The 112189-nt window shown below is 41.4% G+C and overlaps 4 protein-coding genes across 7 annotated transcripts; 1 reads left to right on the forward strand and 3 right to left on the reverse strand.

The window, feature by feature from the left end:
• Window positions 1-1490: 1490 nt before the first annotated feature.
• Window positions 1491-22035, reverse strand: ypel1 (yippee-like 1). Its single transcript, XM_085367576.1, has 4 exons — window positions 21856-22035; window positions 7803-7846; window positions 3926-4034; window positions 1491-2776 (listed from the first exon to the last, which is right to left on the reverse strand). Exons 1-4 carry the CDS (start codon window positions 21970-21972, stop codon window positions 2687-2689), a joined length of 360 nt encoding a protein of 119 aa, XP_085223702.1. The 5' UTR covers window positions 21973-22035; the 3' UTR covers window positions 1491-2686.
• Window positions 22036-34564: 12529 nt separating this feature from the next.
• On the reverse strand, window positions 34565-74037 carry mapk1 (mitogen-activated protein kinase 1). Its single transcript, XM_085367577.1, has 9 exons — window positions 73685-74037; window positions 47927-48109; window positions 46723-46912; window positions 46317-46433; window positions 45915-46029; window positions 44846-44977; window positions 43725-43834; window positions 42493-42621; window positions 34565-38701 (listed from the first exon to the last, which is right to left on the reverse strand). The coding sequence occupies exons 1-8, from the start codon at window positions 73828-73830 to the stop codon at window positions 42505-42507; spliced, it is 1110 nt and encodes a 369-aa protein (XP_085223703.1). The 5' UTR covers window positions 73831-74037; the 3' UTR covers window positions 34565-38701; window positions 42493-42504.
• A 3136-nt stretch (window positions 74038-77173) lies between these two features.
• grsf1 (G-rich RNA sequence binding factor 1) lies at window positions 77174-83009 on the forward strand. 3 transcript variants are annotated; one of them, XM_085366919.1, is made up of 11 exons: window positions 77174-77206; window positions 77323-77570; window positions 78640-78784; window positions 78882-79037; window positions 79189-79323; window positions 79747-79885; window positions 80002-80111; window positions 81300-81424; window positions 81498-81633; window positions 82518-82569; window positions 82945-83009. In XM_085366919.1, the coding sequence occupies exons 2-11, from the start codon at window positions 77370-77372 to the stop codon at window positions 82946-82948; spliced, it is 1203 nt and encodes a 400-aa protein (XP_085223045.1). In that variant the 5' UTR covers window positions 77174-77206; window positions 77323-77369; the 3' UTR covers window positions 82949-83009. The 3 variants fall into 3 exon arrangements, with proteins under 3 accessions (XP_085223045.1, XP_085223043.1, XP_085223044.1); XM_085366917.1 differs by lacking the exon at window positions 77174-77206 and having other exon boundaries at window positions 77238-77570; XM_085366918.1 differs by lacking the exons at window positions 77174-77206; window positions 82945-83009 and having other exon boundaries at window positions 77238-77570; window positions 82518-82846.
• A 137-nt stretch (window positions 83010-83146) lies between these two features.
• rufy3 (RUN and FYVE domain containing 3) lies at window positions 83147-100533 on the reverse strand. Of its 2 annotated transcripts, XM_085366920.1 has the most exons (19): window positions 100349-100533; window positions 99965-100261; window positions 93548-93721; window positions 93213-93330; window positions 92939-93040; window positions 91548-91671; window positions 90174-90238; window positions 89733-89798; window positions 89583-89652; window positions 89374-89463; window positions 89201-89284; window positions 88736-88903; window positions 87938-88035; window positions 86876-86995; window positions 86027-86153; window positions 85873-85943; window positions 85763-85790; window positions 85547-85621; window positions 83147-84883 (listed from the first exon to the last, which is right to left on the reverse strand). In XM_085366920.1, the coding sequence occupies exons 2-19, from the start codon at window positions 100215-100217 to the stop codon at window positions 84740-84742; spliced, it is 1977 nt and encodes a 658-aa protein (XP_085223046.1). In that variant the 5' UTR covers window positions 100218-100261; window positions 100349-100533; the 3' UTR covers window positions 83147-84739. The 2 variants fall into 2 exon arrangements, with proteins under 2 accessions (XP_085223046.1, XP_085223047.1); XM_085366921.1 differs by lacking the exons at window positions 99965-100261; window positions 100349-100533 and adding an exon at window positions 96004-96181.
• Window positions 100534-112189: the final 11656 nt, after the last annotated feature.

The following is a 112189-nucleotide window of genomic DNA, read 5'->3' on the forward strand; positions in this document are numbered from 1 at the left end:
AAACAAGCTAACAGAAAAAAAAGCAAACAAACCAAACGGGGGATAAATCACTTCCAAACAAACTAACCTGGCTGTCAACCTCGCAGATCAGCGGGCGAGACAGCGAAACCAAACAGCTGTGAAAGGGAAGAAAAAAAACACACACCAGGAAAACTCAAAAAGGAAAGAGGGGAAAACTGAGGAAGAGAAGGTAAACATTCGCTTTGGTGTGCAGGCATGCATGTGGATTAACACACATGCATGTATGCGCACACGCCAGACACCACACAGCCAGAGGTACGGTGAACAAAAGTGCTTCAAGTAGGGGAAGTAAAAGAACTAACCCAGTAGAAATACGTATAAAACCTTAAATATGTTACTTTATGTACAAAAACTGTAACACGGGCCAATATCTTAGCTGTTTATGTATTTATATTTCAAGTAGGTATCACTGCTAACTATCAAGGGTTTGCATTGTCATAGTTTTAGGTTAAAAGGTCGTGTGATCTGACTGACCTTGCCGGCAAAGTAATCAATCACTGCTGATTTTTTTTTTTTTAATTTTTTTTTTAAAATCTCTCCCATCGTGTCCCACCCTGCCCACACCATCACCTGCCCACACCATCACCTGCTGCCATCTTTTTAATCCCTCTGATTAAAAAGTCCAACAAGTCCCGGGCAACCTCTTCCTCCTCTTTGCTTTACTCTGAGAAATAATATACTGAATATCCATCTGTTTTTGCACCTTTAAATCTGAATGTAGAAAATATATGTGTGTATATATACCAAGTCTCTGTTATCCATAGAGCTCTGAGGATTTTGGTGAAAAATGTTATTTCGAGGGCTACTTCTTTGAACCAGGAAGGGGGCGAAGGGAAGGGGAAGACACATCGGTTCACATGAAAGTTTTCAGAGTTATGCACTGCACAACAGAAGGAAAAATAAAAGAAAACAAGTAGAGGGAGGCCGTTCGTGTTTTGAAGAGGCACAAGATTCATACGGCTTGGAGGCAAATCACAGATGATGTCCACAAAGAGACGATTCATACGCTCCGAGAGAGAGAGAGAAGGACGTAAAGTGCAAAAGATCTAGAAGAACGGGGCGAAGCGGCGGGATTTCCAGGATAGCAGCAAAAAATTGGAAACTACTTTGTGGTGTGGAAGAAGTGAGAGGAAACCTGGAATTTAAACAAAATGAAACCAAATTTCCTCAAAGTATCTAACAGGCAGCTGCTAAGCATACCAGAGTCGACGAAGCCCTCCTGCTCCAGCTTCCTTTCCATCTCCAACAATCTGTCGTTCATCTGTGAGAAGGCCATTGGGAAACGAGAGCGAACAAACATTTTGCCTCCAAACTGCGATGGACCAAACGCCTCTGCAAAGTGCAAACGAAGTCGTTCAAGTATGCCACTGTATAATGCATGACCACACACACACACAAAATGCATATATACACACAGTAATATGCATATATACATATGTGCGTGACAGCAAATATATATATATATATATATATATATATAGAAACCATGTTCCAATATCGACGTACTACGAACATTTTCATAGTATTTATGGATATGTAATCATAGTATGTGTATTTATATTCATATGTAAGTGTCTCTTATTGTTTCATTACCAGACAATGGGATAATACACTCTGTCATCGTGTTTTATGATGTGTGGGCACTGATGGAAGGATCCCCAGTCTAATAACCATTTCTGCTCCTTTTTCGTCTTTCACTCGTGGTACTGCTGCAAACTGGGACCAGCCACAATCGCAATTAGCCAAACACTACAAATATGTATCTATAGATCTATGTATACGTATATATATACCCATTTATGTCAAACGAATACTAGGTGCTGCTTTCAATGCTTTTGGGTGCTGAAAAGTACCAGAAAGAGGGAAAAAGAAAGTCGAAAAAAAGGGTAAAAACAGAAAAATATCAGGTATAAAATTCCACAATACTGCAAACTCATTCTTTGCCTCTTTAAAAAAGAAAAAAAGAAAGAAAGCAAGATGCTGCTACATATTTGCAACTACGATAAACTCCCTTTCCCCCTCTGCTCCTCACCCATCCCTGATTACTCATTTGGACATTAGCAAAGAAAAGCATGCTCAGCTAGAGGCAGAGATACACCAAGCCGACAAAATGAATAAACACAGACTTGACAGGGAAATAAAATATAATGCTAACCAGTAACATCCATCGGCTGCCAAACCAAATCTTTACCAAACCCGACGTTAAAACTGAAGCAAATAACATTAAAATAACCAAAGTCATCCATCAAGAAAAGAAAGAAACGTCCTCTCGGTGAAGTCTCTCTCTTCCTTCGCATAGTGGTCGACACGTCACCACAATCACTTGTAAGCGTGTTTCGGTGGGGCGGCGGCGGGTTGAGAGTGGGCGGGGTCGATCCCAAAAGCTCTGGGGAAGTAACGGCGGGACTCACATGACGTCGTTTTTCAACGAGTCGCTCCACTCGGCGGTCGCCGTTTGTTCACTTTCACAATGAGCAGGTGGGTGCGTGTGCACGTGGAGAAGGCGGGAAGGTGGAGGTGTTTGATTTTTTTAACTGTTAGGAAAGTGTGGGGGCTGGTGGAGGGAGGGCCGGACGAGCGCCCTCCCCCTGTAGTTCGATAAAGAGCATTCCCAGGTCAGAAAAACAACAACAAAAACAAGAAAAACAAACGGAGAGGCGGAGCGTCACTCCCACCCGTTGTCCTTGATCATGTGAGCCAGCTCGATGATGAACTTTCCCTCTTTGTACTTTTGACTGCTTTCAAACGCGTGCTCCTGTTAAAAGAGGAAAAACATCAGAGAATCAGTCAGGAAAAAGAAAAACACATTATCAAACAAAACGAGTGACAGTGGGAATACAAGTGGAAAAAGAGCAATAAACAGCTGCTCTTCATATCTCAGTGGCTCATCTGTGCTCACTTTACTTTTCTCCTATATCGGTGCATCTTTGTAACCATCACCGGTGCATCATATAGACTAACGTGCTCTGCAGGGACTGCTGATGTAAATTAGCAGCTTTGCTAAAATCTGGCACGCTTACATCTTCCGTTTTTGTTTTAAAATAGTTATAAAAACACACAAAAAGACAGAAAGACTGGCGATTTTGTCCCAGCCCTTTTTTATATGGAGAACATGGGAAGCGTAGAGGCAGCATTCAAGCATCCAAGATGAACACATTGATGTAGCACTATCACCATCTATCACATCACCGTCAGAGAACAGCAGGGCTTTGAGAGACGCAGAGAGAAATATGAGAAATATTTCCTCCGGTGTCCAGATCGCTTCGTTCAAAGGTCTAAACTTCCAGACCGGCAGTGCATCTCGTTAAGTGCTGTATGATTTCCGGCATATGTCCCGGCCCTGCTGAGCTCCGGGAGACTCGTGCGAGTCTGCTTCTGTGAATATTTGCTCAGCCTGGTTTGCCTTGTAAACCAGTCCTGCTCTGCTTTGCTTGCAGGGCTTTTCGGAGAATCTCTAATTGTTTTTGTCACTGAAGCAGCAGCTTTAAGTGAGTCCCTGTCTTTATACCGTGTTCAGTTATTTTACACCCTTCTATACTCTTTTCACACAATTACCAGGACAAGCCTCTTCAAAACGGCCTGACATTTAATCACTGTAGACTCTCAGAGGTACCTGCCTGGCTGTCTGCAGCCAACCTTTCGGCACTGTAATTATCTTGCACACTTGGATACCACAGAGTGTTCAATCTCTGAGCCCAAACAAAAACCTGAGTATTTAAAAAAAGAAAAAGTGTCACAGTTTCTTTAATGAGCATTGCTTTAATGAGAGCAACCTCGTTGCTCTCATTAAAGCAACTAGCAGAAGCAGAAACTAGAAAAACCACACAGATGCAAAACAACAAAGCAGCAGCCTTAAGTGATCCATCAAGACAGACGGGGAAAGTTTAAATAGCAAATTACTTACATATTTCCAACCAAGGGTGGTTTTACAGTTTTCACAGTAGATATCAGCCACAGCATGTAAACCTGTGAGGAGAACCCGCTCCTCTGCTGGCCCGCAGCCGACATTCACCCTGTAAGGAAGGCAGGGAGATCAGGAAAGGTCACAAGGGTCAAGGAAATTAAAGCAGAGCATAAATAGAGGCCCTGTGATTAAATATGGTAAATGGCCTGTATTTGTACAGCGCTTTACTTAGTCCCAAGGACCCCAAAGCGCTTTACACTACATTCAGTCATCCACACATTCACGCACTGGCGATGGCAAGCCACAGCTGCCCTGGGGCGCCACCGGGCCCTCTGACCACCACCAGTAGGCAACGGGTGAAGTGTCTTGCCCAAGGACACAACGACCGAGACTGTCAGAGCCGGGGCTCGAACCGGCAACCTTCCAGTTACAAGACGAACTGCCAACTCTTGAGCCACGATCGCGCCTAAATCTACCTAAACCATTTTGTATAGACCGAATCTTATTTTCTTGCAGAAAGTTTCAGGAGTGAAAGCAACGCAAAGATAAACGTGTTAAGAATGACTCGACGCTGACACTTTGCTCTTAGTTTGCCCCCAAAATCTTTGTTGTGTTGTTAAATCCTCTGCTTTAAATTTACCAGGTAGGGACACATCAGCTCTACAGACGTCAGCCTTTCCTTGAAAATACCACGAACCTTGGCGTCTTACTTAATTTGCTGACGAACTGGTATTGCCGCGCAGAGGTGCAGCAACCTGTGACGGTGTGAGAATATGTAAACATTCACGTCTACCTCGGCTGACCTGTACTGTCAGCGAGCTGCACGCTTGGATTTGTTGGCAGATGTAGACACAAGAAAGAAAAGCGCCTGATGCTCAGCCTCATGAGGAGAAAGGCAGACACGTCTGATAACTCACAGCAAAACAATCCAGGCAGACTGACTGGACTGCTTTTTGTGGTGAACTGGCCCTTTAAAAACGCTGCGCTGCAGAGAAGTTTGAGTGGCGTTTTAATTAAACGAACACGTCATAAGAAACACACTCCTTTTGAAATTATTATATGTAACCAAGCAACCGGTAGATGACTGCAAACCTTTAGTTTTTTTCCCTCCACCACAAATGTTTCTGTTTTTCAGCCTAAATGTCTTTTTACCTGCAGCGCACCATAAGCTTCGTCTCAGGGGTTCGGTTGCTTTCACATTGTTCGGAATCATTTATTCAGACGCTCGTAGACTGCTTCTCTCATTCGATTCATTGTGACAGGTGAAACAATGTAATTCAGAGTCGGGTGGCACGAAGCTGCTGAAAAGCAACACTGTCTCAAAATGTCTCGGGGCTCTGGGGGGCAGAGAGGAGGGCGGCTTCTGCGCGGTTCATTAAGACTGAGAGCAGAGTCCCAAAAACCAACCAACCAAGAAATAGACCAGTAAAACTTGCTCTCAGGTTCAAAGAGATGAATGCTAACCAGCTTTTTCTGCAGCACGGACTGAAACTCTGAAAGAATGGAAGTTCGTCCTGTGTTTACCGGTAAGAAATGATTTGTTTGTTTCCAGGTCAAATGATAAATTAATGACTGGACTCATTAAAACATGATTAGAAATAGTGCAAAAGCTGAACTGGTCGTGTGTGTGATCTAAACTGAAAACTACAATTATTTTGACATCGTTTGACCTGCAAAACACCAAATAAATCAGCGCTTGCTGGGCTTGGCTGCTGCAAACTGGAACCAGACTGTTTCTGAGTCACTATGGTGCCAGAAATCTGCAGTTCCTTTGAGTGTTTGTAGTTAAATTTTCTGGCATGCAATTAGAGCAGGGCGATATGGCCAAAAATATTTATCACGATATATATTTGAAAATTTGCGATAACGATATAACTGACGATATAATTGATGCGAGACAAAATACAACTCCACAACATTACTAGCGCAAAAAGACAACCTATCATTTATTTTCACTTAAACAAGAAGCTGGTTTTTATGTACATTAAAGCTTTATAAAAATGTAACAGTGCAAATGCAAATTCCTTGCTGAAAGTTTAACCAAAAGGCATTTCCAGTAGAAATGGGCTGACATATCCTGAGCATAACCATGTATAATATCCACTGAAGTTAAAAAGAGGTGCTTTGCAACATTAAACTGCAGTGTGCAGTACGTATTTTTCGGACCATAAGGTGCACGGGATTATAAGGCACATTAAGCGAAACAAAGCAGTCAGATAAACCAAACTTTATTAAACTCATTCTTCTTGCTTCCTCCACTTCTGTACCATTGATTCATTAATGTTGAATTCTCTGGCAGCGGCTCTATTCCCATGTTGTTGCAGTATGTTAATGACTAACCTCGTATTGTGGACGGATTATCTCAGTTGTTCTCCTGACTGAAGATTGGTCCTTTTACAGCATCCTGCCATGCGATTGCATTTGTCTCTAACCATGAGGAACCTTAACGTTAACTTTTATAAGTGGAAAAGTGTTAGTGTTCGTCCTCCAGCTTCACTGTTTATGTTATGCTAACATAGCTGTGTCGCTAGCGATCACGTAGCACATCATTATATACCAGCTAGCCCAACTTCAGTAACTTTACAAACATCACTGCTGTTTAGTTTTCTAACTTCATTTATGTTGGAAGTGATAGCAGAGCTGTACGTTTGATTTTTTTCAGAAATCTCTCAGTCAGAACATGCTATATCATGCTTAGGTAACTAGCGAAACTAGCGAGCTAACTTCCGCTAGCTTCCTGCTAGCTTCTAACTCCGTTAAATGTAATACATTTTGTTTTCATGGATGCCTGGAAGTTAAACTTCATAGTTACACCTGGTAAAGCAGCAATGCTGATCGTTTTATTAAAGATGAAAGAATTTAGACAGTTTTTAACTCTTAGTGATGCTGCAGTGTTCGTTTGACCTGAAGTATACGGAGTTTAGGACCCAGATTACTCCCAGATTTAAGGGCATCTTAGTCCGACGGCCGCTTGCATGTTCTGCAAAAAAATGTGCTTTGTTGTGTATCTGACGGACAAACACTAAACCAGTTCCACATCACTGAAGTTGCACCATTTTTACAAACCAATTCTGGTTCATCTGTTTCACTCAACAATCGGCCATGTGCGTATGAAAACAAAGGCACTGCGCATGCGCGTTTTACTCATATTCTATCGCGATATTTCATTTTCCTATCGTAGCCTAACATTATACCGGTATTACCGTGAACGGTATAATATGGCCCAGCCCTACATGCAATATCATTTTATGAACCCACAGAGGCCACCTAAAGGAGGTGTTTGTAAGCCAACTGTGGTGCAGTCTGCATGCATGACAGATCCATGCTCCGAGAGCATGAAAATTTATGTGCATCTCATGCTAACAGCTCTGGCTGCAGCAGTGCACTGATAAGATGCAGGTGTACAAAGAAGCATCCCGGCACAACATTTCCTCCTATGAACCTTCATCACTGGAATGTGTGCATCTATGAGGACATGGGGGTGGGAACTATTAATTAAAGGATGGGTTGCTTTAAGTGTGCTTTTCCTGAACAGTGATTATGTGCGTGCATAAAGCATGTGCTGAGTAGAACTTATCAAAATAACTGTAAATGGCTACTCCGGCAAATTCTGCAGAAGTGAACGGGGTTAGTGGAGGTGATCGTTCCTCTTTCAGTTCAAAATTTTGGCCTGTGCAGTTAAGAAGAAAGTGCTTTCAACATTTCATCAGCTAACATGGTGTTTCAACTGATGAAAGTGGCAAATGTTGAAAGCAAAGTGGAGTGAAAGAAGAATTCAGATAACTGAACTGTGTTTTAAAGCCAAACTAAGCTATAGGTCAGACTGCTTATATGAGAAACAAGGAGGGTGAGCTGGAGGTGTGAGATTCATACTTACACTGAATTAAACAGATAGGCTCTTCCTTGACTGCCTTGAAATGACTGAAACCAGAGAGAGAGAAAAAGACATCATGTAAGTTGACATTAAAGAGCTGCGCCGCACCGCTGAGTTCAAGAATGTCAGCATCTGACGCCCCGGGGTGCTTCTCCCCCCTCGACTGCTGTGCATTCTTGTTCTTCCACCTTATCAACAGTCCTGCACAAGTTTGGCTGCAGGTAAGGAATAAAATGAGGCTCAAAAATGCAGAAGCCTGAGCAGATAAACAACACAGACAGGTCTATGAATAATGTGGACGTGAGAGCAGTAAAAACATTAGACCACATAAACAATGACTCAGTATTCACAAACTTCAGTTTCTGCTAAGTACTGCATGGACAGTCATGTAAGAAGAGGTCAATACTCTACTCAAAAGTAGAGTATTAAAGTACAAGTAGGGCTATGAGGAAACAGATGAAAGTTTGTTTTGAATAAATGGATCATATAAAATCAAGGTAAAAATCTAATGAGTCACATTTTTACAGTTTTTCCGCCTGCAATCTCAACATTTCAAGCTCCACTGTTGACATGCAGCTCCAGGTATTCAGTGCATCTGCTGAACAACAAAGCAGCTTTCACAGCAGTTGATAGAAGACTGATGTCTGAGGAATGCTGCAGTTTAACAGGAATTCACACACCCGCACACACACAGCTAATAATAACTACTTGAATCATCGTCATCACCCCCAAAATGAGCTGAAAACCCTGCATCAGTTTTATTAAACGCACCCCGTGGAGTTTTCTCGTTAGACAGGAACTGTTATGTTTACATCCCTGAAAATAGCATAAGCAGGGATTCCTTGAGGCAAATCAAACACAGCCTTCCTTATGAGGCTGGAATTAAAAATGTCTCTGCAGAGAAGGATGATGTGGGTAACCGGGGGTCCTATGTGTTCATGGTAAATGGTAAATGGCCTGTATTTGTATAGCGCTTTACATGCTGCTGCAAACAAAAGAAACTTTGAGTCAAGTACTCAAATAACATTTTTGGGGTGTTTCAGTCTTCATTTACAGAAATGATGAGAACAAACCAATGACAGTGGCAGGTTTTGTCTGAGAGTAGCACAGATGAGCCTGCTGAGCTGTTTACAGAGAGAACGTGAAGCAAACAAGAAAGTGCCTTAAACTTGCAGTCATTCAAATGTCCAGCAGGGGTGATTCCTATTGTTGCAAAGATGTCTGGTTGTATAGTAATCTATGGGAAAACGGGCCTGATTCTCACTTCCTCCATGAGCTCAGTAAATACTTTCCAGATTACTTTATAGGCTCAATCACTAGTTCCATGTTGCATTTAATATAACATCGTGTTCATTTAGTAAATCATGGTTCCCATTATTGTCGAGGCAGATAAAGCTTGCTATGCCTTACCTGTGGGAAGTGGGACTATCACAGACAGAACTACCCAGGTTCATATTATATCGGCATGACACGTTTAGCCGTTAGCAGATGTGAGTCTGATAGCATCTGCCAAAAATAAACCAAAGACACAATTAAAGAGAATTTTACATTGATAATTCAAAATTAATACTTTACAGTAGTATGCTACAGATCAGGAGTTGGTTTAAAATAGAGACACAATCTTAAAAAGAATAAAAAGCAAATCCACAATGTTTAAAGTTAACGCACATAGTGCACATGTTACTGCATTTCCACACAGAGCCACTAGAGGTCGCTTAAACTTAAAATCTGACTATAGGTCCTAAGAAGACGCTTGCACAAACAACTTATGGTAGTGTCGCTCCAGCAGGTCCCTGAGGGACAGCCGACGCCTGCTGCTGACCGGGAGGGAGTTCTTTCTCCCCACAGTCACCAAGTTTGTTTACAGGGGAGTGGCCAATTGTTGGGGCTGTTTCAGTAATACTGGAGGGTACACTCACTCACATATGTAGTCCTGATTGCTGTTGGAGGTAATAAAAAGAAAACTGGCCTTTTTTACTATCCTGCTATTTGCCTGCCATTAAACATACACACGACTGTTCTGTAAAATGTAAACAGAGCGCAGTAAAGCCGTCACAGTGAGTGACAACAGAGCCTGCCAGGCTTCCATCCTCTGGTCCCGTCATCCCAGGCTGGGCGACAGGCCTCGATCGGCTTTGCTTTTTCCATTGCAAATGAGTGTGGCAGATACATTTGTTGTTGCGGTTGAGGGCGCTGAGCTAATACCGCCTAATAGGAGCACCAGCTGCCTCCTTCACTGACCACAGCCACAACCAGCACTGAGGCCCGGGGGACATCTTTAACTGCCCAGCATCTGTCCAAACCGGCAAAGTTGAATTTCAGACGTTAGCAGTTCGTCCCAGCAACAAATTTGAGGTGCAAAAAAGGAAACCCTTCTCTCTGCAGAACTCTTACTGTCACATCCTTAACTTTGGTGTTTGTGTTTGAAGGGAAATCTATGCACACATGCAGTGCAGTCCAGCGCCACAAGACATGCGACCTTTAGCTGCGAGAGGGAACTGGGTCGGTCCCCGTGGAGTTAACAACAAGTCCTCGGCAGCGTTTAGGCCAGAGAGGGTGGCGGGTTACTCTGTCATATCTGTGCTGCTCTGTGGCTCGCCATCAGCTGAACAACTGGCAAAAGGCTCCATCTCTTGCTGCCCTTATCTGTTTCCCACAGTCTATTTTTACTTTGCTTGTGTTTTTTTCTCGAGCTGCTGCAACATTCACTAAAACATTAGCAACAGAAAATCCTACAAGATTAAAAAGAAAAAAAGAGAGAAAGAAATTCGGATAGTAGCTTTGGGAGACAGGCGGCAACCCGAGCGTCCTCCAGCCTACCAGCGGTCCAGCTAGACATCCCAGGGACTGCTCTGTTGACTGTTTAACCATGCAGCAAGAATCAGATACCAGCTGGAAATATTCACACAGCTTGTTTTTTTGCTGCTTAATAAAACATGACAAAAACTGGAGTGTGGTTACCAAGCTCATTTCTTTAAGCTGCTGCAATCACACTTGTTTTAAAACGCTTGTTCCCAAGAAATAAATTCTACAAAGCAAATCTCAAAATCCCTGAATATCCTGTTGACCACATGGGACTAAAGGGAACAAGACCTCGCACACAGAAACACACGATACACAAATCCACCGTGAGAGCAGTGAGTGTGCTGTGTCACTGGCGTTTCTTCTTAAAATGACGCCATAAAAATGAAAGAGAAGCTGTGAAACAAACACTTGTGTTTAAAAAAAAGGAAAGAAAAGAGATTAACTCAGAGCTCTTATAACAAACACGCTGAGGTCAACTTTTACCATCTGTTTGAACAGATGTTGGCTGTTGCAGGTGAAGCTCAGCTCCAACTTAATCTTCTTAAATCCCAAGGCTCTGTATAAATTCAGTTAGACAGCGTTTGTAAGGAAAGTAGATCTGGTGTTTGTAGAGTTTGTGTTGGCTTCTGTTTTATTATAAGTCCTGTAGCGTTCACTCACAGATATGCTCCGACGGGACATATCAGAGCTTATGTGAAACTTCAACATGAACTAATGAGACGCAGTTTGAACTTGATTATAGAAGAAATTGTCCTTTTCATGTCATCCCTCCAAACCTCAGTTTTCTTATTTGAAACTGCAGTTTTTGGTTTACTTGCTGCTTTGAGTCTCTGTGTTGTTGCATTACCCAAACCCGCCTGTGAACCTTGCTAAACTTTTGCATTCATTGGTTCAAAAGCAGCGCTGAACCACGATGATTCCTCCGCCGTGCTGCACAGTCAGGACGAGGCTTTAAAACTTTTATCTCATCTTTCCTGAAATGTTGTGGCTCATCCAAATATTTGAGACACACTCCAGTGTTCCCACTCAACGTTTTCCTGCGAGTGGACGCATTTAAAGTTTTAGTCCTTTTTCCATGTTGCACTCTTGGCGTGATCATTACAGGATATCTGGTTATCTAAAGGTTTGTGATCCTCTTAGAGGCATCCAGTTTTGTTTGCCTCTCTTAATATGCCGTTCTTTCTTCCCACTGTCACCAAGTGTTTGCAGATATGGGATTGTTGAATCATTGGGGCTTTCTCTCTCTCCATGAGATCGTTTTTGTTGTGAAGTGATGCCATTAAAATAAAACTGAAATTGTCTGTAACCCACAGGTGCGATGGATGTACTGTAGGTGAGGACTTTTGTCTATAAGTGAGACAATCACCGCTAAACATCACCGCTGATGTTGCTGCGAAAAGGTTCAACAAAACCTTCCTGGTCAAATGGAGTTTTTTTTAAAGAAGAGAGAAAGAAGAGCAATATTAAACTGACTTCTCTGTCACAGGCAAACTTCCAGTTAAAGATGGTTTAAAAAAGAAAGACGAAAAAGGAGCTGCGTCTGTTAATGGTGAGAAATGAAAAGTGCGATCAATCCATTAGAGGGACTTCCATCAGCCCGATGGGTGGGACGAGGCCAAGGTGCTGAATGAGACACTCAGCCTCCTCGTCAGTATTCGGGCGGCATCCTCCCGCTCCAGGACCACGTTCACACTGCAGGCCTTCACGCTCTGCTCTTAACCGCTGCTCTGATTTCAGGATGCCGTATCGCTATCTGTAACCCGCATCTGATAAAAATATGAAGCGACAGCGATGCTGAAAAGAAGCTGCGTGCTCAGGATGACAACAACAACACGTGTCCGATCAGATTTTGTGCCTGCGCGTCTTGTGTTCAGCGTGTTTGGGTTGAAGGTGTTGACTGAAATTAAACCGTGTCATTGATTGTCTAGCTGCCCTTCATGTTAACAAATCAGTGACAAAAACAGACCATAGAATCAGAGCTTAGGAACTGTAACAAGTCAGGCCTGGATATCGGCACAGTTTTAGCCTCAACTCAATCAGAACAGTGAGAAATATATTTAAAAAGTTGTCTGCTGTAATATAAATATAAAATAGATATATATCCTACAGCAACAATCTAGCATCATTTCCCGAGGAACATGTTTGCTGGCAAACTTAAAATCCAGCTTAAATATGTTTATTTACTTTGCATGCTTTGCTGCAGCAGTTTGCAGGAATCAGCCCAGGAAATAAACAGACATAAAATATTATAAATATTGCATTTGTTTGATTAATTCCTCTTTTAATTGATAAACAGCCGTACAAGTGATTTAAATGCATCATCAGTGTTCTATGAAACATATAATCTGCACATTAACTGATGCTGATGCACATCAATCCCAAGACTGCCTCAAACATTTTCATCAGGTTTCCACCATAAAAAACATACATCACCATCTCCACTCAGGGCTGGGGTAATAAACATATTTAGTTTAGTGGCTGAAGCGGGAGGGGGGAGGCCACTGTGCCTGCCATACTTCCTTCTGGTCCATGTGCTCAGGTTAATCCTCTCTTTCAGGCTGCTCCATCTGCATCTTCCCTCGCTGCCTGGCATGCCTCGAAGACTCTGTGCACAAGCTCGGTAACGAAACATTTTTCCCCCACTCTTCTTTTTTATACCTGACTCAGGGGATTTCCAGCACCCAGGCTGCAGCGATGGAGAGAAATCTGTCAGAACCTGCAGATCTCCTCCAACACTTCCCTTTGTGTTTTTGTTTTTAAACAGGGCTCAGGAACTACTTTCTCCTCTGCTTAGACCACGTACAATGAAAAAACCCCACATAACGCACTACCGGTGCGAGATACTTTCACTCGAGATGAAAATCAAACATGGACAAGGCGAGCGGTCCTTGGCACCATGCAGTGGAAAACACCAGACTACGGTGTCATCTTCTCCTGAGTAACATAATCGGCTTAGAAGGCTCGATGCTGAGGTCCAGCGATGCCGCCTTGGACTGAACACACACATGGCAGCGAGGTGTGGCGCAGAAAGAGGAGTTTATTAATAGATCAGTGTGAGGTACGGTCAACAATCAATATCGAGATATTAAGAATGATTTCCAGATGGATGTTTTCACGGTACGATGCATTTGTGTGAAATCAGACATTAAAATGCACGTTTGTGTTTTTTATCCATCAACAAAGATCACAACCGGGTCAACAATAAACAACGACGCTTCCACATAAAGCGGAGCGAGAAACACCAATCAGAGTGCTGCAAGGAGAACATTCGGAGGGGTCCTGATGTGATCTAACAACACTTGAAATGAAATTTTGGAAACATATTAAACGGTCACATCCGTCAGCGCTCTGCTCCCTGACGTCACCGTCGTAAGCTGGACCTGAGAACAGGAGGCCTGCGGGTCGAGTCACTCGCAGGTTTCAAAGCTTTTTCATTATTTTGAATCACATGACAATATTTAAAAAACTGCTGAATACAAACTTTCTTTAGCTCAAAAGTCAAACAAGGGGTTCAGGTGATGTTGAGCATGGGCAGAACTTTTATTTTGTAACTACGATGGTTATTTTATTTTGAAATGATTGCTAGGAAATTTAAATCAGCACTCATGTTATTGATAATTATCCTCAAAATTAGCCTCTCTACAGTTACATGGATTATACTACTTTAGGTGACATACTGGTGGTCAAAGACATAATCGTATGTTGCCCTATTTTGAGAGACATCTCTACTTTAAAAATAAAATCATTCAATTGCAATTTCTCAAACAATAGAAAAAGACTGAAAATGCATTCCTGCACTCGTATGAAGGAGGCAAAGCGTCTGTTACTGTGGCTGTGAGTCCACGTGGCAGCATTATGCAACAAAATACATTTACTGCTGCGCTGCGTCGCAGGTTTTCCTGACATTTGCAGTTTTTCTGGCCGTGTTCTGATTGCTTTCTGTATTAATTATGCGGCGCTTGAACTGCAGGAGCTACGATTGTGAAATTATCTCCTGCGAGGCTGCAGGAGGAAGCACATGCACGGCGGCCTTGAGAAACCCTTTTGACACTTACCCCGATGAAAGGCTGCTAATTGAACTTCAGCTGAAATATCTGCATCCAAATGAAGTGCACGCAGCCTTTTGTAGCATCTGATCTCTCTGGACGCCTTTTACCTTTTTTAATTAAAACTAACAATGAAGTGAGTTGGGGGGAAAAATAAAAATATTACGTGCACTTCAGGTCAGGATTTACAGAAAAAAAAAAAAACATGCTACATAGATATTAGTGTTATGAAGGCAGAATAGGAGCAAAGAGCCTCATTTTAAGCATTGAAACCTGCCGGAGAAGAACAGCCTGTCCGAGGAAGCGCTCTTAATGAAATCCAATTATTATAGACGTGGATTGTTTGGCTTAAAGAGGTCGTCCGTCATCAGTCGCATTAGTCCAGTAAACACAGCAACACAACCCAGTGACTTCACTCTTTACTCCAGTGGTGTACTGGGAACTGTTTAGCACTGCCAACTAATCGCGTTCCTAAGAAACAGATGGAGAATAGAGATTTTTATGGCCGTATATAACTATTTAACATCATAAACCACCAACCAGCTCGGTTATTGTTCGGGGAGTTTCGTGAATGTTGCCTTGGTGTTCCTGACCAGTTAAACAAATGTAATTATTCACCAGTTTGCTGGTCGGCTAATTGTTACTTGAATCGTTTGCACTTGTCACAACAGCGCGGGGCATTTTAAAGCGCGTTGGCGTTTCTGACTGCAGTCTGACGCAAACATCGCCTCTCAGCTTTAACCACAGCAACACCATCTCTGGTTATATGTTAGTAAACACAGCAGCAGGATGTCTGCGGTTTGATTCCTCAATAATTCATGAGAAAACAAGACAGGTTTAATTTATTCCCATGGAAATAAAGCCCACAAACCAAACAAAGGCCAGCACGGACGTGGCTAATGTGAAGTCATAAATCAGCTCCCAGACAGAAGCGCTCTGGTGCTGCTGGTTTTCCAGCATTCCTGCTCCAGTGTCATCTCTGAGGAACACTGAGAAACAATGTGGCGTGACTTTAATAAAGCCAGCAGACAGGCTCAACAACCTTCAACACCTTCAGCTCCTCCCGCTCTGACCGTCATTATTGTGTTGCTTCCATCTAACAGTTTGTCACACGGGAGGCAACATCAAGAAGAATGACTGCAGCACAGGAAACGTGGGTTTGATGCTCATAATAACACATGACCGCGGTGAGACATTTGCCACACCGGCCATTCGAGCCGTGCAGTGCTGGTGTAACTGCAGATTAAATATTTCAAAAGGCAAACAGGCGGCTTCTTTTGGCTGACATTTCAATGCAAAATTACGCCTGATCAGATTCAGCAGCACCTTAACCACACAGGCCTGTACTCAGTAACACACAGTATTGCATATTTTCCTTAAAAAGAGCTCTCTGGGAACTTTGCTCTGGAAAACAGCAGCTGACCTCTAGTTTTGGCACCGTTTGAATCGGAGACGGCGCATCGCAGCCAAGAGTGTGTAAAAGCATTTGTTCCGTTCCCTGCTACATGCTCGTCTTCTCCAAGTCACACAGAGAAAGTCAAACTGACCTCAAAGCATGCGGACCGGCCCTGATCCAGTAAGTCACCGATCGGCCGTCATCAGCCGCTGTGTCAACTGAGCGAGAGGTTATGGAGGAGATTACAACAAGCTGCTACTTGATGGTAAACAAGGAGCCGCTGATAAGAGAATGACTGAGCAACAGGGCAGTTATTATTGTTTCAGCTTCACTTTCATCCATCGTAATGAAAACTAAACGTTTTTTTTAAATCCAGCTTTGACCATTGAGGATGAGCCGTGTCATAAAAGTTACATTTAATAGCTTTTTCTTCCACGATCGACTTCCTATTTGCAAAAGCGCGAAAGAAATGTATTAATTACAAGAGCAAGCAATGGTGCCTCGATTTAAATAACATCCCATGAATGAATCATGTTTCCCTCTACATTTTTCTTCTGCTGATAAACTGAAGGTTATTTGCATGAGCCACATCGGCTAAACTTCTCTTCATTTATTGCTTTATCCCCCCACCACCACCACCACCACCCACAGCCACCCGGATTCAGTTCAACTTTGCTGGAGCAACAATTTAATTTCCCCAAGGATCCAATAAACCTTCACTGCATAAAACCTCCTTTCTCCCCTGTCACAGTCTTTGCTGCGCGTGGAGATAAATCCACATATCTGACATGGCTCACGACAGGTTAAGTGAGGCGCAGATAAATGAGGACACCCCCCCCCTCTCTCAGGCCAAAGGCACATCCATTCATGATTTATGACACTCGTTAAAAATTAAAACCCAGTGAAATTGTCGTTGTGCAGACTTTGCAACTCCAAACTTACCACCTCGAGGCCTCCGAACCTTCTGAGAGGCTGCTGGTAAAGCTTTTCACTGAGCGTGCTGTTGTGCTTGCACCAACAAACAGAGTTATCAGCATTTGCTTCAGGAGAGAATTAGCACATATATGTAGAATTTTTAAACACTGGATTTTTGACATAGGGGCCAGTGGTAATGTTATAGCTGTTCCAGTAGTACCCATGTATCAGGGTCATAAATCACATTGTTATAATTACCCAAAATGTGCTCTAAACTCCCAAACTGCTCCTTTTATACCTGACTTTTAGGACCTCCAAGCCTGTAGTTATGTTCATTATCAGTTAGAGCCCCTCCTCATTCTTTTCTTCTTCTTCTTTGGTGCAATCCTATAAATACAGTGCACCCCTTTTGCCTCTCCCCTTTTCTACAATTCCCCTGTGGGAGAGGTGGGTGTCATTTCTTTCCAACACTTTAAAACACACATATAATGCATATTTAGCCACCTGGATGTTTCTGATTGCGATTTTAATTCAGTTATTGTCATTATTAAGCCTGTTTTTGTTAGATGTTATAAGTGTGTAGTATGTGTGTATCATAAATGTGTTTTAGGCGCCATAAATGCTAGCATGAATATATACTCCTTGCTAGCTTGGGAGCTGTGGTGGGTTGAGCTAACCCTCTTCCCCACTGTTTGTATTTGGTCGTCGGAGCTGGAGTGGGCAAATTATTTACTTGGAGGTCTTTCTTTCTTTTACCTTTTTTATCAGGTATGTCGGATTTCATGTTGTTGTTTTTGTTTTATCTTATGTCAAATATGTTACGTGGAAATGCATACTTTATGTTTAATGTAAAAATAAATGCCAGCCCTTACTCGACTGTACTTGGTTTCAGTTTTTTCCAAGTGAGTACCACATGACGTACGTGAGGTCATTACAGCAGCGCAGCCTCCACACAGTCGATCCAAGCTCAGATTGATCAACTTTTCCATTTAAATAATCAGCTTAGCGCTCGGGAAGGCCTTAACGCAGAGGAGCACGCCGTCGTAACACGTAAAGGTCACCACTTCTGCTCTGCTTCATCTCACAGTTCTGAAACTTTCCCCTCCAGCTGCCGATTCACGACCGGCGTTAAAGCGACGCTTTCACACCTTTGCGCGTTTGTGCCCCCAAATGCCAGCGTGGACTTCGATACAGAAATCGTGTAATAAACAGACTTTAAGGGGCCACAGAGCTCTTTGTATTTGACTCAGGTTCACATTTGTCACTCTCTGTGGGCTGATCACATCACATCACTTTTTATTGTCACATCACATGTGCAGGCACACTGGCACAGCACATGCGAGTGAAATTCTTGTGTGCGAGCCCCACAAGCAACAGAGATGTGCAAACACAACAACACAAACGAGCAAAATACAAGAATGGCCAACCTGAAACTAATAAATATATGTACAATATATAATAGTGTATGCATTTCTGGATGTGTATACTAAATATTTTCCTACGTGCGTGTGTGTGTGTGTGTGTGTGTGTGTGTGTGTGTGTATACACATTTTTACAAATTAAATAGTAAAAAAATAAAATAAAATAATAATAATAATAATAATAATAAAATATATAAAATATACAGAGTTGAATATGTGCAAAACAAGTGGCATTTATATACAGTGTGGAGTGCATAATGTTGAAATGATGAATGACCAGCCCTGGCAGGACAATTTCATTTTGGGAAATTGGCTGAATCTTCAGCGTCCTGCTGTGCGCTCTGACTGTAAAATGAGGTTTTTTGCTTGGTTTGGTCTCTGCTAGAATTGATCATTAGTGAAGACAGGATTTATGTGCAGGCAGCAACAAAACGATCAGCAGTCATTTATGATGGGAAGTTAATACTGAGGCTTTTTTCCACAGGACTACGCAGACATTTGACTCCACAGACACATCACAGAGGAGGGGTCACGAGTTGATACCAGCGACCAGTTGAAAACCAGTCCCACCACCAGGTACTGTGAAAACTGTGCGGAAATTAGTGGTCCTAATATTCGCGTTTTCAGAGATTTTCCCTGAGATTCCCGACTTTAAATCCAGACTGGCACCGTCGGACACTTTATGACGCTTATAATAATGTGTCGTCTAGATTCGCTTCAGGTCACAGACTCGCGGAGATGAATTTCTCTGACAATAGTCTGACGGCAACACTGGATTCAACGAGTGACACATCATTTCTACCAGCACCTTTACGCTGTTCGTACTCGACAGGAGTGGATGATGATGAAGGTAATTTACCTTAAAAAAAGGGTAAAGTCAGAATGAAAAGCACAATCACAGGAATATTAGTCACACCAGCCCAGCGATGACAGGTAAGGTGAGTAGAAGAGCGCTGAGGTTTTCATGCTCATCAGCCTCAAACTTTCAGTCAATGAACGTCTGAGATTGAATGATTTTTGTGGCTTTCTAAAGTGTTGCCATCCATGCATTGACTTATTTAAAACTTTTGTTCATGGAGATTATGGAATCTGAAGACATTATCTCTGACATTTTGCAATATGCACCTCTTTAAAGCCACACTTATCTACATCATGACAATATACGATATGAGCTAACACAAACAAAAACACGTCCCCAGGCCAGCGGCGCAGATACGAAGCTCGACTGTCTTGATTTTTCCATCTCAGATTTTCAAAGCACGTACGAGGTTACCAAAGATGCTCAGCGAACCAAAGCGGCTCTTTCAGCTTTGACGTTTTTAACTCAAAAACAGCCACAGAAGCAAAAATAGCCACAGCAGTAACACTTTAATAGAGCGACCAGCTCTTTCATGCTCGAGCAGCGTCAGTGATAATAGCAGCCCCGCCCAGCATCCCAGCCTCGGAGAATTTATGGGCAGTAACAAGACGCAGACGCCCGAGCGGACAGGTACACGAGCTGTGGAGATGCAGCAAGTTGAGCATCACATAAAATTTCATCTGTGTCATTTGCCAGAACTGATATCAGATATTGCTGAGTGGGATTTCACAGTTTAGACATATTTATTCACCACAAAATATAACGAGCATGCTGTCAAATATGACTGCCTGAGAAAGTCATCCTCATGGTTACTAAGGAAAACATGCCATTCATTTTGATCTGCAGATAAGTCTGCATAATTATCAGAGCTCGATTTTAACCGTGAGCTGCATAAATCAGCACAAACACTTTCAGAGCTCTAACTTTACAAATTCACATGCGTGTTGCTTGTGCTTCTAATTCAGTTCCATCTAGTGAGGATCACTTATTTAAAATCTCCACTGATTAGGGCTCAAGAGTCAGGGTTAGAAATGAAGTGTCAAAAAGCGAGTCAATCCCAATTGCACTGCCAGGATTAACAGCCTAAATGCACAGCATAGAGCCTGATATTAAACAAACACGCAGCAGTTTCAGTTTCCCCTCAATGACACCCGTAAGGTTTTTATTTACACATGTCAGCTGTTTAAGTTATGCAATACTAGGAGGTGACCCACTTTGAGTAACAGGTGGATTGTGACACAGACGGGTAAAGCCACTCGCAGCCTGTGAGCCTTTAGGTAATCTGACTGAGTCACTGAACCTCCTCAGCATGTTTGTGCTGTTTGTGCCTTCAGAAGTATTTATAATGAAGTTATGTGACACATGTTATGGATAACCACGTTTTGGTTAAAGGTGGTTTCATCGCCAGCTCCAAAGAAGGAAAAATAAACATGGCGGCATCAACAATGCTAAAGCTTGAGCCTTCACAGCAGGTGACACCATTTTTGATATACAGTCTATAAAATACTGCACAGTGAATCTCTTGTAGCACATTGTTAAGGCTTTAAAGCACACGATCCACCTTATTCCTAACACGAGGCAGCTGAGCTCTTATTTTGAAGGAACAATAGAAAAAAAACAAAAGCTCCCAAAATTCACGTGAGCACGCCCGCTCGCTGAGCTGGCTGAAAGTAAATATTTGGTTGTAAAACATACATTTAATACCACAACATTAGGTTATAACAGAGTGAACTGCGCTAGTCACTATGCTAAAGAACGCTCAACCATAGACTGTATATTAAAGACGGACATAGCGATAGTGACATCACACATTTCGGCCATCGCCATGGTAGCTTTTTGAAACCAGATGCGATCAATTAAAGGACACCTCACACTCATACGGTAACGGTTTGTCAATAACAAGGTGGACTCACCCTGCAACTGAATGTCTCGCCCCCTGCTGGCCTTCGTGAACACTGCAGGTTTATGCACTTCCACACCGGCTTCAGGCTATGAGCTCAGGAAGCGAGGCCAGTTTATGGGATTCGAGAGACCCATTTATCGACAGACTCCCGTCTCGTAGCTCTTCCAAACTCGCATTTTAGATTTTATATAACTAAAATTTTCTGTCAGCTCAGGCGAGCACGGCAGATTACGAGAAGTTCCTGCGGCATGCTGGTCACCATAGTAGTCAAACAAACACGAGTGTGCGGCGCGGAGCAGCCTGCTGGCGCTCGCTCAGATTAATTCTCTGTTCTGCTCTCACGTCATGACGTGTCTTCAAACAGACAGTATGGCTAAAAACAGTTTACTGTGCCACAGTAACCTACATTTGCTTCTTCGACTACATCACGTTATCCACGCTTATTTATAGCTTACAGAATGGGCCGACACTCGCAGCTTTTATTTATAGCTCTAAGGAGAGGGCCAACACTCGCTGCTGATCAGGGTGTTTTAAGCACGCTGCACTAATGTAATATTTCTCTCTAGTTGACCTTCGGGATGGCACCAAGGGTAGCTGCTGTGAGATTTGTGAGACAAGTGCAAAACCCTGAAGCTTTCCTTCCCCCATAAATAAAACAGAGCAGCTGAAGTCATGTGAAGGGACGAGCGAGCTCGTGTGGAGCCGTCATACCTTTGAGATGAGCTCGTCGTGGTTGGCCAGATGTGCTCGGCAGTGAATGCAGCTGTAGGTGCGGTGGCAGGACGGCAGGTAAGCCTGGAAGGTCTTAGACTTGGTCATCTTCACCATGTCAGTGGGGCAGGGCTCCTCGCTGGTGTCAGGGCTGGCACTGGAAGAGTTGCAGCTCTGCTGGACTTGCTGACAGAAGAAACACTGGAAGATGCAAGCAAAAGCCGTCGTTGTTGTGGAGTGGGTGTGTGGCACGCTCCACACAGACACCACGGGAGAAAATCAAACCTGCGGATAAGTGGGAAAAGGAAAGAGATGATGTGGTGAGCGGCACGTTCCGCACTTCCTATTTATAGCGCTCGTGAGCTTAATTGCATTTCCAATATAAACAGCTCGTTCACTGGAGCAATCATTTGATTAGAAACATCTATTAAGTGATTACAGTCGCATGTTGTCCCCGACCAACACGGCTGCATGGTTATGTAACTTAATATGACAACGAGTCAGAAGCCACATAACACGTTTCAACTGCTCTCAAACTATTTTCTTCTTCACAGCACATGATAGAAACCAGCCTGTCTTCATTTTGTCTCTTTAGACTGAAAGATGCGAGAAGAGATCAGCAGCTTGGAGATAAGTCAGAGGAATTTCTCAGGAGAAACAAAAATCGTTCAAAAGACAAAAATATACAGGATTTCGAATCTAAAACTCGGCACCAACTCTTGTGCCTGTAGAAACTTAAGGAAATGCTGCTCAGATGTCAGTTTTTCAAGTAGCTCGATAAGTTTTCCTCTCATGTCATTAATTTACACGAACAAATGGCTCATAATCATTTTTGTTGGACACTTGACGTCAAAGTATGTTAATGCACGCCGAACGATCCAGGCAGTGTTTTCAGTAGGAGAAGTGTTGCATCACTCAGCCGAGTGATTTCTTCAGTCTGGAATGAACTTGGCTGACTGATGAAACGTTTGTTTATATGAATCAACTTTCTGGGATTTTATGTCAAAGGATACCATTAGTCACATCTCTTGGCCTTATCTTGGAACGTGGCGTTTAAAGAAGAAAGAGGCACGACTGTCTGCAAAGGTTTCAGAGGTAAAAGTGAAAGCAGGCGCCTGCAGCGCCGCAGTAAAAACTGCACACCAGCACAGCTGCTGAGACAATGAAACAGAGGCCCGATAATAGGTGCGAGCTTTGAAAGGGGTTCACGAAAAACACGTCTGCAGATCTACACAGATGCTAAACATCCACCCACGTGGAGTCTTCCTTCTCCTCCTCCTACTCCTGTTTGCAAGCATGCGACTCCCAGCTGACCAATAAGAGATTAATGCTCACATAAAAATGCATATGTGGAATTTTTTTAACCTCAAAAAGAAAAAAAAAGAGAGCCCGGAGTGACAGACCTGCACAGATCTGCCACAACATTAAAACCACTTGCAGGTGAAGTGAGTGACATTGATGATCTCGTTAGGATGTAATGTCCTGCGGGGACTCGTCGGCTCCTGGAACTGCACTGACATGCAGATGTTACTTTCACACTGCTACGGTTACTCTGCGCTTCCTGTGGGACTGTGCAGGTAGGGGGAGTTGTTAGATTCATTTAAGCGCACCTGTGCAGGCTAGAAACCGAGCCTAAATAAGCTCAGTGTAATCGATCTCTCCCCCTCTGCCTCCTTTGATTTGGTTTGCTCCATCTTTTGCTTTCTGCTAACAGCACCACCACACATATCGCTTCTCCATACACAATCAGAAGTCTGTGTTGGCAGGGGTCTCCCACAGCAAACTGTGTCCCCACATTTGTTAAAATGAATAAATATGATCACAAAAGTTTGCAAAGGTCTTTGCAAGAATGTTTTAAAATGCATTTAATTATTAAACCAGATCCAAACAGCATGCAGACTTTTTCCCAGATTTCAAACTTCCACGGACATGCCTGAACAAGCCCCATCCCAGACACCAAGGCTGTGATCCTGGACTGAATCTAAATCAAGAAAAGACTAAAAGTAGGTGTTGAAAACATCCCACAAACAGACTTGGATAAAAGAATAAAATGAGAGGATATTTTGTGCTCGCCAAACTAAAAGCAAATAGAAAAACTGAGGAAGTGTTCTTAGTTTTAGTTTTCCCCCCAGTGTGGTCGGGTTTGTGACACAACCAGCCTCACGAAGCTTTGGAGTGTGTGATTACTGGGATGTCCACCGGACTGTGACTCAACTTCCTTCACAAACTGTTGCATTTTGCTATTGTGAGCATCGTATCTTGGCCCTTAGTAAAACCCGCACTTTTATAAAATTCAGAAAATAAAACTAACCTGAAGCTAAACATTGCAAACTAAACTGCAACGAGTAAACCCACGAAGAGCTAATGCAAAGCCCCACCCACTCGGTGTCCTGACCTTTAAACTTCTCAGAATAATCATGATTAATCGTTAGGTTTGTGCATTGTAGCCAGGCCAGAAAACACATTTTTATTTACTGAGGCATTTCTCCACATTTACACAAAATAAATGAATCACTGCTGTAACTTTTAAAGGTGCAGTGGAACTCACGCAGAATTCGATTTGAACACATTCAGACCCACTCACTGTTCAGCTCTGCAGACAAACATTCACTGCTGTGCATGGTGCTAAAAATAGCATTGTATTCATTTTTAAAAATCATATTTTGTGTCATTTTCTATTTTACTGGTTGCTGCATGTGAAGAGCACACGCTGATTGAAGGTGCTAAAGGTGACGGACTGATTGATTGGCTGATTGAAGGTACATGTATTGATTTGCAGCAGTGTATCAGCAGCCAGGAGGCGCAGAGCACCTGAACACTGGTGTCGAGTTTCTGGACACCTGTTGAATGCACGCCTGATATTTGCTGTGCTTTTAGCGCTGATTAAGTTTCCACCGACAGCTGAGAAAAGTCATCTTTGCCTGCTTGTGTTTAACTTTGTTACTGATTTACAAAGTGCATCTTCCCTCATATGGATTTTTTTAAGCCTTTTTCTGCTGAACTACTGACTTTCAGGAAATGAGCAACACGCAGTAACTTTACCAGAGAGTCAAAGTCCTCAGCCCCTAAACATGCAGGGCTAACGGAATGCTAATCGGGTTAACTAAGGTTACTAGGTTAAGGGAGATAAAATTAACCGTGGTAAACACACCCGGCTGGATCTTGATAAATCTTGAGGACTTTAGATTAGATTTCCCAAAACTACACAGCTTTAACGTCATCTGACTAAACTGTGAATGTCAGTTGGGTTGGCATGGTTACCATAATTGGATGGATAAACACAGTTAATGGCTACATAGATGTTACAAACGGTGCCTTTATAGATCCAGGACATGCATTCCCCTTCCTGTTTGTCCCATTGCAATGTGATTGCAGTTCAGGTTGGGGTGCAGTAGGGGGCGCATCGTGAGCTCATCCTCCATAAATGGTGGTAAATTGTGCTAAATGACTGAGACAAATGCATATCAACAAGACCTCCAAACGGGTATGAAATGACATTCACACACTTCTGTTTTTCTTGCAGGGAAGCCAAAATTCTCCCAAATAAAAATGGCCGATGATGTAAAGGGACCCATGGTGCTGTGAGGTTCCTGATACCCACAGAGATGTGTTTCCCTCTCTCACCCTGGCCTATTAAAATCATGTTGAAAACTGGATGAAGAATATGAAATGTTTATATTTTCGGGCTCACCAGCGCCCCCTATGAAACCAGAGCGTGAGGATTCCTGAAGTTTGCAAATTCTCTGGCTCACATTTCCCATGTTGACTGAAATATACGGTGAATCCGACTCTGTGGATCATATTTCCCCATTCAAACACCAACCAGCACATTGTACACCCAAACTCTCAGACTTTCACTTTTATCTCTCAAGAGTTGCTAAGTGAAGGAAAAATCCACCACACGCCTCTCTTAATATAATCTCTGCATAGCAAAGGTTGCCCCGTTAGACAGAAATCCCCTCAAAACAATAACCCTGCGGCCCTGCGAGGGAAAACAATTAAAAAGGCTCGAGAAGTTTCCAATTGAGCTCAATGTGCCGCAACAGGAAGAGCAGCACCGAGACAGAAGCCAGCAGCCAGACAGAAAACAAAGGAACTTCCGCAACTCAACAGGAAGCAGCATGAAGCATGGCTGCTCTGCAAACACAAACACACGAATATATACGTATGCATACACAAAAACACACACACACAATCAGCCAGGTAAAAACCTGACATGCAGACACACTCTGGCCCACAGAGGCCCCACGCAGAGAGCCACGTTTACATACATACAGTATAATCTGCACAGGTGCCGAGGCCTAATCCCTGCATGAAAAGGACAAAATCCCCTCTGAACTAGCTCAGTTTAACCCCAGTGGCACGTACACAATGAAGGTAAACACAAACGCACGCACACACACTTTATAAGCCAAGTTGCTGACTTCAGGCCATTTAAACCACATGTTCTGTTTCTTTGATGAAACTTTAACATTTCTGGAGTTTTGCAGATAAAAGTGCTGATAAAACACTTTAAACACGACGCTTTGAATCCTGCAACATTGTCTCCTCCTCCTATTGTGTCCATGCACTCCATCGCCTGCCATCCCACCTTCTGCTTCTGTTTTTTAATTAAACAAAAATATCTTTCTGCTTTTAAAAAATTAAAAGCAGAAAGATATTTTAAAAGGGTGGCAATGTGAGTGGAGAGGACAGGTAACAGCTGACATTCGCACTGAGCAAAGTGAAAACAAAGAGGCAGCACAGTGTGCGTCTCTGGTAACCACTAACAGGAAGAGTGTCCAGACAAAAGACTCGCTCCCTTCATCACTGAGTCCAACCAAAACAAACATGCGTTTTCGCTGAAAGTCTTACGATCCAAAGCAGTTAATCTGACCGTTAGACGCGTTTGCAGCCCTCCCAATTCCTCCTGCTCCTCTTCTAAATTTGTTTATGCCCAACAAAGAGCACGACGCCAGCTCAGGCGCAACAGTGTTGCTGTCTGCTTTCATTGTTTGTTTTTCTGAGCCTGGCGCTGTCTCTGAATCCAGCGCACACAGAACCTCGGCTGCTGCTTTCTTTCAGTTTTTAGGCAAACGGCGCTTCAGCTGCTGCTGTACTCACCACCTGGATCAGATCTGAGCAGAGCGCAGCTCGGTGGAAAACTGCTTGCTGGAGGAAGAGACAGAGAGGTGTTGTTGTTGGGGGGTTTTTGCACTTCTTGTTGCTTTTTGGACTTAAAGAAATGATTGTCGGCGTCCCAGGCTCTGGTCCATGGGTGATGCTGCCAGATGGGAACTTATTGTTGCCTCCTTTGGGTGATGACGGTTCTCATTTTTCCCCACACGGGCTTTTGTTGTGCCTTTTGTGTGCGCAATGGACTGGCCTGGTTACTTTACGAGGACGTCACCACGTGGGAGGGAGCGTGAGCTTTGATTAACAGCCCAGCTGACCAATAGATGCCTGTGCTGCCTTCAGGCTCCCTTGGGAAAGATGGATTCCAGATTAAGAGCGCAATTCAAGGTAAAATGGTGTGTTTGTGCGATTTTAATGCCTGCCATTCTCTTTAAATCCACCCTTTGAGAACTCTTATTTTATAAAAAGCACAACTCTGTTTTAAAGTTTATTTGTAAACTTTAATCTTGTAAATATTTGTCTTTGTTTACTGGTACATTTGTACTTCATTTACTTTAGATTACCAAAGTATTTTCGACTATTTTTTAAAAATGTGATTTCCACTAATTAGTATTTATATCCATATTTACAAGATTTCTTTTGAAACTTTAAATGCTTTTGGATCCTTTTGGAAAGCCATACTTGGAATTTTTAGTCAACGATCCATCCTTGCTTTATTCTTATCCTGCTTATCCACTTCAGAGTCATGTGGAAGGTGGAGCTTATCCTTGCCTTCAGGCAGTTTACAACCAATTTCCAATCACCAATTAACCTAACATGCTTTTGGACCATGGGAGGAAGCCGAAATGCCTGGAGTGGACACGCAAACACCACACAGAAAGGATCAGATTTGACTTTTGCTTGGACAGGCAAAGAATCACTTTCTTATTTTAGCTCAATACCAGCAGAAAGCCATCTGGCATATGGCTTCAGCTGGAATATGTGCCAAAGTGCAACAACATCTATGAGACATGACAGCTAGCAAGCTAAAGAAGCACAAATTTGGTCCCCTCCAAACATGCCAGAGGCAGTCAGAGGTTTTTGCTGGACTGTGTGAGAGGTAAAGGAGGCAGGCTGCATGCCAGTGGAGATAACTGCAGAGCCATGAAAATTGGTGCCTCAATTTTTTTCTTGTTATTTAGGTTACATTGTTAAATCGTTGTTTAAATGATTAGTAGAAATTGTTTTTGTGGATGGATTTATGCTGCTTAATTTGGTTTTATAAAACAAAATGTTCCCAGAGTCTTCCACCCACATGTTCAGCCAGAGTTTTTCTCTTTGCGAGTCTGAAATTGGTCATAAATGGCATTATCACGGTTTCCTTGTATCACTCTTTAGATGTCTGTGTTTCTGCTGTGACAGACTGTCATCTACTTATTTCCCAGAAAAGACAATCGCATATTTCTGCTTGGAGACCACACAAAGGAGGGAGAACACCCCCCCCCTACATGTTATTGTTTTTACTGTCGAGATTATTTCCCATGCGGCTTGAACGCACCACAAAAGGGAGGTGGGAGCGCGCAGACACCCGGATGTGTAAATAAATACAAGATGAGAATATGAATCTGGATTCTGTCCTCTACTTCACACACAAAGCAAAATAAAAATCAGACACACTCGTGTGTGTGCAGCTCGGTTCCCCACCTGCGGATCTTCGAGTTAAATGAAGAAGATGATGCGTTTGCGTTCCTTCCAATCACCCCGATGATTAATTATTTCAAGATCAATAATAATGAATCTGTGAGTTAACCAAATAGAACTAAGAAAATGATTGTTTTCATGTTCTTTACAACTAAACAGTCAGACTTACATCATCCGGAAACGTCATAACTGAGTAATAACGAAATAATTAACGGTCGTTTTTCTAAGAGGCAACAACATAGGCGATAAAACAAAGCCTACCACTGTGACAAAGACCAGCAGGTTCCTTCAATGCTCTGTCACGTGATGAAGATGTTTTTATGGAATAAGAGGCACAAAAACAGCAGCCTTCCTCCTCACCCTCCTCCTCCTCCTGCAGCTGCTGCTGCTGCGCTGTTTATGTGTCAGCGCTGCATCATCCTGTCACTGGACATCACATCTGGAACAGGACGCCACGAATGATCACACCAAACATTAACAAAGGTCTCATATTAAATAGTACAGCTTGTCCTCTTCTTACCCTTCCGCTCCTGGCGTCGTGGGCGCGCTTACCTTAAACAACATTTCATGTTTCTCCTTTTGTTTATTTTTAAAGTGTTTCATAACAATAATAATGAACTGTATCGTGAGGACTGTCGTGTTGTAACAAACCCTGAGGGGCGATATTGCTTCACCACGAGGGCGGCTGATGATGATGATGATGATGATGCATGTAAACACAATATTGCAGCTTCCTTCAAGAGGTGCAGGCAGAATGCGCGTGGACGTTATGAAATCCGTCCTTTCGCTGTGTTTTTGTCGCCTGTTCACGTGGCATTATAAGCCCTCCCCTCCTACCCACACACACACACACACACACACACACACACACACACACACACAAATCTGACCGAGATCTGCAGCCAAAAAAGCGCACCGATGATGATGGTGGTGGTGATGAAGGCAGCGCAGATAATCAGCTGAAAGCAGCGGCAAACCGTGCTTTTTTCTGCTCTTGAACACAACTTGGAGATCAAATTACAAAACGTGTCCCATTAAAGGAGAGGATGTTGTAACCTTATAATTAATGTAAGCAGATTGGTAAAGCCCCACGGTTACATAAATCCACCCGAGCTGCCATCCTGTAAGACCACGGACTTCCACAATGGGGACTAAATGATATCATCTCAAATTCTAGAGGGTGACACCTGATTTTTATTTCTTCCCCGACGCGTCAGACAGTTTAAACCAGCCCCACAGACACGCAGAGCAGGCTTTAAATACGGAAAAACTCCTCTGGTGCAACAGGAAATAGAGTGTGACAAGATCTGCACACACTCTTCTAAAAGCACCACAGCACGGGTGTATCTGACCAGTACATGCGTGTCCTCCAGCAGGTCACTGCTTCTGCACTTACCCCAAAAACTCTTCACCTTCCTCCCCGTCAGAGAACCAAAACAACCCGGCCAAGAAATCGAAGCTTTTCCCTCTGAACCAGCAGTGTGGATACCAGTTTAGAAAACAAACAAAAGAAATAAATTAAAATAAAATAAAATAAATGAGGATAGCTTCACCGTCCCATAAAGGCAGCAGCAGCCTCTTTAGGTCGAGCCCAGAGCCATTAAAGTCTCCAGAAACATCAGTGTCCTCGTTGGAGTTTCAATGCGTTCACAAAGCAAAAGCGTGAAGAGTGCAGCGTGGGCGAAATCCCCAAATCCCATCCGCTTGTTTGGGATCAGAGCGAGTGCATGCTGGGGTGCACCTCTGTACCTTCAGCTCTCCGACATCAGCGGCAGGACAGGCCGAGCTGTCCCGACTGCGGCCTTTTTTATACTGAAATCCTAATTAGCTCTCTGATGCGCGCACAGCCGCGTTCACGGCCGCGGATCTGTCAATTATAAGCGTCGCCTCGGTGTCTGCAGCTTCTCTTTAGCGTCAGCGCCGCACGCTTAGAAGGAAAACTTCAGCAAAAAAAGTGCAGAAAAGGCGCAGTTTTATCTCCATCTATCGGTGATGCGTTTAAGTGTCGCAGGAAATGGCGGGTGTCAGACACAGCCCGTGAGAAAACCACGCGGAATCCAACTTCAGCACAAGAATGAGAAATGAAAGACCCCCCCCCCCCCACACACACACACACAAATGCAAACTTCTAGAACTATCCAAGAAACAAACAGGAGCTTAAACAGTTTTCTGTCTTCCATTTATTTCACGTTATTCGTTTTCTGGTGTTTTAATTATTATTTTTTTCTTAGCTGTATAATTTGTGGCTTAAAAGTGAGAGAGTAAAATCTACAATATGTATCCACAATTCACTCCTGCATCTCTTTGCTGGCTAACCAATCGTCCCTCTCCTTTCATTTGTGTTATGACTCTTCATATGTTACATGTCATACAACCTTTACCGGGCCAGTCAAACAGCACTGTGACAAGGAACATTTCGCTGTTACTCTTCACACAAAGGCAAATAAAGACGTGTTTTTTGTGTTTTTTCGTCCTTAAAATTCGCTGTTTGGAGAGGTACGTGAAGGCAACAGCAGCCTAGCTACAAAGCCTGCTTTACAAATAGAGTCCAATCAGCGAGGAGAAAGATCTCCATGTACCCAATCAGCTGCAGCGGAGGGCGGGGAGACGCGATGACAACCAATCAACTCGAGGGCAGGGAAGTGGCTGCGCGCCCGCGTGGCTGGTGGTTGTCTTTGGCTGCGCGCGCCACCGATACGCGTGCCATAAGAACAATACTTTAGTGCGCATGCGTGGACACATTGCAAGCACGTGGTCGAAACAAAGCTGGTAAACAAAGCCGTCAGAAATGAATCCATCTGATCGCTGCTCAGTGACGTCTTCACTGCAGTTATTTTTGGTTTGAATAATTTTGAATATATTTTTGCTTTCATACAGCAAAATCTGCTTTTACCTTCGTAAATGTCATGGGTTAAATTTACATCTCTCTGCGATATTAATATATTAATAAGTATGAACGAAGATGCTTTTTAAATTTACTACAAAATTAAAAGCAAAAGACTCGAACTTCTGACCTGCTTTGGTTTGTAGCTGAAAAAAAGTGAATGAGGTTTTGAATTTATGAATCAGTCACGGGACATGCCGCAGCACATCATATTAAACTGTACCGCAGCACCACCTACCGGACACACTGAGTACTACTAAAACGTGAATACTTCTGGTCCCCTTTGAAGTTGGTTTGGTCCCGCTTTAGGTGATAAATTCTCTATGGATGACTTTTTCCTAAAGACAGTATAAAACTGCTGAAGTTGTTTCCTCTAAAAAAAAAGATTATGCTACTAAAAATAAATAAATCAATAAATCCTCAAATGCCATTAGGTTTTGAATCTGAGAAACATGCTTAAATCTTTGTAAATACTTTTATGCTGATGTGACCCCTCCTACTCATTTAATGAGAAGATGACACATATTTCGAGTGTTTACAAAAAAAGAAAAGAAAAGTACCAATGTATCCCAGCTGAAGTTCAAAGAAAACACAGGTAACAGTTTGGGACAGAAAACGATGAGTATACAATGATGATCATATAAGATCATGAAAATAAACAGAAGAAGCTGGGAAAATATATCTTCAAATAAAATATAGCATCTCTGTCCTTATGATCAGTCATTTTTATTTACTATTAATAGTATTTGCCATCAAGTCCACAAAGACTTTAGAGCAGTCACACATCACTGGTCACAAAGTGCTTTGAACACCTGGTGAGAGGTACATGGTCTCACAAAACGAGCATCGTATAGACCCCCTGCAATTTGCCCACCAACCCTGTAGGTAGGTGGAAGACTCAGGACCGACTCTGCTGCATGTACTACACACTTTGTGGACTATTAATCTGCTTTTTTATTAATATTTTAAAGAGTATTTTATGTATGCAGATGATACTGCTTTAATGCGTTCTTAAACATTGTGACAGGACAAACCTCATCCTTGACACTGTAAAGACTTCAGGCGGAAATAATCATCCAGCCTACTTTCATTAAAGGGAGCCGATCCAGCCTGTGACTGGACAGAAGCACCTTGGGGCTGTGCTTGAAATGGGTTCCTGGCACAGGAAAGAATGTAGTTTCAAAGGAAACTTTAATCCCTCAATGTGGACTCCAACATGTACCATATGCTCTGTGCTTTTATTGAACGTTTCTGCCTCTTTGTATCATTTGTTGGTTTGAAAAGCCCTCTGAAGCACCAAAACGTCCATTAGAAAGAGTAACAACAGCCTGTCAACTGTCAGGAATGTCATTATTGAGTCTGGAATGCACTTACAGGCAGTGTGTTAGGAGCAAGGCAAACACTGCTGTGAGTGATGGGAGGTGTCAGTCACAGGTGTTATTTGGATTTGGGGGCTCTTGCTTATATTAAATCCAGTATTTAGTGATTGTGGATACGTCATTTTTATTCCATCAGATTTTTACGCCACACTTGGCATTAAAATTGTAGAATTCACCATCAGTAGGTTTAGAGATCAGGACCAGGGAGATGGTATTTGGGTAACTGGGATAGTATTTGTCAATCAGCCTGTAATCAATCATTTGTATTAAAACTATTTAACTGAAATGAAAAAGCCCCCAAATTATACAAAAAAGTAATGTCTTTGTTTATACTAGAAAAATATTTCATTGTATAAGATGCATTAGAGCTTCATTTAAACACCACATTTAAAAAAAACCAAAAAAACCAAACATCTTTAAGGATTTTCTCCCTTTGGAAAGTTTTTCTGCCATGTGTGTGTGTTTTTTTTTTTTTAATAGCGCCCTCTACAGGCTGTACTCCGTATTTCAGGTATTTATAGATTTCCAGCCTTTTCATTCGGACTGGTTGTGCGTTTTTCCAGACACCGGGACATCGCTCCGTTTTGGGGCCCACTCAGCTTACAAAATAAACCTAAAGTATCCTTTTAGCTGAAGACGGCGCCTCCAGTGGTTTTCTGTGGTTAAAGTAAAGTTTTTCATCCAGTTGATCTTCCTCAAACATGTCTCCTCCTCAGCACGATGGAAATGTTGCTTTTAAATAAAAGTTGTAAGGATTAAATCATCAGTTGGAGTCAGTGTGCAGAGCTGTTTTTGTTTGTTTTTATCAGTTAATGATAAAGTGAAGAACGATGTTAAAAACAAACTGAAGCATAAAAGCAGATGAAACTAAATTAGTAATGCTGTCAAACATTTCGGCCATGAGTACTTTTTTGGGTTTGGTTTGGTGCCGAGTAGAGTTGACTTGCAGCCGCATGTACCTCTGCTTGTCCAACAACCAATTAGAATCCAGGACTGATACGTGCTGGCAGGAAACACCTCAAACGTAGCACAAACTTTAATGTCTATTTAATTGTCATGGCAGAGTTGCAAAGAAAAACATTAAAGAACAGATCTTTCAAAGTAGCAGTCAGTCTTTAATAATAGTGAACGCTTCGTTCAAGTCAAATCCTTCACACGACAGCAAAATAAAACTGACCAATCAATTCACAACAATTTCTATGGCAGGTTGAAGAGAAACCCTTAAAAATACAACCAAGGATCTTATTTATTTATTTATTTATTTTCCTTTCAGAAATGTTAACTACACAATTAAAGGTTTATACTGATCAAAACATACAGAGTGAAGTAGTTCCACTGGAGACAACTCAAACAAGATTAGTGTCTGATAGAAACATAACATTCATTTTACAATAAAAATATCTGCACAAAAACATCCCCCCCCCCCCAAAAAGGAAAAAAAAATCTCAAAAAAGTGTTACGCAAAAAAATAAAATAAAATGTTTGCTTTTCATCTTTTCAATACAGTCACAAATCACACAGCTGTGGCAACAAATCTCTTTAAAATTTACAGAAATGAAAGGTAAGGATAACCCCCGAACCCCTCCCACCCCCCAGACTTGATTGTATTCATTTTTAAGCGCATATACTGCAATTACAACGGATTCCCGACTGAACGAAAGCTGCACATCAAATCTCAGATATCAAGACTATCAAAAAAGGCACAAACAGACAGGTTGCACAAAGAACTCAGCAGAAGCTTTTTTTTGTTTTATACAACTAATCCCAGTAAGATTTCCAGTGCCCTTAATGTTCTCGCTAACCCCCCCGCCCCCCAAAAAAAGGCTATCTACAGGCGAGTCAAGTCCCGGCAGGCACCTCGGATTACAAGTCCCATCCCAAGTACTGTAGAAGCAAGTGCATTTAATAATCGTGTGACAGACGGGTGTATGCAGCGAGCGCTGGAGCACTGGGACAGACGAATCTCAGCGTCTTTTAATTTGAGTGCAAAAACTGTCATTTCTGCATCAGAGTTTTGGTCATGAACTATATTTTTTTTAGGTAAATCTCTGCAAACTGAACCAAAAATAATATTTTTTCAGATGTTAGCAAAGAGGGAAATCTGATCCAAAAGATTAAAGTATACATTTACAAAGCAAACTTTATTTGTACAGGTCTGTGAGTTTACCGAAAGACCACGCAGTTTTACCCTGATCACTGGGGAAATGTGTTCAGCTGGACCTTTTTTTTTTTTTTGAACTTTTGAAAGTCACAAAGTTTTACTCTCTTCTGTAAAGCAGTCAAGGTTTGAGGTGTGTCCTCTTTATGTGGATTTTTCTTTTTTTCCTCTGATGCTGATTTGTTTGATTTTGTTTTAAAAACTACAATAAAGTTTGTCTTGGTGGAAAAACGTGTTGAAAGGTACTTTTTGTCAGCAGAATGAAGAATCAGCTTCTTTGACTTCACGTTCAGAACACCTTCCTATCGTGTTTATGCAATATCAGCAGAAACTGAACTGGGGGCCAGCTGTACTGCCATCTGAGTTTATACCACAAGATGGCGCAATGAAACCAGGTGAGCTTAAGGGCTTCAGTCACACAGGCTTAGAGCATCCGCAGCTCATCAGGTTACGATTTTGAGCGGCTGCTGTAAGGTCGACTGATGAGTAATGCTGTGGTAGAACAATGGTTGGTGAGAGGCTGCAGGAAGCTGCGTGCTGTTATTAAGTCAAAGTAGTTTCAGACCTTGTGACAGGCAAGTCCCGTAGTTTGCAAGAAACATGCCGACTCGTCTGCAAACACCTGTGACAATGAGACCAAGTTACTAACTTACTCAGTGGCTGTTTTTTCCAAGTTTTGGCTGATTAGTCAGCATCTCCCTGATAAATTACAGGTGACTGCATCGCCCTCTTTGCAGCTCTCAGCAACCCAGCCAGTAAAAACCGTGATCTAAACAGACACTGACAGGAGGTCGCGAACCGGCCTCTAGGGAAAAGGGCAGGGCTAAAACTAAATTTACGAGAAAAGGGGCACATATCTGGAACTATCTGAACACATCGATGGGTAACACTGCCCCTAGTGGTAAAAGTTCATTAAACTCTGCAGAGGGTCACTGCAGAAAGTACCTTTAAAACTGCATCACTTCATTTATTACCTGAAGCTTGTGTCCATTCATGGATTCTCATTTTTCTCAATTTGCCATCTTTGCTTCTCAATGAACGGTTCGCTCTAAAGACGACTCCAATTATCCGTCAGTTTGTGCAAAGTTACATGTTCTTTCCAGAAAACTCAGCAGACCCAGAAAACATTTGCTTTCGTCTTAAGTCAGCGCGTTAATCTCGAGTCTTAACGTTCGTTTTTGCCACTTTCATTGGCGTAACATCACGTGGCTGCAGTGATGTTGACGTGTACTCGAGGGAGGTGTCAGTACGCCGTGACATCACAGTCAGAGGTGCAATGGGCTGGCTGGCTGACCGATTATGGCTTGAGTGCATCTCAGCAGAGCTCCGGCGTCCTGTCGTGGCTCCGCTCAGCTTCAGTCTAATGTCATTTAGGTCAGAACTAAAAAAGTAAAACTGAGGTTCTTTGGCTCTGTGATTTATTATCGACCAGAGCAGCTCCGCCCTCGGGGAGATCAACTTTAAAACGACTTAAACTTGGCTCGTCTCCTCAGAGAAACATAAAAATCATGAGTTTACCTCTGCGACTGACCACATGCAGGGGGGAAAAAGGAAAAATCTTTTAATAAAAGATTTCAATTTTGTACTTTAAGTGCAGCAGAGTCAGATTCTTGAAGAATCCATTCAGGTAGATTTTAAATTTGATGTACTCTGAAATGTTTTAATATCGTAACTAACACGAGTCATGCACACCTTACCAAGAGGTTTCAATTTGAATATGCAGTTCTGCAACCCAACCTAAGGTCAGGTGTGCCATTAAAGCCGAATAGATTTAAACAAGCTGAAGCTTTGGGGATTTCATCCCGCTTTTGCTCCCCAAAAGTTTCCAAATCCACACCCACACCCACACACACCCACACACACACACACACACACACACTGATATATGTGTTATTTTTAGGCTCCTCTCACTTGAAATAAAACCTTCAAATTCAACAGTCTTTAATCAGCAGTTACTGACAAAAAGTGGAATTATGGTCTTGACTTCTGCTGCATTTCTTTTTGTTTTTTTAGTTTTACTGCAGTCGGCTGCTGGCGCTGACGCTGCTAACGGCTATCAGCGTTAAAATGTGCAATTTAAAGCAAAAACAAAAAACAAAAACAAAAAACCCCACAACAAAACAAGCATGATCTGTTATATCTGAGTATAATTTCTAACTTTATAATGCCTGGATCCCATTTGTCAGGTTCAGGAAACGTACGTACGTGTGTGTGTGTGTGTGTGTGTGTGTGTGTGTGTGTGTGTGTTTGGCATAAATACAGTTATATGGTTATTCTCCTATTTGCAACCACAACAAGATGTCTCACAGCATGCAGATGGAGTTTATCTAAGAAACAAAAAGTTGAAATCTGAAGAAATAAAGAAAAAACAAGACAGAAGAAAAATGGACAGAGAGGTTGTGAAAGCGACAGAAAGAAAGAGGACAAAAAGCACCGTGAGTGTGTAAAGTGTGATATACCACAAAAGATAGAACGGACAGAGCCTGGGCGCTCTCCCGGCAGATCCGCCCGGTTTGTGTGGCACTTAACATCGTCGTCTTTGTATACAGAGCTTTTAACAGTCATGCAAAGGGCACAGTTTTATTCTAACAAGGCGAGAGAGAGAGAGAGACAGAGAGAGATCAACAGAAACTCACAAAGAAGAAGAGAAGAAGACAAAGAAACGGGGAGGCACAACAACATTTCCTCCAGACAAAACAAGCGCTGAGCGGTAACTGAATTCTTGTCCTGATGCGGTAAAGCTCCCCCAACCCACCATGAAAAACACCACCCTGTACATACAGATGTGTGGGAAATTCCTCACAGCTAAGGTGGACACTTTCCTCCTCCAGCTGATGAGACAGGAACTCCTAATTCTCACCTTTAAAATATCTTAAGACTCTTTAGGCCATATATTTATACATGTCTTTATAGGTATACATTTGCATTCGGGCCTTGTGTGTGTTAATTAAAATACAGCGTTTGATAAAACATAGGTCCTCACTGACTGATGGCTTGTTGCCTGCAGACCCTCTGGCTGATTCAGTGATTTCATTGCATAAATCAGGTTGTTAAATTTGGATTTTTTTTCTAAATAGAAGAAAAAACGTAGACTGCATCCCCTGTAACACTGCGACGAGCATTAGAAAACTCCGATCAATGATCCTTAGATGTAACCCTCTGCTGTTTGTGCAATGAAGGCAGAGAAAAGAGCAGCTAGTCTATGACCATCATTCAACTGGACATTAAAGGTCTTGAATAGTAACTCCCCCCCCAACCCCTGTTGTTTGAGACACACAGGTAGAAAAAAAATGCTTAACTTGGCTTAAAACACACAACCCCAACCACCCCTGTAAGCTGTGATGTGACCCCGCCCTCCCCTCACCTGTCCTCACCTCCGAGAGAAAAAGAAAGCAAAACGGAGGATGATCTGATTGATTGATTCCTGACGCCATTCCTGAGCAAAGTGGATTTGACGAGTGAGACCCAAGGAATCCAGGAGATGTGGACATCGGCAGAGGAGCATTCAAACAAAAACAAACCCAAACTAAAAAAAATAAAATAAAATAAAAATGAATAATAAAATATCACAGCAACAGTGTGGAGGCGGGGAGGAGCAGTGGCAACGCAGGAGCCAGTCCGCAGAATCATCTGGAAGGAGAAGGAAACAGAGACGCCGTGATGAGCCGCCATACTGAACCCAAGACTCATAACACTGAGCATCCAGCAGAGGGGGGGTGGAGCCTATCCCAGCTGTCGTAGGGCGAGAGGCGGGGCACACCCTGGACAGGTCCCCAGTCTGTTGCAGGGCTAACACACACAGATAACCATTCCCACTCACATTTACACCTGTGGGCAACTTAGAGTTTAACATGTGGGGACAGTAAGAAAGATGGTTTTAAAAAGCTCTCTGTAGCATTATTATATCACAGCTTCAGGGTCATCATTTATACTTCCGCCTTAAATCTCATCGGTTACATCATAAATCAAACCCTATGCTGTGACCTGGCATGTATGCAACTCCCTAGAAATGTAGGTACAGGCGACGACTGATTGGCTTGTCAGTCACGCCATTTCCTCCTTCGCATGTGCAGCTATTTATTCTGACGCTTTTTTTTTTTTTTTTTTAAACGAACGGAAGAGAACGGATCAACTCAAAGAGAGAAAATGAAGCATGCTCACCGTGCCCACCATTATGTAGCAGAATATAGAGATTAAATGCAGAAGCAAGACCTCAAAGGGTTGATGAATGAAGCAGCAGGTGTCTTAATAACAGAGCTGTGATACTGAGAAGTCACTTAACAGCTTTTTATCCTGGCTTCAAACTTTTTTTAATATAATGGTGCTTTTTCAGTCTTAAACTTCATCGACGTCCAAAGATAATCACATTATTGTGTTATTGTGTTTGTTGTACCATTTATTTGTAGATTCTAAATATATTTTCCCTTTCTGATCTGTGATGAAATCACTCCAAATCATTTGTAATACTAATAAAACACTTAAATAGTTATTTTAGTCTAATCTCGCCTATAATTACAAAAATAATATTTTGGCGCTTACTGCTGTTGCAGCAGGGGGCAAAAACGAACCTTCTGGCAGATCTAGTGCTGACGCCTGCACACAGTCATACAGTAGCTTTGTGGGGAGGCTGTAGGTCAGGAGGTAAAGCAGCATCTACTGATCGGAAGGCCGGTGCTTCGATCCCTGGCTGCTCCAGTCTGCAAGCCACATATCCCTGGGCAAGATACTAACCCCACATCACTTAAACATAGAAGAAAGTGCTTGTATGAATGGGCGAATGAGGCTGTTGTATAAAGCACTATATAAGAATCAGTCAATTTTATAATGCTATACTTTTCCTGTACGTTTCACAGCGCGTTTATTTTTAACCCCGGTCCATGTTTGAACTCTTCCTCTTTCATGTGAACGTGCTGCATAGATAAACCCCGGGTAGACTTATGCAGCTGATAACTGTGTTCACGTGACCCTTTAGCCTGATTGCTGATGTTAGATCAAGCAAAGCTACATAATGGAAAGCTACCCTGGCTATGATGCATTTGCTTGACAGCCCAGGCCCCAGGAGATGAGTGCAGCGCAGAAAGGCAGCACTTTTACAGATAACCAGATCTGCAGATACTGAAACAAGGAACTAAAAAAATGCAAACATGCTCAGTGCTCTAATCTGGGAGGTGTCGCACAACAGACTCACTTTCACTGCACTTGTGTTATGCTTCAAGACATGCACAGTGGAAACACAGTAATTACACACAGCCCGTCTTGTGCACAAAGAGGATGATGGGCTATAAAATGTAGAGCTGATAGCTATTATCACAAAAGGAGGCCTGTCAGGAAGCAGCTGGTGGTGAGCAGAGATCAGCGAGGGAGGGGACAAACAAAAACAATCTCTCCAAATTTTCATTTCAATCCAGACGTGTTTTTAACTGTATAATTTACCAAAATCCTTTCTGAAGGAAATGACACTTTAGCTGTTAAGAGTGGTGAGTATCCATTTTAGCATCAGTGCATCTGTCAAATAAAGAATTACATTGCAACAATAAACTGGGTAGTTTACATTGTTTAAAGAAACTTTTAGAACTACATAATAATAATTCTTGATATGACAAAGTTATTACTGTCAGACGCTGCACAGACAGCTCGTCTCCCATCTGACTCCCTCACAATCAGCTGATTGTATTTGCACAATGATGTCTGCATATTTAATGACGCCATGCGACTCTTCACCTTCATTCCAAGAATATCAACACGATTACAGAGAATCGGTATCGTGATGCACATCACAGTTTCATCAGCAAAACACGAATTTGAGGTTTTCTATCTGACTGTACTTTTGGAGGTTTTCTCACACAAGTCATCAGAAAACGGAGCAAACACCCAGGCCAGCGATGCCGGTTTCTGATCCTCTATGCCATTTATATTCAACTGATGCAGTTTCAGTTATTAAAACTTTCATACGGTGCTTAACAAACCTGTCAGATCACCTGTCATAGAAACAAGAAAACAAATATCAAAGTGTTTGGCACTGTATATGCCCTGATAGTAATCACAGAAAAACACCTTTAGCTGAGATGTTGTATCTTAAACAAAAGAAGGTGCAGCAGATTTCTATAACACAGCAAACATCAGATACTTGCGTCACTTCCCAGTATGTTTATGACTTCACCAGATAACAGGACATGAGCCTTTTTCACTTTTTCATAATTAATCTTTTGCTCATACCGAAGCTGCTGGCCAGAGGCTGACTCACAGCTCACGGTAGCTTTAGCCACTTTCCTTTTGTTAGCTTTTGTAAAATGTCCATATTCAGCTGAAGGAGTCTGATTAGCTTTGTTGTTAGGAGCATTTTTGTTGCAGTCCCCTGAGGTTTACTTTAACAACTCCAACCAGCTTATAATCAGTCATAAGTGAGGGTGACTGGCCAGTCACCAAACATCTAAGGTGGGTCAGATGGCACATTAGCAACCGCAGAATCTGGAGCTAGGGAGCTAGATGCAACTTCAGGATGTTTCATGTATGTGCCATTGGTTAGTGTGAGAGGACGGACTGATGACCTCAGCCACTTAAAGACAGTACATCAGATACCCTGTAACCGGCAAACCAGCGTTAGCTCAGGGTTTGTTTGATTCCCAAAACCAAAGAACGTTCGTCCGTTTCAAATGGCTAACACAGGTTAGCCATTTGAATGAATAGTGGCATTGTAAAGCGCTTTGGGTGCCTTGAAAAGCGCTATATAAGTCCAATCCATTATTATTACTAGTGTTGCTCACTGCTGACAGTGTGGGAGCAGAACAGAGGCACCGAAGCGAGGCATGAGCTAAGGAACATTAAAGTCTTATCATTTAGAGTTTCTTGGAATATCTGTCCCACACCCTTCACACTAAACTATACTGAATTTAACTTGCGTTACAATCAATTCACACATTGGCAATAGGGAAAAAATAAGTCTTAATACATGGTAAATGCTGCATATTGAAAAATCTAAATTTCATACCACAGAACAATTTTTGTGTCTTGCTTTGGATACAAATTGATGGCAGTAAAGCACAACTCACTACGTTTAAAGTGCTTAGATGGATGGTTTTAAGTGGTTTTATCCTGTCCAGTACCTCGGCTTCGTACTCAACAAAAGCAAAATTTAAACTTACTCTGTGAGGTCCTGACTACAGCTCTTAAACAGATGAGCTGTTAAATTTAACCCCAGTGATCCTGAGCAGATTTCAACGCGGGAACACGACTCACTCCACCGCGCTTTGAAGCAGCGGAGGTGGGACAGTCATGAGGATCTCCCTGATCTTTATGACCTTGGAAAAGTTGGTTGTTGTGTACTTCTTAACAAATTGCTCATAGTTTTGTGTCACCAGCCCCTGCAGGTTATTTTTCAGTAGTTTAGGGTTATAAGTTGGGCTGCAGTGATGTGTACTTACCTGTGTGGGATGTTAGGACCTAAAGCTGGGCTGGAAACGTGCAGTTTCTTGAAAGATGAGCTCCTTCAGCGTCTCTTTGGGTAGGTCATCTAGCTCCATGTCAAACTTAAATGGGGCCTCGGCAACAGGCTAAAGACAGAGAGCAAAGAGGGCAGAGTGAGGTAAATGTTCATGGAGACTTTAGGTTTGGCTCCAACAGAGCAGCTAAGTCACAAACAACCACAAAAGAAATTAAGAACATTTTTAGATCAGAGAAACATGCAGGCAGCTTTTTGGACAACGCCACTACCATCACTTTGAGATCAAAGTTATGACTGAAGTGCACGTTTGAGCTTTAATTCAAGCAGCTCAATGGAAATTTGCATCAACTGTTTTGCAATTACAGACATTTGTATTTCCATTTTCTTAGCCTCAAAATTAATTGAACAAACTAACAATTTTAAACATAAAAACTGTGTTTAATATTTAATGGAAATCTTGTGTGGCCCGTTTCATTACATTCCTGCACCATGTTTGACAGAGGATGTGGTGTGCTTTGGGTTAATGAGCCGTTTCTCTCCTCCTCAATTTTCTCTTGATTTCATCTTTCCAAAGAATATTTGAAGGCTCTTTTAGACGTTTGCTGCCAGTCTAATCTGGCCTTCCTGGTCCTGAGTGTACAAGGTTGCATTTGGTGGCTCGTGATTGCAGACTTTGATATGTTTACCTACTCAAGAGTGACAAAATTCTCTGAAACTGTTTTTATTAACCATGAAAATAATTTGGCAGTCATCCACTTCAGTTGCTTGCTGTGGTATTTCAGATGCATCTGCTGACGAGTGCATTCATTCGTTTTAGCGGCGACTGGTTCTTGTAAGATGCTTTTCTACTTTATTTGAACACCTAAAAACAATTTCTAACTACAAGCACAATTCATGCCATAATATTTTTTCTTACACTTTTAAGCGTACATTCACCCTCTGACGGTCTTCACTCCCATCGTTATCTTTGAACCTCATGTTGAGGATCAGGCCTGAACTGAACATGAGCCTCTGAAAATGGAGGACTCAGTATTTTTATATATATAAAAAACTGCATATGGAATACAGCACCTGCTAAAACAGTTCAATACTTCTGCTGAACTCCTTGAATTAAAGCTGGAAATCTGCTCTTCAATCATCTTGTAAAATAACAAAAGTTGTGCTGTTTTTTTGAACCCAGGTGATCCATATAGCACAAGATGCCTGACCCACCTCATCTGTGGGGTCGTAGTATTGTTCCAGGTAGGGGTGTGCCAGCGCCTCCTCCACCTCGATCCTCTTGTGAGGGTTAAAGGTCAACATCTTGTCCAGCAGGTCCAGAGCTGTAACACAAAGATGGACTTACTGTAGGTGACTCTGAAACAACAACAATATCCTTGTCTGTCCACTAGAGGTCCTAGTCTACATCCAACATGTTATCATTTTTTTAAACCATCCTTTGACACCAAAGTCTGTCAGTCCACCTCTGATCAGCTCTTTACTGAACACGAATTTGATGCATCTCTTCATCCAACCTTCATCCAACCTTAATACTGTGTGACAATGAGGGGTTCAGCTTACTGAATTTGCAGAATGGCTCTAATAAACATCTGTGTTAGCCTGTGTCACTGCATGATATCAGTTTGGAAGATGTCATGGTGATACGGTGAATATGTGGTGACTCATTGTGAAGTGTTGTAAACAGAAAAGGATTTAAGAGCAATATCGCGTCATCCACCTGCACTGCTTTTGTGCTCTGAGTAAAGGTTTGGCCACAGTTCTTGAGTTTGACCAAATCCATCATTCAGCTTCTCTCTGTGAATTTTACAGCTTCTGAGGACGTTTTTCTTAAGTAAACTCAAATTTACACTGTGTAAATATTATCATCAGCTTCTCTCTGAATTTGGCTTCAGGCTGCCTGTTGGTGGACTCACATTGTGATTACCAAAGATTTTACTAAAGCTTTTCTCACTATGTTGAAATGGCACTCTGCCTTTATTAGCACTGTTCTTATGAATGATTTGATTTAATTTCAGCAGTGAAGGAGACAGAAAACCATCATGCACAGAAAAACCAACTGAACCTGCAAAAACATCATTAGAGTGTAGTGAGCGTGTTTGAGCCCCAAAGTCCAGATGTTGTGACTACTGTGACTGCTGTGTGTTATGCCAGGGCACAGGTCATCAAAGAAGTAGACACAACATGAATGTAATGTGATGTGTATGAGGTGAGCCAGGTGTAGGCAATCATTTTTCTCCCCGCTCTATAAAACGAAATTCTCTCAGGAAATGTTTAACATTTACTAATCCCCTGATGACCAAATACTGCGGTTATGGTGAGATTCCACCTCTTACCTTTTGGATCAGCGTTGGGAAAGAGACGGTTCCACGGCACTTTGCAGCGCAAAGGCAGTGACAAGAGATAGTTCCTGGCTTTAATGTTGATGATGCAGTTGAGATCCTCCTGTGAGGGAGAACCCAGAATTCCTGGAGGACAAATAGAAAATCATAAAGACAATCAGATTTTGTTCTTTTATGATAAATAAATGATATGTAAAATGATAAATGATATGATATGTAACAATTTGCAGAGCCTCCGCTAAAAGTTTATACTGAAAGGAAAAATTCTCAAAAACGGACAAAAACATTCAGACCGCACAACGAACGGACAGATGGGAGAAGCAACATGTGGTCTAGCACCAAGAGACAAAAAAGTCCGACTTGATAAGGACATATTAGTGTCTACGGTATCTATGGACTGGCACCAGGAAGCTGTTGCGACTGAGTGTGAAGTCTAAAGGTATCAAAGTTTTTCTTACAGACTAAATAACGCAGCTGAGTCACACCATAATGATACACTGTACTACCAAACAAATACAGACCAAACAAATTCATTATCAGGAAAAACAAAGTTCATCATGGAGGACTCGGCTTGGTCAGACCATCTCCAAAACAAAACAGGTTCCCAGTATGAGGCAGCGAGTACCAAGCAAAAGGAATCCAAGAGGGAATAACCAGTAACCGGTGCAGACGTTTACTGATTACATGGCCACTGTTGCTCAAACTGGAGAAAACCTCAATGCTTGCTATGATAGACCCACAAAGCAATGCACTACACAGCCACAGAGCCCCAGCTGAACCCCAGCCACCACCTGAGCTGAACAATGGAGCAATAGAAGTGACTCAGGTGTGTGCGGTTTGTGGGGATCATGGGATTCATCTAGATGTGTGTTTGACTTATAGACCCATAACCTAACCCTAACATCTCTGATCCGTTCTGGCAGATTCATTTTGCAGGAGGCTTTAATTTTGTGGCCTATGGGCTAAATGTCAGCCTCTGTGGACTTACACATCAACACAACTCATTTGAATTTTTAAAAATGGAAAGTTCTACATGTTTACTGCATGCAAAGTTTATTTTTACCCAAAATATGGTTAAGCTGATCCAAGTAATGCTTCCCCGGAAAGATTGGCCTGTTGGACAGCATCTCAGCCAGGATGCAACCCACTGACCAGATGTCTATGGACTTGGTGTAGCCCTGAAATCAAGTAGAACAGACATAATCATGATTACAGTAACTAACTTAGTTATACACAGCATTAATATACCATGTGCCTATCAAGTGCTGCAAGTCATTTTAAATTATTCCAACTAGTATTTAGAAATTAAAGTTTAAGACTTGAAATAGAAATACAAAGTTTAAAGATATTATCACTAACAGGGTCGTCGTTTTCCAATCAACACGTTTCAATGGAGGGCACAAAGTATTTTTTAAGTTGGGAAAACCTAAAAACACTAAACATACTCCACTGTTACTCTACTCGCCTTTGAGTTGAGCATGATCTCAGGAGCTCGGTACCAACGAGTGGCAACGTACTCTGTGAGGAAACCAGTGTGATCGTGGTCGGGATCAGCCACACGAGCCAAACCAAAGTCACAGATCTACAAAAAAATGAGAAAGGCACAAGAAATTGTCACATTAGAGGACACAACATAAAAATTATAGGCTGTAAAACGTTGAGAGTCTCCACAGCAGATTTGTATTGGTGAGGATTTATGACAACATTAAGTTATTTAATCATGAAATCATGATGAAAATATGTCTGGTGTTAGTTAAACCACCATACGAGGAGGTCTTTCCCGTGACAAGAAAAATATCTGAATGGGGCCTTAAGGGTAAGTGCCTGAAAACAAGCATTTAAATGAAGCCAGCATCTGCTTGAGACGCTACCTTGAGATCACAGGTGGTATTGAGCAGAAGGTTGGAAGGCTTCAGGTCACGGTGTAGTACGTTGGCAGAGTGGATATACTTGAGCCCTCGCAGGATCTGGTAGAGGAAGTAGCAGATGTGGTCATTGCTCAGGTGTTGAGTCTTCAGGAGCTTGTACAGATCTGTTTCCATTAGATCCTGGACAATATATCTGCACGGTTCCAGGTTAAGGAAAGTCGGCTTTTATACTGAAAAAAATCACTCACACACACGTGTGTATTTATATCCTTGCAGGGACATCTCATTGACATAATGCTTTCCCTGGCCGCTTACCCTAACCATCAAAAATGGATGCCTAACCCTAACCATAACCTAATCGTGACCCTGACACTAAAACGACATTTTGGTCCCCACAAGTAGAGTAAACTTACAATTTTTGGCCCCCACAAAGATGTTCACTCACTCACTCACTCACTCACACGTAGCCAAAACACTTGAGGATTCAAAACAGAGTTTCACAATCTAACGTGTGGCGTCAGAGTGACTACGTACATCATTTACAGACAGTCAATAGTCATGACTCACTTACGAGGCCATTATTAGTCAGTATGGTAAATTTTGGTAAATGTATTCATCATGCTGAAAGCTCACTGACACTTAAGTTCAGTAAAACTATTCACTGTTTTACGTTTCTTTGTTTTTTTTGTTAAAGGAAGACTTGATAAGAGCAAAGGCGGATGCACAGCTGCAAAAATACAAAACTATCTGATCAGTTGTTGGGTCTTTTAGGACTTTTAGTCAAGTTTCAAAGTCCCTAAGCATGAGGATTCTGATTGGTGCTCTTGAGGCCAATATGTACTGAAACTGGTCCAGGTGGACTCCACCTCCCTGACGACTCTTGGTGAAAGAAAGCCAGTGCAATTTAGTATTTGTTCTTGGGCACATGCTTGTGTTGCCAGGCTGAGCAGCTGCAGGCTTCAGTCACAGACGCAGTGTAAAACTATACACAGTGCCTGCAGGCTTGATAGTCTGCTACCATTTGGCTACAGCGAAAAGCATCTCTGCCAACTGTATGGCGACAGGTGGCTATTATGTAATGGAAGACAAATAAAAACCTCTTGACCACAAACGTTTGGTGGTAATACCAATCTGACCAGCAGCTAAAGAAAACCATCAAACACAAGAATGAGACGCTTTACACTCAAACATGCTTCAGTGAGGATACACATCCTTCATCTGCTCGATGGTCGGTGCACGGATAATGTCGTTGATTCCGATAATGTTCTCGTGCTTGAAGCGCAGAAGGATTTTGATCTCTCTCAGGGTTCGCTGGCAGTAGGTCTGGTGCTCAAAGGGGCTGATCTTCTTGATGGCCACGCGTATCTTGTTCTCCCGGTCGTAGGCAGAGCTGTATTTAAAAAAAACAAAAACCCCAAAATAAGACAAAAATGCAAACCTTTTAAATCCATAAAACTCAAATGCCAGATATTTGCAATAACTGCATTAATTTATAATTACGATTCAGAACCACTTATTAGGACAGAAAGGCCGCAGGTGACCAAGACTTTCTCGCTGTGGTGATGGTGCTAACACAGCTAAGAACATGGCCTTTGTGGTGAAAGTGAGTCACACTCTCTCCTCTGTGAATGCCCAGCTGTGCCCAAAACTGAGCACAGCCATTATCCAAATGTTGAAAACCATGTTTTCAAGTTGGGATGGTAAATATGAGAATCAATCAAAGAAATACAGACCAAGGGTCACTGAGCTGATGGAGCACACCTCACTAAGATGAACTGCTCAGGACTCTCCCTCTCTTCCACACCTGGAATCAAGGTTTTTTCCCCCTTTAATTGCCTTAAGTCAATGTTTGGTGGAGACTGTGCAGACTGTAGTCAATGTAATCAATATTAAAGCTATAACCAATATCGCACAAAATAACACTTGATATAATCAATTTCTTCCATATCCAGCTCTAAGCTTCTGTGCTTACTGGGCCAAGCAAGTTCAACAAGTGCAGCCTGAAGAACCACACATGTCACATACCAGCACGATACTGTAGCTTATATTAACTTCTAATAACTATCTTTAGAAGACAACAATAAAACCTATTCCACAAAAAGACCACATGTTCATTCACCAAAAAGTCACGTATAATCCCAAATAAGGATTTATGAAAAAGGTACCATACAATTTTTAAAAACAACTGACCAAAAAACCTTTAACCGTTACTTTAACTATTATTTACAAATGAAAATGGCAGATAAAAAATAAAGAAACATTGCTGTGTGAATCAAACCCGCTCAAACCTCTGTGACAAATGCCACTTCCTTCCTGTGGTTTGCAAGCGAAAAGTTTTTCATGTTAAGTCAAATCGGCAGGAAATGCTAGGTTTGAATTAAAAGTATTGTAAAACAGTAAGCACACACTAAAATGGAAAGATAAGTGTAGCACATTAGCTTTTACACGAGAACTACTACAGCAATATAGAAACTAGTGGTGCAGCGGATCACGGTTGATCCATAATCCAAACCGATCCCACTCCACGGTTCGGCACACACGTGATCCGAAGATTCGAAAAAGAAGGAAAAAAAGTATGAGTGTGGTCAGTCTGTCAAGCGATAGCTATGGTCAGCGCTAGTGGTCCAAGTGGAGGAGCAGAGGAGTTTGAGGTATTTAAGTAGCCCTTTGCTGCCCAGTTCGACCGCTTAAAGCTATTACAGAAGCTACTGGGGTGTTTAGCTGCAGACATGAGGCTGTACTCTCCTGTGCAAAACAAGGGGTTTAAACAATGATGAACGTGCTTGAGCCACGCTATGATATCCCGTTGCGCGTCCACTTCAGTGACAAGATCGTTCCAGGCATGTATGCGCAGGAAAAGATTAAAGTTATGGCTGAACTGTCCCAGGCATCTTCTGTTGCCCAACTAAAAATGGGTGGAGCTGCAGGTCAACAGAAAGCTACGTGACCGTGACCGCTCATTATATCACAGCGGAGTGGTAGATACAAAGCCCTGTACTGCACCTTAATTTGTTTTTATACAGTTCCATGGAATGAGTCTTGAGTTGAAGGTTTTAATAGGCAAAAATTACTTAAATAAGTTAATAAGTAAATGTTAAAATTCTCTCTTTTTTCCTTTTTTTGCTGATCCGAAAATTGATCCGATCTGTGACTTAAAACCGTGATCCGATCCATGAGATTTGTGATCCGTTGCACCACTAATAGAAACCCAACCGGTTTAAGTGCTTTCAACCAAACCATATCTGGAATGTGATAAAGACAAAACATTTTCAGGAAATTAGGAAGCCGTCTTGCATGCCGGGTATGGAGGATCTAAAGTTAAAGCTAGATTTAGAGAAGGAGCAGGGAGTTAACATGCAAAGCTTAGCTAGCTACTTTCATATCACACATTCTTCACAGCAGAGGTCAACCTTAGCAGAGAGATCCCTCACTAAGGTAAAGGCTCATTACACAAACATGTATGATTAAAATATAGATAATAATAAAATAATTCAATTCAATTTTATTTACACAGCGCCAAATCACAACAAGAGTCGCCTCAAGGTGCTTTACATTGTAAGGTAGACCCTACAATAACACATACAGAGAAAAACCCAACAATCATATGACCCCCTATGAGCAGCACTTTAGTGACAGTGGGAAGGAAAAACTCCCTTTTAACAGGAAGAAACCTCCAGCAGATCCAGGCTCAGGGAAAAATAATAAATACGCTTATCAGTTACTATATTGGAAAAAACATTTGCAAGCCTTTTCAAAACTCTTACTCCAAAATTAGTCTACGACACTTCATTGTCATACTTCGCATGTGGCTAAGCAGAAAACCCAATCCTAATCATTGCCTACAGACACTGACAGACGCCCTGACCAAAGGTGCTGGAATATTTTTATGTACCATGCAACTCCAGCGGCCATAAACAAAGACAGGACCACAGCACATGAACACCGTGTGTGTGAGATTAGATGTTGAAAGGGAAAAATAAACACTAGCACACCCTTTGGCATGAAGAGGGTTTGTGTATCAGCACTTTTCTCTGCAGGGTTTTTACTTCCAAGAATGACACCACTTATTTGTCCTAACTAGTAAAAACATGTTGGCTGGATTTTTGTTTAGTCTGCCCACTTTGTCTTATTTTCTCTTGTGCAACTGTGCAGAGACCATAATTTCCAAAGCAGAAAGCAGATGTGATGTTTTGAATGTGGGACACATTAAGCCTTTTAGAAAACAAAATCTAAACTTCACTGCCATCACAATTCCATTCATCATAAAATGATCCAACAAATTTAGTGCTTTCATTGACTTTATTTTACATCCTAGAATCAGCTTTTTAACACAATATATAAATGTTGGACATCAAGAGTACTTTCCTCTTCAGTTTCTGCTCACAGCTGTAACTTATTTTGGAAACATTTTTAATTTAGAAAAAGTATCTTTAGTGATTATGTGGAAAAATGTGGGTGATTATGCTCGCACCCAACAGGCTCAGTGTTCATCCACTCAAATATCCAGCCCTGCCTGTGCTGAAACACCTCCTCCACACTACCCCAGGTACAGACATGTCCACTGCTGAATATCTGGCTTTTTTCACTCTTAATGGCTGTGTCAGACCCACGCTGTGGTCTCAACCTAAATCTCACAGCCTTACCAAAAAACCCAAAACAAAAGCAAACACACTTTACTAAAATAAATAAGAAGATATGCAGGAGTCGACTTCAATTAATCTTTTCCAATTATTAGTCTGCATGAATGACTGCAATTTTGACTATAAAAGCACTTTGTTTTTTTGTATGTTCTAGTTTTTTGTTTTTTTTTAAAAAAACTGAATAATAATGACAGAAGTTGAGCCCGCCTACATACGTCATGGAGAACGATTAATTTACAGCCTGGTGTTGGGTGTGCGAAATGATCAAACATCTTCAGATGACACATCCAAACCAAGTCCAGCTGACCTAGTACTGTCAGGAAATGCAAATCACTGCTGCCAGCTCATCTCACCCCATTTGGTACAACCAGAAAAGCAAAACTGCACAACGCAGCTGCACCTCGGGATGACAAACTGAGAGAATTTGCAGCTTTTATCATCTTCCTCAGCTTCATCGTTTACATCTACACAAGCATTGTTTTATTTCGGCACATTACACACAACAGAAATGACTGAAAAACACCCACGTAGTCAGACAAAATAAGAAAATGAGTTGCTATAGTGATGGGGGTGTAAGGACTGCAATGTAAACACAAGTGTGCCAGCCTTCTGTGAGGGAAATATGAGTGACCTTCCTTTCCACTTGTGTGAGAGGAGTGTGTGTGTGTGTGTGTGTGTGTGTGTGTGTGGGAGGTAAGTAAATAGTTCTCCATGTAACTGTTCTACACCAGCAGATGCCCTCATGTACAGAGAAGCAGGCAACGACAGTAGTTATTCATCAAAGCTGCAATCCGATCCAGGGCAGAGGCAGTTTGGCACAGACATCATATCCTCGTACTGTTTTTAAACAGTCAATGGTACAACAGCCTCCTCCTAGTTTGTGGAAATGGCAGACATGAGAAGCTAAATATTTTCATGAAACTGATAATATGTCAAAGGTCAAAGATAAATATGTCCCTAACTTTGGAACCATTTAGAACAGCAGGTCTGCAGCAGTACTGGATGGTATAACAAAATGTATATTTTGGAAGACTTTGATGCTTTCACTTTATTTCACAGCATAAATCCATCTATGCATCTGCTGCTTATCCAGTATGGGTCACAAGGGCAGCAGTCTAAGCAGTGCAGACTTCCCACCCCAGCCACCTCCTCCAGCTGTTCCAGAGAGACAACCAAGGCCTTCCCAAGCCAGCCGGAAACGTATTCTCTCCAGCAGCTCTTGAGTCTGCCCTGGGTCTCCTCCACACCGGATATGCCCAATACACCTCACCTAGGGTATCTCCAGGATGCACTCTAGTCAACTGTCAACTCAATCTCAACTGGCTCCTTTCGATGCGCAGCTCCTCACCCTCTCTCCCTCTCTTTCCTCTTCCGGTGAGGAGCCACCGGAAGAGGAAAGCTCATTCCCAGCAACTTCATTCTTTCAGTCACTACCCAGAACTTGTTGAGGTGTTTGGAGGAACGTAGACGTAGACTCATCAGTAAATCAATACTCTGCTCTCGCTTTACCACAACAGACCGGTACAGCACCACTCTCCCCTCGTTCGTGAACAGGACTCTGAGATACCTGAACTCCTCCACTTGAGGCAGCAACTCCTCCCTGACCTGAAATGGGCATTTCACTTATTTCCAGCTGAGAACCACGGCTTCAGACTATGAGGTGTTAATTCTCATTCCTGTCATTTCACACTGGCCCAGTAAGTGCTGGAGGTCACTTTCTGATGAAGCCAGTATTTAATGGCAATATTTCTGGATGACAAACCTTTAGTGCAAAAAAGCTGTGAAACAAATCTCCATTTGGACTTTTCTTGAGTAAAACCTCCTGTTAGCTTTGAGTAACACACAGACACAACAGTCTGAAATACCACCTCTAATCTACTGATTTGTATTTTTGGACAGGATTTTCATCTGGCTGGACTCTTATGCTCTGATTCACATGTGCATGCATGTGAAATGAATATTTTCTGCTTTTAAAAGACGAAAAGTCCACATTTGGAGGTGGGAGGGGTTAAGGGTGACAATCAGACTACACATATTTTCACACATCAATTAGGTTTATGGGGTGAGGCATCATAAATCACTGGATCAGGTCTAGAAAAGGATCACGGTTTAGCCAACTCTAAACAACATTGGTTGCAACTTCTTTTAAAAAGCTCAGTGTCTTAGTTGGCATGGTGAAACGTTTCTGCATTTTCTGATGCAGAAATATACCTTCTAGTGAAATACATCAGGCACAATGTTGTGCTCATGATCATGTGACCATTTCCTGTTTTGCAAAAGACCAGGATGGTATAAAGATGAATGCAGATATCAATCGTTGGTTATGAAGCCCTGAGATGAGCAACCTTGCTGTTCCTGAACTGATGTGCACAATTTTCTTTTGTTTTATTATTCTCAGGCTGCAGCTGCAAAAAAGAGAATTTGGTGCTTTTGTGGTTCATATTACTGTAAAGTATTTATTAAATGATCGCACTGACATAAGATAAAACTTCTTCTAAGGCAAAAAAGGCCTAATACTTTTTGGTTTCAGCTTTTGAAATGCTGTTCCATGCTATAGGAATTTATGACAAACAAAAAGTATTGGTTCATACTGTATTTCACCATATTTACTGAGCCAAGCCCTGCAGTTCCTTGTCCCTTTATCTGGCATGCAGAAGGAACTTTGAGGAAGTACAAAGTACAGAGTTCACCAAGTAGTTTTAATGCAGTTATCTCTGCCTGCTAAGGCAGTTTTGAGCTGCACGGCTTTATCACTGGAGGGTGGACTCGGGCTGCTCTCAGGCACCTGTGACCTTTGAACTGAAAGCTATTACTCTGCAGATCAAACCTGGTTTAAAGCCCTCATTTTTTTTAGCTATCCTGTTTTGATGAGCAATAGTTTAACTTAGTTTATTTTACTATTGTAATTTTTTTGACCATTTCACTGACCTACATCCATCCATCAAAAAGCATTAAACGTCATATGTGACTAGAGCAGGGCGATATGGCCAAAAATATTTATCACGATATATATTTGAAAATTTGCGATAACGATATAACTGACTATATAATTGATGCGAGACAAAATGCAACTCCACAACTTTACTAGTGCAACCCCCCCCCATCCATTTATTTTTACTTAAACAAGCAGCTGTTTTTTTATGTGCATTGAAGCTATATAAAAATTTAACAGTGCAAATGCAAATTCCTTACTGAAAGTTTAACCAAAAGGCATTTCCAGTAGAAATGGGCTGGCATATCCAGAGCATAACCATGTATAATATCCACTGAAGTTAAAAAGAGGTGCTTTGCAACATTAAACTGCAGTGTGCCAAATAAAAAAGTCAAATACGTATTTTTTGGACAATAAAGGTGCATGGGATTATAAGGCACATTAAGCGAAACAAAGCAGTCAGATAAATCAAACTTTACTCAACTCATTCTTCTTGCTTCCTCCACTTCTGTACCATTGATTCATTAATGCTGTATTCTATCACAGCTGCTCTATTCCCATGTTGTTGCAGTATATTAATCACTAACCTCGTATTGTGGATGGATTATCTCAGTTGTTCTCCTGACTGAAGTTTGGTCCGTTTACAGCATCCTGCCATGCGACTGTATTTGTCTCTAACCATCAGGAACCTTCACGTTAACTTTTATCGAGTGGAAAAGTGTTAGCGTTCATCCTCCAGCTTCACTGTTTATGTTATGCTAACATAGCTGTGTCGCTAGCAATCACGTAGCACATCATTATATACCAGCTAGCCCAACTTCAGTAACTTTACAAACATCACTGCTGTTTAGTTTTCTAACTTCATTTATGTTGGAAGTGATAGCAGAGCTGTACATTTGAATTTTTTCAGAAATCTCTCAGTCAGAACATGCTATATCATGCTGAGGTAACTAGCGAAACTAGCGAGCTAACTTCCGCTAACTTCCTGCTAACTTCTACCTCCGTTAAAAGTAATAAATTCTGTTTTCATGGATGCCTGGATGCTAAACTTCATAGTTACACCTGGTAAAGCAGCAATGCTGATCGTTTTATTAAAGATGAAAGAATTTAGACAGATTTTTACTCTCAGTGATGCTGCAGTGTTCGTTTGACTTTGGGACCTGTAGTTGACGGAGTTTAGGACCCAGATTACTCCCAGATTTACGAGCACCTTAGTCCGACAAATACTGCAATTGACTATGTGCACGTTAGCATATGCTACTTCCGGTGCGGAAACTCCTGTGGGGAGCTTTGTTTCCGGTGTCCTATTCGCGCCTGGTTTATGGTCCAAAACAAGTTAAGCAAATGAATCAAGTGGCGATTTACATTTCTATAGATGTCTTGGGCATTTACCCAATATATCTGTAAATGATGTTCATTGACTTGTCGATATTTTTCCCCCGCGCCTCAGAGCAAAAGAGAAAAGGGATTCAAATGTTATATTTCTCAGCTGTCCCTCGTTTATCGCGGGTGTTATGTTCTAAAAATAACCAGCGAGAGGTGAAATCAAGTAGCCAAATTTATTTTTGACGATGCAAAACGTTTGGGGGACATCGTGGACATACTGTACTGCACTTCAGAGTCACACTGTTAACAATCAATGCAGCGATTCTGTACTGTACAGGAGAGGCGTCACGGAGGAGATCGTCTGCAGCGATCAGGACGCAGGACACAATGTGACGTTAAAAAAGCATGCAAACTTGCACTAAAAAATCTGAAACAGCGAGGTGAAAGGTGAACCGCGTTATAGCGAGGGACCGCTGTAATTTTGAAGGTAAGTCACAACATACCCTTCGTAAATACTAATGTATAGAAACCATTACCAGCAATCATTCATTTTTTGTGTGGCTTTTTTCACGGTTTGTTAATATGCTGTGTAGGTGTGTACTTGACTAGCTGATATCGACATAACGGGGGAAACATCTGGTTTGACTATTCTTCACCTGTAGTTTGAATGCTGAACATTTGCCTGTTTAATTCATAAGACCAGTCATTATACAGAGATGTGCTTCTGAATGTGGACGATGTGTCTTCTGCTGCAGTAATGCAGTTCTGCTTGTGTTGAGTGATGTAAACAACTGATCGATCTAAACGCTTGATCATTAGATTTTTTATGACACAACAGCGGTGAGTGTTCCCACGTTCTGCTCTTTGTAACTTAACGCAATCTTTCCGTTTTCGAGTTTTGGACATGATTTTGGAGTATATCTTCGCAGTAGCGATTGACCGCAAAGTAAAGCTACCGGAAATATACAACCCCACATCCGGTCTCAAACCAGGAAGTTAGCATTGTCTCGTGCACATAGTCAATAACAAGGCCCGCTTGCATGTTCTACCAAAAAAAAAAAAAAAAAAAAGTGCTTTGTTGTGTATCTGACGGACAAACACCAAACCAGTTCCACATCACTGAAGTGGCACCATTTTTACAAACCAATTCTCATTCATCCGTTTCACTCAATGATCCGCTTTCTCCCTTCTCATTCTCCGTTGCCGCCATGCTTTTCAGCCATGTGCGTATGAAAACAAAGGCACTGCACATGCGCGTTTTACCCATATTCTATTGCGATATTTCATTTTCTTATCATTGCCTAACATTGTACCGGTATTACCATGAACGGTATAATATGGCCCAGCCCTACATGTAACTGCATTTATTAAGAATCAGCTGTAAAGTCAACCAATCAGTGTTTTTAAACAGAGCATAAAAGTTGTATTAAATCCTTAAATTCTCCTTTACTTTGAGTTATACGGGCCTACAATTAGGAAAAAAGGTGAATCAAATAGGACCAATTTTCGATCCACATTGTGTACTTTCCTGAATTTGGGGAAAAAAGGCCTAGGTATGATTATGCAATAATATTTTTACAAGCTAAATTTAACACAGCTTGTGCAATCATTATTTTAATGAAGTTGCTCTGTAGTGAAATCTTGTTTTTCCTATTTCCTCTGTGCACTTAGTGTTTTCTGAGCATGCTCACTGCTCAGGAAGAAGCTTTGTGGGGGTAGGGGGGGTGGGGTGCCTCCATTTCCATGGAGACAAGAATACAAGGCTTTTCTCAGTTATGCAATAGGACTGTAACCATGACAATATTCATGGTTAGAGTGGAAGGAAAAAAAAAAGGGGGGGGGGGGGGGGCAAAGTTCACTGTGCTTAAAGGGCGACCCATGGTGAGAATGTGGACTGACATCACAGTCACAGGTTTAAAAAGGCAGCGTGAGTACCATAGCTGTGGGGTTGGGCTTCACACCACACTCAGTGCTGCTGTGAGGGGGTTTGCTGCATTAAGAGGTGGTACAGTAGGACTCGAGCGTCTCTGCCATTTACAATTTACTGCTGTGGCCTGCAGTTACTGATTCAGACCGACAGCAAGTCATAACTGCTTATCAGTCACATCGCAGATTACTCATGGAATTTTTCCTGAATAGACAAATGTTAGTCAGAACCAAGAGAAAAATAACTTTACAAAAAGAAAAAAAGAAAAGTGATTGGACCATAGCAGTTGAATAAGCCACACATAAATTTAAACACGTCATTGGTTTCCCCTGTTTAAACTGCTTAAATGAGTTCCTAACAATAATATCAAAATTAACCTACAGTGAAATAAATTGACATGTGCATCTGCAACAACTATGAAAACTGTTCTCCTTAACACGACTGCACTGCTACCAGAAACCACTGGTATATTGTCCGGCCTACAGAACACGTAATCTGCAATCTTATTTTTGTTAATTTCATCCTGTAACATTGATTTATTTCTGCACAGAGATCAGTTAAGTTTAATCTTTTTGAGCTGCTCTCTGAGAAGCTTCAGCAGATAACCGGGCGACACTGACCATTGGCTGCAAAAGCTTAATTCAAGTTCATTGAGATTTATACCCTCCAGCATTTATCATTGGGAACGATCATAGATTTAACTGCATTTGCATGCTTACTAAAAAAAAAAGAAAGAAAAAAAGTTAAAAAAACAAAACAAAAAAGTCTTTCCTGTTTCTGTGTACACTAACCACAATAACCCATTTATAAAAACATGCCAGCATGGTGTTTGTGTCTGCAGGTGCTTTTCAATCAAGCTTACATGGGTGTATGAAATATTCAGCTCTGCACAATAAGCCATTTGTTTCCCTGACGTCAGCAAAATGCCCACATTGAAACATACCTATAGTTTGTTTTCAGAGGTAAAGCGCTATAGTGCGTGGAGCTCAACAATATCATTTCACTCACTGTTCGCATTTATAAGTAATAATTAGCAGGTAACCTTATTGCAGCAATTCAGACTATTTAGCACAAACATGATAAAGAAACTTTGAAGAGCATGAGCAGAGAAAAGTTTCTTCCTCAAAGCCATTTCCTCACACAGTATGCATCGCAGTTTTCTAATATATTTGTACAGCCTCAGTGTGGCCTGCAGGGTTTCGTCACAGGCTTTGCATTAGTGACTGGTGGAGTCTATTCTTACATAGGGGAGAAGCCACTCCTATAATAAAAGCCACCTCTGCTACTATCATAAAAAAAATAATGAATCCATTTACGTGGAATAAATCATTAACTTTCCAGTGTCATTTCAGACTGAAAATGAGACATATATAACTCCAAGAGACTGTATGGAGTCATTCATAACCCCAGCTCTATATTTAGGTGTGCCGTTATGATAGCCTTAATATTTTAACCATTATAGGCTTAAACGTTACTGTAACATTTAAATTTGCTGCTTGTTGTCCCCATCCTTTTGAGTATAAAATGTTTACGAGTCCAGCAGACCAAAACCCAACAGCTGAAGCTGAAACCAACACAAATTTTTGCATTTAAATAAATAAATAAAATAACGCCAGTTATTATTAGTTAGCTGCCAGCTATTAGGAAGGCACAATACTGGTGTCAGTAAGCCAACCTATGGACTGAGGCATTTCATTCAGTTCTATGTTATTTCAGTTTTATTTTCTAATTTTTCTTACTATAAAACTAGTCGATTATTTTCTTTTACCAGTACAATAACTGGTAAATTAGATGCCAGGAACATCTGTTTTTACTGATACTGTAAGTCATTTCATTGCTTTCATTTCTTCACATATGAAGTGGATTATACAACCAAATGTATTTAAAAAATACATTTAAAACAAACAAATAAAAAAAAGTATACTTTATACGTACACACACGTACTCTTGACTTCTTTCTAGGTTTTTATATTTCACTCTCTGATCACAGCTGCTAACATGACATCTAAATAAATTTATATAGTTTATTTAACCTAAAAGCATAAAGCAGACTAATATCAGGCAAATGAAGCAAAACCTGAATGCACAGAATCTCGCCATCAGTCTTAATGTGCATCTCCACCTGTTACCATCAGTTACAGCTGTCATTCTTTTGAGTCATCGAGTCACAACCCGATTTTTCTAAAGCATGTCGAACAAATTTAAAAAACAAAAAAAAACTTTCTGGCATTTAGAATGACCGAAAGTGACTCTCTGTTTTATTCAGTATGACCTGCTATGGGTGACTGAGCTTATAAACCCATTAGGAAGGTGTTTACAGAGGTCCCCAAAATTTATTCTGTTCATCAGGACGTAGTGTTTTCAGTTTCATCACTCATCCAAGTGACTTCTTCAGTCTCAGCTGATTGCTGGTTTCCAACCTTATAAACAGTACATTTGCATAATGACTGAAACAAGCCCACTGAAGGAACAATGGTGCTAGTTAGTACTGACCACAACATTATCATCTTTCCGGCATACAAAGGTAGATGCACAGTTTTGCTAAACCAGAAAGACTATCATAAGAAAATTTTGTCGCTCAGTGACGAAAATACTTACGAGCCTCTGAAACGAGACCCAGGAAGTGGCTACAGGAAGAGGGTGATACCAAACCAAACAACCTCTGCCGAAGTGGATGTCACAGCACAGAAGAGCTACCTCGTCAGGCCAGGACTCTGCAGACTATTTACACCTACAGGCCAGTGGACACTCTTTCAAGGATGAGGATGTAACATCCTGGACAGGGAGGAACGCTGGTTTGAGGGCGGAGTCAAGGAGGCCATTTACGTGAAAAGGGAAAGACCGTCTCTGAATCGAGGAGGGGGCCTAAGGGTCCATCTGTCACCATCTTACAATGCTGTGATTGCAGCCGTTCCCCAACTCTCTGTGAATGGTGATCTTTGATAAAGTAGCTTTGATCAGTGGGTGTTGATCAATGGTCATGAAAACTTCCATAATTAAGATTAAGGAACTGACCTCCCAGCCCACCCAGCCCATTGTTCCTTCAGTGGGCTGGTTTCAGTCATTATGCAAATGTACTGTTTATAAGATTGGGGAAACCTGCAGTCAGCTGAGACTGAAGAAGTCACCTGGATGAGTCACAAAACATTTCTCCCACTGGAAACGCTACTTCCAGATGAACAGAATCAACTTTTGGGGATTTACTCACCTGGATGATTGAGCATGCATCAAGTAATTTACAGAGGTCAAGTCAGAGAAAAGCACAACAGCAAAACAAAAAACTGTACACATGTGACTCACTGAAACTTTTCCCTGCAGCCCATTTTTAGGCATCTGCTAAGAACCACTGATATAAATGCTTAATATAGGAACTCTCCTACAGATAGCACTCATATTTTAATTTCTGACCATAGGCCTGCTGCTTCTCTCCTATTTAGCCACAGCCTACCTTCCAGTTCCAAGGCTTTGACCAAACACTTGAACCTCAGATTCAGATGCTGGTTTTTTTTTTTTTTGCATCAATTCAAAGTCTTTCATTTAAATGAAGCACTCTCTCGCATCTCTGAATGAGGGAAACCAATTAATACAAGAGCTCAAGGGAGACATTTTTCATAGACAACAAATTGTGCAAATGAAAGCATCGGCAGTCTCTAGAATTCAGAACTCAACCTGACCAACACAAGGATTTTGTCAGTGGCTTCATAGTTATTTAAAGCGCATTTAGATTTCATAATGATGAACTGTAATTAGAAAGTTGGAATCCTTTAGACTTCTTTCAGAGAATCTGGACTTTACTGTGACTTATTGGTTAGAAAACTCAGTCTTTTGGTTTAAAAACTGATAAATGAACCAAAGTAAGATGTCACACTGAAAATTGTAAAAAGGTATTTTTCCACTGTGGGAGTGAAGACTATAATGAAGTCCTAAAAACAGCAAATACTCTGACCGTAGCTTTTAAAATGTTGCAATTTTGTGCTTTTAAATTAAATATTTCTGGGGCTTAGCAGAGTCATTTTCATGGATTTCTAGTTCTTTATGTCACTTCATATACGGAACGATTAACAAAAAATATATCTTAGTTTGTCACAAGTGTTTATTTTAGGGCAATTACATTTTGTTTGTTTATTGAAGCACACTTGTGATTTGTAATTCATGCAGATAATTTAGACTATTCAGCCGAAAGGGTGCTAACCTAAGGTAATTCAAAGACAGGCGTGTTTTAAAATCTCTGAATGAAAACATGCAACTTTTCTTGAGAAAAAAAAAAAGAATCTTCCACTGTTCATTGTGATAAACATCCTTCCTTCAGCAAAACTTTGCTTGTCAAGCCCAAAAAAAGAAAAAAAAAGAAAAAAAAAAGTATTCATTATAACACTGGTGTGTGTGTGTGTGTGTGTGTGTGTGTATTTATTTTAAGGCAAGTTGAACTTTCGTAAGCATACCTTGACATAAAAATGAGGGCAGGTGATAGAATCAAAGCTAATTCTGCATATTTCACTGTGCATGAACTCGATATCTGCCTTTTTCTCATTAGGTTACAAGTCCTAATGTAAGCTCAGCACTGTGGTTTCTGAGAAATGCGGATGCAACAGTAAAAGCAGCAACAACATGCACCTCTAAGTCCTGATGATCAACACAGATATTAACATCAACGCAGCAGAGCAGCGCCTGAATGTTTTACAGCCCTTCTGAACCAGAAGTCGTCATGCTCGTCTTGGCAGGCGCAGCCACCCAAATTACCCAAATTACATCTCCTTCTGAATTGCACAACAGGATTTCAGAGTGTCAAGGCTCTCATTCTCTCCCCCCCTCTCTCATTGGCTGTGGAGTGGTGGTACTGATGTCAGAAGCAGAGGAGTTGCCATGGAGATGGGCACCACAGTGGCATTTCGAGAGGACGAAGCAGAGCATCGGCGGTGGCTAAGAATCAGGCAGGTCAAGGACTCGAGACGGAGTCAGAATCACCAGAGGACAAGAATGACAAATAAATTTAGGATGAAATGTTTACAAGCAACAAGTGTTTCCCATGCTGGATGTCAGTGATACCAAAGAGTTTGCTGTGATAACACAACTTTGTATTTCTACACAATACCAAAGCTCAAATGATAGCCAGGTTCACATTATGAGATGCCAGATATCAGAGGTGCTTATTAGTCCAGCGGGTTCTTATATAGGGCTTTTCTACTCTAACTGGGCACTCAAAACACATTATACAACTTACCTCATTCACACATTCACACAGGAGCTCTTTTTTTTTTCTTTTTTTTTTTTATAAATCCTGTCTGGCAGCTTTTACAATCAGAATTATGATTTGAATACACTTGTTGTGCTAACCACATTTTTCATGTTTTTTCCATGCATGTATGTGTTTTCTATCTAACATTTGCACACACCGGATGGATCGCAGAGCAACCTTGGGTTACTATCTTGCCCGATGATATTTGGCATGCAGACTGGAGCAGCCAAGCATCGGACCACCTGTTTGGTGAGTGCGAAAAATTTAGTTCCATGTATTTGTCAGTTTAATAAACCAAATATTATCCCAAAGCATTCTGATGCTTTTTGTGTGACAAACTAAAGAACTATTTTCTTCACAATTAACTTTACGTTTTTATTTAGTTGTAATTAACTATAATCCGAATCTGGAGTCATGTTCATGTCTTTCTTTTCTATTATACATGTCTGCGCAAGTGCGCTTTAATGTGGTTAATTTATTTAATTTCTTCCCTTTATTTGTTTATATAGCCATCAACACAAAAAAAGCTCTTTTCGAATAGCACTGGAGCAGTTTCAGTGTGCTGCTTTGTTTTTACCACAAACCGTATAAAAGATAAACGCCGACACCGTGACGTCACCCACTGGTTAGTCAAGTCCAGTTCTGAAGCCTTGAGTTGAGCATTTTCAGCATATTCTGAATAATCTGACACTTAGAGTGATCAAAATTTACAAAATGGACTTTAATATTTTATTCAATATGACCTGAAATGAGTGAATGAACCCATGTATTTAACCAGAATCCATTTATAGACATGGTGTCTGGCTGCTGTTTTTCTGCAGCCTTCTGTAGGACTACAAGTCTTTTTGCAGCCACAGGAGTAATCCTCTGGTGGCCATTAAACAGAGTCTCTTTCCTAAAACAGGCTTCACTAAGCGATCCCCACTGCATACTAGCTAATATAAAAGCATACGACTTATCCCCTCCTGCCGTTTTCCTTGTTCCAGTGTGATATGAACAAAAAAAAGTGGAATCTGACCAACTATCACCCATCTTTTCAGATGTAAAACTTTTTATAAACACGAGCCACTTCAGCAGCATTCCCCCATGATCTAACTGCTCATGTGGGCGGGTTGAAAAAGGCAGAGTTTGCCATGGCAGCTTCTGAATATTATCACAGAGGGTGATACAGTATCTTGTGATTGTGTAAGCATACAGTGTTAAGAGGCTCAGTGTACCACCAATCTGTGGTTGTACATCTGCTCATGTCAGGGCTTTCCAGCCTCAACAGGCACCAACAAGAGGTTGTTGAAAGCAAAAATAGGCCTGCTCTGAAAATGACACAGACATACCTCACAGTCGACTGGTAAGCAAATGTCTTCATGCAGCGTACCAACTTAGGTTACAAAGAATCTGCATCATGTTTCAGGGTTTTTGTAGAAAAATAAACAAAATGTGCATTTAATGAGAATTCACAGAAAACGAATATCCTGCTGTACAGTGGGCGACCAGAAAGAGAAGTGGGATTCTTGGTCCAAAAATACGCTCTTTAAGCAGAAGCTTACATCAGCGATATCTGATCTTATAGAACCTCCGTAAACACTTTTCTGATTACTTTATGGGCTCAGTCACTCATTTTGGGTAACAGTGAATAAAACATGAAGCACGATCATTATTAAAGTCAAAAAGGAGAAATAACGTGTATACCGATTTGGTATATAACTGTCAATAACAAACTAGTCAGATCAACCTGTAGCTTGTCATGTCTGGTTTCAAAACAGCAAGATGGTGACAGTTAAATGCTCAATGTGAATTTGGTTTAAATAATCCAAAGGAGTTAAACCCAGTAGAGCTGTAGAAACATAGTTCTTCATAATCTTTAAAAAAAAAAAAAAAAGAAATCACACAAGCAATCAGTGTATCACTGTGCATCTGTGGCTTTTACTCATGTTTAATCTCTATAGAAAATGCAACAACAGAACAGTGCATCCTGCTTTACTGACTCATAAAGGCCAGCTGACTGCAGCCCAACACCACCATACAGCAGCGCAGCCTGACAAAGAACTGACTGATGGTATTTAAAAATATTTCAGATGCAAACTGAGGGATGTCTGAAGTACACCCTGCAACACTTTCGCTGGCTGCTGCACATCAAAGCTACATGCCCAACTGGCTGAAAACCACAGGTCTCAAAAAGAACGCAGAAAGAGGAGTGCAAGGAGGCTGAGGCTCGCACAGCACTCGCTCCAACCGCCTCTGACTCGGAAGCACACACAGCCAAAAATACAGTAACGCTACCAGAGTCAGTGAAACAACTGGGCTTCAACCTGAACCTGAGTAAGGACTGCGAAAGGATCACCGATTTGTGAATATAAGCGAAACTGAAGAAGCCATCATGGGACGGCATCTGTGTCACTCCTTCAGGCCCATACAGTCTGCTTTACTGTGACAAGAGCGCAAATACAAGGAGCAAAGCAAAAAGATGTTAATGGTGACAACATCAGGTGCTTACACCATACATGTATCCGTTTCTCTATTGTTGTTGCTATTACAAAGTCATTAGATCCTCTGACACTTAGTGTGCACAGTTTGGGCCAGTGCTAGTGCTGAAATCTGAAGCTCAACGCACCCTGAAACATATGGCTACCGTATTTTCACGACCATAAGGCGCACTTAAAAGTCTTAGATTTTCTTCAAAAAGTGCGGCGCGCCCTATAGCGCAGTGCGCCCTATGTGTTGTAAGGAGGACGTAGTAGAGAACACCATGAGAACGTTAAAGGGTGAAGTGTGGGCGTTGATCGTATATACCGGGACAATCGCACATACCTGTATAAAAGAACAGGTATGTGCATTATGCAGGACATCGTTGTTTTAACAACCCTGAAAATGGCAAAGAGACACGCTTACGAAGCACAGTTTAAACTGAAGGCCATCAGCTACGCGGAGGAACATGGAAATCGAGCAGCGGCGAGAGAATTTAAGATTAACGAATCGATGGTTCGCAAATGGAGGAAGCTGGAAAACAAGCTCCGGCAGGTCAAGAAAACGCAGCTGAGTTTCCGCGGACATAAGGCGAGGTGGCCCGAGTTGGAGGAAAGACTCGAGCGGTGGATCATCGAGCAAAGAGCGAGCGGGAGAAGCGTTTCGACGGTCACCATTCGGCTAAAAGCAGTTTCACTAGCTGAAGAGATGAACATTGAACATTTCCAAGGAGGTCCGTCTTGGTGCTTTCGTTTTATGAAACGGTGCCATTTTTCCATCCGGACCAGGACTACGATAGCGCAGCAACTTCCAGCGGATTATAAGGAAAAGCTGGCCATCTTCCGCTCCTACTGCAGCAAACACATCGGCGACAAAAACATCCAGCCCAGCCACATCACTAACATGGACGAGGTCCCGCTCACTTTTGACATCCCGGTGAGTCACACTGTGGAGAAGAAGGGGACCAGCACGGTAGCGATACGCACAACGGGGTATGAAAAGTCTTCTTTTACTGTTGTGCTTGGCTGCCATGCTAATGGACAGAAACTGCCGCCTATGGTGATTTTTAAGCGAAAGACTTTGCCTAAAGAGAAGTTTCCAGCAGAAATCATCATTAAGGCAAATGAAAAGGGCTGGATGGATGAGGAAATGATGAAAGAGTGGCTGAGGGAGGTGTATGTAAGGAGACCAGGTGGTTTTTTCCACGCATCACCATCGCTGTTGATCTGTGACTCTATGCGTGCCCATCTCACAGCCGATGTGAAAAAACTTGTGAAGCAAATGAACTGTGAGCTTGCTGTCATTCCGGGAGGCCTGACAAAGGAACTCCAACCGCTGGACATCGGTGTGAACCGCCCGTTCAAAGTAAGGCTGCGAGCGGCCTGGGAGCGATGGATGACCGGTGGAGACCACAGTTTCACTAAGAGTGGAAGGCAGCGCTGGGCGAGTTACGCCACAATTTGCCAATGGATTGTGGATGCTTGGGCTAACATGTCTGCTGGCACTGTTGTTCGAGCTTTCGCAAAAGCCGGCATCGTTTCCGAGGAGCCGCACGGCACGGAAAGTGACTCTGACGGTGAAGACAGTGAACCTGGCATGTTTGATGGAGATTTAGCGCAGCTGTTCAATTCAGACACAGAGGATGAGGACTTCGATGGGTTTGATTGATGATAAAAATGTGAGTACCAAACTTTGTTTTGCTCCTGCTTTATTTTTAAATACGCACACTTGTATGCTTGTGTGTTGTTGATGATGACGATTATTGGTAATAAAAATGTGAGTACCAAACTCAGTTTTGCTCCTGCTTTATTTTTAAATATGCACACTTGTATGCTTGTGTGTTGTTGATGATGACGATTACCGGCAATAGAAATGTGAGTAAGGTACCGAATTCACGTTTGCTCCCGCTTTATTTTTAAATACGCATACGGTACTTGTATGCGCCCTATGGTCCAGTGCGCCTTATGTGTGTGTTAAATACAGTAAGGGCACACATAACTGAGACTGCGCCTTTTAGCACAGTGCGCCTTATGGTCGTGAAAATACGGTAATAAAGCTACGGGAAGCGGTCGGTACAGTCCGGAACAATAAAAACCACCTCTAGAAGTAGCAAGAGTGTCTGGACTATAGCTGAGTGTGTCTCCAGCAGAGCGTTCAGACACACTGAAAACCAAGATGACACAGCTCAGCTGTCCAAATACCTGCCAATGTCATTGTGGGACAAAGAATAAGTTTTGAAGTGTACTTAAAAAATTGCAAGGTCAGCCTAATATGGAGAGGCAACTCACAGTTTAGAAGCTATGACATGACCCTCCCGTTCTTCAGTGTAATCTTCAGGATATGGGGGATAACTGGTCAGCCGTTCTCAGTGATGCTGACGGGACGTAAGGTGTTAAGAGATGTGCAGTTGTTGTTGGTGACAATCCATTAAGGGATTTAAAAAAAAACATGCAATAATATCCTAAAAAGCACAGGAGGACAGTGAAGAGAGGCCAGAACATGGGACATGCTTTATCGTATATAAGCGAGCAGCGTCATTTTGGACCAATTAAAGATCCAAAAGGGAAGCATGATCCAATCCAACGGGGTGTAACAATAGTCAAGTCAAGTTGCAATAAAAGCAGATGTAACTCTCTCAAAATAAGAAGGACTTGGCCATAGAAATAAGCATAAACTGGAAAGAGTTTATTGATTTTACAGTGGATTTAATCTCTTTACCCGATTTTAAGTCAATTTTCAGGATTTACAGGATTATTTATAATAGATAAGGATCCAGTCCAATTATGAACAAATACAACAAATAGCTCCAAGAATCATGTCCTTGGTTTTACTCTCATTAAAATGGTCATCAAAGTTTTGATGTCACTAAGACTTTCTAACTTTTTAACAAGCACTTTATTTTGCGTGAGGGGCAGGTAGATTTGGGAATCATCAGCATAGAAGTGGAAGGACATGCTCTAACTTTAAAAAAGCAATAGATCAGATGGGAAGTGGGCAGAGAACTGTCCCCAAAAGAGAACCTTGGGGAACTCCACAGAGTAGCAAGATGACTGACATTAAAACGTCTTTGCAACGTATACCACTCTAAAGCTGTACCTTTACTCTCCGCACAGTGCTTAAGGTTGACTGGGTCCAAGGGTAGAATTTAAAAATTTGAGTCAGAAGAAAATAAAAGAGCATTCGAAATTCCTAAAAGTATAAATTATGAAGTGAAAAGCTTTGCACATTAATTTTTCTCTGTAGGAAAATCTGCGACAAGATTAGAATTGTTACATCTATTTAATATTTTTAAGAAAAACAAATAATGCACAAGTTCTATTGTAAAACATTTAAAATAACACCTAATGGCCATACATTTTAAAACCTGTGATTTTTTTGATCAGCCAAGAGATTTTTCTATCACTGGAAATTAAAAAAAAACCCTAACAAAAGAAATTAGAGTTTTGAACGAAGCAAAAATCCCTCGAGTTTCCCTTTCGACCTGAAAGGTTTTGTTCAAACTTGCCCAGATTCATCATCATTCATCAAATGGACTGAAACATTCCTGAAACTGGTCACAACATGCTTTCTCTGAAAAGGCCCTTAAAAGAATACTATTACAGCTACAGCCATTAAATACTGATGACAAAGCTCCAGACAGACAGAAGATCATCATCATCATTAACATCAATAAGAACCCAATTCTGGAGGAAAATATGAACTTTGATGGTTACTGGAAGTGGCACCTGCAGAGACCACACTGACAGAGGCCACATTTCGGTGACGGAAACAAAGTTCATTAAAGAAAAGTTCAAACCTTTCACCCAGTTGGCAGTGTGATGGACAGGGAAGGTGTGGAAAGGCCACAGTGATGAGATCCAAATCTTAGAAGCAAAACTTTAAGCAAGTCATCACTTGTAGGAAATTAACATAAACTGCTTGCCAAGACGACGCCTAGAGCACTGATATGTACATTTTACAGTTCTACCTAAATCCGCCTTCCTGGAAATTACGTTACAGTGATAGAGATCTCAAAAAGCATAACTGCTCTGTTTGGTAGTAATCCTCCATTTAACACAGTTCATCAATTAGCGCAATAGTTAGCACAACAGTTCATAAAACAAGATAGCATGTAATAAGATGGACAGGGATGCACTGCATTTAACTTTTGTCAGTGTCAAACCGACACACTATAGATAGCGTACCCTAAGCCACGCTGATACCAAGAACCGATCCACTAACACTGTTAAACGACCAAGCTCTAGTCCTTACTGTGGGGAAGAGACTGGAAGTCATTCCTTCATATTTAAGACAACAACAGGGTTAAGGTATGCTGCTTTACAAACTGTGTGAAATCAATGTGGCAAATAAATAAATCCAATAATATTTATTTATTGCGCTGGTATTTGTAATCAAAATAATAAACAACAGCTCAGTGTGAGAGACATTATGGTGAATTTATGGCACACTGGTTGTCAGTTTGCGTAGGTTTGATTACACAGAGGTGTTTGCAACCTATGCAAACATGCTTGTGTGCAGTCCTCGCTTTCCATAAAGACAGCATGAAGGTCGCCATGAACGATGTTGTGCATAAGTAAAATGCTAAATTGTTCAAAACTGGGCTGGATCCCTGTTCCAAACATTAAATGTTCTTGCTTCACCTCAGCTCTTTGCAACGTTATAAGTTCAGGGTCCTCTGCAACTGTGGGCTACTCTTGCTTATGCAAGAATAGCCCACAGCCTGGCTGCTTGCGACACTTCCCCCTGGTAAAACAGCTACAACATGCGGACGATGGTCTGCAAAGTTGCCCATAGGCTCACCACTGAACTATTAAGGCACCAGTACACTCGATGCATTGGTCTCTTCATGTGCCACCAGTATAATCGTCACACAACCACATTGATGAGTACTCGCCGTTGTAGCGCAAGTAGCCATTGCAGTATTCTTCAAAAAACAACAACAAAAAAAAAACCAGTATGCCACTCAGGCAGCTGTGATGTAGAAGGAGAAGTTGTCAAAACCGGAAGCAAAGAAGGTTTTTCCACAAAGTCTCATCTTTCCAAACTGTGGGAACATCTCCCTCCGTTTACCCTGAGCTTCTATACTATCTCACTAAAACATTGGTTTAAAAAAAAAAAACACAAAAAAAACACAAAAAAAACTTTGTCACCTTTGTGAACGACAGCACATAGCAAAAGTGACATCACTTTGCTGACACATGCTGTGGCGTTCTTTCAGCTGCTTGAGCACCTCTCACAACTTGATGTTTGCGGCCTAGTTGAAGATACAGTGTATAATTGTGTCCTTGCGGCCGTTACCTCCATTTCTGTGATGTATCCATGTAGAACATTAGGTTGCTGTAAACTGCAGTAAAACCTTGCAAACACGTGTTACAATTAACATAAAGAAACTGCTGAAGCGGTGAGCAAGACAAAGCATCATCATTGGTTTTCAGTTGTGTTAGCTCTCCTGACCACAGTGTGTGGTTAAAACTGAAGTGTTGCAAACATACAAATAAAAGCTAGCTGGATATCAGCGGTAATATTTTCATGCAATAGTGTTTCTAAAGTTGTCCAAGCAGGTGAACTTCTGAAAGTAATTTTAATGTGAGCTCAGCTCTGCAATAATGCTATCTTTGCAGACTGCAACACGTACTTTGAAGCATTACTGTAAAAGCACAGAGGCCTCTTTACAAGTGAACATCCTCACATGGAAAAATGTACTTCAATTCGGCTTGACTTGAGCTACGAGTCATTTCTTTGCTCGTACAACTGTAGCTGTGTGCTTTCGGTGGGTTTTCCAGTTTGCAGACGAAAAGGTGCTAAAACAACCTGCTGTGCATCTACACCGTGGGCAGACTGTGTGTCAAAGCCTGTTCTCAGAAAAGCCTGCTCCTCTCTCTAACTACAGAAGACAAAAGAACTACACTGCTGCTGTTTGACACAAGGACAATATATTATGTAATGCAGTACAGTGTGCACATTTAAGGTCAGAAGCAGCTCCTCAGGCTAAAGAAACACATGCAAGAAGTGTTTTTCAAAGTAGAGGGTAGGGTTTGATTTAATACACCAAGAAATGTGGACAAAACTAAGTTACCTTTGATTGCCATTCCTGTGTGGGAACGTACACTACTAAGAGAAACCACAAATAAAATGGTGAATAATTTGAGTTTACACTCTACTGCACTACTGATCGCATACCATTAGGTAGAAAGTGGATAGAAAATAATGCTTCTGTGGTCTATCTTTCCTTCACATTCCTTCATATACTGCTTGTAATCTGCCATCAGCTACAAGGAAAACCCCTTGAGATACTCCCACAATACATTTTCCAGGCATTTTATGCAACACCAAGCAACTTAAACAGAGGACTAACCTCATGTAGGAACAAAAAGAAAAAAGAAAAAGAAAGAAAGAAAAATTTAATGAGGTAATGTCAGCTCACTATAAAGCCCACACACTAGCGGTATTTCCAGGATGCTTTAAATGAGGTGGCACAGGAAATCTGAATATTTGATTGAGAAAACTGGCCTAGAAAACATTAGGTATGACTTTCAGGCTCATGTGAAGCCCCGTGCAATAATTAAGATGATATTACAGGGAATGTGGTGCTGCACATGAGACTGAACATATTTTTTTACCCAGTGTTTTTGCAACGCATGTATTTAGACTCTTTACTTAAGTGAAAGTCTCACTTAAGCAGCCTGAGAGTACTAACACAGCACCAAAACAAACTTTACATTTCAAAGCAACATTAACAAAGCAAATGCAGAATTAATATCAAATCATAATCATTGATGATCACTTTAATAATGCAGCTGGAGATTATTTAAATGTGTCTGGGTGCTTTCATGTATACATGAAAGCTGTTATTGGGTTTATATTACAATCTTTAAAATATTAAGAACCCAAGGCTTCAAGATAAATCATGTGGGGTGCAAATTACATTATTAGCACCTAGAATGTAGTAGATTAAAACTGCATTTCTGTAAATGTTTAAGTAAATGTGGCAGAAATAAACCTGAAGACATGAAGACACATATAGAAACTAGAGTTGATTAAATTACTGCACATGTCACTGAATGACTACACGCAGCATGTTACAGAAACTGAAGAGACATTCTTATTTTCTGTTACATTATTTTTTCGACGCTACGCTACTCTCTGCTTCTACTCAACTACTTTTGAATGGAAAGAAATTAAAAACCTGTTTACAGCTGAAACACTAAGGTGACATTACTCATATTAAGAAATCAATAGTTATGCTCTCAGAGCATCATGAGTACATGACTCCAGGTACCTTTAAGTGGAGTCCTTTATTTTTTTTTACATTCAAGGTTTGAGTTTATTGTAATTTTCCACTTCTAATCACTACATTGTGCAGTGAACCATGGCTAACAGACCCAGAGTAGCACTGCTGCAGAAGCCTCAGGCAGAGAGCTAACACACAAAGTTAGTATAGTTAATGAGGGTTTGCAAAAACAAACTATGCATTTTTAGAATATCTGCTATAGCTATAGGAAAACCGGTGACAAACATAAATATAAATATTAAAATAAAGATAATGGGAGGCATAACTGACACTGATGGGTCGTTTTAGTGACTTGAGGGTTGTTTTAAAGCAGACACTTTTGTATTTCTGTCCACTGGAATAAATGGAATTAGCATTTTTGATTGAGTCTAATTGTTATTCAATCCAGTTATTTTAAAGCCTCGGTTTCTCCACAATTATAACAGTAAATGACACTGTGTTAGTACACATAAAGTACAAACAATTAAGTCGCTAATGGCTGCAATATTAAACTGATAAACACAACAATGAATCCATATTCTTGATGTGACATTGTAATGTATGAGTTTCCTTTTACTTTAGGAACTTTAAGAATATAAAACATGTTTCCAGCATCTGTCTAGTTAAACAGGATAACGATCTTTAGCCGAGTGAAGAATCTAAACAGTTTTTTTTTTCCATCTCTTTGCGAAACAGCTATTTAGTAAAAACAGCCTTAAACCTTTAAGCACGATCACTTTCCATGTGCACAGAGCTTCACACGAGCCTGAAAAATCACACCCAGTGACTTTTTCTACTCTGCATTTATTTCTGATCAAATGTTCCGATTCCCCGCGGGCCCCCTATGCGGACCCCACTTTAAAAGAAATCCTGGAAACGCCTCTGTCCGCCTGAAGCGATCGATACCTCAGATATCGTCCACCCTGTTCAGCATTGATAACAGCTAAAAGTAGCCACATAAAATGCACTTCCAGGCTAGTATAATGCCATGAAGTCAGCGACCACCGGCCGGGATTTAACTGCCGTCTTCCTTTAAGCAACATCGGCTTCTCGCTGTTCCTTGCTAGCCAGACGAAACATGACAGTTAGAAACGGAAAAGATGCGGGTTAGCCGCCGTTTACGTCGGGCTAAAATCAAAAAGTGTCAGCCCGAGACACTTCGGCTACAACTTACCACACCATCCCGTAGGCGCCTTCGCCGATGTAGGAGAGGTTGCTGTACCGAGGCCCGACGTCGAAGGCCTGCCCGCGGACCAGCTCCGTTCCCGGCCCGGGGCTGGGGCCGCTGCCAGTTGGGGCAGACACCGCAGCTGTCGCCATTACGAGGACTGTCTTTTAAAAGGGCTTTTAAATGTAAAAAAAGAGCGACTAGGATCAGAAAAACGTGCGTGTCTGTGCTTATATCCGACGCCGCTGTGACTGCAACAGGGTGTAGAGTGTGGCGGAGGCCTTCCCGACGTGTGGAGTGTTTTTTTTCCTTTCCGTTAACGTGCGTTCAGAGCGACCACACCGCGGATGTGCTGTCGCAGGCAGGAGCGCGCAGCAGAGGATGCTGCTGCAAGACATCAACGGAGGCGGTCACGTGACTCCGGTCTTTATTTATTTATTTTACTTTAAAAGAAAAAAAGCTTTATTTTTATTCTGCCACAGAAAGGCTGTAACGGAGAGGACTTCAGATAACATTTACGTCATTTGAAACATTACAAATACTAAAAAAAGAAACTGGGCTCTTGGAACTTTATCAAGTGGGCTATAAATGCAATTGTAATATTATATATACTATATTATATTATTTTATTATTATTATTTACCTCTACTCTGATGTTGGCTTTGATCTACCTGTTAGCAGCTGCAGAACAAGATTACATGTTCTTTTAAAACATGAAAAAACACCCCAAAGTAACACTTTCCCGATGAAAGTAGTTACTTTAAATGCATGAAGTGTAAACTTCATCTTACTAAACTGCATCCTACTCCTTTTCGAGCACACACATTCTGAAGACATAGATATATACATGAAAACTTGATGTTTGTTAAGTTTTGTTTTTTGTTTTTCTCTTGTTATTTCAGTTATATTTGCATATTCAAAATAAAATTCTATCTATCTATCTATCTATCTATCTATCTATCTATCTATCTATCTATCTATCTATCTATCTATCTATCTATCTATCTATCTATCTATCTATCTATGAATTCGACCTTTGCAAGTTTGTTCAATAACTAAATAACTTTGGTTGTGGAGATATTGAAAGACAAAAATGTAGTCAAGTGACGAAATGACATATCTACATGTCCTAATTTTCTCTGTAACTGATGAAATCGGTGTTTCTCCATGTCACAATATTTCTAAATTATGATCTGATCTGGCATGCTGAGCTGTAAATAAATTCAGTAAAGTTTTAAGGACATAAAGTATAATAACTTATACATTATTTCATATGCAGCCTTGTCTACATATAGAGACCCTTTTATTTCAGGTTTTTACATAAAAAGGAAAATTATCACCTTCTTAGCTATTTTAAAATAGATTATAAAAATAAGAATTTTCACATCAAAGTTACCTATAAAATGATGATGATGAAGTTTTAGAATTAATTTATTATAACATAAATATAATATAAAAACATATTCGATCTCTAAAGAAAGAAAAGCGGATTTAATATCAATGACGCAGCTTCTACGCATTTAGTTGATGCCACTGGTTAATTTTGGAAGGTTATAAACACTTTTATTTTGCATATAATACTTTCCATCTGCAGAATTTCATTAAATGTTGGACCATAGGGGGGCACCTTAAAAAAGTAAGTTGTCATGTGCTTTAAACATGAGCTGCTTTCTTTTACCTTTTAAATGTGCACTCAATGACTTACCTGGTTAAATAATGTTACATTGACACACTGCACCACCTGGTGGTAGCAAATTGTATTATGCAAAAGTGCAGCTCAGGTATAATTCAGCTTAAGCTAGCATCTCTTCCACACAGTACACTGATGTTTTGGGCATAAAGTCATAGGTTTCTTTACATTCTGCTAATAGCTTTAGTTCCCTCTAGTTTGTAATTGTTTAACTTATTTAGACAAACCTTTAAAGCATAAATAACTAAATGAAAAAGAAGTGAGAGAAAAGAATGAAAAACCATTACATTAAAAAAAGAAGAAGAAGTGCTGAACGACAGAAGGTTCGAAGCAGATTGTTTAGAAGATATGAAAATACCAAAAACCACGACTAACCACTACTTCCTCATTATCTCCACAGAGTGAGAAGATTTTTACGCACATACTCGTGAATGAGGCCCTTCATAATACCCACAACGACCCAGACCTCTAGATGGCAGTGTGGGTTAAATACTATGTGAGAGAGGAAGCGCTGCAAGGCAGAAGTTGCTAAAGATCATCAAGTTTGCAGTAGTTCACAATAACATCCCGTCCATTTTGGCCCACTAAAACAAAAGAAGCCCAGTCTGCTTCTCTGATCAACAAACTCTTATTTAATATCTAAGGCGGAAATGAACTGTCTTTAAATAACCACAGCAATATTCATGTATAATGACAAATATAAATGTGAAAAATTCAGCTTCTCTTTTTGTGGCACATTTGTATAACTACTGATGAATCTGTTGTCACACAGTCTTTAGCAGTTTGCACCCATCACAACCAATCCATGTGAAAGAATCTAAAAATAAAGTTAAATAAATACATACATACATAAGCAAGCAATTAGACATTTAAAAGATATCAGATCTGCTTAATTATCAAGGATGTTTTGTTCTTCTTATCTGGGCTGCTCCCTTTAGGGGACACGACAGTGGGTCACTTGCCTCCATCTCATCCTCTCCTTGGCATCCTCCTCTGTGTGACGCCAGCCCTCTGCATGTTCTCACTACATCCTTGAATCTCCTCTGTGGTCTCTAGATTATTTGACCTGAGCATTTTCAACTCTGCCACTCAGTTGTGCCACCATCTCCTAACCATACATCACAGCAGGTCTTACTAATATGTTAATCATCCCTTGCACTTGTTTTTCTATAATTCAGTCATGAATGATGACAAATATTATTTTAATATTTTAAAATTTTTACTGCTGCATCACAACTGACCAAAACCTGGTTCTGCCAGAGTTTTCTTCCTGATAAAAGTGTGCTTATCCTCCCCACCTTCACCAAGTATTGCTAATAGGGGGGGTTTATGGTTGTTTCTCTCTATTATTTTTAACGTCATTAACGTAAAGCATGAAGTGCTTTAAGGTGATTTCGTTGTGCATTAGTGCTATATGAATAACATTTAATTTAAAAAAAATACATTTTGAAAAAAATAATAAAAACACAACAACAGTTGCAACAGTTATTAGCCAGATTATTAAACTTATAAAATCCACTAACACAAATAATAAAATAAAGACTTGAGATGTCCACATGGCCAAGTCAACTGCTTTCTGAAAAGCTGCATTCATGTCGTAATTTCTATTGTGATTTCTAAAAAAAGGTTCTCCTGTCAGATACCATATTGGAACTAAGAAAAAGTAAACCAAAGCTGAAGATTTTTTTAACCATACAATAGAATTATGACGAAAGAGCAGCGTCCTGCCCTTGAAATAGACCTTTATTGTGAAAATCCAAACCGGATATTGAGAATGTGAAACTGTTAACTATCAGTTTCACGTTCTCGAGCTCTGCCCTTGACTGTCACCGACCCACGTGAGTGTGTTCATTTACAGGTTATCGTGATGCTAAGCCGGTAGTTAGCTAAGCTAACCGACTACATTAAGAGAAACCCGGTCTCACACCGTTCGGGCGCCTCATTTCTTTTGCAGAACAGACTGTCTGTTATTGACCTGACTTCCGGCTTGGTTCGGCTACGATGTCCTGCAGCGGTAAATCTCTGTGGTTTTTACTGCGGCGGTGTGTCGCAGTCAGACAGCTAACGGTACCGACAGCTTCACGCATGTGCGGCTTCACTCAGCAGCGAACTTTGACTTCGGCGGCCCGGACAGCCTGTTTCCAGAGACTGTGCGAGCTGCAGCCCGCAGTTAGAAGCAGCCAGAGCCGCTTCTGTACTAAGGTTAGTCTCAGAGCAGCCCCGCGTGGTTTAGCATGTGTTTGGGTCACAGAGGCAACTAGAGACGGTTAAAGACCGAGAAGATACTTTAAAACTGCTCTGAAGATGCTTCTAGAAGAGTTTATTAACGCCACGGGCGTATGTTTTGTTTGGGGAGCATCAGACACTTAAATTCGTGCTTTTTATGAACTTTCATCTAGAAATGTGTCCCTTATATGCGAAACTCCAGGACAGAAATATCCCTGTTCATGTAAAGGAAAGCACTTGTACCAAACCCACTCTGGCAGGGGCTAGTGTGGGGGTTCCTTAGTTCCGGCGTAGGAGAGCAGTGGAGGAAATGACTGTCAGAAAAAAAGAATAAGTAATTTCTAATGTGAGCTATGTCTCTGTGGTCTGGCTATGGTCAGTTGACCTGAGCTGGTTCTGAGGTTTACCACCTGCCTTCTACAGTACATACAATTATTCTACCTGAGCTATCGTGGCTGCTTTCCGACTCCTAGTCACTATAAAGCTGCTATAATTGTGGGATTTGACAGGTGTTACTGAAGAGCAGCATCAACTTGAATTGATGACTACATGGTCCTTCTAGCAGCATGTCGTTGTCATTGAAACACATCCAGGCACTTATTTGGGCAGCTATCCTGAAGCATTATCTAAATTAACTTTCATTTCCCTTTCACTAAAAGGGGTATAAAAACTGTATGTACAGAACCCCAAAAGACTGATTCTGGTCATCTTAACGTAGAGTTTTCATTGGGAGAAACGTTTTTTCACTCATCCAAATGACGTCTACCACCACTGTTTCTTTCACCACTGTTTCTTTCACCACCGTTTCTTTCTCAAAAAGGTTCCTTTAATTTTTTTTCACTGCAGCATCTCTTTCATATAATACAGTTGATCCTGGTGCAGGTAGGACCTAACCTAGCAGTGACCAGAAAGATGCAAATACAGAAGTGACAAAGTCCTTTACAATATAAAATCACATACAGTTAAAATTGTATCAGTGGATAAAACGAGCATGTATGATCATTTCACACTGATATATTGATTTAATTGACTCTACATCTTCCAGACAGGAGGAACCTATGAGGATGACTACCCACCTCTGCCGGCCTATCATCCTGAATCAAAACCAGAGTCCAGGGAGGTTTACATCGTGCAGGTGAAAGGTCTCCCATGGTCCTGCACCACTCAGGACCTTCTGCAGTTCTTCTCAGGTGGGAGTCTGAGGAGTGGCACACCTTTACTTTGTAACTACACAGTATATGAATAAATTAAATGAGATTATTATTTTTTGCAATTACCATGTACCAGAGTGTAGGATACGTGATGGGGTGAAAGGCATCCACTTGACTTTGGACAGGCTGGGGAGGCCGTCAGGACGAGCCTTCATCGAGATGGAGCACGAGGAGGACGTCAGCAAAGCACTGGAGAAGCACCGGCAGTACCTCGGCCCACGATATGTTGAAGGTTTGTTCCAAACAGGAAGTCCTTGACAAAGACTGATGGTTTGAAGGAAAACTCAGTTTCAGGGTCCTGACAACGGACATTTATTTATAATAAATAAGAAGCAGTCATGTTTGCTTAACTCACAAGAACACATTCTCCTGTCCTGTCTCAGTGTATGAAGTGACAAACGGTGACGCTGAAGTCATCCTGAAGAAAGCCACCCAGCCTCTAGGAGCTGATGGCGTGGTGCTGCTCAGAGGGCTCCCCTTCACTTGCACTGAGGATGACATTGTCCACTTCTTTTCAGGTACACTGTGTTGCTACAGTATGGGACTCTTGTCAGTGTAAACTCAGTAGATTTAGTTGCAAAAAACCCCAAATAAACGTTAGCTATTGAATGTAAGTAGAGCTTGGTAATGATTTTGGTTTCTTATTAGTCTGAAGACAAGAAAACTAAAGTAAAATTCTCATCGTCTGTGGCTAAATAAAATGTTATCACTTACAGTCTTGGCAGTGTCCTGCTTATTTATTTATTTTTTAATAAATTCATGCATGATTTGGTAAACTTGGTAAATCACATTCGTAGGATTCATTTGTTTCACCTCCCAACATGAGCAGCTGAGCACACGGCTTTCAGTTAGAAAACTGCCACTGAGCCTTTTGAAAAGGTGAAAGTATGCAAGGGGAAAAGAATTATAACTACTTTATCTTAACAAGCTGTGTTTCACAGGTTTGGAGATAATGGCGAACGGGATCACCATGGTCACAGACTCCAGGGGAAGAAAGTCTGGAGTGGCTTATGTGCAGTTCACGTCTCAGGAAGCAGCTGATGAAGCGCTGCAGAGGGACCGAGAGATCATAGGGAGCAGGTGGGAAGCTTCACTGACTCTCGAATTCACCTGGATGTTTCTCTGGTGACCAAGAAGTGCACTCTTTTATTTTTTGTCATGTTTGTTGCTTGTTGTGCTGTTTCTAATATCTGCAGATACATCGAGGTGTTTCCCAGCAGAAGAGATGAGATTCACTCGACCTGGAGGAAGAGAACGAGTCCATTTCCGTCTCAGTCCAGGCCTCAGTCAGTGGACCGGAGGAGTGGTGAGGAATTTTAATTGGAATTGGAAAAACGTGCAAATCTTACACTTAAAATATGAATATAAACATAAAACAAATAAAAAGAAGCACAGCAGGAGTGGCTACAACAAAACATTTGTGATGTGGCTCTGCAAAATATCATATTTAACATTGTTTTGAAAAGAGGCTCAAAGGCTTCGGTGTCTCATTTAGCCAAACACCCTCTCGCCTCACATCCTCTCCTCAAATCTCTGGTGGGAATAAAGCGTGTTTTATGGTTCTGGAAATGCGTCTGCCTGTGTACACGTGTTAGTTTGACCAGTGTTTCCCAGTGAACTCTGCTCTAGCTCCTTTCCCAATCCCAGCCTACTTGTCGATCAGTCGGCATTCGGTAGACGGATACATTTATGGGAAAATAAATTACACTTAAGATGTGATAAGACAAGTTTAGGATGTAACGAACAGGTAACACAGAGAGGGGTTAAAACTCTTCATGTGGACAACTCTTACACGTGCCAATTCAATGTTAGAAGCCATATTTTAAAAAAGACTTTCTTGTTCTTTACAGCAGCGGTCCCCAACCCCCGGGCCTCGGACCGGTACCGGGCCGCGAGAGTAGAGGCTCAGGTGTGAAATGTATGGTTTTCAGGGTTTTTATCGGTTTTCAGCGTTATTTTGTTATCGTTTTTATCGTTAACTCGGTTTTCCTGGGTCTGTTCACGTGTGTTATGAATAAATCTTTTTTTTCGGTACCGGTACTAGTTTTATTTTGTTGTATTTATCCGCGACACCTTAAAGGCCGGTCCGTGAAAATATTTTCGGGCATAAACCGGTCTGTGGCGCAAAAAATGCTGGAGACCGCTGCTTTATAGGGTAGAAAGCATTTAAATGACCTGACATATACAACACAGTTGGCGCCCTCTATGGGTTCAATACGGTGCAACAGGTGCTGGTAGTGGCCCGTCCCTCTGGCGTGTTAATTCTGCTACCTTGATAAAGACTCATCGGGGGAGGGGGGTATAGATTAAATGTATTTCAGTGTCACTGTCACATTCCTTTCCCAGCATGTGTAATGTGAATGTTCTGACATACATTTCAAGCTTTAATAGCTCCAGTGAATATTTGATGATATTTCAGCCATTTATGGAAGTTCAAGCCCAAATGATACATGAGCCTGGTTAACAGACAGCAGTGTAATGGGTCCTGTTTTAGCCCCTGAAAACAGATCACCTGCTTCGCCTCCTCCGTCACTTCACCTTCAGAGCTCCACCGTACCGCTACACTACATCCACGTGAGGGGACTTCCTTTCCAGGCTTCTGGGGAAGACATAGTGAAGGTAAAGCTGTTCACGTGTTGAGACAATGAAGCTGAGTTTGGTGATTTCACGTGTCGGTGTTTCTCTCTCGCAGTTCTTCTGTCCTCTGGCCGTGTGTAAGATCCTGATCGAATGTGGTCCCGACGGCAGGCCGAGCGGAGAGGCTGACGTTTACTTCCACTGCCACAGAGACGCCGTGGCCGCCATGTCCAAAGACAGGATGAACATAGGTGAGCCCGTTGGTGAGCTTTTCACAGCGTTGTTTATTTTTGCTTTTAGTTCAACTCTTTACCAGGGCAGCAGCTGTCGATAGATTTAGTAATCGAGTAATTTATCAACTAATTGAGTAATCGGATAAGAAATACTTTTGTCTTATAAATGAGCCACAATACATTTTCAAAAGATGAGTTCAGAATGAACTTCTCATTGATTTCCATTTTAGAAACTTGAATGTTTTAAAGTTTAACTGCATACAACATCTGTCAAAACCCCGAAATAAACTCTTTGATCGTACGCCTCGTATTAAAATTACATTTAAAACATTTTTAAATGCAAAACTCTGGAAATGATCTCGAGTCAAATGTCAAACTTGAATGAAATAAGATATAGATGCAATCTAAACTAAGGCATAAAAACGTTATCTTTACTCAGTCTTCTTGGAAAACCTTCTGACGTTAATAGGAGGCAAGTTTTTGTGCTGCTGAAAACAATGTTATATTAATAATAATTCAGCGTCCAAACCAACAACCCTCAGGTCAGCGAGCTTAATGGCCCTCGTGCATTTTTATGGAATTGTGAAAAAAAGCTTTTATTTTTACATGTTTAAATATTACAATAATTAATTAACACAGTATTTGATATTATTTCTCTTTCAATATGAAAAATGTTACGAAAGTATTGAAATTAATGTGGTCTAGTACACCCCATGCCCCCCTTTTCTCTCTCCTGAATGTCTGTGATAACGTCGTAAATCAGAAAAACAAGAATAATTTGAGTCTTCTCTGCTCTTTATATATTTTTGTGATCCAAATAATATTGGCCTAAATGTCTAAAGCGTGTCTTTGCTGCTTACTGATCGGTGGCATATTGACTTTGTTTGGTTCTTCTCTTTCAGGCGAGCGATACATCGAGTTATTTCTCAACTCTGTTGCAGACGGTGACGGCAGGTAGGAAACACATCTACCATCAGTTAATTTACTTTTAAAAGAGACCAAGTTATGCATAAAACAGTGGAGTGGCCCTATTTGTGTAAACCAATAATTACTAGAGTCCAACAGTGCCGTTTCCTTTTTCTGAGAAAATATTTGGTCTCAAAGTCTTGGAGAGGAAAGGATGCAAATGTGTCGTAGACAAACTGCTCTGAGGTCCGTACAACGATCCTTCCCTCTTCTTGTTTCTTATTCATGGACGGATCGACTGATTTTACATGTAAAACTAATATTAGAAAATATAAAGAGGTTAAACACGTATTACTGAGTGTAACCCAGAGAAAAACTTAAGCTGCCTTGACTGAGCGCGTTTTGTTTTTCCCTCTTCTGCAGGTGAACGTTGACACACAGGATTCCCATATTTATTTTCCAGCCTCACGTGGACATCGAATAAACATTCCTGGTGTCAAAGACAAAGCAGTCGGTCTTTATTTAATGAAATGTAATATTCCTGTAATGCTTTTTTGATTTTATTCTGGAGGTTTGCATCTCCACTTTAAAATGAAAGAAAGAGGCGAACACTTGTAAATGCTCATGTTTATTGTAAGCCAAGAAGCTGTTCCACTTCACCTGTTAATCATCATCAGCCACAAAAAAAATAAAGATTTAGTTTTTAAATCAACAGAACACAAGTTATAAACCTGTCTTCACTTTACCTCAGCCAGGCAGAGCCGTGCATCAAAAGTGCTGAAACACATTCAGTTTATCCAGAGCAAAAAGCCTTCGGTCTAAAAATGTATGATTCACCTGCTACAGTTTAAAACACACCAGACTCAGATGTGACTTCATGCTACATGACTGATTTTAAGCCTTTTTGTTAATGACACTTCTAATACACAACAGCAGGAAAGAAAAAGCAGCTTTGTGACCTTAAGAATCAGGTGATCATTTGCAAAATACATTTATTATTTCTCATTACATGAAACTAGCTGAGCTTAGCATAAAGAAGGGAAACGAGTGCCGACTAACACAACGTTGCAAAAATGAAACACTGCATCTAAAGCTCCCCGCGCTGACGGGAGCAGCTGTTCCTGAACAGAGCACCGGGACTGAAATGTGCAAACCTTCGATCAAAACTCTGATCTTGCTGTTTTCACCGACTTGTTGAGGTTGAGTCTCCATGAACGGCTTTAAATTGGTCTCCAATTTTTAAAGCTTTACCAATATTAAGACAAGAGACAAACTCAGCTTCTATGAAGCTGAGTTTCTTAGATGAAGAATTTAATGGTGATACTGATTTTTATTGTGAATGACTTTGAATCAATGTCCAAGTTTCCAGCACACAACACTGTAAACTCAAATTGGCATGTTGACCTCTTATGGTGGATTTGGTTATTTATGCTAATACTCTAACAGTCATATTTAAGCAAATAGAGACAATAGATACCAGCGTTTTCATCTTTTATCTCTGAAAGCAGGGAATAATCATAACTGCTTCTAAGTCTCACAACATCGTTGTGGATTTTTGGTGATCTGATTTTTCATTCCAGTTTATAATTCCCAGAATCCGCTCCACTCTGGAAATAAACACTAACTTTTTTTTTTATATATATTGCATGAATTTTTATTTTTTATTTAAAACCGTCTTTAAGGAAGTAATGACACACAACATGACAGCATTTGGTCATTTTGTTGACCGAGTTTGTCAGGATTTTCCCTGAATGTGACGCCAGTTTAATCACAAAAGTGCATAAAGGTACGAGTAACTCCGTATCCTGATCTCTGAATCGAAACACCGAGCCTTGAATTCCAGTTTTTCCTTTTTTATCTGTTAACACTGGGGATAAAAATGTCAGTTAAACTTTTCATCACTTAGTGTCCATAAATGAGATGATTCTTTTATTTATTTGTTTAAATCCAGCCATGTGAGGGAGAGCAAGTTTAGCTTAAAAGTGCCGACAGAAGCCTAAATCACCAACACGAACCAGAAAAGGAAGATAAATGGCGTCAGCTGTTTTTATTTTAAGGAAACACACACACACACACACACACACACACACACACACGACTGATTTAAATAGCTCACAGACCCCGTGATTCTTAGGATGTCTCAGGAAGTTGGGATTTTTTGGTTTTTAGGTGCCATTGTTACACTCGCGCGTCTCTGCTGTGTGTGATGATTGTGGGTTCATGTTGGTGATGAAGCGTATTGTTGGAGTAACAGCGAGTAGCAGGCGGTGCAGACCGTCTCTGGGAGAATGGAGGAAGGTAAAGGCAGCTCTTTGGACACGCAGCTCTCACAGAAAACGCCGCTGCAGTTCTTACACTGTTTCTGCAGAGAAGAAGAAAAACTCCATTAAAGGAAACCACAGCTGGGGACACGAGTTCTCCTCCATTCTGCTCATTTACAGCGCCTTATTTTTACTTTTTGGTTCTATGAGAGTAGCTTTGCATGACTCACAGATCATATTCATCTCATATTGGGCTTTGGTGCAGTCCACGTTAGCTCCCCATTCAGCACCCACCCTGAGGGCCAGAACCGGCCAATCAAAGACTCCGCTTCAGCCTTCTAAAGCCTGACCATAAATCATTGATTGGTTTGAGATCGGGGCAGTTTACTGACCACTGATCCAAAATGCTGACTATCTGTGAGTCTTAATAATCACTTTGCCCTTTGAGATGATCATGCTGATCTTTGATGTGGGCAGTCCTTAAAAAGTGTGGGGACAAGAGGAGTTCCACCACCTGTGCTCAGCCTGGAAACGGATGAGATGGGAATGGATCCCCCACAATCAGGATTTGAACCAGACTATTTGCATATGTTTGATATTTTTTTTGATACAGAAAATAAGTTTTGGAACAGCCGTAACAGCTTTAGGAAGTTCAACCCAAGAAAAACAGGAGTCAACTATTTAAAGAAGCTGTAAACTTTCAATGCCAAACAGAAAAATATTCTTGATAACTCAAGTTCAAAATGATCCTCAGTAATTTGTACCTTTGTCTTGAGGAGGGAGTCGGCCTGCTCACACATCGTACACATGGAAGGCTCGCTGATCTCCAAGAACGACTCCTGAGGAAGAACAACAAAAAGAAATAAATGCATGAGTCTCTGAACAGTGCAAAGACACACTGCCATCAGTACATGCTGACTGCTTCAGCATCCACTTATTAAAAGGCCAAACTTTCACACAGGTAAAAAGTCAAATCTCACCTGCTCATCCTCGTGGTGCGACAGGGACCTTCAAAGTTAAAGACGGGACATGAAAAAGTGAATTATTTTTCCATAAATTTCACTATTTTTTGAAACTCTGAGATACCTACAGGCTGGTATTGTCCTCCAGGCCACTCTGGAACTGGTCTTTCTCCTTCACTGACGGGGATTCTGGGAGTTGCTGTTAAGAACACAGTCATAAGCCACCAAACCACAGCTGACAGCTGTTCGTCGGACATATCGTTAATGTGAGAATCCACGTACTGTTGGTACATCCCCTGGTTGTCTCCTGTCGGTCCGCGGAGTGCTGGACTGAGGTACCGAGGAGGCACTGAGGTGATGCTCGCTCTTTCGATCGCGACCTTTTCTCAGCTCACGCTCCAGATTAGACCTGAAACAGCAAAATAAGCCAAAGAATAGAAACGTATAGTTCAGTGACGACAGTAATTAATAAACATATCTGGAGCAGAAAAAGGAACAACGTTTATGGTAAAGGGGAACCTCCAAGAGGTAGGAAAGCCCAATGTTACAGTAGAAATAAGATTCTTCTGATGGCAGCTTTGATTAACAGCCGTGCATCCAGCAGTTTCCTGCCAGGCCTCTGACCTGTGTTTGTCCCTTCGTCAGGTAGAACCTGCATGTTATACATCCTGTGTAACTGAAATCTGTGTGAAACGTCGCTACTCAAAACTTTCTAGAAACCACTCTCTGTATCGATGTGGTTTGATGGGCTACATATCGTTAGTATTTGTACGTTTCTATGGTTACAAATGCGCTCGCACAAGTCTGTGATGAACTTCTAAAAGATCTCAATGAGAGCACTGAGACCACAGAGTGAGAGTCTGACTGTTTTAACAAAGAAAGAGTGATAAAATAGAAAGGAGTATTAGGGCCACATTAAGAAAAAATGTTCATTTTCAGCATAAATTCAAAATGTGGATTTGCCAACTGCCACGGCTCACAGCTTCTACAAAACGCCTCGTGTAGATGAGGTAGTGAAATCGTACTTCAGAGTCTGTTTTAGTAATAAGGAAGCGATTTGTCCTCTTCCTCTTTGTTTTGGTCATCTCAGTGTTTCAGATGGAGCAGGAGTAGTGAGGCGCCAGACTTTACCTTTGCTTCCTCAGCTGCTCCACCTCCACCTGCAGACTCTCGATTTTGTCTCCAAAGTCCTGCTTGAAGAGCCGGTTCGCCTCTAAAGCCAGGTCCCTCTCCTTCTCCGCCTGCTTGCATCTGGGTTTGGGGTGAGCGGGTTAACATAAACTCATGGAAAAATAAAAATGTGATGAAGGGAAACGTGGCTTGGAAGAGAGATCAACTCAAACTAAAATGTAAGAGCAACCTGGGACACTGTGACCAAAGACCATGAAGCAGACTCTGTTTGTTTAGCGTTTTATTAGCCTAATGATTACTACAGTTGACACCAAACTTATGTTCACATACAATTTTAAATTATTCATTAATTTTGCCCCTTCCTTCTTCTGCGCTGGACGTTCGACTTCAACAAACCCCTCTGATATCTGGCGCCACACGCCACTTCTCTCTGTCAGTTGAGAATATCTGACAGCCTCAGGTTTGAGGACGAATCACATTACAGCAACTGTCAAGTATTCAGCATGGGTTTATTGGCACATCAGTCCATCAGGCACCTCTACTCATCTTATGTCTGACTAAAGCATTACCGGGGCAGTTTTTAGAAACGGAAATCTGAAGTAGAAATCTGATGTGGCGAACACATCTGGCAGAAAACACGAGGATTAAGGGGCTGCTAAAGGATCCATTCAGTCCACACTAAAAGCTGATGCTGGAGCGCCGCTGCAGGAGGTTGTAAGAAGATGGTTTTTATTTTGTAACAACAAAGGAGCATCGTACAGAAAAGATAACATCCTAGTTTGGTTATTTCTATATTAGGCAGGGTTGTATGTTTGTTTTCAGACTCGTGAAAGCAGGCAGCTACTGCTGCAGCTGCAGCAGCTTCCCCGCTGCAGAGTTCAGGCTCCGGGCCTGCTTCGCCAAATGTTTGTCACTGATTTTTTTCAAAACAACAGACGAACAAATGATGGAAAAAATTAAAGAAAAAGAAAGTGAAGAGAGAGAAAATGGATCCATGAACATAAGAAATGTCATCTGGAAGCACCAAATACATATCGTGCTGTAATAATAAACTAGCCTCACCTGGTCTCCAGCTGTTTTATGGTCCCTGACATTTGGTTCATTTTCTCCTCCATGCGAACGATGATCTCACTCTTCTGTTTCGAGCTGGCATCGGCACTCTGCAGAAGATGATCCAAACTAGTCAACTGATGTCTTTCCTCCATATACACTCGGATTTGTGTGAAAAGATATTTTTGGGGATCTAATCCTCCACCTGCTCGTCATCCCTAGAACAGCAGGTGGAGGATTGGGATTAGGCGGCTGTGAAGACCAGGATAGGGGTCCGAAAAAGGAAGGACAGGTGGACGGATGAAATATCTGATAAATGCGACCATCCCTAGTTGATCAGACGGCAAGAAATCCAAATTAAGAGACTAAACTCAGAGCAAAAGTGAAGATCACCTGTGCACCTTTTAATCTGAGGCCAGGTTGAAAACTTTTTCCGCCTAATATTTTCAATGTGTTCCAGTAAACTAATTGCTATCGTCCATTTTATTCTTGCTTTGTGGAACAGTTTCAGTCTTCTTACAGTTAAGCAGACCTTTGAACTTTCTCATTGAAGTGGCCTCCTCTTTTCTGCCTTAACTGAAAAAAAAAAAGCCAAGTTCTTACTGTCAGTCAGTATCTACTGCTGACTGCAAGTTATTCTAGACAGGAAGTGATGCTTTATCATTTCACAGAGAGCTAATAGTGAAATTAAACACCTACAAGTTTCTGGGAAAAGCTGAAATCTACGAGTGAAGCCCTGAGAGACAAAAGTGGATGTGAGCCTTTTAAAAGCAGTGTCCTCATAATCAGACATGAGAAGCACCGCCTCACCTGTGACTTGTGCATTAGCTGTTGGTTGATGGCACGAAGGTCTTCCAGCTGCTGTCTGAGCTCCACCAGAGCGTCCTGCTTCTCACAGACGTCTTTCTCCAGCATCTTCATGGACAGCTCCATCTCCTGCTTCATCCCGATCTGCACCTCCAGCTCCTTCTCCACATCCTGCACACAAGTCAGACTTTGTCAGTTAGAAAAATATAAGCAGGAATGTCATAATTAAACTCTAAGCTAAATGGACTGAATTTGGACTGGGCTGACTGTCTTTCTCCACATAAGCTTTGTTGTATTTCTGTGTAAATGGCAGCTAAAAATGAAAACACTAAACAGGCCAAGCACATTTGTTACTATTAACTACAAACTTTGTCAGCAGATGACACGGCTACATGTATAATCTCTCGCTGGTATCAACGCTTCAACGACTTAAAGCTACACAAAGACTGTCAAACAGCTGAAACGCACCAGTCGAAGCAAAGTTTCCTCTTTGAGCTGCTTGCGTGTTTCCCCCAGCGCTTGTCCGTCTGCTGCTGAATCACTTCTTAATGCCTGAAGAAAAAAGGAACGCTTGCTTTTACTACAAATTTCCAAATGCTCGAGTCAGCTGCTGCATAAACTGGCAGATAAGCAGTGTTCACCTTTCTGGACTCCAGCTGATACGAGCTCTCCTCCTTTACTCTCTCCACGTCTTCTTGTAAAGTGATGATCCTGTTATTCGCCACTGCGAGCTGCAAGGACAGAAATCAACAAAGCAGCTTGGTAAACAGGAAGTCCCTGCAGCCGGGCTAAAAACACGTAAGGCTGACATTTAAAGACAGTTTTTGAAGATGATCACTGTGAGACTCGCCTCTTCTGTCAGCTTCGTGTTGGACTTTTCCAGAGCGTCCACTTTGGCCTGCAGGTTATTTACCGACGCGCTGTAAACAGGCAGAAAGCAGGTGAGTCACCGAGCTCGACAAGGTGAGGAGAGCAAAGTGAGCGCACCACCCCGACAAACCTTAAATGTCTGTTCAGCTCCTCCACGTAGTTCTTCTGATCGAGAATCGCTGTGATCTGACCGTCCCTGAAAACGCACAAAGAGAAACGTGCAGTTAGCCGTCAGGCACACAAACACACAGCAACACAAACAAAACAATAGAAATCTGACAGAAAATCTCATTCTAGTGCAGTATTTTTAAACTGTTGAGGCTAAAATGTGTTTCAGGCATGGAACGGAAATCTTTTTCAATATTCAAGTTTAAAGGCCACACATTGGAAAAATATGGTCCGAAGGCTGGGGCTCAATCCAGCCGTCCAAATAAAAGAACACTTTCTGTCAATTAAGTTCAAGACAAATGGCTGTCAGTCGACAGAGGTAGGAGTGAAGCAAAAACAAAACACACGCTCCGATTACAGGCCCACAGCTACTGCTGATGGGACTAGAGGAGCCAGGACTCACCCCTCCACGCTCTTGCTGCTGTGTCCACCGTCTTTTAGGTACATGGAGAAATCGATCACCCCAACCTGCAGATGTTTTAAGAAAAAGGCAAAAAACAAATGACAGGAGCCATCCTCGTATGTAAAACAATTCAAAGTATGTGTGTAGAGTCTGCAGGCTGAAATATTTTAGTCTCCAAGCTCAGGCGGATATGAACAAAGAGCTGCAACATTCCTCACAGTCACTCTGGACTCCCAACCTGAGAGCTGAACATCCTGACTGACAAGCTGTGAGCTGCTGAAACAAGAACAACCTGAAGCTGCACTGCTCAACATTTTAATGTTTATGAAGCAGAGCGGGGACACAGGCCTCAGAGCCCAAATCGCTGCGCCCCTTTACATTGCTCTTAATTCAGTTGTGCTGCTGCTGTGTAAAGGAAACATCGCTGTACTTCATATTTAAATGATCTGAACAGATGGTTTAACTCAGGGTGGGGAACTCCAGGCCTCGAGGGCCGGTGTCCTGCAGGTTTTAGCTGTGTCCTTGATCCATCACAGATGATTCAAATGGCTAAATGACCTCCTCAACATGTCTTGAAGTTCTCCAGAGGTCTGGTAAGGAACTAATCATTTGATTCAGGTGTGTTGACCCAGGGTGAGATCTAAAACCTGCAGGAGACCTGGAGTTCCCCACGCCTGGTTTAACGAAAGGCTTTTGTTGGCATTTTTAAGGGAAAGTACTGACTGTAGGAAAAAACGAAACAACAACTCATTAGTGAGAGTTCAAATATACAGATATATAAATGCCATCTGGCCAAAAGTTGAATGCCAAACAAACTTCATTCAATAATTCTAAATAACCACACCACAGTGTAGACACTGTCTGCACCACATCTGCCAAATCTGGACCAAACCCGGCCGACACAGACCAGATTTTTAAGACCGATACCACACAGGTATTTGGTGATTTTAAAATGATATTCTAATGCATGAAACATTTTTTGTCTTTCAGAAAAATGAAAACATAAACAGATCTCCCAAACATTTATTCGTTTACTCTTTCTAGCCAGTACACACCACATGCTTCAATCATTGAAAGAGGCCACTTTAGACATTTACAAATAAAATGATGGATTATTTCCCTTTAACATGAACTTGTATCATGTCAGGTTGTTGGCGTTATTGCAGAAAATAACAAGCTATTTTACACATGTCATAAAGTCCATGTCTGGCCTTTGATGCGATCAGTGAAACTGAATTTGACGCGCTTGTTCTACATGGGCTGAGAGAAAACGATGCCACACCAGGGAGTGTGATGACTTTTCCTCTGCCTTACTTCTCATTTAGTTTGAGCTGCTCTAAGTGGAGTTAGAGGTGAAGGTGAAAGCAGACTAACCTGCGAGTCCAAGTCCTCTCCCTTCATACACAGATTGGCATCGATGACATTTAATCCAACCAGAAGCCCGGCGATGACGGCGCCTTCCTCCTCCATCATCAACGCGTTTGGCTCGTAAAATTCACTACAGAGAAGAGACAGAAAGGGCTACAACGTCAGGCGGAAGGGTTTTAGGTTTGTATATAATACTACCGGAGCCAAAAACAAACAAACAAAAAACCCCAAACCAAAACAAAAACTGCAGATCCTCAGATGGCCACTTGAGACAGGCTACATGGTGGGGTCAGAGGCTGAGGGATGGAACCAGACCCAGCTGATGCCAAAGTCCAAGAACAGGCATTACTAATACAAACTGACTGATTACACACCTTAAACACACTTTGATTAAAACAGCTCGCAATCTGGATTTAGGGAGCTCATCAAGATAAAACACCTTGATAAGACTTGATAAGATTTTTTTACCACAGTGTAAAGTTCAAAGTTGAACCTGCAGGTTCAAAAGCTTGTTGTTGAAAATTCAAAACCTTTAACAAATGGCATAAAAATAATGAATGCACTAAAATGAGGATTTACATGATCCATGTCATGCAGACAGAGTGTGGTATGAACTGTGGGACAACATTGTCTCCTTTCATAAAGGATGCTTCACTGCATCCTCTGGATAGGAGATCATATGAAGGAAGCACTGAAGCATCCTTCTTAAAAAAGACTTTGACCAGCTGCTATTATTTCAGGGTCAGGTGAACTATCTGACTGCTCCACTGGCTGATATAAGATGAGCAGCAAGTGCACCGCAAACTCCTGACCCACCGCTTTGGAGCCGGACTCTCATCCTCCTGAGCCAGCTGACCAGGCGGTAAACTGAACACGGGATTATAATGGTAACATTGGAGGGAAACTAAGAAGACAGAATCTACATGTAGATTTATGTAGTAGCGTTTACATAAAACAGCACAGCCAGTAATACAAGCTGCTGTCTGGGCCTCAACACCTGTCTGTCTGTGACTGAGTTTGACCACAGCCAGCTTTGATCGAGGTGATAACTGCTCTAAGCAACCAGGTTTGCTTCGTTATTAAAGGTTAAAGTTGTGCATTATCAGGAGTGTGGCAGCTTAAACATACAGGTGAATGAAGATTGTGCTGCAAGCTGCCTGCTCGCCTCCTCATCTGCTAAGTAAAGTCAGTGAACTGAACCTTTCCTTCATATTTGTGGTGTTTTTGCCTTCTGGAGAAGTTTAATGCAATTACCTGATAAATCATAATCATTTGTTATAATTAATGACTGTACTGCCAACTGATAGATGTTGTGACTGCAGTGGTCAACAAGAGACACCACATTCATCTGTTCACATAAAGTCTTCGCCTCTGTGAATATTACGATCCAAACACACCTGAGCAGGTCCTTTCTGTTGATGATGGTCTTCATATAGTCTGAGAGCTTCTTCTGCATCAAGGCCAGTCGTAACCAGGCGCGTCCTCTTCCTAGAGGAGTTCTGGTATCAAACATGGGAAGAGTGAGATTTGCACACACTAACAGCCTTTACAAGATTAAGGCAGCTAGCAAAGAAGCTCCAGCCACGTTCTGGCATTGTTTAAAGCTCAGATGACATAATTAAAATCCAAGCAGAAGAGCCTTTTTTTGTAGGAAACTTTGAACAAACTCACTTGAGCCCGGGCAGGTCTTTTACGCTGGCAGTGATCTCTCCTGCCTCAGGCGTCAGCTTCTCAACCAACTCCAATGGTCCCCAGAAGGACTTGTTCTGCCCCAGGAAGGTCTTCTTAGCTGAAGATTGACAGACAACGATGAGACGGACAGACTGAGAGCGTGCATACAGAAAGAGCAAAAACACACTGGCCTCAATACAGTTAAAAGGAAACTAAAGCAGGAGTTTAAGACTAAATATTCCTTACAGCTATGTCAGCTGTACATTTTAATCTCTCACATCTCACTGTCAAAAACTGTAAGGAGTTATAAAAGACAACACGAATGCAGTTTTTACTTTTCAGCCCGTGTTTCAGACAGTGCTCCATCACGACAAAGAACTGCTGCAGAGGTGCATAGTCAGAGTCAAGCGTGCGTCCCAGGTTGAGCGCAGACTCGATCAGGCCCTTGATGCTCAGTTTGGCCATGTTCATCAAGTTAAGCCTCTCGATTGCGATGGGATCCTTGGGATCTAAAAGACGGAGAAAAGGAAACAGACTTATAATTCTCACCTTCAGAATTTAACAGCACAAATAAATCAGGAACTAAACTCGTTTGAAAGTCAGCTCTGTATTTCTTAAACAGAAATTTTAAAAAAGTCAGTTTCCAGGAAGGTGAAATGAAGAATACACAGCAAGACAGCAAAGACTCCATCATTACAAATAGCTAAAAGAAGACAAACTCCAGGACTTACTGTGAAAAACCTTGTAAATCTGAAGATTATATACAGTTTTAATATAAAACTATAAAATGTGTCTGCAAGAGAAATAGTCTCAATTAAGAGAATGTGAAAGTTTAATACAGTCCACTCGTTCTGCACGCCTGATCTATTATTTATGTCAGCATTTAACACAGAGAGGTTTTTAGTGGCGGTGCTCTATGCTGCCCTGCAGATTTGTTTACATTATTAATACAGTTACACATTTAAAGTTTACATTTGCAGTGCAGCATGTTCATCTTATTCTCTCTAACGCAAAATGTAAACAAATTAGCAGAGATCCTCAGCATGCTGGTATTAAAACTGTATAAATTTGTATTATAATGTTAATGCTGAAAGTAAAATAGAAAATTGTAGAAAACTGGGGAAAAAAAATTTAGGCAACTAAACAACGAGACACTGAGAAATACTGAGCTGGTTCAGGAGGATGGCCTGACTTATCTGGGTATTTTATAGTGGGTACTGGTCTGCTTGATTAAAACCATTTTCTCCACCATCTCTATCTGGTGTTTTCCTTCCAACGATAAATGACAAAGAGCCAAGCTTTGTCATTTATCGTTAAGAAGAAGAAGAAGAAGAAGAGGAAGAAGAGGAAGAAGAAGAAGAACTTTTATAACGCTTTCAGTGGAAACTACAGATCCATAAGCTTCCACCTCTGAAAAGTGACGCCGACGCTTTAGCTCCTTAAAGCTGCATTCTTCCTAATGCAGCCAGCAGGGGGCGATACCAGCGGCTGTAATAAGGTCTTTGACTCTGTACGTGTCTGTAGGAAAACAACCTTCCTTTATCTTTCTTTCTCTAACAACCTTATGGGATATATCACAAGTTTCAGGTCTTAGTAAATACAACATGAAGCTCATTTGTTTTAATGTTACAATTAAGACTTAAAAAGGTGGATAAAGCAGAGCATGCTCTATTGTGTGGCTGATAAGTGTGCAGTGTCCCTCAGCTTCAGACCCAGCCCTCACTTGTTACCTCCAGTTTTTAAAACCACCAAGAGCGGTGGTGGAATCACATGGCAGGATCTCGCCAACCAATATGTGACGTCACGCTGGCTACATCCATCTTTTTATACAGTCTATAGTAACTATAATACTACTAACAATAATAATAATAAACATATCATGAACAGTTATTATACAATAAAAATATTATGTGCATATGTTTAAAATATAAGATGTCCTGTATCTGTCCCTGTGGATCTGAATCAGTCTGATTGAGAAAATGTTCAACAGGATGGAAATGATTACCCAGCTTGTTAAATTAAGCCATGTGGATAAACTGTATGAACATTAAAATAAATACTGCCACGTCTCCCATAAAAAGGTTTGACACTACCAGTGCTATGATAGATTTAAGCAACAAAATTGTGCATGTTGTCGTTATCAATAACAAGAACCTCAGAAACCTATGCAAAGTGAGTGAAGAGGAGAGAGAACTAAAGCCTAAAGCAGATGTTTCTGTTGTCTGTTAATGGGCTTCTGTAATGTCATTAAAGTGGACTCTTCAGCGGTGTAGGCTGAAAGCTGCAGCGCTTCATTTGCCAACTGAACTGCCTACGAGTGCCTGCCAGCTGGCCTGCTCGTGCTGAGAGTAGGTGTGGCAGTTTTAAAAACAATAAAAACAGAGCACACAGTTATAGATATCTGTTTACAGTCAGGCTTGTGTTTGCTGCCAAATCTATAATTGGCTGCACTCCGCTTTGTCAGTGGGAGAAACTAAATGAAAATCATCAGCACACAAACATGTTTGTTCTGTGCAACTGGGATCTTCTGTAAGGAGCAACAGCTACCAAGTACTTGAAGCCTCCCAGCAGGACCTGGCTGCTTTGTTGTCCGCCCCTGGCTTATTTATAAGTGGCGTCATCCTGCTGCGTAACCCTCAATGAAATCAAACCCGTCGTGACACAGCTCACACCGTTCACCAGGTGAAATATGTTGCTTCTGGTGTCCGCGATGCACACCACCACGCCCTAACACATAACGTAATGTGCTCACAAACACTTCCTCAAACGCTGAGCTAATCTGTCACGTTACCTTCATGGACCGGCTCGGGGTCTGGCGTGAGCGAGATGTCGTTGAGCTCGCGGAGGCACAGCCACTCGCCATCGACAGAGACGCGAAAGTTGCACAGATAAATGGTCTCCCTGGCAGCCTGGGTGATCTTGTCTGTGGTGGGAGTCGGGGTTTCGCTCTGAGGCGTCAGATCAGACATGATGACTCAGCTTGTGCGAGGCAAAACCAACACCACCGAAGGGGAAAAGGGAGGGGGGAGGTACAAAAGATGCAGGAGCTTTGCGTTCCAACAGCCAGAGAAGGCCAGAAAAACAAGAGGATGAAAGATGAAAAGAGAATCAGAGGAAGAAACAAAAAGGACAAGACGGGAAAGGCCCACAGCAGCCTTCAGCAGGTGTTAGAAAGGGTGCTCCTCCTCTTTATGCATGCATCCTCCTCTCCTCCTTGCTACAACTGAGTGAAACAGGCTGCTGTCTGTGCCTTCTACTCCTCCACCGCCTCCTCCTCTTCAGCCTCTTGTTATCGCCTTTTGTGCCGACTGGGGATTTAAAATGCAACAGAGAGCACCGTGCTGAAAAATCACAGCCCTCCTCCGGTCAGCTTAGCACCGGTTCTCTGTGATTGGACTGCCTGCGCACCGCAGTGAATGCACTGGGTGGGTGTTGACCAAGATGGCTGACGGCAGCGCTGGGTACAGCAACACATTGTCACGTGAGCAGATGGTGCATGCGTAAAAAAAAAGAAGCTGCTAAAATAAGGGGGGGAGGGGGGTCCCCGGAGTAACCAACCAAGGCTAATGATGCAGCAGAGGGCCTGTGTCTCTCTGAAGCATCAACAACATCCCCCCTCCTCCCAGTCTCGAACACAGGCCTGTCAGCTGGCTGCAGCAGAAAAACAGCAGCAGCAGTGAGCATGAAGGGTAATAAGGCCAAAGGTCCCAGATGTAAGCGGGGGCCATCTATTTTTTTAAATCCCCCACCCATTCTGGTACAGCTTCCCTGGGCCTAACACCTTAAACATTGAGCTGGATATTGACAATCAGATCATCTTTAGAGGATGACACTCCGTGCCATCAGAGGACAACAAAAATAAACATGTGACAAATTTAATTGAGAAAGTTTTCACTTTTTTTTTTTTTTTTTTAATCGATTGCTTTGTTTGTCTGAAACGAACCTCTGTTTTCTCTTAGAAAGTAACACCATGTGTTCAGTATAATACAGTCAAAAACTGTAGTTGCTTTAATGTTCACATGAGGCTAGAAAAGTGAGTCAATCCTCACAGATGTGTTAAAACCTTCAGTTTTACAGCAGAAACAAACATGTTTATAGCATGTACAGTAAACAGCTTAGTTTCCATATTGTAACAACTTTATGGGGACGATTATTTTATACGCTTTCTACTTCGATTGACAGCCATCTGATCACAGGTGACTACAGCGTAACCAAACTGAACCTCTCTACCATGTTGCATTGGTATTTTGGGGGCAGCTTAAAGATGCTAAGGCACATAGTGCACAGAGGTCGCCAACTTTCTCCAGAGTTAATCGGTAGGACCTCAAACTTCACGTTCCTTCAGATTAGATCAAGAGCAGTGCACACAGAGCTTCGTGGAATGTGTTTACATCCCTGAGCAGCTGCATCCAAGCCTTATATCACCGAGTGATGTAAGATGCGGTGGTATAAAGGATACTACTAGACTCTAGTGGATTGGGCACATTTTCTCTGGAGTGGTGAATCACACTTCTCCGTCTGGCATTGCGATGGATGAGTCTGGGTTTGGTGGTTGCCAGGAAAGTGGTACTTGTCTGACTGTAATGGGCCAAGTGTAAAGTTTAGAGGTGTTTCTATGATTCTGTTTTTCAGAAGCTGGACTTGGCCCAAAGGAACTCTTAGCGCTTCAGCATACCGAGACATTTAGGAAAACTTCATGCTCTCAGCATTTTGGGAACAGTTTGGGGAACGCCCTTTCCTGTTCCAACATGAATGCACACCACTGCACAATGCAAGGTCCACAAAGACATGAATGAGAGAGTTTGGTGTAGAAGAACTTGACTGGCCTGCACTGAGTCCTGACCTCAACCTGATAGGACACCTTTGGGATGAATTAGAGGGGAGACTGTGAGACCACCATCAAAAATCCCCATAAACACTCCTAAACCTTGTGGAAAACCTTAGAAGAGTTCCAGCTTTCATAGCTGCAAAGGGTGGGCCAACATAGTATTAAAGCCTATGAATTAAGAATAGGATGTTACTCAAGTTTTATACTGTAACGTTATGGACAGACATTACTGACCTATTGCCTACATTTATTTAAGGTCTCTCTGCAAGAGCTTTGGAAACTAAAAGTAAAAAGGATCTATATATCTTAAATGCCACAGAGACCTGTGTGCTGATAGAGAATGAAGATGTGAAAGCAAACAGGTATTTTAACAACAGGTTAACTCTGTCACGACCAACGACAGGATCAGTCAAAGACTCAATACCTCAGGAAGGTTTCTAACTGAATTAAGTGACCCTAAAGTATCTGCAGCCAGAATAAGAGCTATAAGACATACATCCACTCCTTTTAAGAGTTCCTGTAAATACTAAAGAAAGGTGTCTGAATGCTTCCTTTATTACCTCTTTTAACAGAGGACACACTGGACAATCCCTTTATGAAAGGAAAGTACACAACACCACCCAGAAGCTCACCACAGCACACAAAATTAAATCATCAACATGAGCCTTAAGTGATGCTCATCATGTTTGTTAATAAATATTAACAGTACAGAGAACCAAAGAGTGGAATACCCACTCCGGGTTGGGGATGGGATGTACCTTCCAGTGGAGGAGCTCAAATATCTCGATCGTCTTGTTAATGAGTGAGGGTGGAACAAAGCAGGACGTTGAAAGATGGACTGATGCAACATCACCAGTGTTGTGGATATGAACGTGAAAGCGTAGCTGTGAATTTACTGGTAGAGCTACATCCCCCCCTGACCTATAACCACCAGCTTTAGATAGCGATTGAAAAGGTGCCTTAGCTCTCCCTTAGAGAGGGGGTTAGGAGCTTGGTCATTCAGAAAAGGTTCAAAGTTGAGGTATTCGGGGCACGTCCCACTGAGAGGCGACCAAGGGGGATAATGGAGAGATTATGTCTCTCATTTAGCTTGGGGATGTCTCAATGCCCCCCAGAACAGCTAAAGGAGGTTGCTGGGGAGAAAGAAGGCTACTGCACCCGTGACCCAGACCCAGATAAGTATCAGAAGTTGGATGGAAGGATTTGGAAAGTTTTCATCCTTTTTATTATTTAATTCGGACATTGGGAAGGAAGTGATAGTTTTCTTCTGTATTAATTGCATGAAAGACGACACAAAGACACTAGAGGAGGTATCAAAGATGAGCCATCTGCAGTACATCTTTGAGGCATAGTTTCAACACAGCAGACCCATGTAAACAACACTCACTGTCACAGTATTAAACAGCCTGGTGTAAGGGCAGCTGGATTCTCTGAGCGATCTTATTTTCCTTAAAAACTCCTTAGGAATTCTACTTTTTTTTTCAAGTGGTTAGGAAAGGAGCCAGGAGGTCACTTTCTGCAGCTCCAAATCAGATAAATGATAAATCTATACAACAACAACAATAATAACCAGCAGCAAGGTGAGTCAACCAAGCCTGTCAAAACACATGACACATGTTGACACATTAGCCGAGAAACAACACAGAAGAACACACAGCGGCTTTTACTTTGCAGACAGAAATCTGAGGCTGAGAATCAACAATCATGTGATGTAGCTTATCCTCTCCCCAGCTTTAGCTCCGATAACTCCTGGTACTTTACTGAGTTCATGTGTCAGCAAGGTGTTTGTTTACGGACGCTGGAAAGTTAGCCAACAATGCTAGCAGCACAAACTGCAGCGTTACAGTTGGTATTCTCAGTGTATTAGGAAGCTAGTGTTAGCTGTCAGGGAAAGGTGTACTTTTTGAAGTTGGTCAGCACTTACTTCGTCGCCTCGATTCGATTCGTTCAATCTGGAAGTCATACTGTCGAAGCGGAGCGGGCGGCAGCGATCCAGCCTTTGCGAAGCGCAGGTTGGACGAGTTTAAAGCCTCCTTGAAGTAAATCACTGAAGTCGGGGAGAGAGTTTCGTCCGGGCTGTCAGTGTGTCCGTTTTCATCGGAGGAGTTTTGTTTGTCGGAACTTTCTGGAGAAGACCGCAGAGGAAGATCTCCCGGCGGCATATCCCGCTCCGCCATCCTCTCTTCGGTCAAATTCGTCTCATGTGACCGGGGAAGGGGGGCTGTCGGGCAGTACCAAGCTAGTTAGCTGCGGTTAGCTTCTGCAGACATGCACTGAGGTGATTAGCAACAGCTGGATAGTGACTCACTTGCCAGCAAAGCCTCTCTAGTAATCACTCCGCCTTTCGTCCTGTCCACCACGGCCTCTCCATGACCCGGAAATAGCCAAGCCTCAGCATTTTGGTCAGATTTGTTGCCAATTTCGCGAGAGTTTAGGCGCTGTGTCAGCTGTCTTTTACATACACAGAGCCCATACACGAAGCAAGATTTGACACCAGCAGCAGAAGCACGACTGGGAACGTCCTCCTATGTTTCCCATGATACATTGCGAAACATGTCGCATTAAAGGAGCCTCTTCTGTGCTCTATTTTTATCTTAGTGGGTTAAAAATGGACCCTGCAAGCATTTAGGTGTATAAATAGCGCAGTTTGTTGTAGAAGATAAAAAGTAAACTGTCATTTTCCCCACTAACAAAGACTTTAGCTAACACTGATGTGGCAGCTAAAACCTAAAAACACAAAAGCTGGATTATAGCTGAAAGCTGTACAGTGGTTCAAATTATGAATGAATGAATCACAGAAAGAAAAACCTTCCACATATTTTATATATTTTCTTAAAATGCTTCTACTGTTTAGAACAAGCAATAGTCATATGGTGCTTTATAAATACAAATAATAATAGTAATAGCTTGGAAAGAAAAGCGTCTGGACTTCTTTAAGTTGCTTAAGATTGCTTCTTTCCAAGCTCCTTAGACTACGATGACCTGGATGACTGAGAACCTTCACAGACAATAATAGTAATAAATAATAGCATGATACACTATTTTGCTAATCCACTTTAATGTTATCTAATATTTGGTACCCTGTTTTTACTACACTCAGCCATTTTAATATTGTTTCGCTGTTCTGTTGAATGTGAGATAATTCTGCTTTAGTAATATATTTGTTTAAATTTTGACTTAATTTATCTTGATTTTCAGATTAGATTTTACCTTATTTTTTTCATATTTTGGTTCATTTTTATTTAGCTCCATACTTTCTATTTAGCTTCTGTAACAAATTTTTTAAAAATCCAACTTTGGGTACATTTTGGGATACATAAACTACATTTTATCTCATCTTATCTTAAACTTGTTGAAGGTTGTATCCCAGTGAAAATGTGTAAATAAGCAGAATGCATTGCGGAGTAATATGTGGGCATAACTGTGTGAGCTTTGTAAAGGAATCCATCAGAAAGAATTAAAAGGAAATTAAAAGGAAAGATTAATTTACAATAACTGTCAGATAATTAAGAAACAAACCGCTCCATGCCAAAAGTCTGAGCTCTAAATTTAGGATCTAAGTTTATCGTGAGGATGTTTTGCTAGTTCTCATACAAAGAAAGGTGAGCACTGTTACATGTGATACCCATAACTGACAACAGGAGGAGACTAGGGACCAATAAAACTGCCAGGGACTGGAGAATATAAAAGATATTCCTCATCACCAGGGATTTAATCTGGATCAGAATGATCTGAATTAAGAAAGCTGCATCTTGCAGTCCAGATAATCAATGAATTCTTGGTTTTTCAAACAATTTCCAGATGCAAGTGATTCCAGATTCCAAATGAGTTTAAAACACCAAAAAACATAGCCAGAAACATAAAAATTATGGATATTAAATTTAGCAATAGGATGGATCACACCATTCATGTCCCCTGTGTAGTGTAAAACCTTTTCATTAGGCAGGCTATAAAATGATAGTTTCTGCGGTACTTTGAAGCTGATATTGGTATAACCTGCTCGAGCCTGTTCTTTACATGGCTAAGAAACAACATACCTGCCTCAGTCAGGATTTAGTGCTTTTGGGGGCTTTTAGAATTCTCAGTCAGTATATTTGATTTCTATTTGGGTTTTATTGTTATTCTAGTGTTTGAAGTTTTTCTGTTTATTGAACTTTGGATTCTGGTTTTGGTTTCCTTACATTTTTAGCAGACTGTGAGTTTTATTTCTGGTAATAATATGAAGTGTTTGACCCCTGCTTTTGGTTTATGGTTGTTCTAGCCATGACTCTCACTTTTGTAGTTTTGTGTTTTGGTTCAAGTTGATTTTTATTGGTTTCAGTTCCTCATGCCTCATTTCTGTGGTAACATCTCAGTTCTCCTGTGTTCCTTGATAAGTGCTGCTATTAATGTCTGTGTTACTTCTCTTCTGTGTTGCTTTAAAACCGATGGTGATCCAGCTTTGATCTGATTATTACCCCAAACTCCAAAAAATAATGACCTTCCACTCTTCAATTTCAATTACAGTCATCTTGTGGGCCAAACTGGATACTTTGGTGGACTGATTCTGCGCCACATGTCACATGCTGTAATTCATTATTATCAATATGCCCTAAAAACTCCCTGAAAAGCCTTCAGCTAATCCAAAATGCTGCAGCAAGAGTCCTGACAGGGACTAGAAAGAGAGAGCAGATTTCTCCTGTTTTGGCTTCCTGTTAAATCCAGAATTCAAAATCCTGCTCCTCACATACAAGGTCTTGGATAATCAGGCCCCATCTTACTGTATCACCCCATTAGAGCACTTCGCTCTCGCTCTGCAGGCCTACTTGTTGTTCCTAGAGTATTTAAAAGTCGAATGGGAGGCAGAGCCTTCAGTTTTCAGGCCCCTCTTCTGTGGAACCAGCTTCCAGTTTGGATTTGGAGACAGACTCTATCTCTACTTTTAAGATTAGGCTTAAAACTTTCCTTTTTGCTAAAGCATATAGTTAGGGCTGGACCAGGTGACCCTGAATCCTCCCTTAGTTATGCTGCAATAGACGTAGGCTGCCGGGGGATTCCCATGATGCATTGAGTTTTTCCTTTCCAGTCACCTTTCTCACTCACTATGTGTTAACAGACCTCTCTGCATTGAATCATATCTGTTATTAACCTCTGTCTCTCTTCCACAGCATGTCTTTATCCTGTCTTCCTTCTCTCACCCCAACCAATCACAGCAGATGGCCCCGCCCCTCCCTGAGCCTGGTGCTGCCAGAGGTTTCTTCCTGTTAAAAGGGAGTTTTTCCTTCCCACTGTCACCAAAGTGCTGCTCATAGGGGGTCATATGATTTTGTTTTTTTCTCTGTATGTATGATTGTAGGGTCTACCTTACAATATAAAGCGCCTTAAGGCGACTGTTGTTGGGATTTGGTGCTGTGTAAATAAAACTGAATTGAATTGAATTGAATGTTTGAGACCCCTGGCCAAGGCTCTGTTGGTGATCTAAACAGTTCATCTAGGTATCAGAAATATTTGACATCGAAAGGTGTTTTTTTTTTTTATGTTAAAAGGCAGTTAAAACTACTATTATTTGAAATACAGGGTTTAGTCTGTGTTTGTGGGGTCAGTTCAGTTTGGTGAGCAGGATCCTCCCAAAGCTTTTCTGCCCTCACAGACAGCTGCACGAGAACATCTGCCCACCAGTTCTGGTGCACATCAAGGCTTTTTCACCTCTTTGCTGACAAAATGTTATAAACACTGTGCATTTACGTTAAATCCAACCAGAACAATATGTATTCATGACCTTATTATAACTCCATCAAACATCACATAGACTGTCCTGTGACGTAGTTTAAGGAAATTCCAGATGCTTACTCGCACGGAATTCTTCAATAACTCAAAGTTTTCTTATCCACCATCACTACACACATTAATCCTGCTCTCCAGTCTTGTCATATTTGTTTATGTCCTCAGTCTGCTCCTAATCCATCTCCATTTCCTTTCCCCCTCAGCTGTGCATTTCTGCCCCCCTGCTTTATTTCAGGGGTTATTGATGTTTACAGAACTTGTTGCTGTCGTCTGCTAGTTGGCTGTTTTTTCAGACTGTGCCATCTCTCTAACTCTAACTCTAACAGAAAGTATGTGAAGAGATTTTGTCTGAATGAAGAGATGATGCTCAGTGTGTGTTTGTTTCAGTGTCCTTTTTGAGATTGATAAGCTGAAATAAAACAAATTAAAAGATAAACTGGGAATGTTTGGACCTAATCTTTGGTTAATACTCTTGTTTTTTTAGTCATCCACATCCATTCCTCCCAGCCAATCCAGAAGGTTGCCCACCCCCAAACAAAAAATGATTTGGTGCTTGGGATGCTTCCAAAACAATGAAGAGGTCTGACCCTGGGTGTATCCTGAGTCTGCTCCGGGTCTGTACTGGGTCTGGGCCTCTCCAACTAGGGTCTCACATTGCAGGTGTTCAGGAGGAGCATTACGTCTGTTTTGTTGCTTTAATTAATTTATTATTAACAATAATATAAAATTATGCACAAAAGGAATTACTAATGTAAAAAAAAGAAAGAAGTGGTTTTATGTATATATGTTTTTATATATAAATATATGTGGTGGCCCCTAGAGACAAAGCACGTACAAACTCCAAAACACATTTCTAGCATGAACTGAACTTCCAAAACAGCTACCTAGATCACTTAAATTACACAATTGAAAGCATATGTGTATTGTTTGTGTATTTATACACAAGCACTCATATATATTCAAATAATAATAATAAAAAAGGTTCATTTACCTGTTATTACCACACATCAAATCCGGTCGTTGGTACTTGCTGGCTTGTGTAGCCACTAAAGCTCAACACTGCCTCTAGCACCTCTAGTGTTTTGAAGTTTTTACGTGCTTTGTCTCTAGGGGCCACCGTAAATATACTTTTATTTATTCACTCCACATAAAATGTAATAAATAAATCATATAATACAAAAACCAACTATTTACATTTCAACTTTTAAATATTTAAATTTTCAGCTTTTTCCTTTTAAACAAATTTAAAGTGAAACAACACAAAACACAGCAAACCACAACACAATTAAATATAAGTTAAAATATGAAAACAAAAAGAACATGCATATTCTCTGTCATATGGGCCTGCATGAATAAACTTTCTGAATCCTTTATCATCCAAAACTGAAAGTAGTTGTGGATGATTACTATACCTTTCTAATGTTGTTGTCCCTGGCTTTCTTTCTGTCTCTTCCTCCCGCTCTGTTCCTGTGCTACTGAGAGTGTAACTACCGCCCCCCTGCCCAGTGTAAAGCACAAGGCTCGTGTGCAGAGTGAAGCGGGAAAAAAGTGCGAGAGAGGGTGAGAGAAAGAAAAAAAACAAAACCCACGGCTCCCAATAAGGAGCCGGCTCGCGTCGTTCACTTCAAAGAGTCGGCTCTAAGAGCCGTTTCGTTCGCGACCGACACATCACTAGTGTGAATCATCACCTTACTGCCCCGGAGGGATTTATGCTCATGTGATCTCAAGAAATATGTTGTTAGGGGCAAAGCAAATTGGTCCTCCTTTAGGGATCAGACTAAGTGAAGAGGACACCAAGAACCTTTCCCGGATCTGCAACACTGACCTCAGCCTGGAGCCAGGCCTGAAGGATGGGGCTCAGAGGCTAAGCCATGAGGCCTGACTGGGCTCAGCCCCAGTGAGTTACATGCATCCATCCTCCATCTGCAGGAGGTGGCAGAGGCAGATGCTTTGGCAGTTCAGTCCCAGGCTTGTATGCACTTTACTCTGAAAACATCAGCGTAAATGTTCTTGAAGTCAGTCACTTTTTGTATAGCTCAAAGCAAACACACATGCAAATAAGGAATACAATAAGACAATAACGTGTTTAACAGAATCTCACCCAGATATGCTTCAGGGTGAAAGTGAGGAAAACACGTTGAAGCACAAAATCTCAACAATTCAGCATAAAATGGTTCATGGGTGGAAAAAAAGCAGATTAATCACAGAAGTAAACCCTCATCACTTTGATTCAAGTCAAAATGGGATAATAATGTTGGATAAACTCAAGCCAGTGCCCTCAGAAAATAACTGGAGGTTTTTTCCTTTTATTTAAAATGACATACATCGTCACATAGAACCTTTGTATTCTAAGAAATATTATACAATTATGATGGGAAATAAATAGCTTCTGCTTTTGTTTTTTATCATTTTGACGTCACAGAAGGATTAGACGTCAAAGAAGGAGGGGGACTAGATTTCCTGGAAGGATTTCACATCAAAGGCAGGAGCTGGCAGAAAGTTAAAGACAACATGGATCAAAACAGCAGCATGGTTGCCTAACACCTTCAAACTACAAAGCATCCATAAAGCCCAGCAAGTACCCCTCAAAGTCTTCTTTAAAGGGAAAATCAAGTCAAATACTTAATAGGCTTTGTGTTTATGAAATGTAAAGTGAGCTGAAGCTGGAGGATCATGAAACAGAGACATCCACGACATTCATGTTATTATGGCTTCTCGTCTCCCTCCACTTTGCTTTTTTTTTCTTCCTCTGGATGAAACTCGTCGTCCATGAGGGAAAAACATCGAAACGCTGACATGTGTGTGGTTGTAAATGTGTAAAACAGCAGCTGTTCTGCATCATACACACAATCATGAGGGAGAAAGCCCTTCTCATACCAACTTGTCTGAGATATGCTGTATGAATGTTAGCCTTAACAATATTTTGTGTTGTGAATAAAAACATAAAACAATGTTTTGTGAACAAATTTTAACTTCTGGAAAATTTAAGTAGCTTCAGTGAAAACATCAGACTCTTGTATCATTGACTCACATTCTTCTACAAACTGATGTTTGTCTTGAAAATTCTTCAGAAAATTAGAAAGTAAAGAGTTAGTTCACTGAAACACAAAGCATGCACAATTATTGCTTTTGCATGGTTTCAATAATCATGATTTGTGTAAAAAATAATAAAGAAAGCTAAAATTGGCTCTTTTGACAGATTCATGTATGAGAGGGATGACTCAGATCAGATGTCAAAAAGTAACACTAGAGTGGCAAAACAATTTTCTTTTACATTAAAAACAATAATTAAGCATAATCAGCCACAAAAACAATCCACAGAGATCTTTGATTAATTTGATTGGTCAAATAAACAAACATCTCGTCCTGAGCAGATTCAACATTTGTTCAAGACAAACTGCAGAAGCAGCAGGTGAAAATCATAGACGACCCCTGGATTCAGTCGCTTGTAGAAACTCTTTAGCAGCACAAACTTGAAATAGTTGTTTCCTGCGTGACTTGATCAGTCTTTCACATTGCTGTGGAGGAATTTGAAGTTTGCTTCAGTTCAGCTCTCTTAGCACTTCAGTCGGTTACAGTCTGGACTTTGATTGGGGCCGTTGCAGCAACTTTCTTCATTTTTCAGCTATTCTGTTGGACATTTGCTGCTGTGCTTGGGATCATTAACTTGTTGTGTGACCCAGTTTGGGTCAAACCTTCACTGTGAGACAGAAGGCTTGACATTTGACTCTAACATGCTTTGTTATGCAGAGGACTTCACGGTGCACAGTAGGTCACTCTTGACCTACTGATCTCCAAAGGCCTGAGCATTTCAAAGGTTACTGTGTCTGATGTGGGCGTGTCTGATCATTACTGTGTTTTCTTTGAAAGTAAAATCTCAGCCCACACAAATATATCAACAACAGTGATCACAAAACGGTGTATAACTGAACACAGTAGTGCAATTTTTAACCAGGTCTTCCCATTAACACCTGACCTGCCCAGAGGGTCAGTCAATGAGCTCGTCAATAGCTTCAATGCTAACATGTTAAATGTAATGGACACTATTGCTCTCATTAAGGTGAAGGTTATCTCTGGAAGGAAAAAGTCTCCATGGAGAAACTCCACACTGGTGAAAAATGAAAAAAGAGAGTGTAGGAAAGCTGAGCGCAGATGGAGAAAAACAAACCTCCAGGTTCATTATGACATTTATAAAGAGAAACTTCACAATTATAATTTACAACTGAGGAATGCAAGGAGGTCCTACTTCTCTGACATCATCACTAAAAACAGCCATAATGCTCGGGTCTTATTTTCTACAGTTGACAGGCTAACAAACCCTCCTGTGTCAGTGGCAGCTGAACTTCATTCGACCATGGCCTGCAATGACTTTGCCAAATTCTTCACTGAAAAAATCCAAAAAATTAGACAAGCAATTGGTACATCAACAGCAGATCCAGGATATGTACTGTGTCCACCAAAAAACTGTTTAAACACCATGAAACAGTTTCAACCTATTAACAGCAAAGACCTGGAGGACATCTTAGGTCAACTGAACTCCTCCTCCTGCTGTTTAGATGTCCTGCCAACAAGTTTTTTCAAAAAGGTCTCAAAGACTTTAGAGTCAGACCTGTTACAGATCGTCAACTTTTCTTTATTATCAGGTGTGTTTCCAGAATCACTAAAAACTGCTGTAATCAAACCTATACTGAAAAAGGACAATCTTGACAAGACACAAATGAACAACTACAGGCCGATCTCAAATCTCCCATTTTTAAGTAAGATCATTGAAAAAGCAGTTTCTCAACAGCTCAGTTACTTCTTAAAACAGAATAACTGCTACGATGCCTTCCAGTCAGGTTTTAGACAGAACCACAGCACTGAAACCGCTCTGACCAAAGTGTTTAATGACATATGTCTGAATACAGACAGTGGAAAAATGTCAGTCCTAGTTTTACTGGATCTCAGTGCAGCATTTGATACAGTTGACCACAACATATTACTCAAACGACTGGAGAACTGGACAGGTCTTTCAGGAACTGTACTAAACTGGTTCAAAACATACGTAGAAAACAGGAAATACTTTGTATCAATAGGTAACTTCACATCTGAGCAGACAAGTATCACATGTGGAGTTCCCCAAGGTTCCATCTTGGGACCCCTTCTGTTTAACATCTACATGCTCCCACTGGCACAGATTATAAACAACAACAAAATAAACTATCACAGCTATGCAGATGACACACAAATATATATCACAATGTCACCAGGAGACCGAGGCCCTGTACAGGCTCTTGGTAAATGCATTGAGGAAATCAATGACTGGTTGTGCCACAATTTTCTCCAGCTAAACAAAAACAAAACTGAGGTAATAGTCTTTGGCGCCAAAGAAAAACGATTACAGGTCACCAGAGAACTTCAATCTATACATCTAAAAACCACAAACCAGGCGAGAAATTTGGGTGTAGTGATGGATGCAGACCTAAACTTAGAAAAACACATTAAGACAATAACAAAGTCAGCTTACTATCACCTCAAGAATATATCAAGGATAAAAGATCTCTTGTCTCAACAGGACCTGGAAAAACTAGTCCATGCATTCATCTTTAGTAGGCTTGATTACTGTAACAGCATCTTTACAGGTCTACCTAAAAAATCAGTCAGACAACTACAGCTCATTCAGAACTCTGCTGCTCGAGTCCTCACTAAGACCAAAAAAGTGGACCACATCAGTCCAGCTCTGAGGTTCTTACACTGGCTGCCTGTCCGTCAGAGGATAGACTTTAAAGTTCTGATGCTGGCCTATAAAGCTCTGAATGGTTTAGGACCAAAATACATCAATGACCTCCTGACCCAGTATGAACCATCCAGATCCCTCAGGTCATCTGGATCCGGTCTTTTATCAGTTCCCAGAGTCAGAACCAGACACGGAGAAGCTGCATTCAGCTTTTATGCTCCTTATATCTGGAACAAACTCCCAGAAAGCCTCAGATCAGCTGAAACACTCAGTTTATTTAAATCCAGGTTGAAGACTCACCTGTTCTCAGCTGCATTTGAATAAAGCACCAAATCCACACTTTAAGCTTAAATTTCAAAACTTACATTTAACTACTGATTTTATCTGTTTTGATTTTATATACTGTTGTTTGTTTGTTTGTTTGTTAATTAGTTAGTTAGTTTATTTGCTTGTTTTATTCAATTTTAAATCATGCTTTTTATTTGTTCTTGTTTCTAATGTCTCTGTAAAGCACTTTGAATCACCTTGTTGTTGAATTGTGCTATACAAATAAACTTGCCTTGCCTTGCACTTAATGACTGCCAGAGCTCAACTCCTCACTCCCACCTCCGTGCCGACAGTGTGAGGTGTTTGATTTTCTCCAGATCTGGTGCTGTGCGTTACGGCCAAACGTCTCCACTTTGGACTTGTCTGTCAACATGACATCGTTCAGATGCAACGTTGACTAAAAATAAGCTGTGCTGCCATGTTCGGTTTCTCCCGGCAACCCTTCCAAACAAAACACACTTGTTTGGGCTTTTTGTAATTGTAATGTCATGACCTTTAAAATTTGCACGCTAACTGAGGTCTGTAGAGTCTTTTTGCTTTTTTGCACTTGCAGAGTCTGACCTTGGGGTGAAGTTCCTGGGATTTCCATTAATGGGAATACTGGGAACGGTCTTGAATATTTTCCACTTTTGAATAACCTTCCTCACCATGTGCTGGACTTCAAATTATTTAGACATATCCTTACACCCATTAGTGATGGACAGCAACACTGCTGAAGGTCAGTTAATAAGTGTATTTGATTAGCAGCATCTGGCATCTCAATAATTTTAGAATCTGGTGGGAAACAGATGATTTTGTTATTGTGTCCTGAGATGTAAAGGTTTATAATGTAACAAAGATGTACTTTCTTTCCTCTTTTCCCATTGCTTTGGATGTTCAGACACCAAAATTCCCCATGGCAGCAGAAATCCCTGTCCTAGTTTTGATTTGGCAACACTCCAAAATGTATTGATGATTGTGTCAGATGAACCTGAAAGGTTAAAGTGAATTTCAAAGTTAAATATTATTCTCTTGTTTTTGCATATAGGTAAAGAGGCTAAAGGTGACAAATACGAGCTCTGAGAACAATCACAGGTTATACAGCAACCAAGTTTAAGTTTCCAGAAAGCAGTTAAGGATTCCCAGTAAAGTGGGGAAAAAGGACAATACAAGCACGATGACACATCTTCCCTACGACCATTGACAATGTTTCTATGCCTTTGAGAAATGGTGCACACGTGTGACTCTGACTCTAAACAGCACTTTCCATGACTTGTGCATGGGCAGCATGCTTGAAGGCATCTCTGCTTGGGACTCTACTGTCCTGCTCGAGGACTTCAGCACTCATGTGAGCAATGACAGTGTGACCTGTGGAGTGTGACTGGCAAAGAAGGCTTGATCAAGTGGTCTTGGTTTGTTGGACTTTTGTGCTAAACAACAGTTTGCTCATAAAGAAAAACATTGTATTTGAGCATAAGTGCATTTAGATTGGTGGTCTGTGAGAGACCTACAGAGAGATCATGTCCCACAGCTGGTTTGGGAATGCCAAAGGTAGAAGGTGGCTGGGGAGAGTGAAGTCCCAACTTCTTTGTTTAGACTTCTGCCCTAGATAAGCAGCAGAAGATGGATGGATGGACTTTTTCAGCGCAAGAACATTTAAACACCTAGAATATCTTATTGCAGCTTTGCATTACAATTTCTATTGAACTACCTGAAAGAATAGCCCACCCTACCTTATTCAAATAACAATGTGGCAACTGATACGCAAATAATTTGAAATAAACTTTCAGCATTTCATTGAAGCATATTAAAAATAGGCTAGTAAGTGTTTTCTGCAGCTCTGTGCAGCTTCTTGGACCCTTTGAATTCATTCCTTTGATTTGATGACTCATTCTATTCTGTCTAATGAAACCTGAACCAGCAGCTGAAAGTAAAATGTTTCTTTATCAAACAAGGGCAAGTAAACCCACTGATTCCACTGAAGCGTACATCCAATTACTAAAAAGGTTAGCAAAACTGGAGTTGGTGGAGATGAAAGCAGAGCTACAAGCACCCTGGACTTTGGGACAGGCAGAAACACAAAGCTACAAACACATTAGACATCAGAGCTAATTGGATTCACCAGTGATCACGAACCCTCACAGTGTGTTTGGCCCTGAGTTTAATTTAGTAAATAGTCTCAACCAAGCTTTACTTCAGAATCATGGTCCAGAAAAACAAACAGTCTCATAAAACAATACAAAAGCCACGTTAAGAGGCACCTGGACCAGTGTCCACAGTGGAGACAGATATAAGACGTCATACTTGTTGAGCCCACATTCATCTCATTCTCACAAGTGTTGATGGATGGAGGGAGACTTCTTA

The sequence above is a fragment of the Diplotaxodon limnothrissa genome, linkage group LG12, assembly GCF_057381915.1.
Source record: "Diplotaxodon limnothrissa isolate DT_005_m linkage group LG12, D_limnothrissa_male_GT1.1, whole genome shotgun sequence".
NCBI lineage: Eukaryota > Metazoa > Chordata > Actinopteri > Cichliformes > Cichlidae > Diplotaxodon > Diplotaxodon limnothrissa.

Bases quoted from the DNA above. Each gene is read 5' to 3' on its own strand.
- grsf1 (XM_085366919.1), top strand. From the start codon at position 77,370: ATGTCCTGCAGCGGTAAATCTCTGTGGTTTTTACTGCGGCGGTGTGTC. The intron at 77,571-78,639 runs GTTAGTCTCAGA...TACATCTTCCAG, and splicing joins AGAGCCGCTTCTGTACTAAG to ACAGGAGGAACCTATGAGGA. The intron at 79,886-80,001 runs GTGGGAAGCTTC...TAATATCTGCAG, and splicing joins CGAGAGATCATAGGGAGCAG to ATACATCGAGGTGTTTCCCA.
- mapk1 (XM_085367577.1), bottom strand. From the start codon at position 73,830: ATGGCGACAGCTGCGGTGTCTGCCCCAACTGGCAGCGGCCCCAGCCCC. The intron at 44,978-45,914 runs GTAAAAATAAAC...TTTGTCCTCCAG, and splicing joins TCAGCTTAACCATATTTTGG to GAATTCTGGGTTCTCCCTCA. The intron at 43,835-44,845 runs GTAAGAGGTGGA...TTTGTGTTACAG, and splicing joins TCCCAACGCTGATCCAAAAG to CTCTGGACCTGCTGGACAAG.
- rufy3 (XM_085366920.1), bottom strand. From the start codon at position 100,217: ATGGCGGAGCGGGATATGCCGCCGGGAGATCTTCCTCTGCGGTCTTCT. The intron at 89,464-89,582 runs GCGAGTCTCACA...CTGTCCTTGCAG, and splicing joins ACACGAAGCTGACAGAAGAG to CTCGCAGTGGCGAATAACAG. The intron at 85,791-85,872 runs GTAGGTATCTCA...TTAACTTTGAAG, and splicing joins CTGGAGGACAATACCAGCCT to GTCCCTGTCGCACCACGAGG.
- ypel1 (XM_085367576.1), bottom strand. From the start codon at position 21,972: ATGGTGAAGATGACCAAGTCTAAGACCTTCCAGGCTTACCTGCCGTCC. The intron at 7,847-21,855 runs GTATGACGGCTC...CTCTGGTTTCAG, and splicing joins ACGACGAGCTCATCTCAAAG to TCATTTCAAGGCAGTCAAGG. The intron at 2,777-3,925 runs GTAAGTAATTTG...CTCTTTTAACAG, and splicing joins CCACCCTTGGTTGGAAATAT to GAGCACGCGTTTGAAAGCAG.